This window comes from Macrobrachium nipponense, chromosome 41, assembly GCF_015104395.2.
Source record: "Macrobrachium nipponense isolate FS-2020 chromosome 41, ASM1510439v2, whole genome shotgun sequence".
Taxonomy (NCBI): Eukaryota; Metazoa; Arthropoda; class Malacostraca; order Decapoda; family Palaemonidae; genus Macrobrachium; species Macrobrachium nipponense.
In genome coordinates this window covers 28,523,615-28,667,793 of record NC_061102.1, presented here as the reverse complement: position 1 = coordinate 28,667,793, position 144,179 = coordinate 28,523,615, and the positions used below count along the sequence as shown (strand labels likewise).

Sequence of the window (144,179 nt, the reverse complement as noted above, 5' to 3'; positions counted from 1 at the left end):
CGAAGGCTAAACCTCTGGCAACAATGACACAAATTTAAATACAAGCAAAGCAGTACACCTTTATGAACTCTGGAACCTCTCCACTGATAATTGTCATAATGAACAAACCAACAAAATATGTTAATACAAAAACACTTAGAGTATTAGTCTAACTCCCAAAATAAGTTTCCAAAGAAATTACAGTCTACTTTATAGGTCACACTCAGATTGACAAGATGGAGGGAATAGCTGGTAACTATCAAAAACATAGTAGACAAGCTTGACTTGATAATTGCTATATTCAATGTCAAGCAATTTTTATTTATTGGCTATCTACCTATTTACTGAAAAAAAAAATAGCCGGTACCGTATATTGGCTTTAAACCTTCACCAATAATTATCGTCAGAATGGTGACTTCATGAGGCTCCACCCACTTTCGCCTCGTTATAATTCAGGATAACACTGAAGGCTACCATGGGCATTGTTGGATTAGAAAATTTAACTTCTGGCTATAAAAACTAATTTCTCGAGTAGTTGTAAGAAGTGCTAAATGATCCTTAAGGATCCCAGCAGTTGGCCTAAACGTTTAATTCATGTATATTATTGCTATACTGTTGCGGCACTACTGCTACAGTAGTATTACTACGCTAGCACTGATACCCCACCCACATCTATGTATCGTTCCGCCATTCATAAAGTCTTTGGGTTTCAGAGCCAATGGAATTTCTGTCTGGTGGATGGGCAGGGCAACATTTAGTCAAGAGGTGTTTGTTTACCTTGCTTACGTAATGAATGTTTTTCGACTCTTGGCTCGTAATCATTGGCCATGGCGTCGGCTAGGTCATTTTTACTCTATAAAAATTAAAACTATTGGGTTTAGGTTATTGATAATGCTGACAAAATTTGTGTGGTTGTAAAATATACATATGTCAACTTTCAGCTACATCCGATGCTTTGACAAGGAGCAAAGTCCAAAAAACCGTGTTACAGAGACCCTGAATCTCATAGTAGGCTATATAACACACTCCAATTCTCCACTTTAACCTGTAGATGGAACCTGTAGGTGGAGAACTTAAAGTATCCTAGTATTGGAAATACCTTTATTTATCTTTTTTCAAGTCATCTTTGTGCTGGCACGGGCTCTTGCTCCAGGAGAAGCCCGCAAACATTTTGGAGATGTAATTCCATCCTTTGTCGCCAAGGTCCGTGAATGAAGGGCGTTAATAAAGCAATATCTTCCTTGCTCGACTTTATTTGGTTTAGTTTACATTGAAGGTCCATAGTAGAAGATACAAAATACAAAAGGCATATACAATCGCGTCATAACATACACGTGAGCTTCGGAGCTCAGTACACAATAAGGATGTGATGGTAATTGCTTCATAGCAAAGGAAGTTAAAGGAAAGGAGAACGCTTTTTCGAGAAGTTCGGCAGCAAGGAGGCGTTAGCGCAATGTGTTGGAGGTGCCTGTTATCATGATGGTTCTAGAATCGGTAGGAGTGTTGTGGATCTCCTCGGGACGTGAGAAACGCCGCGATTTCTGATGCAATACCTAGTCTAGATTCATCTAAGAATGTCTAGAAACCTCGGGAGTCTGTGACGCTCCCTGTAGGCTCTGCCCCCAGGATGCCGTATAAATACGACGGAGGAAGTAGCAGCGGGAGGAGGAGATATAGTGATCGTAAAAGAGAGGGATCACCAGTTAGTAAGAGCCACAGATCAGATTATCAGTGAGAGATCAGCAGCAGTGATCGTCAGAGAGAGACTAGAGACGAAGGAACCGACGAAGTATCAATCAAAAGAAGAGTTGTTCGGGAGTTGGTTGGATATTGGTCTAGTCGTCTTCAGGAGTGGACGAATTATCTCTTGTTATCTCGACGTCGAGCAGACTGCAGAGAAGAAAAGGTCCTGCTAGAGGTTTTGGGTATTTCCTGCCTTTCAAGTAGACTAGTTTCTGCAATACGGACGGAGTCAAGAGGATGACTGCAATTGCCGCTCTACATTTATGAAGCCAGCGCGTCGAATCTCCAAACTGATTAGCAGGTATTCGAATTACCTCACTGTTTCCCCCAGTTCATGCAGTGTAAGATTCTGTCTTTTTATGTAAATAGGAGATACCATTCTGCATTTACCTTTGTTAGTAAGCTTGTAAATAAACCTTTGTTGTGTTAGTGTTTCTTTCTATATTTGTAACCCGTTTCAACTGTTGGTGTTGATATACCTTTTATATTATTATTTAATATCGAACCTGAAGCCGACCTCTTTCAGAGGCCGTAACATTGTGTCGACCCTTTCCAGGATATTTCGACACCGTAACATTGTCTCTGAGATCTCTGAGTCTGTAACAAAGGAATCCTATGATTCATATCCAACATAGTACACGATGTAGAATTTACAGGATCGCAACCTGTGTCGGACCCAATGCTAATACAATAATAATTGGTTACATTTTAACAACTAAGCATTATGCAATGCAAGCAAAATATCTCTGAATTGAGCTTGTCTACGGAACTGAAGTTTGCCACACTCGTTACAGCAGTATCTTAACGTACACAAGTCTCCCCCTTTACATGTGATTGTGATTAAGAATAATCTTTCAGTAGGGTTTCATCTACTCATTCTGAGCTGTTGCCTGATTTTCCCCCATACAGTTGGTGATCCAACATCTTGGTGACCGGTTTGCACCCGAGTTAATTAATACCTATCTTCCCGAGTTTCTCCTTATGATACGCATTTTCTGGTGTATTGTATGATCTTACCATTGCATAACTTGGAGTGAAATGTTTTACCTTGAAGTTTTTTTTACTTGATCATAACCTTTGTTCGATCATAACCTTTGTTCTGACTGACTGCAATCTTCGATTCATTAGATCGAACTTATTCCTGACCCTCCTCCCCATCAATAAATATGACGTTACAGCCAAGTAACCTGTGGACCATTGTCTTGTCACTATTCTTTCGGGCAAACAAAATGGCACGATTTGCATAAGTGATCTTAGTTATTTCCGATGATTATTGCATTGGTATTACTATATGCGTCTACTAATATCAAATATTCTAAAAATGGACCTACAAAATCTATGGGTCAACTTTTCCATGATATCTGGGTAATTTCCTCGAGTGCATTTTTGTTGGTTCTGTATTATGTTGTTGCAATACACAACTCATACACCTAACAAATTATCAATGCCCCTATCAACACCTGGCCACCAAACATAAATTCTAGCAATCAACTTTGATCTGACTAATGCCTTCAATAAAATGAATACTCCTAACATACCTGTAAATATTTTGTCCATTGTTTGCTGCCATTTTAGTGGACTGCTAGCAACACCATAGGAAAGTCCGTTTGGACGATACAACCCTGAATGTGTTTACAGTACATCGCTTTTGGGAATTTCATCCATGGAAAGCTGTTGAAATGCTTGTCTAAGATTTAGCTTGGAAAATACTGAGCTTCCTTAAAAAGTTGCAGATATGTCTTTGGTTTGTTTGTTTGTTTGTACGGTGTTTTTACGTTGCATGGAACCAGTGGTTATTCAGCAACGGCACCAACGGCTTTACGTGACTTCCGAACCACGTCGAGAGTGTACTTCTATCACCAGAAATACATCTCTCTCACTCTTCACTCCTCACTGGTGAGAAGCAAACACCAAACCAACCTGGCCACTGAGGCACTGATATGTCTTTGGAATCTTTTAAGGATGTGTGCTACTTGCAATTGTGAATTTAGTGTCACCTTGTAACTTTCCCATAACCTAACTTGAGTGTTGTCCTTAACAACAGAACCTTCACTTTCAAATTTCAGCTTCTACAGCTGTTTTCGATGCATATGGAACTGGTCTTGTAGCTAAAAATCTAGGACCTGCTTCATTCAACTTTAAACCTTAGACTGCTTGTGCATTCTTTACTGTTCCTGCTCTTGTCTTCAAAGACTTCTTGGTAATCTGATAGAAGATTAGTTATTGAAATTTCTTCTTCTGGTTCTTATTTCCCTGTAACCCTTAAAATACTAGGCCAGTCTAATTTTATGTCTTTACCAATCTAGTCCTAATAAACTTGGTCCTTTACCTTTGACTACTGTCAATGGTAACTGGTCAATTTCTTGATCATTGAAATGCACTTAACTTGTTATGGACCAACTACTACTATGTTTGTACCATTGTAACTTTTGATCATCTTGTCTGAGGTTCTTTACCAGGTTAAGCAGAGTTTGTGCAACTCTTCAGCTGTGTCCATTTGCATGGGTGTGAGTTTCCCATTTCTATTTGTTCCATACGATGCTTTTGTTCATCTACATTCACTGAATTAATGTGGCATGCAAATTCTCCTACTTCTGTCGTTTTGTGTACTTGTTTTTCATTAGAGCTAGAGCCGTCATTTAAATTTACGGTTCTACTGATGTTTAGTGGTCTTTTGCTTATGAAACTTACATTAGCCTGGTGATTGTCCCAGTTCTCTGCAGTTATTGCACGTCTGACCTGACACTGGGCACTTTATCCCAATAATGCTATAATGATCTTGTTTACCACATCTACAGTACGATTTCTTTTAAGGTTTTCGTGTGCCTATGTAAATAATTCTTCTGAGAGTATGCAGTAAGTATACCATTGTTATACTTGGATATACCAGGGCTAGGCTTGTTTGATGTGTTTGCCCCTTCTAACTCGTGTTCGACCGCCAAAAATCAACATTAAATTCTCAACATTAGCAACCAAACAGGAAATACCTGACGTGCCACTATTGCTTAGATTGACCTTGTTTTCTATAGGCTACATGATTTGCCTGGCTAGTGGCTACTGCTGTCATTGAGCCTCATCTACCATGACATTTGACTGGCTGTTTCTAATACTCTTGCTATTTCCAGAACCCTTTGCAAGGTTAGCTTCTGTTCTTGTAGCAATTCCTTTCTAAGCTCTTGTGAGTTACTCCCTACTATAACTTGCTCTATTAACCTGTCTTCTACATCTAAAAATTCACAAGTTGCAGCTAATTTTATTAATCTAGTCACAAAAAAATGAATTGTCTCGCCTGATCCTTGTGATGCTTGGGTGAACTGAATACGATCTAAGTATTTACTGGCTTGCGGAGCATAATATTTGGTGAGCCCTTCAATTGTGTCCTGCAATGAATTATCTGTTAGATTCAAATTATTATATACTTCCTGAACTTCTCGACCTGCAGTACGAAGTAACAATGCCTTCTGCTGCTTTTCATTCATTTTCCCTAGTGCTTCTAGATAAATCTGGAAGCTGCCTATCCACCTCTTCCATCTGGTACCCACTGATTTAGGATCATCATCGATTCTAAAGCATTCTAAACTTCTGATATTTATTGACATGTTTGCTGCGAGATACTAAGAAGTTTGGGTTAAGCTAGGAATTTTGGAAGTATTTTAGGTCATTAGAGGGAGATTAGACCAAGGCTCTTGGAAGTTATCTAGCTAGGCTAAACTTATATTGTTGCTTACACTCGCAACTACAACCTAGGCTATAGGCTACTTTCACAGACCTACCTTGAGGCCAAATGTAGGCTACTATACTATTTGCATAGACCTACCTTGAGCACTTTTACTCTTTTAACCTATTTAGTCGCTCCCAAATTGGCGACGAGCTTGGAGAATGCTGGTTCGAGGGTGATGAGAGCATGTAGTAGAGATTGCCTTCGTTTTCAGGTAGACTTCGTCGGATGAGGGTTGTCGTCTTCCGCTTCTTAGGCTTAGCCTATAGGTTAGGCGTAGGCTAGGCTCCGTTCGGCTGCCGAGTCGCAACTGTTGTATGTGGCTCCAGTTCATAGGCGGTATCACACACAAAAATTCTTCACTCTTACCTGTGCCTGTAAGTAGAGAAAAGATGATAGCATAGTATTGGATACAGGTAATACTAAATCCGCCCTTTGTTGGCGCTGTTGAAAGTCTGTATCAGTCTACAGTAGACCTTGATCTGTACTACTATAATAGCTATAGCTAGGCCTAGGTAACACTACAGTTCTTCACTTTTACCTGCAGGTAGAGAACTTATGGTATGTTAGTATTGGAGATATAAACCCATCCTTTGTCGCCAAGTTCCGCGAATGAAGGGCGTTAATAAGGCAACATTTTCGTTGCATGAGTTTATTTGGTTTAGCCTACATTGAAGAACGCGCGTATAGATAAAGGCGGATACGATCGAATCATAACAAACGTGTGAGCATCGGAGCTCATTACACAATAAGCAATCATATCCTACATTCAAAAGGCAGAATTTACAGGATCGAAACCTCTGTGTAGGACTCGATATTAATACAATAATGTTTGGGAACACTTATAACATTTAATCATTATGCATTATATGCAATGCGAGCGCAATAGCTCTGAACTGAACGTGTCTACGGAGCTAGGTTCTTCCCGCACTCGTTACATAGAATCTTGCGGATGCATAAAAAAATACTGAACATTGATTCTTGGGCCTATTATCATCTAAACAGGCCAATATCACCTAGCGTGTGTGTGACAATACTTTCTGGATTCTTTGCAAATTAGTTTGGTTTCAGAGCAGTGTGTTACAACGACGTTTATAAAAAGTAATCGTTTGCCAATAACAGTTAGTCCTAAATTGTTAAAACAAGTTGTAATTACTATTTCAAATCTCATATTGTGAATTTTTATTCATATTGGGAATACTGTAAATTAACAACTGTTAATTATATATTTGGATAATGGCATGGTTTAGGAAAAAAAAAAACTTACCACAGCAAATGTGCCATTATATTTGGAATATTTTAAATTCTACAATAATGTTAATTGGATCTTGGATAATGTGAATTTAAAAAAAATAAATAAATAAAAAGGCTAGGAAATACATGTCGCTAGAGATGTTAGGAAAAGCATTTTCCACTACCAAAATCCCTTTTAAGTGGATACTAGATAATGTTACAATTTGCCGAAATTATGACTAGCCCAGATTATTACTTGGGGTCCTCATTCGCTTCTTGTGACCCCAAAATGACGAACAAGATAAGGCATTTTTTTTTTTTTTTCACAAACTAAGGAAAATATTGGGCCTCTCTCTAGTTCTGTAACTTCGTTGCTAAGAGTCAGCTGCAAGGTTATCTAAATCATACATCAGAACCTTAACTTAGCCATTGGCACAAGTTTGTGTGCCTTTTCAACTTTTAGGCATTATTTTGTGGATGTTAAGTCCTTGGTTATAACACCAGGGTCCTCTTCTTGTTCTTACACTACTTGTCATTCCCAAGCAGCATGTAGATGGCATGCGGGTTGTTTTTTCCTATTTGTAACAATTTTATCCAGGTTAAATTCGCCACTGCATGGGATGTTCCCTGGCCTCTTGAGATTTTAATATGTAAGCCCTCAAGCATTAAGTGTTATGGATATATAGTGAAACAATGGTTTGTGTTCTAGATAAAGTAAATTCAGAAAAGTTGGCTAATGCAATTACGGTTAACGGGTTTGAACCTGAGAACCAAGCTTTGATTTTAGAAAGTGTAGGCGAGGTAACATGATAATTCAGGTTCATTATTATTGTGGTAAACTCTAGTAATTATTCGTAAAATTTGTTCATCCCTTTTAGGGTAATGAAGCACTCGTGCTGTTAAGTTTCCTTAGGTAAAGTGATTTAAGAAGAGATTTTTCTGTTCACAAAACTATATTATTGTGTACAATAATTGAGCTAAAAGTTCTTGCTGTTTCTCTCTAGGGTACCGTACATGACTGGTAATCTGTGAGGTGATATCTGGAGACTCCAGTTCCAAGTTTGTGTGGATTGGCAGGGTGAAATGTGAATTCTCCACATAATGTTTTACTAACATTGTAAGTATATTGTGCTTGAAAGTTGCAAGTTCCTGACTGTTTACTGATTAGAAAATGATCAGACATTCTTCCCGTCTTCGTGCAAAAGCAATTTTTTTTTTTAAGACTTCTAAAATGCTTGATAATAATATTTATTCCAAATGAAAAGATTAGAAGATAATTCCAGATCATGAGTTCTAGTTCATATAATATTTGTTATAAAGCTTTTTTTCAAAATAGTTTTTTATGAATATAGTAATTGTCTTAACGTAAATGTTCGGTAGTTCATAAGTCAGTTGGGTAAATGGGGATGAGTAGTTAAAACAGTGAATATGATTTGATATCGTGAACGAAACAGGACTGGTATCGGTCAAATAGGCTAGAGTTCACTTAACCAAAGGATTCGTCTAAACACAATGTCTAGTTTATTTCACTACATAATTAATCAAATACTGATTTATTAGTGGATATATTTAACTGCATAAAAGAATCACACTGATTTATCAATACAATAATCTAATATGATCACATCACATTGTTTTTGTAACTATCTTTTATCGCAACTTACATTACGACAGTAGATATAAGGTTCACTGTGGACGATTTTATTAAAGTGCCGATATCGAGTCCTAATTTCAAAATTCCTTATAGGAGCGAAAAATTTAAATTGTTTCTATATTTAACAATCTGTATTTATGTCTTAACAGTCGAATGAGCTTGGGAGGATGGAGAGAACTTTACACGCCCAGATGAAGGGAGGATTGATCGTGTAGAGGACACGACCAGAACAAGGGAGGATGGATCGTGTAGAGGACTTTAAGAGAATATGGTGGCAAAACGGGGCAAGTTTAAATTTATGGACATAAAACAAGTTCTCGAGCAACTATAATTATGTAACTTGCACAAATAAGCATTTTAAAGTTTACCTCACAATCATTTTCTAAAATAGTAAAAACTAGTTCCTATGTGTCCATCTGCGAGGCTGTTGCTTCTCTAGTGTCTACCTTCTCGTTCAACCTCTACTGGGTCACACACAAGACTATTTTACTTCTCTTCTGTGTCGTATTACGCGTTAATTGCTTCTCTTTCACATTCAATCTCTTCCATCGCTGAAGTTAAGTTTCGTATTTGTCACACTATGAGTGTTGCTCTTCCTCGTTGCTTCTCTTCTATAGCAGAGGTTAGTTTCTCCTCTTCTGTTTCAAACTAAGAGTCTGTTGCTTCTCTTTCTCATTCAATCTCTTCCATTGCTGAAGTTAGCAACTAGTGTCGAACTACGAGGCCGTAATTTTTTTTAGGGGTGAAGTCGAGTCGTCGTTAATTTTGATTCTGCTGATATTTACGAATGGAGCGTGGGCTCCCAATTGGTTCAGCGTATTCCGAGCAGTTTTTGAGATTTATAACTCGCAGAAGACAATCCTAACCAGGAGTGGTAGTAACCTTCTCGATTATTGTGATTATTATATTTACAACACTATTTAATATGATTACTACTAATTTTGTTATTACAACACTAGTTAATACTTGTGATTATTAAATTATATTTACAACGCTAGAGACTATACATTTGCTCCCAATTATTTTATGGCTGCATAATGAATAATTTATACTGAATCACTTCAAGTAACATTTATTAGAGAAAGCTCATATAAATTATTTGTAATTTCACTAATACCATTTAACATTGCATGGCAATATATAAAGTGCAGCAACCATCGATTTTTAGCAAAACCTTATCTTTAAAAAACCCCCTTCAGAAGAATTTATATGCATTGGGCAAAACTTGGTTATCTCGCTTTAGTCCGATACAAGTTTTGCCGCTCATAAATCATTTATGAAAAGCATTTTAAGACAGTTAGCAAATGTTAAAATGTTTTGAAATTACTTTTAACTAAGTGTTAACGCCCCGCTCCCACAAACAATGAAAAAAATCAACACAGGAGGGGGAGGAGGATGATAGTGACAGACCGGAAGAATTTTGCCTTTCTTGGTAAACGTATATCTTCAACAAGCTATTTCCATATTTCATCATCCCCTTTTGCCCAAGACTCGTTGCAAGTAACCTATGACATTGTAACCAAAAATTCAAAATGTGCATGAATTTAATGCACCACAAAGATATTCCGCGAGTTTGTCTAACTTATTACAGCAATATTTTATAACAATTTAAAGTAGGAAACGCCCCACCCCCAGCCTATGAAAAATGTAATTTCAGTATACATTATGGGATGGTTTAAGGGTGCGTTCAACGATACTAAAACCTGAAGACATTTCAGTTACTCACCAAGATGTAGCCATTACCATGAGAGGAACGCAACCACCTGGAAGGAGATAAAAAAAAAAGAATTAAAAACCCATAAAAGCATTTGGCGTCTTCAATCTGTATTCCTGCAGCCATTACCATGAGAGGAACGCAACCACCTGGAAGGAGATGAATTAAAAACCCATAAAAGCATTTGGCGTCTTCAATCTGTATTCCTGCATTAAGTTTAACTGCAGTACCTCCGTTCCTATTCTCTTTTCTTTTACTTTCCACATGCTCATAACAATTGTTTCTTAATGCAACTGCGAATCTCCCTTCTGTAACACCCTGGGTCTTAGGAAATGTTTGTTTCTCCGCCTTTAAAGCAAACGCTCGAGGCATTAAATACATTATTTTCTACATTGAGGACACAATCTTTAGCCAATACTGTGCCCGTCAAAATACTCTCACTACCAGAACACCTGATCAGTCCTAATGCATCTTGACAACACTATAGTTGCTTATTAGAGCAAGGTCTCGGTACATAACTGAAAAGGGCCTAAAGGTACTTAAATGACTTTTGAATGCCCACTATAAACCTATAAACCTTCTCCACGTTTAGTTCATGAGATGATGTCACAATTTAAGTTAAAGACAAGTACGGCGTGCCTAGTAGAAAACAGTACAAAGGCAAGTATGGTGTATGGAGAGCGTGAGAGCGAAATTGAGTTATAAAGGCAAGTATGGTATAGAGAGAGAGAAATGAGAAGTACAGTATGAAGAGAATGAGTTGTTGTATATAGAATTTGGCCAAACGCCAAGTACTGGGACCTATGAGGTCATTCAGCGCTTTAATGGAAATTGACAATAAAAGGTTTGAAAAGTCTAACAGGAGGAAAATCTAGCAGTTGCACTATGAATCAAGTGTTAAGAGAGGGTCGAAAGTAAGATGAAAAAAGAAAATATGAAAGGAAGGACAGTAAAAGGAACGAAAGTTGGTTGCAGCTTGGGCCCGAAGGCACGCTGCAAAGAACCTTAAGTAATGCCTACAGTGCACTGCATGAGGTCCACTGACGGCACTAACCTCCTACGGCGAGTATGAAGAGAAAGAGATAGGTATAAAGACAAGTACAGTACTCGTATGGAGATAAGAGAAATGGAGATATGAAGGCAAATGCAGTATGGAGAGAGAGAGAGAGAGAGAGAGGCATAAAGGTAAGCACGGTATGGAGATACAAAGAGAGAGAAGAGAAATTAAGGTATAAAGGAAAGTACAGTATGGGGAGACAAAAACTTGGTAATACTTATTGCTGTAGGACATGCAAGCACAGAAGGAAGAGCGATTCATCTGTATACTGTTTTCTTCTAGGCACAAGGTACTATTGTGTTCTTCACAACGCACATATTAGTCCTCTGCCCAACGAGGTGGTAATAATAATAGAATAAAACCTACCCAGTTTCAGCCACCATAGTGGCGAACCTTTTAATACCAGCCATGATAAGTGAAATCTCTTAGCGAGTTTAACCAGAACACTCAAGTAATTTATATATAACCTAACTGGGGTGTCTTTATTAAAGATCTCAATTTTTAAAACATTAAATCATAGCTTAATAGAATCATTAAATCATAGCTTGACAGAATAATTAGGTTTGTTTGAAATGGAGTAGGACAAAATTTCTTGAACTGCTTTCTAAATATTCTTTTGACATTCACACAAAAAGTGGATAACGGTTTGTATCACTCCTGTTTATACGTACGGGGGAATGGATCGAGCAGTCTTAATAGCAACAAATATCCGTAGGGTAAATTAGTCAACTCACTTTTGCTCGAAAGGGAACGAAATGACGATATAGAAAGCATCTCCCGCCCCCCAAATCTTAACAGATCAACAATACTTACAAAGTCCAATAGAATTTCAGCAGCTTTTGTCGAGGAGTTTTTAATTTGCAAATTCAGCTGTCCTTCAGGAATCCATTCATTCCATTTGACATTTTAATGTTGATGTTTGATATATAGCGATCTTGATCTTCAACACAACAAAAGATGCGAGTCCACACATTTGGTTTATCTTAGACTTTCGGAGCAATTTTCTCACTTGCAGGGTATGTGGTCATGCAACCAACTTCATCCCTCACTGTCACGGAAACTGCGTTTCATTAAAACTGTTTCTGTGAAAAAGGTAGGTAGGTTACTGAAAAAGTCTCGGATCATGACATCACAAGGTTTGAGATTTTAATATTTTTTACATTAAATTTGTGCCGAAATGGAGAGATGGCAACTGCATTTTCAGTGTTCTTTTAAGGCACAGGATATTGGTACGGCAGCCGTATCCCTGATTGCGATAGGTATTGGTACGGCAGTGAATTGCGCATGCGTCAGTTTCAAATAACATAGTTAGTGGGGGTACATCAGATTCTGTCAGTGGTACCGTATTGCGCTATTGACTTGCTGTAGGTAAGGCAGTTTGCTAATCATGCAGCAGTTGCCGTACACTGTTGCTAAGACACATCACCAAAGCACCAAAACATTTTGGCAGTAAATGAAAATATATAAAATCACAATAATAAACATACTTAGATTTTTACTGCACACGAAAAATAAAACTCAACTAATCTGTGTACTTCAAATCTTCTTTGTATTTCCTCTGAACCGTGTAATAATACACCACTTTCGCTGAAAAACAGATGTGTTCAGGTTTTAACGAGCTGAAAAAAGCAATAGACGTCTAAAGAGTCAAACTTCCAGAAATTTTATATCCGTAGGTCACGAACGATCGAATCGGTCCTGAAAAGAGCTCCGAAGAGGAGATTCCAAGAGGACGAAGTACACAGAAATCGTGCTCTGCTGTATTCATGGTAGTAAGGAAAACTACCGAAGTCGATCCTCTGGTAAACGGCCTAATCAATCGTAAGTAATCATCCAAATCAGGTATATATTAATTACATGTTTTCCATATTGGACGCACTACTGACTGCTGCACTACCTTACTGGCTAAGCTTCAAATCTTCTTTGCATCTCCTGTTCGGAGCTCTTTTCATGACCAATTCGATCGTTCATGACCTGCGATACAATTTCTGGAAGTTTGACTCGTCATAGACGTCTATTGCTTTTTTCAGCTCGTTGAAACCTGAGAACATGTGTTTTTCAGCGAAAACTGATGTATTATTACACGGTTCACGTTGGTAGATAGTCATTTTCTTGCTGTCACTGATTTGCCCGAGGCGGTAAACAAGGGTTCGCGCATGCGCAATTCACAGCCGTACCAATATCTATTGCAATTAGGGATAGGCTGCCATACCAATATCCAGTTCGGGAACAGGCATATTCTGACCTTGGCTGATTCGGACCTTTATCCAGGCTTATGCGGACCCTCATATGATTGGCTGATTTTTCTATGCAGTTTTACCCCCTGAACAAGAATTTTAAGAAATATTTATTCGGACGACTGTAATTAACCCCAGGGGCTCGTACTAAACACATCGAAATACATTTGACGCCCCAATTCCTGGTGGCTTTCGTATTCGCGGGGACGAACGATGCGGAATGCTTATATAGAAATACCCATTGCTATAATATAAAATGATTAGAATGGGTCCGAATCAGCCTAGCAAATGGTCCGAATCAGCCAAGATTAAGGTCCGAATCAGCCAAGATTAAGGTCCGAATCAGCCTGCATCCTCCAGTTCGTTATTTTAAACCAAAACTACGAAAGGTTAATGGAACAAAGTCAATTAATATCTCGGTAAACACACCTATGCTTTCTAACATTTGATTTCTTAAGCAAATTATGCTGATATATAGAGCATTGGGTAATGAAGTGTCTCCAAATATAAACTACATTGGGCAATGAAGTATCTCCAACTATAAATTACATTGGGTAATGAAGTGTCTCCAAGTATAAATTAGTTTTTGTGTTACTGTCAATTAAGGATAAGATCAACCTTCAAATCAATAGTAAATATAAACCAATCAATCATTTCCTGTGGCACCCACGGGGTTGCATAGGGCTTCGATGAACTCAGCCACCACATTCAGTCCTGGGTTATCTCCTCAAGATCTCCCCAACACTCCTCATCTGCTTCCTGCATCATTGCCCTTAAACCAGTCTCTTTTGGCCTACCCCTACCTCTTCTACCAAGGACAACCCACCCTGGTGTATCTCATACTATTCCCAGACTACTATGCACTTGGCCGAGCCACTTCCACCCCGGTGTATTTCGTATTATTCCCAGACTACTATGCACTTGGCCTAGCCACTTCCACCCCGGTGTATTTCGTACTATTCCCAGACTACTATACACTAGGCCTAGCCACTTCCACCCCGGTGTATCTCGTACTATTGCCTGACTACTATACACATGGGAGTATTACATTTGCACGCAATTTTAGGGATTAAGAAGTGTTACGATTGCGCGCTGAAATTTATTACAGTTGTGCGCTTCTTTTCCCCTTTTTCTTTCGGTCATTTCTTGTCAAACTGCCTTACTGCATATGGTTATGATAAGATAATGAACTCTTCCGAACACTATGACAGTTCACAGCTTACAAGATGTATTCACTTGAAGTAAGTTACGTTAGTTTCAGTCGCTCTGTCTTTTAGTCTGAAATCCAACAGCAAGAAACCCTCGATTCACGATGGATACACATACAGCATCAACAGAATTCTTAAATCATCGGAAATTTCATGGCACTGTACAATGAAAACCTGCAAAGGAAGGCTGAGAACCGATAAAAGCTGTACAACTATATTCGGTGAAAAAAAATATAAACGTTCTCTTCAAAATGGGTCTGACAACAGATATTACTGGAATACTCTGAAAAATGTCTGCGCGCAATAGTAATGGAAAGATGCGCGCAATGGCTTACATGGCTTAGCCATTCCACCCCGGTGTGTCTCGTACCATTCCCTGACTACTATACACATGGCCTAGCCACTTCCAGCTTGAGAACCTAACATACTCATCGACCGGCTACACCCCTCGTCACTTCTTTAATTCTGTTACGTATTTGATATCCTATCCCTCCAATTAATTCCTAACAATCCTCTGAGCGCCTTACTTTCAAATGCTAAGAATTTATTATCCGGAGTCACTGTACTGTATCATGACTCATGGCCATGAATCAAAATGGTACTTCTAACCATCACCTTATAAATTTTTATTTTTGTATGCACAGAAAAATTTTTATTTTTCCAAATATCTTGAAGCATTCCCATTGCCTGATGAGCCATTTTTAATCTATAAATTCTGTGCTCAGAGAACCATCCTTATCTAAATAAATACCTAAATATTTAAACTTGTCCACTTGGTTAACAACCATCCAGCAATGTTTCCAACACCAAAAACATGTTTCTGCATTCTGTTCTATTCTAAATGCCCCATTTTCCTCTCCTTCCCTTCTAAGCTTATGCATATCGTATACCTATCAAACAACAGGTTTTCCCTTCTGACTTTGTAGCTTCCTTATTTTTCCAACGCTGAGATGGTGATCACTACCAGTAGGCTATCTGCTCTCCGATTAACAACATCATCTAGCAAAGAGGTTCTATACCTTTTACTAACAACATTATGATCACAATGATTTCTGTATCATCCACACGGTGACACCCATGTCGGCTTGGGTATATTGTGATGCTGAAAAATTGTACACTCAATGAAGTAAGGTGAGGGAGTTTCTGTCTCGCAAGCCAATATGAAATATCGTAAAAATACAAGTTGAAATCCACCGAGAACTCCATAATTCCCGAGGTAATATCAAACTAAAAAAAAAAATGCGATAACTACGATGCGGATGACAATGCTGGAATGTCTGAAGACACTGGCACAGGACAGACGTTCATTGGTTTGAGGCACGAATTCTGATGCGACAACTGTAACCCCTCGGGAGCAGAAAAATGACAGACTGGTTGGATGATTATGTTCATCCTGAAGAATCAGAGGAGAATGGCTGCAAAGGATAGAGAAAGAGTTAGAAATCCAAGCTGGTAAAAATAAATAAATAAATAAACTACGGCAGTCGCCAGCGATGAATTACACTGAAAAATTCGTATACAAGAAATTATTTTGAAGGCATTTTGTCTAATGTTAATGAAACTACAATGCCACTAAATGGGTAGGGTAAACAAACGGTTACTACAACTATAATAATTTGATGCTTTGTCGAGACTTCATGAAATGTCATAAAATATCTAAAATATCCAACACTGGATTTTCATTATACAGAGGTGGAGACAAATTACCTCAAGTAAAGTTGTGAACGAATGCGTGTGTAAGAGAATGAATAGCCATTATAATTTCTGTAATTTGCTTACATCACTTCTTAAATCATAATGTATAATTATTCCATACATTGCTGAGGTGGTCTAAGTCTGATGAGAGAGCAAGCATAAGAAATCTCGTCATAACAGTCTGTCAGGTCTGCTCATAAGTCGCCTCTAACAGCAATTAAAGTTTAAAACAATACATCTCCATATCCGAAAACCACCCATGATCTATGCAGTCATATGTCAACCTTCAAAAGCTAACTAAAATCCATCAATATTAACTAGGATTCTGTTGAAATAGTGGATAACTTATACTTTTCAAGCTTCCCTAGTGGATTTTCAAGCGAGTTCGTATACGTAAAGATCGGAAACGTCAGTGACGAAAGTATTTTTTTCCCATGTATAGTCATTAATATGATTTTCTCAGACCCTTCATCTTTGACACAGACCTGCAGACATATTAAGGGCTGATAGACGACTCCCTTCACTCTTAAAATAACTCTCCTGCAGATCTGTAAGCAATTTGGAGCCATTCACCCTCTATAATAGTTTCGCTTTTGCTCGCCATTTTCCTTTCTTTCCACAGTGCCAAAACATCCTATAAATTCAACCGATCTTAATTTGAATTCAATACAAAATTACTAATAGCGTATAACTTTTTACGACCTCTTTCGTAGACATTATTTTATACATTCACAATCAAATGGGATATTAAGGCCACCAACCACCCAGCATGCTATTTCGTCCTTACGCCTTGTCGCTGGTTTCAACATTTTCGACTTTTGCCGCTTAATTGTCCTCATATAAAGTCATTAGTTACCTAATGAGATTTAAATAGCGTTGTCATTGAAGATGTTTACCTCCCTCCCCCATTTTTTTTCTTATGACCTCTTAGCACAAGCAGTAGTGGGTGCGTCTCATAAGCAAGCAGTCTAGTGCAAGAATGACAAACTCCCTAAAAATTGCTAAGAAGCCAAAAGCTATAACAAGTCAGTGCAATACCCACGCCGAGGACAAATACAATACAATAAAATTCTTCCGAGATCTGAATTCGGAGCAAAATCAGCTCCAAAGCTATAAGGTACATTCTCATCCCCTTCACCTTACAGCTGCATACCTCTGCTGTGGATCGTAGTTAAGAGAGAGAAAGAGAGAGAGACTCTTGGTCACAGATGGTTGGCCACACCAACTGAATTATATCCTTATCTGTCCCAGTCTCCACTTACAAAGCTTGTAGTTAGGCACGAGGTCCATCTTTGGTAACTTTTTTGAAAATAAGCATTCCAAGTAATGCTGTGGAAACACTGATATATACAACGCCTACGGCAGGAGGATAGGGACGGGTACCCAGCGCCCACCATCCTCATAATTTTCAGTCATGAAAATAATTGACAGAAATAAACGGTGTTGCCATTTCAAAAAAATCCGAGAGAAGGAATTCGACAAATTGCAGGGTGTGATCATCTCATCAATGACGGCTGAAGTTGCTGACTTTCAATGATCACAGTGAAGATTTTACCACCACTTTTTTTTTTTTACAAGATATTGGGAAATATAAATGTTTATGATGTTAATAATAAAGATAAAAAAAATCCTTAAAACAGCAAAGAGAGAGAGAGAGAGAGAGAGAGAGAGAGAGAGAGAGAGAGAGAGAGAGAGAGAGAGAGAGAGAGACCGGGTGTATGACCATTAAGATTTGAGGGTGTAAAAAAAACGCAAAAGATTTGGTGCTTATTTCTTCTAATGGCCAACTGGTGGGATATATTACGCCTTCGAACTGCCCAATTCTTTAAGGGAGTCGACGGTCGAAGAAATACGAAAGGGAAGCTTTTCCACTGGTTTAATTTTTAGTGCACTGCCAACAGGAATAGGGAAGACTGTATCTATCACAGGAATTGATATCCAGACCAAATCTTCCATTGGGTTTATGGTCTTAAGCCTGTCGCGAAACAGGATTATTGAAGGTAGAGCTTAAAATTGGCACTTTAGCTTAGTCGAAAAATTCGGCGATTTAGTATTACAACTGTTGATGCCAAAGTAAAAAAACAAATAGTAGTGACCGGCTATTCATAACTATTAAAGTGCTCACTCACTTCGGGTTTGGTCAGTACTTCAGTAGGTAAAAGCTAATTTACTCCCTGCGCAACTTCTGATAGTTAAAAAAATGTATTGATCAAACAATGCATAAAGGGATGATATCTAATTATCTGGTGTTCATAAATGATTCTTCCAAATCCATAGCCCTAAGATTATTTGACCATGTTTGGGACGTCAAACTTTTAATATTAGTGTAACAAGAAAATCCCCAAAAATATCAATATTTTTGAAATAATGACTGAAGTCTGAAAACGACCTCGGCATTCAGTGGTCCCTACCAGGGCTCTTTCTTGACGGTAGTCCGTATCGAAAGCCATTATAATTTGGAGTACGTGACAATTTCCCAAATAGACCATTTGGTAATTGTGTCTCTTGTCTTCTTTAACGATTCATAACGTAAAACTGAAATATGTATTTAATATTCCAATGTGATGTGCTGTGACTTTGCGCAGAACAGAGCCGAAGCAATGACCTGAAAAAGCTGATAAATCATTTCTGAGATGGCGTGATATGAAGATGTTTGTTTAAGCGGGTCAATGTTCACGAGTTCATGGGGTCTTGTTCAAGTGCCTTTGGAAACTGGTTGTTACCAGTTCTGTGTGAGTTCATATGTATACATGCACGAACTATGGCTGTTCATAATGGCATCTTTAGCCAAGTCTATGAGGAGACTTGCAGAGAGGTCTGTGCGAGAAAGGCAAGATGCCGGGAGAGCTCTGCGAAAGTTTATTTATTTAAGTGTGTGATATTCCAGGCTGGAGATGGGTAAGTGTTACCTTACTTTAGCCAAAGGGATGGTCTGTTTGACATTTTCGTAAAGATGTTCATTTAATCTTTTGACTTTGTCTTTACACTTGTGTGTGCTTACGAGTATGTTCTTGTGTCTTTGTAACAGGCGTTTCTGGCTAGGGGACCGAGAGTCCTAGGGGGCCGAGGGTCCCGTGTGGAGAAGAGATAATTGGTGTGACTAATTACTGATTAAGACATTTAAATACTGGGGGTTAACTGAGTTAGTTAGTCTGTGAGACTTGAATTATTATCTTTCCATTGTTAAATAAATATTATATTTTTATATCTCTGACTCTCATTTGATGACCTGTTAGAATGAGAGAGGGAGAGAGAGAGGTTACGAGTCGAGAGAGAGAGCAAAGGCTATGCCAGCGGTCGCTTGGAGAGAGAGAGAGAGAGAGAGAGCGAAGGCTATGCCAGCGGTCGCTTGGAGAGAGAGAGAGAGAGCGAAGGCTATGCCAGCGGTCGCTTGGAGAGACAGAGAGAGAGAAATTGAGTGTGTATCAGTTTGCCTTAACGCTTCGGGTTTCACGCATACCTAAATACTAAATACCCTTTGCTGGTAATAGGTATCAGCAGATGGGTAACTATATATATATACATATATATATATACATATATATATAATATATATATATATATAATATATATATATATATATATATAGTATTTATATTATATATATATTATATATATATATATATATATTATATATATATATATATGATATATATATATATTATATATTATATATTTGTTATTATATACACACACATATATATACATATATATATATATATATATATATATATATATATATTATTATATATATTATATATATGTGTGTGTGTGTATATATACATATATATACACAATACAATATATATATATGTATATATAAATTTATATATATATAATATATATATATCATCTTATATTATATATAATATATATCTATATATATATATTATATATGTATATATCTCTGACTCTCATTTGATGACCTGTTAGAATGAGAGAGGGAGAGAGAGAGGTTACGAGTCGAGAGAGAGAGCAAAGGCTATGCCAGCGGTCGCTTGGAGAGAGAGAGAGAGAGAGCGAAGGCTATGCCAGCGGTCGCTTGGAGAGAGAGAGAGAGAGTGAAGGCTATGCCAGCGGTCGCTTGGAGAGACAGAGAGAGAGAAATTGAGTGTGTATCAGTTTGCCTTAATGCTTCGGGTTTCACGCATACCTAAATACCCTTTGCTGGTAATAGGTATCAGCAGATGGGTAACATATATATATACTATATATACATATACTATATATATATATATATATATATATATATATATATATATATATATATATATAGTATATATATATATATATAATATATATATATATATATTATATATATCTATATATATATATATATGTATTTTATATATATACACACATATATACATATATATATATCTTATATATATATATATATATGTTTATATATACACACCATATATACATATATTATATATCTATATATATATATATATTTTTTATATATATATGATATATATTTATATATATATATATCTATATATGTTTTATATATATATAATATATATTATATATATATATGTATGTCTATATGTAATAATATATATATATATATATATATATATATAATATTATATGTGGTGTGTTGTGTTGTATATCTATATATATATATATATAAATATTATATATATATAATGTATCTTATATATATATATATATATATAATTCTATATATATCTATATGTGTTTATAATATATTATATGTATTATATATAAAAAATATATATATAGATATTATATATATCTATATAATAATATGTGTGTGTGTGTGGTATATATATATGTATCTATATACTATATAGTATATATATATATTCATATATATATATATATATATATATTATATATATATGTATGTGTGTGTGTTACAAAGTGTGAAACTAGCCATTTCTTGTAATGTCTAGAAATTTCAGTCGTTTCACGAAATGACTATTTCACTCGGTCATTTCGTGAAACGACTAAAATATTCAGCTATTACGTGAAATGGCTGGAAAATTGGTGTCCTCATTACGCAACCTTGCTAAAACTCTATAGGGAGGGAGGGAAGGAGATTTTAGTTGCTATTCAGTTGTCTACTGGTGTCATGCAGGTTATAAACTTGCCTACCGGTGTGTTGCAGATTGTAATGGCTCAGTGTAATTTTGAAGTCAAGTTTACAAGAGCGTTTTTTCTAAAATATCATCAGTGTAGTAAAAAAAAATGATTGCTAAAGAAGAGTACTATAAGACAATTGAAGACCTGAAGACAGCTGCCAGGGATCCATCTTCAAAGTCTCGTCATGGATACTCATTCTCAAGAAGTAAGATTTTATTATCTCTTATTATCGTTTCCAAACATACTTGAACTGAAACAGCCTACACCAGAGTTCACATCGCCACCCCACACCCATAAAGTCTCTCCACCACTCAGTCCGTCACCACTTACAAGACGTGAGCGTGAGATAACACAGGAAAGGAGGCGAGCAAGAGAAGAACAGCTCTTGCAAGCTTTGCGTATGGTAAAGCACAGCAGGTTAGACTCGAAGGCAGGGGAAGTAGCAGATAATGTTGCAGTTCTTATTCCTTAAGAGTGGCATAATCAAGACCAAGTATTCACGCATCCAATTTAATCTTTGTCCGCAGAAACTTCTCACTCAGTCTGATGTCAAACAATGAACAAGTTTCCCTTCGGCAGGCTTTGAAATCTACAGCCACTTGTGGTCAGGGTTTCTTAAAATGCGGCTGTGGTACAGGCAAAAAAAAGTGTTCTACAAATCGATGTAATTGTTACAAGGCTAAGCGCAAGTGTAACAGTCGATGTCATAACAGTCTAACGTGTGCGAACAAGTGACTAAGTAAATCTGTTCAACAGAATTTTCAAATGTGTTTTATAATTTTGACTACTTGAATTTATTTCTACCTGTACAAACAAATAAGTAACGTAGTTCAGCGAAATGTTCAAAAGTGTTTTATGATTATTTTAATTATTTTAACAAGTACAACAAATAAGTAAATTCGTTCAGTAAATGCTCAAAAATGTTTATAATTATCCTAATAATTTTAATCATTTTAAGACATTCAACAAAATGTTTATATGTGTTATATGATTATTTTAACATACTTGTAGATGTGATTTTAAAAAGCACACAATTAAAAATAAAAATAATAATAATGCTATGAATAAACATTCCCTCCCTCCCTCAAAAGTTTTAGCCAGATTGTGTAATGAGGACACCAATTTTCCAGCCATTTCACGTAATAGCTGAATATTTCAGTCGTTTCACAAAATGACCGAGTGAAATGGTCATTTCGTGAAACGAAAGAAATTTTGCAGGCATTACATGAAATGACTAGTTTCACACTTTGACTGTAACATATATGCATATATGTATGTATATGTATATGTATATATGTATATATATATATATATATATATATATATATATCATATATATATATATATATATATATATATATATATATATATATATATATATATACATACACACACACACACACACACACATATATATATATATATATATATACTATATGTATATATATATACATATATGCATATTGTATATATAGTACATATTATACATATGTTATAATAATAACGTATAAATATGTATAATATATATATATTATATATATATATATCTCTATAAATTTACTAATATATATATAAAATACCGTTGGTATTACTATATTCGCAAAAGTCATATCAATAATAGTAATAATAAATCGTTAGTATTGCTATTACGGGCCAAAGTTATGTTAAAAACAATAATAATAAATTATCAATAACGGCGTCCAATAACCTCGTCGTGGCGACCCGCCAGGAAGAAACTAAAAAAACAAATCAATTATCAATATGGTAATATTACTGCTACTGATAATTAAGTTACTAACTGAAGCGTCTACACTAAGTTACTAACTGAAGCGTCTACACTTTTGCGATAATAGTAATACCGTTGGTATTACTATTATCGCAAAAGTCATATAATAATAGTAATAATAATATCGTTAGTATTACATTACTCCAAAGTTATGTTTAAAAATAATAAGTAATTATCATACGGCGTCAATAACCTCGTTTCGGTGGCGACGCCAAGGCAAGAACTAAACAAATCAATTAATCCAATATGGTAATATTACTGCTACTGATAATTAAGTTACTAACTGAAGCGTCTACACTAAAGAGGTGAAAAAATGAAGAGCATGGAAAAAGTTTTACGGAAGATTATGACACAACTTCAACAAAACAGGATTATTAATAAGGAATACGACTTCGATAAACTTTAGGTCAAATTTTCCAAAAATCAGAGAGACTCGCGTAATTAATCTCAGGAGGATGTTGGACTGGACAAAAGTGAACTTGTGATCACGGCGGAGGTCAAGAGTCGAAGAAGATTAGCAGGGAAATGCCAGGGATTCCTTCGACAGACCTCGATCCTCCAGAAGAGCCGCAGGAACTCGTCGAGGACCTGGACTCTTTCGTCAGAACAGCAACGAAGAAGTGGAGGAATCCTTCGGAGCCGAGCCGTGAAGCCTTTACGAAGTCCTTCCTGGAATGAAGACGTTGTTGGCACCAGGAGCGAACGCCTTCAGAGCCCGAATCCAGCGTTCGTTTGAAAAACTAAGCATGGAGACAGCGAGAGTCTCCGGGTATAACGCTTCATTCATCATGATTGCGACTTATTGCTTTTTGCTACTAGTGCTGTATTTCTTGTGCTGTGACCTGTATGTTTCTATCTGTGAGGACTGTGTAACCTTGTTTGGTTCTCAACAGATTCATGTTGGCGTACAGGACATATCCTCTTATAATATGGCGGATTCTCGTGATCCGGAAATCGTGATTGTACAACGTAACAGCTTTGTTACGTCAGCCTTTGCCGTCGCCATCCCTGTGATGGCATTGTTGGCAGGCTTGGCGTTTGCTGTTTACTGTTTTCACAAGATTAAAGGAACACGAGATCTTGACGTCTTGGATATTAGTGAGGAAACCATACTGGAAGACAGTATGGAAACTGAAGATCTCGATGATATGGAACAACTGGACGAGACTGATGACGACTCTGACACCGACTTTGACGAAGTGGCTGGACTGGAAGACAGTCTAAATATGGAACAACTCGACGAGACTGATGATGACTTGGATACTGACTGTGACGACGTTGACGAAGTGGCTAGACTGGAAGACAGTCTAAACATGGAACAACTCGATGAGACTGATGACTTGGATACTGACTGTGACGACGTTGACGAAGTGGCTAGACTAGAAGACAGTCTAAACATGGAACAACTCGACGAGACTAATGACGACTTGGATACTGACTGTGACGAAGATGACAAAGTAGTTAGACTGGAAGACAGTCTAAATAAGGAAAAACTCGACGATAATCTTCTTCAACAAATTGAAAAACTTCTAGATGACAAACTGCATTTAGAGGAAGATTTAAGATTGGCTCAAAATAAAGTGCGAAAGCTGGAAAAGGTAAATGAAGAACAGACTGATACAATAACAACATTGGAGAGTCATCTGGGTGAGAAAGATCTCTTGCTCAAGAAGAGAGACGAAGAGGAAAGAGAGAGGGAAATGTTCTTCCAGCAGGAGATGGCTGAGAAGCAGAGAGAGCTGAAGGCCACTCTACAGATGGAAACAGAACTCTGCCTCAAATTAAAAGAATCCGAAAATATTAATCAGTTGCTTGATTTGGAAAACGAAGAGTTCTGTAGGATGAATGAAGATCTTAGGAACGATTTAGTTGAGAAAGAGAAGGAAGTCGACCTTCTGAAAGAATCCCTCAACCTTAAAACTAAGGAATTGGAGGAAGGTCTTGACAAACGGGAAATAATGAAGAGACAATTGGAGGAAACTGAAGAGGATAACTCTTCTCTCCAAGAAAAACTGGGGCTCGCTGAAAAGGAGAACGTAAGTATCCAGCAGGATGTCTTGATTATGCAGGACGAAAATCAAAAGCTCCAGTCACTTCTCAGCCAAGCAGAATCTGTGGCCATCTTGCCAAAGGAAATCTTAAACGCTGAGAAAACAAGTCATGAGTTACTAGGAGACGAGCTTCAAGTCATGAAGAACTGGGTGGCTGAACTAGGCGAAGAAAACTCCAAGATGAAAGAAGAATTAAAAGAAAAAACACTGGACATAGTGTTACTAGAGAAATCATTAGAAACTGAGAGACAAAATAACAATACTCTGCAGGATGCTCTCCATCGTCTGAAAGAAATAGAGAACTTGCTGGAAGAAGCGAAGAAAAGAAAGAAGGAGAAAGACGAGGAGGTCGAGAGGCTGCAGAAAGATAATGAAGTCTATCGAGAACAAATTGAAAATATGGAGATGAAGCTAGAAAATAACTGCGAGGAGGCAGAAAGGCTATTCAGAACACTCAAGGAGCAGGTACATAAAAACATCCTCTTAGTTAAGGAGAAGGAAGACGTAGAGATTGAAATGAAAAGGCAATATCAGGAGAACCTGAGGCAAAAGAACAGAGAAGCAGAGGAGCAGCATGAACGGGAGAAGCAAATCCAGGATAACATGGAAAGCGTCCTCCGTCAAAAGCAGAGCCTGGAATGCTTACTGGATTGTAAAGAAAAAGATATCATCTCTTTGAAGAAGAAGGAGAGTGAAGCCCAGCTGGAAGTGCAGCGACTTCTCAAGGACTGCGATATGCTGAAAGAAAAGATTCAACTACAGGAGCAAAATAGAATGAGAGAAGAAAAGCGTCTCAGGGAACAGCTAGAAACACAGGAGGAGGCTTTGAGGGAACATGACAAATACATGCTGATGATGTTTCTACATGGGACTGCTCAGAGGAATTTCCAGCTAGAACACATTGCGCTGGAACATGGAGATATGATTGAAGAAGGGAAGCGAGAGAAATGCACAGGAGGAACAATAGGAAGGAAAGATACAGGGAGTGAGGAAGACCCCTGTGAGAAGGCCCATAAGACAGAAGAGAAACAACGTAAGAAGTACTGGAACGCCCAGCGGGAGAAGAACGAAGATTACGAGAAACAATGGGAGGGCCTCAAGCACATTGTGGAAGATGTTCTTCACGGAGATGAATAAAGATCTTCAGGATATTCATCTTTCACTGAGAAGGAAGGCAATGGCTGACGAGTTCCCCCTACTCGTCAGCCAAGGCACTGTCTCAAGGAACGCAGAAACTCGCCTGGTGAGAGTCAAAGGAAAAATTTTCTGGAGGTAGGAGGACAAGCTCTCAGTATGAGAGCGAAAAGCTATTTGGAGGTAGGAGGACAAGCTCTCAGCTTGAGAGCCAACAGCAGTTTGGCTGGAGGGAGAGCTCTCGGCTTGAGAGCCAACAGCTGTTCGGAGACTGGAAGATGAAACTCTCAGTTTGAGAGCCAAAAGCTGTTCAGAGAACCAGAAGGCCACCAGAAGGCGTAAGTTCATATGCAAAATATTGTTTATGCAATGCATAATGGGTTGAATACTTGCATATACTACTGTGGCAACCTCTGGCGTGGCGTAAAAACCCGTAAGTTCAATGCCTTTCATATATGCAAAACATGGGTTATGCAATGCATAATGGGTTGAATACTTGCATATGCTACTGTGGCAACCTCTGGCGTGGCGTAAAAACCCGTAAGTTCAATGCCTTTCATATATGCAAAACATGGGTTATGCAATGCATAATGGGTTGAATACTTGCATATACTACTGTGGCAACCTCTGGCGTGGCGTAAAAACCCGTAAGTTCAATGCCTTTCATATATGCAAAACAAGGTTTATGCAATGCATAATATGTTGAATACTTGCATATACTACTGTGGCAACCCCGTCCTGGTGGCGGCGGCATAAAAAACCCGTCGTTTTCAATGCCTTTCAATATATGCACAAAACAAGGTTTATGCAATGCATAATGGGTTGAATACTTGCATATACTACTGTGGCATCCTCTGGCGTTGCGTAAAAAACCCGTAAGTTCAATCCTTTCATATATTCAAAAAACCAGCGTTATGCAAGCATAATGGGTTTGAATACTTTGCAATATACTACGCAACCTCTAGCGTGGCGTAAAAACCCGTAAGTTTCAATGCCCTTTATATATGCAAAAAATGGGTTATGCAATCTTATGGGTTGAATACTTTGCATATACTACTGTGGCAACTTCCTGGCGGTTGGCGTAAAAACGTAAGTTCTGCCTTCATGTATGCCAAAACATGGGTTATGCAATGAATAATGGGTTGAATACTTGCATACTACGGTGGCAAAACCTCTAGCGTGGCGTAAAAACCCGTAAGTTCAATGCCATTCATATATGCAAAACATGGGTTATGCAATGCATATGTTGAAACTTGCAAAATACTTACTGTGGCAAACCTGGCATGGCGTAAAAACCCGAAGTTCCAATGCCTTACATGTATGAAAACATGGTTTATGCATGCATAATGGGTTGAAATTCTGCATATACTACTTTGCAACCTCTGGCGCGGCGTAAAAACCCGTAAGTTCAATGCCTTTTATAGATGCAAAACATGGGTTATGCTGCAAAAATAATGGGTTTTAATAATTGCCCTAGACTACTGTGGCAAACTCTGGCGTGGCGTAAAAAACCCGTAATTTCAATTGCCTTTCATATGTGCAAAACATGGGTTATGCAATGCATAATGGGTTGAATACTTGCATTATACTATGTGGCAACCTCTGGGCTGGCGTAAAAAACCCTTAAGTTTCAATGCCTTTCATATATGCAAAAAAAAGGGTTACGCAATGCTAATAGTTGAATACTTGCATATCCTACTTGGGCAAAACTCTGGCGTTGCGTAAAAACCTGTAAGTTCAATGCCTTTCATATATGCAAAAGTTTTGGTTATGCAATGCTAATGGGTTGAATACTTGCATATACTACCTTTGGCAACCTCTAGCGTGGGCGTGAAACCCGTAAGTTCAATGCCAGTCATATAGCAAAACAGGGTTATGCAATGCATATGTTGAGTACTTGCATATACTCTGTGGCTAACTCTGGCGTGGCGTAAAAACCCGTACGTTTTTTAATGCTACATGTATGCAAAGCATGGGTTATGCAATGCGTAATGGTTTTGACTCTGCATATACTACTGTGGCAACCTCTGGCGGCGGCGTAAAAACCCGTAAGTTCAATGCCTTTTATATATGCAAAACATGGGTTCATAATGGGTTGAATACTTGCATTATACTACTGTGGCAAAACTCTGGCGTGCGTAAAAAACCCAAACCCGTAAGTTCAATGCCTTTCATATGTGCAAAACATGGGTTATGTAATGCATAATGGGTTGAATACTTGCATATACTACTGTGGCAACCTCTGGCGTGGCGTAAAAACCCGTAAGTTCAATGCCTTTCATATATGCAAAACAAGGGTTACGCAATGCATAATATGTTGAATACTTGCATATACTACTGTGGCAAACTCTGGCGTGGCGTAAAAACCTGTAAGTTCAATGCCTTTCATATATGCAAAGCTTTGGTTATGCAATGCATAATGGGTTGAATACTTGCATATACTACTGTGGAAACCTCTGGCGCGGCGAAAAAAAACCCATAAGTTCAATGCCTTTCATATATATAAAACATGGGTTATGCAATGCATAATGGGTTGAATACTTGCATATACTACTGTGGCAACCTCTGGTGTGGCGTAAAAACCCGTAAGTTCAATGCCTTTAATATATGCAAAACAAGGGTTACGCAATACATAATATGTTGAATACTTGCATATACTACTGTGGCAACCTCTAGCGCAGCGTAAAAACCCGTAAGTTCAATGCCTTTCATATATGCAAAACATGGGTTATGCAATGCATAATGGAATGGGTTGATACTTGCATATACTACTGCGGCAACCTCTGGCGTGGCGTAAAAACCCGTAAGTTCAATGCCTTTCATATATGCAAAACAAGGGTTATTGCAATGCATAATGGGTTGAATACTTCCATATACTACTGTGGCAACCTCTGGCGCGGCGTAAAAACCCGTAAGTTCAATGCCTTTTATATATGCAAAACATGGGATATGCAATGCATAATGGGTTGAATACTTGCATATACTACTGTGGATACCTCTGGCGCGGCGTAAAAACCCGTAAGTTCAATGCCTTTTATATATGCAAAACATGGGATATGCAATGCATAATGGGTTGAATACTTGCATATACTACTGTGGCAACCTCTGGCGCGGCGTAAAAACCTGTAAGTTCAATGCCTTTTATATATGCAAAACATGGGATATGCAATGCATAATGGGTTGAATACTTGCATATACTACTGTGGCAACCTCTGGCGCGGCGTAAAAACCCGTAAGTTCAATGCCTTTCATATATGCAAAACATGGGTTATGCAATGCATAATGGGTTGAATACTTGCATATACTATTGTGGCAACCTCTGGCGTGGCGTAAAAATCCGTAAGTTCAATGCCTTTTATGTATGCAAAACATGGGTTATGCAATGCATAATGGGTTGAATACTTGCATATACTACTGTGGCAACCTCTGGCGTGGCGTAAAAACCCGTAAGATCAATGCCTTTCATATATGCAAAACATGGGTTATGCAATGCATAATGGGTTGAATACTTGCATATACTACTGTGGCAACCTCTGGCGCGGCGTAAAAACCCGTAAGTTCATTGATTTTTATATATGCAAAACATGAGTTATGCAATGCATAATGGGTTGAATACTTGCATATACTACGGTGGAAACCTCTGGCCTGGCGTAAAAACCCGTAAGTTCATTGCTTTTTATATATGCAAAACAAGGTTTATGCAATGCATAATGGGTTGAATATTTGCATATACTACTGTGGCAACCTCTGGCATGGCGTAAAAACCCGTAAGTTCAACCTGCTTTTATTATATGCGAAAACACTGGGTATGCACTGCATAATGGGTATTTGAATACTTGCATATACTACTGTGGCAACCCTCTGGCACGGCGTAAAAAGACCGTAAGTTTTCAATGCCTTTCATTTATGCAAAATAACAAGGTTTATGCAATGCCAAATATATAAAACAAGTTGAATACTGCATACTACTACTGTGGCAACCTCTGCGTGGCGTAAAAACCCGTAGTTCAATGCCTTTCATGCCATATGCAAAACATGGGTTAAGCAATGCATAAGTGGGTTGAATAACTTGTATATACTATCTGTGGTAACCTCTGGCGGTGCGCCTAAAAACCCGTGAAGTTCAATGCTTTTAATAATGCCAAAACATGGGTTATGCAATGCATAATGGGTTGAATACTTGCATATACTACTGTGGCAACCTCTGGCGCGGCGTAAAAACCCGTAAGTTCAATGCCTTTCATATATGCAAAACATGGGTTATGCAATGCATAATGTGAATACTTGCATTATACTAACTGTGGCAACCTCTAGCGTGGCGTAAAATAACAACCCGAAAAAAAAAAAAAAATAGTTCAATGCCTTTCATATATGCAAAACACATGGGTTATGCAATGCATTATGGGTTGAATACTTGCATATACTACTGTGGCAACCTCCTGGCGGGGCGTAAAAACCCGTAAGTTCAATGCTTTCATATATGCAAAACATGGGTTATGCAATGCATAATGGGTTGAATACTTGCATATACTACTGAAACCTGGTGGCAAGAACCTCTAGCGTGGCATAAAAACCCGTAAGTTCAATGGCCATTGGCGAGTATATGCAAAACATGGGTTATGCAATGCATATGTTGAATACTTGCATATACTACTGTGGCAAACTCTGGTGTGGCGTAAAAATTAAAAAAACCCGTAAGTTCAATGCCTTACATGTATGCAAAAACAATGGGTTTATGCAAATGCATATGGGTTGAATACTTGCATATACTACTGTGGCAACCTCTGGCGCGGCGTAAAAACACCCCGTAAGTTCAATGCCTTTCATATGCAAAACATGGGGTTTATGCATGCATAATGGGTTTGAATACTTGCATATACTACTGTGGCAAGCTCTGGCGTGGCGTAAAAACCCGTAAGTTTCAATGCCTTTCATATATGCAAAACAGGGTTACGCATGCATAATATGTTGAATACTTGCATATACTACTGTGGCAAACTCTGGCGTGGCGTAAAAACCTGTAAGTTCAATGCCTTTCATATATGCAAAGCTTTGGTTATGCAATGCATAATGGTTGAATACTTGCATATAACTACTGTGGAAACCTCTGGCGCGGCGAAAAAACCCATAGTTTCAATGCCTTTCATATATATAAAACATGGGTTATGCAATGCATAATGGGTTGAAATACTTGCTTCTACTACTGTGGCAACCTCTAGGTTGGCGTAAAAACCCGTAGTTCATGCCTTTAATATATGCAAAACAAGGTTACGCAATACATAATATGTTGAATACTTGCATATTCTACTGTGGCAACCTCTAGCGCAGCGTAAAAACCCGTAAGTTCAATGCCTTTCATATATGCAAAACATGGGTTATGCAATGCATAATGGGTTGAATACTTGCATATACTACTGCGGCAACCTCTGGCGTGGCGTAAAAACCCGTTAAGTTCAATGCCTTTCATATATGCAAAACAAGGGTTATTGCAATGCATAAATGGTTGAATACTTCCTATACTACTGTGGCAACCTCTGGCGCGGCGTAAAAACCCGTAAGAATCAATGCCTTTTCATATATGCAAAACATGGGTTATGCAATGCATAATGGTGAATACTTGCATATACTACTGTGCAACCTCTGGCGCGGCGTAAAAACCCGTAAGTTTCAATGCCTTTATATATGCCAAAACATGGATAGCAATGCATAATGGGTGAATACTTGCATATCTACTTGTTGGCAACCTCTGGCGCGGCGTAAAACCCGTAAGTTCAATGCCTTTTATATATGGCAAAACATGGGATATGCAATGCAATAATGGGTTGAATACTTGCATATCTACTGTGCAAACCTCTGGCGCGCGGTAAAAACCCGTAAGTTCAATGCCTTTCATATATGCCAAAACATGGGTTATGCAATGCATAATGGGTTGAATACTTGCATACTATGTGGGGCAACCTCTGCGTTGGCGTAAAAATCCGTAAGGTTTTCAATGCCTTTTATGTATGCAAAACATGGTTATGCATGCATAATGGGTTGAATACTTTGCATATACTACTGTGGCAAACCTCTGCTGGCGTAAAACCCGTAAGATCAATGCCTTTCATATAGCAAAACATGGTTATGCAATGCATAATGGGTTGAATACTTGCTATACTACTGTGGCAACCTCTGGCTGGCGTAAAAACCCGTAAGTTCATTGCTTTTTATATATGCAAAACATGGGTTATGCAATGCATAATGGTTGAATACTTGCATATACTACTGTGGAAAACCTCTGGCCTGGCGTAAAAACCCGTAAGTTCATTGCTTTTTATATATGCAAAACAAGGTTTATGCAATGCATTAATGGGGTGAAATTTGCATATACTACTGTGGTAACCTCTGGCATGGCGTAAAAACCCGTTAAGTTCAATGCCTTTTATATATGCAAAACAAGGGTTATGCAATGCATAATGGGTGAATACTTGCATATACTACTGTGGCAACCTCTGGCCACGGCGTAAAAACCGTAAGTTGGAATGCCTTTTCATTTATGCAAAACAAAGGTTTATGCAATGCATAATATGTTGATACTGCATATACTACTGTTGGCAACCTCTGGCGCGGCGTAAAAACCCGTAAGTTCAAATGCCTTTCATATATGCAAAACATGGGTTATGCAATGCATAATGGGGTTGAATACTTGTATACTACTGTGCCGTAACCTCGGCGGGGACGTAAAAACCTGTAAGTTCAATGCCTTTCATATATGCAAATCATGGGTTCTATGCAACTGCAATAATGGGTTGAATACTTGCATCTACTACTGTTAGGCAACCCTCTGGCGTAGGCGTTAAAAACTTCGTTAAGTTCAATGCCATTTCATATATACAAAACATGGTTAATTGCAATGCCCTAATAAGGGTTGAATAACTTGGCATATACTTACTGTGGCAACCTATGGCGCGGTGCCGTAAAAAACCCGTAAGTTCAATTGCCTTTCATATATGCAAAACACATGGGTTATGCAATGCATAATGGGTTGAATAACTTGCATATACTACTGTTGGCAAACCTTCTGGCGAGGCCGTAAAAACCAACCCGTAAGTTCAAATGCCTTTTATATATTGCAAAACATGGGTTATGCAATGCAATAATGGGGTTGAATTGAATACTTGCATATACTACTGTTTGGCAAACCTTCGGCGCGGCGTAAAAAAACCCCGTAAGTTCAATGCCCTTTTAATATATGCAAAACATGGGTTATGCCAATGCCATGAATGGGCGTTGAATACTTGCAATTATAACTACTGTGGGCAACCTCTGGCGTGGCGGTAAAAACCCATTAAAGTTCAACCGCCTTTCAATATGTGCAAAACACATGGGTTATGCCAATGGCATAATGGGTTTGAATACTTGCCAATATACTACTTGGTGGCAAATCCTCTGGCGTGGCGGTAAAAAAAACCCATTAAGTTTCAATGGCCTTTCGATAATTATGCAAAAAAAAACCAAAAAAAGAAAAAAGGGTTACGCAATGCAATAATATGTGATGAATACTTTGGCAATTATACTACTGTGGCAAACCCTTTGTGGCAGTGGCGTAAAAAACCTGTTAAAGTTCAATGCCTTTCATATATTGCAAAACTTGGGTTATTATTCAGTGCATAATGGGTTGAATACATTGCATATACTACTGTGGATACCTCTGGCGCGGCGCGAAAAAAAACCATAAGTTCTAATGCCTTTCAGTATATGTAAAACATGGGTTATGCAATTGCATAATGGGTTGGAATACTTGCATATACTAACTGGTTGGCAAACCTCTGGCCGCCGGGCGTAAAAACACGTAAGTTCAATGCCGGTTTCATATATGCAAAAACATGGGTTATTGCAATGCATAATTGGGTTGAAATAACTTTGCATATACCTTACTGTGGCAAACCTCTGGCGCGGCGCTAAAAAACACGTAAGTTCCAATGCCTTTCATTATATTACGAAAACATGGGCTTATGCCAATGCATAATGGGTTGAATAATTTGCAATATACTACTGCTGGCAAGCCTCTGGCGCTGGACGTAAAAACCCGTAAGTTTCAATGCCTTTGTATATATGCAAAAAACATAGGGTTATTGCAATTGCATTAATGGGGCGTTGAATACTTGCATAGTTACTACTGTGCATACCTCTGGCGTGGCGTAAACCCGTAGGTTTCATGCCTGTTCATATAGCAAAACATGGGTTTTATCATGCATAATGGGGTTGAATACTTGCATATACTACTGTTGTCACCTCTGGCGTGGCGTCAAAATCCTTAAGTTCAATGCCTTTTTATATTGCAAAACAGGGTTATGCAATGCATAATGGGTTGAATACTTGCATATACACTGTGGCAACCTCTGGAGTTGCGTAAAAACCGTAAGTTCGATGCCTTTCATATGATGCAAAACATGGGTTGTGCATCAAAATATGTTGAATACTTGCAATACTACTGTGTCAACCTCTGCTTGGCGTAAAAAACCCCGTATTTCAATGCCTATTCATATAATGTAAACTGGGTTTATGCAATGCATAATGGGTTGAATACTTTGCATATACTACTGTGCACCTTCTGGCGTGGCGTAAAAATCCGTAAGTTCAATGCCTTTTTAATATCAAAACAAGTTAGTGCAATTGCAGAATATGTTGAATACATGCATATACTACTGTGGCACCCTCTGGCCTTTGGCGTAAAACCCGTAAGTTCAATGCTTATCTATATGCAAAACAACATGGGTATGCAATGCATATGTTGAATACTTGCATATACTAACTGTAGGCATACCTCTGGGCGTGGCGTAAAAACTGGTAGTTCAATGCCTTCATATATACAAAACATGGGTTTTGCAATGCATAATGGGTTGAATACTTGCATATACTACTGTGGCGACCTATGGCGCGGCGTAAAACCCGTAAGTGTCATGCATTTCATATATGCAAAACCTGGGTTTATGCAATCAATGATGTTTTGATACTGGCATATACTACTGTGGCAACTCTGGCTTGGCGTAAAAACCCGTAGTTTCAATGCTTTCATATATGTAAAACATGGGTTTATGCAATGCTAATGGGTTAATACTTGCATTAACTACTGGGCAACCTCTGGCGTGGCGTAAAAATCCGTAGTTCAATGCCTTTTATATGCAAAACAAGGGTTATTGCAATGCCAAAATTAAGGGTTGAATACTTGCATATACTACTGTTGGCAACCTCTGGCGGTTGGCGTAAAAACCCTGTAAGTTCAATTGCTTTTCATATTATGCAAAACAGGGTTATGCAAAATGCAAAATATGGGTTGAATACTTGCATATACTAGTGTGGCAACCTCTGCTTGGCGTAAAAACCCGTTAGGGTTTCAATGCCTTTCAATATATGTAAAAACATTGGGTTATGCCAATGCATAAGGCGTTAATACTTGATTATACTACTGGCAACCTCTTGGCGTTGGAGTAAAAATCAGTAAAAAGTTCAATGCCTTTTAATAATAGGCAAAAACAGGGTTATGCAATGCCAAAATTTATGTTGAATACTTGCATATACTACTGTGGCCAAAACCTCTGGCTTGGCGTTAAAAAACCCGTAAGGTTTCAATGCCTTTATATCTGCAAAAACATGGGTTAATGGCAATGCATAATGGGTTGAATACTTGCATATACTACTGTGGTCAAAACCCTCTTCGGCGTGGCGTTTTTAAAAAACCCTTCGAAGTTCAATGACCTTTCATATATACAAAACATGGGTTATGCAAATGCATAATGGGTTTTGAATTACTTGCAATATATACTACTGTGGCAACTAATTGGGCGCGGCGTTAAAAAACCGTAAGTTCAATGCCTTTCATTATGCAAAACTGGTATGCAATGCATAATGGGTTGAATACTGCATATACTACTGGTGGCAACCTATGGCGCGGCGTAAAAACCCGTTAAGTTCAATGCCTTTCATATATGCAAAAACCATGGGGTTATGCAAATGCATAATGGGTTTGAATACTTGCAGTTATACTACCTGTGGCAACCTCTGGGGCGAGGCGTAAAAAACCCGTAAGTTCAATGCCTTTTATATTATGCAAAAACATGGGTTTATGCAATGCATAATGGGTTGAAATACTTGCATATGCTACTGTGGCAACCTCTGGCGGGCGGCGTAAAAACCCGTAAGTTCAAATGGGTGGGGCCTTTTATATATGCAAAAACATGGGTTATGCAATGCAATAATGGGTTAGAATACTTGCATATGACTACTGTGGCAACCTTCTGGCGTTGGCGTTAAAAACCCATAAGTTCAACAACGCCTTTCAATATGTGCCAAAATAACATGGGTTTATGCAATGCATAATGGGTTGGTTAAATACTTGCATATACTACTGTGGCAACCTCTATGGCGTGGGCGTAAAAAAGAAAACCCATAAGTTCAATGCCTTTCTTTCATATATGCAAACCAAGGGTTTACGCAATGCATAATATGTTGAATACTTGGCATATACTACTGTCGGCAACCTTCTGGCGTGGCGTAAAATAAAAACCATGTAAGTTTCAAAATGCCTTTCATAATATGCAAAACTTGGGTTATTCAGTGCATAATGGGTTTGAATACGTTGCATTATAACTAACTGTGGATTACTCTGGGGCGTGGCGAAAAAAAACCAATAAGTTCTAAATGCCTTTCATATATGTAAAACATGGGTTATGCCAACTGCATAATGGGTTGAACTACTTGCATATACTACTTGTGGCAACCTCTGGCGCGGCGTCAAAAAACACGTAAGTTCAATGCCTTTCATTATATGCAAAAACATGGCGGTTTATGCAATGCATAATGGGTTGAATACTTTGGCATATACTACTGTGGCAACCTATGGCGCGGCGTAAAAAACCCGTAAGTTCAATTGCCCTTTCTCATAATATGGCAAAACTTGGGTAGTTCAGTGGATAATGGGTTTAGAATACTTCGCATATACTACCGTTGGCAACCTCTGGGCGTGGCGTAAAACCTGTAACTTCAATGCCTTTCATATATGCAAAACTTGGGTTTATTCAGTGCATAATGGGTTGAGTACTTGCCATATACTACTGTGGCAACCTCTGGCGTTGGCCGTAAAAATCTGTAAGTTCAATGCCTTTTATATATGCAAAACAAGGGTTATGCAATGCATAATGGGTTGAATACTTGCATATACTACTGTGGCCAAACTCTGGCGTGGCGTAAAACCTGTAAGTTCAATGCCTTTCATATATGCAAAACATGGGTTATGCAATGCAAAATATGTTGAATACTTGCATATACTACTGTGGCAACCTCTGGCTTGGCGTAAAAACCCGTAAGTTCAATGCCTTTCATATATGTAAAACATGGGTTATGCAATGCATAATGGGTTGAATACTTGCATATACTACTGTGGCAACCTCTGGCGTGGCGTAAAATAAAAACCGTAAGTTCAATGCTTTTATATATTCAAAACAAGGGTTAGCATGCAATATGTTGAATACTTGCATATACTACTGGTGGCAACCTCTGCTTGGCGTAAAAACCCGTAAGTTCAATGCCTTTTATATATGCAAACATGGGTTATGCAATGCATATGGGTTGAATACTGCAATATACTTACTGTGGCAACCTCTGTCGTGGCGTAAAAACCCGTAAGTTCAATGCCTTTCATATATGCAAAACTTGGGTTATCATGCATAATGGGTTGAATACTTGCATATACTACTGTGGCACCTCTGGCGTGGCGTAAAAAACCGTAAGTTCATGCCTTTCATATGCAAAACTTGGGTTATTCAGTGCATAATGGGTTGGAATACCTTTGCAATATACTAACCTGGTGGGGCAAACCTCTGGGGGGGGGGGGGCGTGGCGTAAAACCTGCTAAGGGTTTCATGCTTTTCAAAAATAATTAATGCAGGAAACTGGGTTTTATCAGTTGCATATGGGTTGGAATAAAAACTGCAATATACTACTGTGGGCAAACCCTCTGGCGTGGCGTAAAAACCCGTAAGTTCAAAATTGCCTCGTTATATTGCAAACAAGTAAAGGTTCAATGCCTTTCATATATGCAAAACAAGGGTTATGGAATGCATAATGGGTTGAATACTTGCATATACTACTGTGGCAACCTCTGGCGTGGCGTAAAAACCTGTAAGTTCAATGCCTTTCATATATGCAAAACTTGGGTTATTCAGTGGCATAATGGTTGAATACTTGCTATACTACTGTGGCAACCTCTGGCGTGGCGTAAAACCCTGTAAGTTCAATGCCTTTCATATATGCAAAACTTGGGTATCAGTTGCATATGTAAATGAAAACTTGCATATCTACGGTGGCAACCTCAATGGGCGTGGCGTAAAAACCCGTAAGTTCAATGCCTTCCATATATGCAAAACATGGGTTATGCGATGCATAATGGGTTGAATACTTGCATACACTACTGTGGCAACCTCTGATTCCCATGGAGAAATTTTTCGCTTTATTTGTTTCAATTAATTATTTTCAGATTCATCATTCCAAATTTCCTGCCATTTTTTAACAATAAAACTTCTTAAGTATAATTACATAATCCTTGTTAGGAAGTTTAATACCGAGGTGTGGTAAATGTACGGCCGATTTAGCAGCGGCATCTGCTTTCTCATTACCGACAACTCAACATGGGCTGGAATCCAGCATATTTCAATATTTAGCACGCGAGATTATAGATGGTTGAGGAGCTCTTTAATTTGTTATATCACTTGATTTGTGTGTAACCTTTGAGGGCTTCTATGACACTTCTTGAATCGGAAAAAGTAACAAATTTGAGATTCACCTTATCCCCAATTGTTTCAACCGTGTCAATCGACAATAAAATCGTTGATAGTTCATAAGTAAATACTGATGGATGGATTATGGAATTTAGGGCATAGCCCAAGCGCTGGGACCTATAAGATCATTCAGCGCTGAAGTGAAAGTATGGCTAGATGGAAAAATGAGAAATGAAATGAAATGATAAACTGATGACAATCCTGCACTTGAACAGGACTGTACATCAGCAAAGCCCATTTTACTCTCCCCCAGCATTCCGATCATCCAAAGTTATGAAAGATCGTTTTGGCCAGGGGGCCTAAATACTGATGCTTCACTAGGTGAGACCGACTTCTTTTGTCTGAGGATACTGCAACACAGCCAATCTCCATTGAAGACTTAGAGCCATCAGTAAATATATAGCATAGCGAGGTCCATTCCTCTGAATATGTTCCAAGGTATGCTGTTTATGGTGACTCGGAGTATAGTTATATCCTTTTGATCAATAAAAAAGATGAGAGCATATTCTTGTTTTCTTTATGATCCAAGGAGGAGGAAAATAGATGGTTGAATAAAATTAGTTCTAATGTTTGTTGATTGTAATAGCCTATTCGCTCTAATTGGGAATGGAGGTTCATGATTGTTTATAAATACATCGCTTTGATGAAAGAATTTCTTTGTTGGAGAATTGGTGGATAGGAGCTTCAATGCACTTCGCACTTTTACAAAGTCTCGATGTAAGGATAAAGGTGGCTCCCCACTTTCACATAAGACTGAGATATTAGGGGAAGATCTAAATTTTCCACTACAAAGATAAGGCCTCGAGTATATATTGGATCTAAAGACTTTAAGGTAGCTTTAGATCCTGATCCATATATTGGGTTACCGTAATCTATTCTAGATAAGACTAATGCTTCATAGATCATCAGTAGAGTTGATCTCTTTGCTCCCCATATTGTATGAGGTTGAGAGCCTTATTAAATTTAGATTTGATGTATGATATGTGCGCTTTCCAACCGAGGTGGGTATCGAATATTAGTCCCAAAAATTTTACCTTATCCTGGAATTGGATTCGAGTGTTGCCCAATGTGAGATTTATATCCTGGTTTTGCTTCCATCTGCTATTCTTTGTAGAACATTATTGCTTTACTTTTTTTCAGCTGAAAGTCTGAAACCAACAGCAGTAGTCCAAACTTGTATTTTACGAGTAGTGTTATTCAGAATTCTTTATAAGTGACGAAGATTATTTGACGAGTAGTATATTGCAAAGTCGTCCACATACAGACTACTTTTCACTCCCTGTGACATTTGAGCAACTATGCCATTACCTCATAATGCAAAAATAGTTCCACTTAAAGCACTACCCTGGGGTACACCACAAACAAGGTTGAAAGATTCTGAATAAATTTTGTCTATGCGAGTTTGGAATGTTCGTCCACTAACAAAAGTTTTAATAAAAAAAGGAAGGTGTCCTCGAAAACTGTTGTGATGTAAGGATTATAGTATTGAATGCCTCCAAATAGTATCTTATACCTTCTGGACGTCAAAAAATATGGCTACTGTGATTTGCTTTCGTTCAAAACCTCTACGGATATAATTTTCCAAGTGTGATAGTCCAAGGTGGATCATTCTGTTTGAGAGCCAAATTTTGAAGCTGATGAAATGTTGTCTCTACGTAAAGGCCGGTTAAATCTATAATTTACCATTTTTTTCCAGTAATTTCCATGCCTTTGGAAATAGATGTTGTGTGCAAAGATGATTATAAAAATCTAATAGATAGGCCTTAGCTAAAGGGGCTAGATTTTTTATCATATCAAAATTTATATTATCTTTACCAGGGGCCGTTGATCTACAATTTGATAATGCAAATTCCATTTCCTCTGTAGTTAATCTTTTATTGTAGAAGATATCTTCCACTGTATCAAAATTCAATGGAATTTCTTCATCTTTTCTTTTAATGGATCGAAAGTGGGCATCCAAATTATTTATGCTGCTTATGTTTTCAATACTGCGTCCAATAACATTTGAGATTGCCTGTGTATCATGAATTAGCTAGCCATTATGCATTAATGCATGTCTGGCAGGTCTGCTATGCGAGCCATTAATTTTTCTAAATTTCTGCCACACTTTTTGCATTGAAGTAATTTCTGATATACTGGATACATATTTTTGCCACGAATTTATTTTCCATTTAATTGCTTCGTTTCTGAATTTAGCAGGTATCTTATTAAAATATAGTTTCATAATACTGATTTCTATGGCTATATCAACGAGTTTATGGTATTTCCCAGCATTAGGGGACCAGTACTCAGATTTTTAAATGTTTTTTTAAGGTTTATAATGTTCCTCTAATTGCATGCGTTTCATTCATTAATTGGGTTAAAGTCTCTGACCATCAAGGAACAGTGTCTCATTGGTCGGGCATTCGTCAGAGGCATAGATTTGTCAGCTGCTTTTGTGATGAAGTTTTCGAAGAAATCATTTGTTTCATCCTGATCTTGTGAATAATTGAAGGGAGGCATTTGACCCGTATAAAATCTAAACTTATCCCAGTCAGCTTTATTTGTATTAGAACGTTGAATACGAGTAGTTGGTGTATGTCCAAACATGGTTATCAAAATATGGAAATGGTCACTGCCATATAGGTCATCTAGGACGTTTCATTCAAACCTATCAATAATATTGTTGGAACAGAGTTACATCTGTTGATGAATATGTTCCATGAGTTTTTGAATAGCAAGTGCTCATTATCTCCCTCGTTTAATATCCAGAGGTTATGGTAATTTATTTGTTCAATCTTGGAACCATTTGTATCAACACTAACTCAGTTCGTGTCCCAAAGGGGATTGCGGGCGTTGAGGTCTCCAGTTAATATGAAATCCTCTTGCATATCCGGCAAATCTTTGGGTAAATTTTACAGATCATAGTTGCAAGAAGGTTGATTATACATATTGTAAATATTAAAGGTGTTATCATACAGATGTAATTTAACTCCAGATAATTGAAACTCTAAAGTTTTAATTATCATGGCATCGTAAGTTACTTTGTTATGAATCTATATCGCATTTCCTAATGAATCAGAGTTAGGTTTCTGTTTAACTGCGCTACATTACTTTTTTATTAGGTTTCGATTCTTTGAATATCACTTCCTGATGTTTACTTTGATTATGATTTGCTTTATTACCATTTGGATTATGGTTAGGTTTTTCTATAAATTTTTCAAGATGAACAGTGCCTGTTGCACGCTTCTTTATAAGATGATCAACACACATACAACCAGTATTGTGTTTCTAGTTTACCATATTGGTTTTCATTCTATTTATTTTTTTTCTGACAAAGTTATCGATTACATTATTAATTTTGAGTATATTCATGTTCTTAATATTATTAATTTCAGATAAGAAGCAATCATTGCTCTCGCAAGAGATTTTGTGGGCAGTTTTATTCTCGGTTGTTTTGTGAAAAATCATTGATTTCCCAGTTATGCCAATAACTGGAGAAAGATTTATTTCTTCAAGGGGTGCATTGGTAATTGGATTTTCTTCAATAACTTGCGTATCAGAAGGATTCTTATGGGCCTCGACCTTTACCACATGTTTAATGGCTTCACTAATTGCTATATTGAGTTCAGATTCAGTGACTTGGGGTTGAGGCAATGTATCTGTTTCTTCAGCAAGTCGATTTGGTATTTCAACCAACAAATCTTCCTCCATAATAACATTAAAAGAAACCTCTTCTGGTTCACCAAAACATTCTTCTTTATTAGATTTTTAAAATTTTTATTTCGGAAGGGTTGCATTTTCAAAGACCCGTTTTTATTCTCTCAGGGTTAGATTTTGGGGGTTCAAGATCAACCATATCCACTTCGGAGAGATCTACATCTTTGGAAGTTTCCTTAGTGGTGAGTATCCCAAATCTGTTTTGCATTGGCGTAAGAGTTTCTTGTTTATTTTTAGCCTTTTGAGTGTCATTGCTTTTTGCATTTTCATTTATTCTATTGGTATACTTATGCTTAAATGAATAATGAGGCGTAGCTGTATTAGTACAAAAATAATATGGTCCAGGGTGACTCGATGAAGAAGAGTTGGAGAGGCTATGATTCTGCAAATTAGGTCTTGTGGAAGAAAGCACAGTTTTCGAACCATCAGTCGAATCACGTGGACTGGATAAAATACTTGAATAAGTTGTTTCTCTGGTATCATTATTTCCCAAGAGTTTTTTCCTGGCGGCTTCAAAGGTAATATGCTCATTATTAGCTGTTTCAACTAGAGCCTGTTCCACTTTATATTGGTGACATTGTCTAGAGTTCGGAGAATGAACTCCCTTACAATGGAAATAAAATTTCTCTTATGCATTCAGAAGAGAGATCATGGAACTGAGCAGTTCGAACATCTTTTCTCACTGGTGCATCTGACACTGACATGGCCAAAATCATTGCACCTATAACACTGCATGGGCCTTGGGTGAAATTTTTTGACATGGATGTTTAAGTGTCTAATTTTAATATAGTCAGGGAGATATGGTGTGGAAAACACCAATAAGATGGCATTGCTATTTCCTTTTAGTTTTTTAACAGTAGGAAGGTACCTCTTCAGTATGGCCTCTTCTGAAAACTCACAGAGCCACAATAAATTATTCCCTTTGCATGGTTGAGGGTGTGGTGGGGAAAGACACTCAAAATATTATCCGAAGAAGAGGATTTAAAATTATTTAATAATACTGTTTGAGTCTCATTGCCAGCTTTTATTAGTATATTATCGCCATAGCGTTTTAAATTTCCTTGTGGGTTGGTATCAATTTTTTTTTCTATGTGGAGTGATCCTGGTTATTGCCTAGATCGTCAACAGGGTTTTCCTTACTCATGTTGGCAGAGGTCGTCAACAGTGTCTGGGGTTCGCCATAGGATCCAGGGGTAGAGGAATATCATCATCAATATTAGTTTTTTTTTTTTTTTTTTTTTTTTGGGGGGGGGGGGGGATTTTTTTCGGGGGGAAAAATTATAAAAATAAACAAAAATAAAAAACAAGGGGCTAAATAAAAAAAAATATAAAAAAAATAAAAAAAAATTAAAAAAATACACCAACAAAAAAACTAAAACAATATCAAAAAAAAAACAAAAAAAATAAAAACCAAACAAAAAACACAAAAAAAAAATGGAAACAAATAAACTAAAAACAACAACAAAAAATATAGGGAATAAAATAAAATAAAAATAGGAACAAAAAAAAACAAAATAAAAAAAAAAAAAAATTTAATAAAAAAACATATAATAAAAATTGGCATTAACAAAAATAAACTTAAATTGAAATATTTTAGAAGGAAATTTTAACAAGTTCAGCCTGGCTGTTCACCTTAAAAGAAACCTCATTAGCCTTCCATGAAATTAATTTCACTAACAATGACACCAGTGAGAGCGGACTCCCGAATGTCCACTCCATACCCTACCCCGAAGGGATGGTAGTATCACCATGATTAGTGGCTCAAGTGTAAGTCAACCTTCTTGATAGGACTGAGAGCATTTCAGGAATACAATCATCCCCACTTTAATCATGCGAGGGCCAATTTTGGTACCGAGATAGTTCCGCATGCCACTAAAAAGATACTGACATTCTTATGGTCCAAACACTCCGGTATTTGGTTAGACAACCACAGCTCCCACAATTGGTTTCGAAAATAATTCCAATCCCAGCAATGGTATTCCTTCCCAGAAATCATGACAGTGAAAGGAGGATAAGAGGTTGGATAGCAAGGTGGGAGAGAGTTGGTACAATTTGAAGGAGGTTGAAGTAATAATAAGAAAAAGAAAAAGTATGAGAGAAATTTGGTGTCGAACTGAGGAAAAATCGTCTTCGTATATCTGGTTAATGACTGTTACTATCGTTTGCGTTAAGAATCCTTGTTTTCATACGAGGTAACGTGCCACACAGCCATAAAAGATCTGTATAACGTCCGTGGTCTTGACAGTCGTGTGTTTGCAGCCTTTGTGGAGGTTTATTCAGTAATTACAATTATCTACACTTACTTTACGTCGGTGGAGGTCACAGCAAGGCATGTTTGGCGACGCATCGGCACAAGATATGATGATAGCAACATTCAAAGAGAGCCAGGAGCGGCAGGGTTGGAGTTAATTATTGGAGCTGGATGTCGAGTCACGGCCCAGGGGAACCAGTAAGGGTGAACGGCAAGTTGAATGCCAGGGAATATGTATTACTTCTACAAGATGTGATGCTGCCAACAGTAAGAGCCATGACAAACCCTGACAACGAACCCATCATCTTTGTCCAGGACAATAGCCCCATACACACAGACCGAGCCTGAAATTCAGGTAATGGACTGGCCAGCCAAAGGCTGTGATATCAACCCCATAGAAAATCTACGGGGGATAATGAAACAGGAAATAAAATTGGGACCAGAACGGACATGCGATGCTATTGACCGATCAGTGAGAGGGGTATGGGAATCCGTGCGACGCAGACCAAACATTTGCGAACGCCTCGTAGATGCCCGCGGTGGTTGGACCCGCTATTAACGAGGTCATTAATTTGTTATGTAGATATACGTATTCATACTCGTAAGGTGCATGAAGTTGCACATTAAGTATAGTTTATTTTTATTTTTCCATGCAATAAAATATTCATGTAACGAATTCAATTGAATTGTTACCCGTTACCCATGTTATTTAATTTTTTAATGCAATATATTAGCACCCAAATCCTGTACTAGATTAGTATACCCAGTAATGTGTTCTTAGCATGGAATAAAAAAATATTATCCTTGTAAAATTGATGCTTTGATGAATCATACAACCACGGTAACAAAACCTGGTGTGTAATATCTTTGTGACCAGATTCGTATATTATTGGTAATACAGGTAAATATAGGGCAAAAACAGATGCAGCCAAGCCCAAGATGGTAAAGTAGCCATTTATGGTTTTGTGATCCTGGGTCAAATCCAAATAACATATCAAACGTTTACCATAATTCAAATAGTGGATCCAGGTGATATAAGACGGAGGGCAGAAGGACAGATGAGAGAGAGAGAGAGAGAGAGAGAGAGAGAGAGAGAGAGAGAGAGAGAATACAGCTGCTTATAGGATTATGAAATGGAGGATAATACCGTCTGAATAATAGTAATATGAATAGTCAGTTCCAACAATATTTAAGGCTTTTTATAGACAATATGATAACGATTGAAAACAATACGATGTGATAAGATTTCATAATAATTATTTTCCAAAATACATACGATAACATTATTAAAGCAGATGGTCTCCAATATATCGATCAGATTAATAACTAATCAGGAATAAAAGTTCTCTCTCTCTCTCCATACACTGTATGCAATTCTTTCGTTACCGTTCCTGTACACTTACTATATCTCACCCCCTCCCCCCTCCACCTCTCTCTCTGTTTCTTTCTTTGTCTATATATATTTCATTCATTATTGCATTTCTTTGCCTGATTACCGTAATTTCGCTCCTCCTCCCATTCGAACTACTCTAACTATGCATCGGTTGTTTGAACGTGGGCCACTTTCAGGGCAAGAAGGGCATGATCACTCCGAGTAAGGCCTGGCGGGGCGACACCGATTTTGGAACTGGATGTAGCCTACGTACATACAATAGCGTATGTAAACAGAATGGTGTACACAATACAAATCGACTGAAAAATTTTATGGCTACACTAATAAAAATATATAATTGTAACGATAGAGGTGAGTACCAATAGTAATGACAATAACTATAAATATACGTTGAAATTTTATTATCTTGTAACAATAAAATGCAATAAGACGTAGAAATTGTATACAAATTAATGTCGGCTGAGAGAGAGAGAGAGAGAGAGAGAGAGAGAGAGAGAGAGAGAGAGAGAGAGAGAGAGAGACGAATATAGCTTATGTATGAACATATAAACTGGTAAAGTCCTTACGCAAATTTGAATTGCAAAGCCTATATTTTTTTATTACTAAATAATAATAATAATAATAATAATAATAATAATAATAATTAGAAAGACAAGAACAAGGGAAATATTGCAAGTAACTACAAACCTATAACCTGCCTACCAGTCATAAGGAAGTCACTAATAGGTCATCAGTGAAAGGCTATACAACTGTTCCGAAAAGGAACCTGGAAACACTAGATAACGAAGTAGCTCCAGGACTAATGAAAACGCACATACTGAGAAAAATGATGCAGTCCTACGTAGGCAGATGCAACCAGGAACCCCACACCAAATACACGCAGTCGAATAGAGAGAGAGAGAGAGAGAGAGAGAGAGAGAGAGAGAGAGAGAGAGAGAGAGAGAGAGAGAGAGGCGGGGTGGTGGGGGGCTCCATCTATGCAGCACTTTCAACAGTGCTCCATGTATAGACACTTCAGAGCATTCCAGCCAAAAGATAAAGAGACCACATGTCTTGCAAGCTTGTCCGATGCCTTGGTAACTTAAGGAAAACTTAAGTCTACATACATGGTACTCTGAGCAAGAAACACACTAGACCAGTTTGGTTTAGCAATCAACTTCTTTACCAGTATCATCGAGGTCCCTGTCGACTAAGATTAAAAACTTCCCAGGGTCTTTACCTCCAAAATTTCAAATTTACAGCATCACAGCTTCTCAGTTTTCATTAAAAGGCCGCCTCATATGTACGTACATATGACATACGGTTACAATGTCCACGAGAAACTCGTATGTAAATATGACAAGTTGGCAGTTCGGTTATTGAATGACTTTCATTGAGCGTTCTCCTTCATTTTCCACGCTATGGTGATGGTGGTGAGGAGGAATAATTTACTGACCAAGAGACGCTATAAACTAAGCAAAAATAAAAAATAAAAAAATCTGAAGGGCATTAAAATATATATAACACAATAAACATTTTAACGGCTGTAAAACATTTCACAGGGAGCACCAATTCTTTTAAATTCTCATAATTTCGTTCTTTACTAAGCCAAAAAAAACTATACTGGATATTAGTGGTAAACCTTTTATTGGTTAAACCCACCCGAGAGAGAGAGAGAGAGAGAGAGAGAGAGAGAGAGAGAGAGAGAGAGAGAGAGAGAGAGAGAGAGAGAGCATACTCTTCTAATAGTTTTAGCAAAGACAAAAGTCGAATTAACTAATAACTATGAATCAAAATTACAGGAAATAATCTGAATACTAGCTAAAACAGCTAAGGATTCTCTCAGATATTACATCACTTTTCCCAAAAAACTAAAAACGCCCAGTCTAATTAAGCTTCAATTGACACAGCGATTGCTCACTCTAAACCAGGGGGTTTCAACCTTTCTTTTCACCACGTACCCTTTCGGGTATTTTTTAATGTCAGTATGTACCCACTCCACTTCGTATAAAGAAAGCAAAACAAAGCCAGAAAAAATTCCGTTACGTATATTTGCAAGTATATACTGTGCTGAAGGGAAGTGAGTGCGTGCCTCTCCTGACATAACCAGTATTATTGTAAACGCAAAGAATTCCATAAAAAATAAAGAAAATTTATTACAATTATTTACCTATTTCTATGCAGTAAAATTTCAATGTTATGGTACTGAGCTGCAAAATCAAAATACATTATTATTACATCAGCAGCAAGGGGAGTTCATGAGATTGTTGAAACAGTTTTTCATCAACTAGACCAGTGAGCCGAAGAACAGTTTTAGCTAAAGTACACCGAAGGGCGGCTCCCACATTCATTCGAGACCTTAGTTTTGAATTTATGACAAATAAGCTGGAAAACAGAGTTTCATATTATGATTTGGATATTTTACACCAGAACCTGACTAAAGAGAGATCTCAATTACTGGAGCCATTCATAAATTCAATAAACTTCCTTAATAACATCATTAACAAAAGCAACATCTGCATGGAACGGGTCTCTTAATTAGCTTCAAGTTTCCTTCAGACACATCATAAATCTGTATTTCATTTTGCAGTGAGGAAAGGCACTCTACTCTAATAAGCTTACCATCTGAACTACAGTAGAGATGGGTGAGTGCAAGATATATAGAATGGTACTTTGGGTGAGTGCACACCCCCTAACAGACCCTTGGCGTACCACCAGGTTGAAAACCCCTGCTCTAAACCAACCTAACACCAAATACAACATTTCACCGTATGATGAAATAAAGCCAATGGTCAAGGCCAATTAGATGACGCAGTATTTTAAGTCTGAGCAGTGCACAACACCAGGGAAGGCTTAGTGCAGGTGCCAGCTTACTATCAGGTGTTGAGGCCAGCCGGTCGGTTGCTGAACTTTATATTCTAAAAATTCCCGACTAAAATGAGTGAATGAAATGGATAATCTTTCTTACGATAGTGACCCCATGTGTTTTCGGGAGTCGTTATCTAGGACTAATATTTCTCGGTTGTCATATCTTTATATTTATGGTCTTTCATGTTTTTACGGTAATCCTCAACGGGCCTCTACTAAACACGCCGCAAAAGTGGATACATACCGGGCTAAAACCATTGAGGGTCACTATCTAGTGAAGATCCTGAAATGGCGTTGCATTTAAAATGTGACAACCTTTTTTCTCATTACCGTGTCAATACATACTAACAATTTTTTTAACGTTCAACATGCGACTTACAGCATATCTGTTATGTATCAACGGGAAATGATACTTTTAAAACCTGGGTCACACATACCCCGGCCCACATAAAAAAAAAATAATAATGAATAAATAAATCATGATTTCAGCTGATATGTCAGCTCAATGACGACTTCCGCAATGAACCATTGCAACAGCATAGGGCAAGTTGAGATGAGATTACGTACATACGTAGTCGTGCAAGTCATCGATGATTTAGGCCACGCCCACATTTAACGGTTTTTACCGGAATGCGACATCCGTGAAGGTATGACGATTTGATTGCGATTTCGTTACGTAATATTCCGTCTTACGTAACGGGATTGTATCGAGTCGTGAACATGGATGCCACCATATATATGAAGTCTAATAACTAAATCAATATCTTCCATTTGTCCCCCACAGATTCAGGGTTTCTGACCCCAACAAATCTTCGCCATGATCGTATCAACGAGTCCTTGGTGTTGGAAAAAAGCTACTATAAGGCAGATCAGCAGCCATGACTGGCAAGGCTCAACGTGACAACCTTCGTGATTATGTAAACTCTCCTACAGGCTCTGTTCATTGGCAGGAATCAATGATATAAGAAAACAATAAAAAAAAATACCTTTTCATATTCAGAAAATAATATTGAAAAACAATGTTCATTTCACAAATGAAAGTTAAAATTCAAAAATATTTATATTACCAAATTATTTTCTTTTGAGTTTTTATTCAGTCATTTATCTATATCTGAATTTCTCAAATTATATCATGAATACAGAAAATCTTTAAATGCAATATATATTTCACTCAAAATAGAAAATTACTTTTCATTTCTTATACTCATAAGATGCTAATAAATTGAATTTGATTACAATTACTTCATTAAAGAAAATCATGCTGAAAAACTGTAAATTTCGTGAATAAAAGTTAAAATTCTAAAATATTTATATTAGCAAGTATATTTTCGGTTGAGTTATATTCAGTGTCATATTTAGCTATATCTGAAATTCTCAAATTATATCAAGAATAAGGAAAATCTTTAATAAAAAATATACCTTATTCAAAATTGAAAACCGAGACAGCTGTGGGTAATTAGTGGAGTCGTGTAAGTAAAATTTCGGCAGTGACGACTGCGCGGTTTGAAATCACATGTGTGACCAGGTAGGCGTCACAGTGAATTCCGGAGCGCAACCTGTATTTTACTAGAATATAATCAAGCGACACTTAAAAAAATGGTGACGATACCAGAGTTCACTAGAATTACCGGCAAAAGATAGGCATTTCATTTATTGAATTTTAAAATAAATACGACTACAGGGAGAAAAAATTACGGTGCATGTATATAGTACATACTAACCAAGACAGCGCTTGACCCTAATATCGGCTAGAACTTCCTTGACCCGTATTCCCGATCAACGACAAAAATCCCAATAACTTAATACGCGATAATGCCCAAGAACTTGCATGACCTCCAGCCCTATCACTTGTTTCTATACAAAGAACGAGTTAATACAGGCAAATAGCCTTAAACTGGCCTTTCACCATAACTAGTGTAATTTTTGTCATGTTTGAAATGCCATGCAAATGATAGGACTTCTAAGTATATATTTACGTTAAAATACACAAGACTGACCAACTAAAATCACTATGAGCCCTAAAACAAGCCAAATTGACTGGCAACTAGCGACTGTCTCTATCTCTAAGCCTTAAGTAATTCACTTTCAACCATATAAATAACAACTAGTAACAAAATATGCATAACACTAATGACACACGAAAGTACTTTTGAAATATTGCAAGCCTTGGCCAAGGGCATACTTTTGTTAAGAATGGACATTATACAAAAATATCCTGAAGTAGCTACACCCACAATGGCTATTGGCTACCCGAGAGCTGCTCAAGAAATCACCAATCGGAGACTTCCACCCAGCCCCACTTGGAAAATCCTTCCCTGTGGCCTTCTCTCATTGGCTGGTTTGAGAGCCCATCACGGTATAGAGAGGGAGAGAGAGAGAGAATCAATCTTGAAGGAAGATAATAAAAGTGAAAACTATAAAGTCATTTAAAACGAGCAAAACATTATTTGAATACAGAATTCAGGTCAATCGAGGTGATATTTACTGTACATTGCATAGCGCACTTGAAACATGTAAAACTTTTCGATCTGAGATACAAGTTACGTGTTAAGGGCCAGTGAGATTATTAGGGGTCCATCTTTATTTTTCTGTAAACGCGTGTAAAGTGAGAGAGAGAGAGAGAGAGAGAGAGAGAGAGAGAGAGAGAGAGAGAGAGAGAGAGAGAGACTATATTGTCTGTGTAAAATAAGCACTAAATCATTTGAGATATGGCAGTTCTAAGCTAAGGCCGCATTCCGCGGTGACGTAGACTATAGCAATTGCCGTTTTCCTATGTTATTTTACTTCCAAGGGATGAATTGATACCGAAAAAGGGCCTTTCGCAATAATTTCTCTGATTTCTTGTCATGTTAGAAATGTCACACAATTGACACGATTTCTAAGACGATGTTCAGACCAACTAAAACCACTACTTTGCGCCCTAAAATTAGCCAAATTGACTGGCAAGCAATGACTTTTCTCTAAGGAGCTCTGGGAATCTGGTACAAAATGTCTGAAGCAATTCACTATTACCCAATATATCAACGACTCTTTCTGTGCATAACACTGATAACATACAAACAACATTTACTCACAAAATACTGCCAGGCTTGTCACCACAATGGCTACCTAAGAACTACGACAGATTGCTCAAGTCAAGAAATCACCCAAAATTTTTTCTTGGCCAATCAGAGACGTCCACCAAGCCCCGCTTAGAAACCGTTTCCTGTCGCCGCCGACCATTGGCTGGAGGATGGTAGGCTTTGAGAGGGAGTCCCCCATTGGCTGGTGGTACTGGAACAGATTTTCGAAAAATATTTCTCTGAGGATCATAGGTACATCAATATTAAAAACTTATATGAATAATAATAATAAAAAAAACACCCTTGGATCATACGTACTTTACAGGGGTCCGTTTTATTTTCATCTTATAACTCAAAAAAATATTTAAGTTAATGTTTTAGTAAGGATGAAGTACCACGCATGCACTAATAATAATAATAATAATAATAATAATAATAATAATAATAATAATAATAATAATAATAATAATAATAATACACAGCGTACTAAAAAATGAAAGCTTTTCCGTGAACAGAATATGTAAATTCATTTCCTGCAAAAGACTGTGGACTGCAAGTTAATCAATGATATACGCTGAGTACATACTACACAAATTACAGAAATGAATTACTCATAAAAATAGTTTTCATGCATTACACTTTTTATGGCAGTTATCATGATCGTTTACGATGCGGAGTGTTTAAAAGCACACACACACACACACACACACACACACAGAGAGAGAGAGAGAGAGACGAGAGAGAGAGAGAGAGAGAGAGAGAGAGAGAGAGAGAGAGAGAGAGAATGATGGGTTTATTTCTACTGCAAACGGTATTGTGAGCTGATTTCCAAACATACTTTACATTATGTGTCCATAAAACATATTGTCACATAAAATACATGCATTCAAATATTATTTATATAAAAAAAATTAAGATTCAATTTCTGTCAGATGTATTATGGTTAATGAGTTACATTCTATTTTACTGTAGGTACATAATTATCACCAACAAAACAAGAGGCACGAAACCCAGAGGTTTAGTATTTAGCTGAACTACCTCCACTTCTAGTTTATCAGAAACTAAGTTTTCATGAAATAATGTGTAACAAAAGATACTACAGTTTCATAAAATAAGTTTTAGCTAATTCATACTGAAAATGGAAATAATATTTTCAAAAATATATACTATGTCTGTATACAAAACTACATAATACAAATTGTTTCAGGTACACACTATGTAAGTTACCAGGTCTTCTTTTGAGAAAGCGGTGGAAATAAAATATAAAAAGTATGTACATACGTAAGAATAGGCCAGAGGTAACAGATGATGACTAAAAGGGTGAAAACAAACTACTATTTACATTCCATTCATCCACTGATCTTCCCTGGTAAACACCCTACTGTCTCTGTGAGCTATGGATGCAGGGTTAGGTGGGGTGCACAGGTCTACTTGCGGAGTCCTCAGCCATTTGTCTTGCTCCCCCAGGGTTTATGTAGGTGGGAAAGGCATCAATAAATGAAGCACGAAGATTTGGTAATAAAGCCAATCATTGGGCTACTTTCAGCTGCTAAAAGTGAAAAGAGGAGTTGGGGTGACTGGACCAGAAGGTAGTCAGCAAATAAACAAAAGTACAGAGATCTTTAGATGAAAATATGTGAAAAATGCACTAGTGCATTGTGAACTAATGTTTGGAGAGTTGGAAATAAGTAGGAATATAGGTAAAGTAATAAGCTATGAAGTGAATGCAACCAGCAGTTGCAGGGATGCTGCAAAACCCTTTGAGTAATGTCTAAGGTGTGGCAGTGAGGTCTACTTGCAGCACTCATATGGAGTAGGTGAAGAAAGAGTGACATTGCAACACATTTTCCTTGATCACTTATTCCTTAGTTTGTCGTTTATCCCTCAACTGACTGAATATCAAAACAAATATAAATACTTTTGTCGTGAGGCACATTTATTTCTTATTTAAAGAGCATACCATCAGCTTATTATCATTACTTTGGAGTCTGTCCTTCTTGCATGTGGCTAAATCTCATTAGCAACCACAAACCAGTAATATATGCCACCATCAAAGATTTATACCACAGCAATTCCATAAAATGTCTCAACTAATTTAGATTTATCCCTTCTAAAAAGGTAGCATACCAAATTACCATGATAAAAATGTAGCTGGTAATACTCTGAAAAGGGTTCACTAATATATTTAATTCAAAATATAACATTTTTGGTCTATCAAGGTAGCAAACATATTTAGTTTACCATAAGCTCAAGATGGTTATCTATCTGGTACAATGTATACTAAGTGTCACATACACTAATTGGAATTTATGAAAAGTTTTAATATTTCTTACTTGTCTGTGTACTTAATTTTCCTCTTTTTGCAGTTTTAACCACAAAGTCTTTAAATGTTCGTACATGTGAAATTATATTGCTGTTAACTGCCATTTACTGGTGTCCCAACCAACAGTTTTATGGTATTACACTAACACAAAAATGGCTGTAGAATAAAGAAAAAGAACATAAAGTAACTGGGTTTTGTTCATTAGAATTAACTTACAAAATTACCAAATTTTCATTTTCAGTACGTATACAATTATAAGAAAAATTTCTAAAGTAAAAACATTTTCAGTACAACTAAAAAAAAAAAAAAAAAAAAAAAAAAAAAAAAATTCAAAAGGAAAAAATGTATTCCGTAACTGTAAAACTGACATAATTATCCCACAGGTATAGCGACTGGCAGCCTGCAAATGTACTCAGTAGAATGGCTATGGTGCACAAAAAAATTCTCTCAACCAGAGGAGGCTCTTTGGGATACTGGTCACTTAAGTATATCTTAGTTTAACCAGGCTCGCCTGAAAGATTAGATATTTCTATGTGGCTAGGAACCAATTGGTCACCTAGCAACGGTACCTACAGCTTATTGTGGGATCCGAATCACATTGTATCGAGAAATGAATTTCAATCACCAGAAATAAATTCCTCTCATTCCGCGTTCGAGAATCAAATTTCGGACCACCGGATTGGTAGCTGAGCTCGAAAACCACTCATCCAACGAAGATCTACTGGTCACTTGAAAGTATTCTAAAGGATAGAGGGACAACAACACTCAAAGATGATAATGGTCTATCAATCTCAAATACAGCTAATCAGTTCCAACTTCAACTTATTAGCCAATGCTGACAAGATATATGCTGTAACATCACTACGTGTACTACTGCTTGGATTTGGCATCTTTGTTGTGATATATAGCACATGAATTACTTGTTTTCACCCCACATCTAAAGTAGCTCACTCATGCTGAAAAAACTAACCTACCAGGCTACCAGGAGACTATTGTACTGTACTAAATTTTGTTTTGATCAATTTCCTCTTAACGTCATACTGGAGAGACTGGTAGTCTAATAAAAGAAAAACTAATATGAAGGAAAGAGAACAATTCTGAAAGTGATGCTTGTTACACTGAAATCATAACACAACATACTTTGAAGTAGTAATAAAAGAATTTATAAAAAAAAATATACCAATAATCTCATGTAATAAGCAAAATAACATGATGAGTATTAAAAGTTATTAATAATTCTAAACAAAATGACAGAACCATTGACAATGTCAGTACAGTGGTACCTCGAGATACGAAATTAATCCGTTCCGAGGCGGCCTTCATATCATGAGTTTTTCGTATCTTGGAACACATTTTACATGTAAAATGGCTAATCCGTTCCAAGCCCTCCAAAAACACGTACCCCATTAAATTTCATAATAAAGCTAAATTGACCTATAAACAATGAAATACTACAACAATTTGGACCATTCAATACCTAAATTAAGAATAAAAATGCAAAACCTGTAAATAAAGTGTATATTAGTGTACAAGAAATATCATTACTGTAACATAAAATGTGGAAGCTTACCTTTCGAGTGAGGCTATCTCTGAAAGTGGCGGCAGAGGAGGAGGACAAACGGCAGATAATGTACGTACGTATGTGCACTTAACTTTATGAAAACACATAAAAAATTTAAGGAAAACTATAAAACTAAAATTTATGAAACACATTAACAAAACTGTAACACTTAACTTACAAAAATCTACAAATTAAATTTTTTTATTTTTTTTTTATTTTTAACTTTTTTTTTACTTTTTCAACTTCATCACCACTTTCAATGTTCTGTTTTTCATCACTTGGTTCTTCCTTTTTGCTTTCAACTTTCTGTTTTTTATCACTTGGTTCTTCCTTTTTGCTTACTCCTGCTAATGCTGAAGGCCTCTTTAAAAAATAACGATCCAAGGAAGATTGCTTCTGCCTACTTTTCACAATGTTCCTGAAACGACTCAGGCAAACGTCATCGAACTGCGCAAGCATACGACCTGTGTGAGCCTTTTCGGGGTGTCTTTTTTCGATAAACGATTGCACTTTATGAAAAGCGCCTAGAATATCCTTAATTTCTGCCGTTGTCATAGGCTCCTCCTCCTCTTCCTTGCCGCTGCTAGAGAACTCCTCTTGAACGACGTTATGTTGCATGGCCTCCAACTCCTTCAGGTCATCCGTCGTAAGCTCCTCTTGGTGCTCCTCGAGAAGGTCGTTGATGTCGTCCTCGTCGACGACCAGCCCCATGGACTTGCTGAGTGCAACGATCTCGTCAAGATCTGGTTCCAAAACATTTTCGGGATCGTCAACTGTTTCTGACTCTGCAGCACCAGCTTCGCCCACGTCGAATCCCTCGAAGTCTCGGGCGGATACGGCATCAGGCCAGAGTTTCCTCCAAGAGGAATTCAAGGTTCGCCTCGAAACCTCCTGCCAAGCTTGGTCGATGAGTCGGATGCAAATAACGATGTCGAAATGCTCCTTCCAAAATTGACGCAAGGTGAGGTTTGTGGTATCGGTGATGTCGAAACATCTCTTGAAAAGATGTTTCGTGTACAGCTTCTCAAAGTTCACTATCACTTGCTGGTCCATGGGCTGGAGGAGAGGGGTGGTGTTGGGCGGAAGGAAAAGAATCTTGACAAAGGAATACTCCGCTAGGATATCTTCCTCGAGGCCAGGAGGGTGGGGAGGGGCATTGTCCAACACCAGCAGACATTTCAGGGGGAGGCGCTTCTCTTCCAAAAATTTCTTCACTGTCGGGCCGAAACACAGATTTACCCACTCGGTGAACAAAAGCCTCGTTACCCAGGCTTTTTCATTAGCCCTCCACATCACTGGAAGCTTCTCCTTCAGCACTTTGTGGGCCTTGAAGGCTCGAGGAGTCTCGGAATGATACACCAGTAGGGGCTTCACTTTGCAATCTCCACTGGCGTTTGAACAAAGTGCGAGCGTAAGCCTGTCTTTCATAGGCTTATGCCCGGGTAGCTTCTTCTCTTCCTCCATGATGTACGTCCGACGAGGCATTTTTTTCCAAAAAAGGCCAGTCTCATCACAATTGAAGACTTGCTGAGAACTGTAGCCTTCCTTGGTCATCATCTCGTTGAAAGTCTTCCTAAATGCTTCGGCCGCTTTCGTGTCCGAGCTGGCAGCCTCCCCATGACGCACCACCGAATGGATGCCAGTTCGTTTACGAAATTTCTCGAACCAGCCATGCGAAGCCTTGAACTCTGGGGTTTGCGTTGAAGTCCCTTCCCCTCTGTCGTCTTCCGCCAGCGCAATCATATCGCTGAAAATAGCGCTGGCCTTGTGGGCGATTGCTGTCTCCGTTACCATATCGCCAACGATTTCTTTGTCTTTTATCCAGACGAGGAGCAGCCGTTCCATCTCGTCGTGCACGTGGGTCCTCTTGCTGGACAAAATAGTGATGCCCCTCGACGGTGTAGCTGCTTTGATGGCATCCTTCTGTTTAAGGATGGTGCCTATTGTCGACGGATTACGGCCGTATTCCTTTGCGATGCGATCACACTCAATCGCATACCAGCTTCGTACTTCTTGATGATCTCCATCTTTGTCTCCAAAGAGAGCATGCGCTTCTTTCCGTGAATTTCAACTTTCTTGGGACCCATGACTACGTTATCTTGTACGTAATTTATGTATAAGTAACACAATAAAGTTTCCGCACAACACGATAGTATACTACAACGAAATCACTAACGAATTTACGTTACTAAACGAAATCGTTGGACCGAACGAATGCTGTGTGCGTACGATAGAGATGTTGGTACGAAGAGGCCGAGATAGGTACGCCACCACGTATACGTATAAGATGCATGATGGGAGGGATGCTGTCCAATAGAAGAGAAGGATTTCATGGCTTGGCTAGCATCAGGAACCAATGGGAGAGCAGGAGGATGGTGGCGAGTCAACTAGTACTTAGATGGCGGCGCGCTGCGCGTTTCAAAATTGTTATCCGGGCGAATCTCGGACTTTCAGAAACCTTTCGTATCTTGAAAACTTTTTGTATGTAGAGCAGTAAAATTTTTCGCATTGGCTTTCGTATCTCGAGTTTTTCGTAAGTTGAGCCTTTTGTATCTTGAGGTACTACTGTAATTGCCATGAGTTATTAAGTCAAATAGATAAAGCATTGGAATAGGAAATTATGACCAGAGGAGCCTTGAGCTTGAGTTCTTGCTTGATAAGCAAATGCAGAATCACTGAATCTGAATGCAATTTGGGCCAGTGACCTCCCTCCTAGAAGGATTATATTTGCCAACACTCCAGTTACTAGCACAGCTATTTCCATAGGATTACTTTAAATTCTTGTATTCCTATTTAGTGGTCTTCTTGTACAATAAAGTATACATTCACAATCAGAAGCTATACATATTTACTTTAACACTACTAGATGCTCTCGATTAATAACTAAACATCTAGATACAGTACTTACCTCTTCTGAGATTCTCAGGATGTTACATTCCTAACCATTGAGATTCTGACATCACCAGCAGAAAAAAAGTCAAATATCAAACAGCATTGTTAGCATTACATATTCTTTTGCTGAAAGTTCCACAAGGTAAAAAAAATTTAAAATCTATTGCTAGATTTTTTTACATTTTTCAAGTATAGCTATGTCTGTTGTAACTAATTTTATCTTGTCACCTTGACTTTGTTGTTTTGCTTTTCAGACAAAATGACCCCATTGCACAAAAATAAACAAAGCCCACTAGTGGATTGACTGTCAAAATTAAAGTTATGACTATCAAAATTAAAGTAAAGTTATTTTCATGCTATATTTTGTCCTTGATAGATGAATGGAATTGAAAAAAACAACCCAGGAGCGTACTTTCGTTATTATTATAATCATTATATAGTTTAACAAGATTATGGTTGGATGTCCAAATATGAAAACGTGCTTGACAAATATTTAAAAAATAAAGCTCAACCCTAAAATTTAAATTGGCTGCAAATACCATAAACATAAAGAATACAAAAGGGATTTTATAGTGCTAAAGAGGACACATTTCACGGAGCGACACGGCTGAGCCCAGAAAAATATTTCATCTTTGATACATAAAACCATTAGGATTAAATTTTTGCTACCGGACTTGAAATATGCTGTAATATAGCCAAATCTGAAAAAAGAACTAGTACTGTATTATGCATCCTACAATTCATGAAAATACACATGTTGTCTTCCCATATTCTATTAGATAACCATGGCTTGAAACTGGAAATAAAACTATACATATGCTGCCTGTATAATAGATAATGCCTGGGTTAGCTAGTTTGAGAGAGAGAGAGAGAGGAGAGCAGAGAGAGAGAGAGCGAGAGAGGAGAGAGATGAGAGAGAGAGAGAGAGAGAGAGAGATAAAAATTGGAAATAAAAACTATACATATATGCTGTATAACAGTAATGCTTGGGTTAGCTAGTTGAGAGAGAGAGAGAGAGAGAGAGAGAGAGAGAGATAAATTGGAAATAAAACTATACATATGCTGCCTGTATAATAGAATAATGCCTGGGTTAGCTAGTTGAGAGAGAGAGAGAGAGAGAGAGGAGAAGACGTGAGAGAGAGAAGAGAGAGAGAGAGAGAGAGAGATAAATGGAAATAAAACTATACATATACTGCCTGTATAACAGATAATGCTTGGGTTAGCTAGTTGAGAGAGAGAGAGAGAGAGAGAGAGAGAGAGAGAGAGAGAGAGAGAGAGAGAGAGAGAGAGAGAGCTGACGAGAGGAGTGAGAGAGAGAGAGAGAGAGAGATAAATTGGAATAAAACTATACATAGCTGCCTGTATAATAGATAATGCCTCGGGTTAGCTAGTTTGAGAGAGAGAGAGAGAGAGAGAGAAGAGAGAGAGAGAGAGAGATAAATTGGAAATAAAACTTATACATATACTGCTGTATAACAGATAATGCTTGGGTTAGCTAGTTGAGAGAGAGAGAGAGAGAGAGAGATGAGATAGAGACGAGAGAGAGAAGATTTTTGAGAGAGAGAGAGAGAGAGATAAATTGGAAATAAAACTATACATATGCTGCCTGTATAATAGATAATGCCTGGGTTAGCTAGTTTGAGAGAGAGAGAGAGAGAGAGAGAGAGAGAGAGAGAGAGAGAGAGAGAGAGAGAGAGAGAGAGACGAGAGAGAGAGATTGGAAATAAAACTAGACATACCTGCCTGTTTATAAGATAATGCTTGGGTTAGCGTTAGCTAGTTTGAGAGAGAGAGAGAGAGAGAGAGATAGAGAGATAGAGAGAGAGAGAGAAGAGGAGAGTGTAGAGAGAGAGAGAGAGATTCATTCCTTATAGTAATTTTTTTCTGTTCTATAATTAATTCTTGCTACCACGCCAATAGGAAAAATATTTAAATGTGAATAAAGCAAAATGTCAGGTTGTTGTTTACGCATCTGCATTGGACATGTATACTATTTGTTTGGTTATCATTCCTTAAACAATAAAATAATTGTACGTATTTACATGGCATTTACATTACAGCACAAATAATCTAAAAATTATTTTAAATACAATATGTGCTGTATAGACAATATGCCTAGGTTATGTACTGTACGTGTATGCAAATCATGGAACGTATTTTATGTATCGTTTTGAATCTGGACTATTCCTCACTCATGCAGGGGTTCTGCAACCAAATCCCCCAGCAAAATGAGGGCTGACTGACCATCTTACTGTTAATTCTAATATCAGTTTCATTATATTTGCAATAAAGATGTACACTAGTACTATGCTTGCTAACTAAAACTATAAAAAAAAAATCCTTCAACTCTGCATGAGACTGAGTATTATTCTTAAAGCTAAAACCACAACACAGATTACAATATTTTCTTTTTGAGTTCCATTTAATATCTTGAGTATTGTCCCTCCAAAAATCATGCCCAAAACTAAATAGAAAATAAATGGCAAACATTCTTGAGATAAAAGCACAAATAAACGTTTTTCAAATCCATGTACACAGCAAGATTTTTCATAGAAAGAAAAAAAAAAAAAAAAACAGCTCATCATAAAAAATGTTCCAGGGGTTGTAAATGTTCTGCAACCCTCCCATTACTCCTTCCTTAAACTACTGGTAATAATAGTATGTACTACTCTTAATTACTCAAGATTGCTCTTCATACCTAAACTGGAACTGGTAAAATATCACATGGATAGTTTCTTTAACAGACTAACAATGCATACATACATATTTGAATAAGACCAGCTTGATGTACGGACACTTAAATAGAAACACACTCATGAAGCCTTGAAATAATAAAACTGGCAGCTTACTTTGTCCTTTTAGGTTAACTGCCTGAATATTTCTGGACAATTATATTAGAGAACATCTTATGAACATGAAAAGTAGTAAATCCTTCGTTTTCAACGTAATATTCATTCATATTAGACTAAGAAATGGAATGTCAAGATTGCACTCAGGTAACATCTGCACAATTTAATTCTGGACCCAGATAATCTTATTAATTACCATACATTAAAATAAGAGAATTCTATGGCAAGAGCAACAAGGTTAACCTTATCTTAAAATTGTAATTTCATAAAGTAAGCGCTGTATGGATCATCCATAGGTTTCATAACACAAATGAATGTTAAATTGGAGTTTTACATAAGGACCATCAAACAAAAACCTCAATATAATCAACATAGAATCTAGACACCACTTTTCGGTAATATTTGATTTCACTGGAAATCCCTACAACAAATTCCTTATAAAGACTTCATTAGCAGCCATGGTTACTGCATACACTTCCTTTGTGCAGTTTCAAATATCTAATTTTTAGATATTTTTGAGAAAAGTTTAAGGAAAAAAGTTGTGCCACATACTGGCATATGTGCTCAGCACTGAGAAACTTGTAAAACTATGTATACAAAATTATACAACAAATGTGGTGAACACCTGTGCGAGTATATATTTACTGTGCGTATTACTTCACAATTTACGTGTGCGTATTACTTTACAAATTTAATGTGTTTACTTAAGGTTAAACTGCTAGTAAGTCTAGTGTTCCCTAAGGGCATAAATTACCAAAATACAAAAAAGGCACTTCTCCATTACTATATTTACAGACAAAATTCATTACACAGTACTCAACTCCAAAAATATGAAGTTGATGCATTCAAGAAATAATGGCGTATATGTCAGAGCAAAATCATGAATATGGTTCTTTCTTTTCAAAGTCTTAATTGTCACACAAACACATAAAAAGTAGGTACATTGTACAAAAAACTGTAATGTCCTCTACCTAAACACATGATGCCCCTGAAAAATGCCCAATAATAGACAGGATGTAAATTTTCCTTTAAGTAGATGACATTTAAACATAAATTCTATTAATTTTCAGATCAGTATGCAATTTCCGTAGTCTAGAACATGGCATACAGGACACATGTAAAAAAATTCTAATAATAATAACCCAGTACGTATATTGAATGCAAAAGGCAGACACCTAAATTTGTTGCATCCCAACTCGAATCAATATAACAGATAAACATGAATGTTTTATTTAGATACTATTCTAAAATTATCATACCTAACTAGCATAAACAGATTTTTTGCAAAGTTCAACTTATTCTTTCAGATAACGATGAAATCAATATAATATCAGTGAAGAAGCCAGTCGTGCCTCAAATCTATGGCCAGGTTGGCCCTGCGAGTGCTTTATAAATTAGCTTATTATTCTGGTTAAGCTACTTAAATATTTTTATCGTATACTTTCCCATTAGTATTTACCAAACATACACTGCAACTGAAACCTTCAACTTATCACACCAATACAAAATGTGGCATATGAATTCCCTTTAATTGCCACATAGAAGTTTAAATTTCTAATTTTCAAGATTATAGAACATAAGGAAGTAATGTAAATATTGTTTTTTTCACCCAACACCTACTAGATACACTTAATATTGGATAACATTATGCAAATTGCATTGATTTGGTTTTAAAAACAAGGTAAAAATATCAAAACCTGGAAAACATTTCCATGTAAAAATGATATAATTTACAATAAACAATCCTGAAAATGAAAGCTCAAGTAAATCTAAGCATTTGGCTTCTACAGTAGATTTAATTGCCTAAACAATTCCTTAGTAAAATGGGATAGTAGTCTTATTTATCTGTGTGTGTGTCCTTTATGCCATAAAATATACTACTATAATTCACTCTCTCTGCAGAATTTCAACAGAGAGAGCAAGCATGCTACAAGTATTCATAAACCTCTTCCTAGGCCTTTTAAATTTAGGCAAAACATCTAACTTTAAATTTGTATGGTAATGCAATTCATACATCTGTTTGCTAACTGAGCCTATAAAACCAAATACACAGTATTGAGAAACTTATCCTTCTATTAGCAGAAGTTTAGCATTAGATTTACAACTGGTGTCAGCTAAGTTGACTTAAACAGCCATAATAGCCACATTACTGCCATGATTGTAAAACCATTCCATAAATCTTGGAATAGATAGATATGTATTCCATATAAGCACCACATGAAACTGTCTCTCATGTCACAATCCTGCTTTTAAATACCCTAACAAATTTTAAAATAAATACATTTAAGAAATCAATACTCTTTACCTCTACATAACCATTTTGGCATTGGCTGCAAAAAGTAATCTATTTCTCAACTACAGCCTCAGACAACAAAACTCAATAGTTAGCCATCAAGCTGCAGTAAGTACACAATTCTTTTTGAGTCCAGTACAATAGAAATAATTCACAACCACTAGGGACTCAATTTATACAGTAACTTAAGACTAACTGGCATTCAATAACCATGCATTTCAATTATTTCACTCAACATACCCACTGTCAATTTCTAAACAAGCTGCTCATTCACAACCAGCAATGTAGTATGAATCCCCAACATAGGTGACCCACAAGGATAAACCATATCTTAATAACAAAAATTACCTTAGTTTAAAACTTAAAAATTGACACTTCCAATGCTCAGGATATGAAGAATTAATTATATAAATCTAAACTGGAAACTTTATTATTATGGTAATGCAAAATGCTGTATGATCTGTTCATTGCACACATAACAAGGTATGTATTCTGTAAGTATTTTCACTACTTTACCAAGAAAATATCAGCACTACTTTTTCAATTACATATCATTCTACTTCATTTTGTGTGCAATTAGTAATGCAACATGGTCAAAGCTCACCACAGACCAGGTCAGAAAAAGTATAAAATTAAAAAAAAATTCTCCTAGTCTTATAAAAATATTTCACTATTATAAACCACACCAAAGCCCATATACTGTAGCTCAACACACTTCAAAAAACTGTGGTACTATAACATTTATTCAGCTCTAACTTCTCTTACTCATGGATGACACCAAGTCATAACGGTTAAGCACTATACATTCTGAGTCATATAGTTTTCTCAGATTTGATCGGCATCAGATAACTTGTTTTTTCTTAGCCTACGGTTCTTGATGGTAGAAAGCTTGTCATAAGCTTCTTGTATTTCCATAAACTTGGCACTTGCTGATTCTTTCCTATCAGGAGGATGTCTGAAACAATGAATAAACAAAATTACAAAACGAATGCCAAGTTTGCTTCCACCTGTCAGTATATTTCTTAAAAGCATCAATAAACTTTCAAAACAAGGAATACCCAAAAGCTGCTATATTTACTACTCTTACAATATAAAATTTCATGTAAAAATAAGCAGAACCAACAAAGTAATCCTACAGTAACTTACGGCAGGAATGGTATTAATTATATGATGTACTAGCTGCTTACCCGCCTTACGGGCGGGTCCCAGCTAGATTGGTCCGTGTAACCCAGAGCATATATATATATATATATATATATAGAATATATATATATATATATATATAACCATATATATATATAAAATATATATATATATATATATAGTATATATATATATATGTATATATATATGATATATATATATATATAATATATATATAATATATATAAATATATATATATATATATATATATATATATATATATATATATATATATTAATTATATATACATATATCGTATGTTTATATATCCATATATATATATAATATTATCTATATATAATATCTCTGTTATATTATATTATTTGTAATATATATATCTATCTATATCTATATATGTAGTTTATAATATATCTATATATACTATATATAATATATATATCTTTTTTTTTTTTATAATTTTTTTTTTTTTCTCTCTCTCTCTCTCTTCTCCTTTCTCTCCTCCTCTCTCTCTAATTTTCTCTCTCTGTCAACCCCCTTCTAAAACCACTTTGATGTCCTTGATGTTTACCCTATAGTATTCTTTTCTAAATGATAAGTCATATGTATACAGAAATTTGTAAAGTAACCAAGTCTACGGACATAGCCAGCACCATTTCATGGGCAGAACCAGCTGTTTCACGGAATCCCTTCTCACCCTTTGGAAGGGGGGAAGTAGAAATTTTGGGACCCCAGGCTCCCAAACTTAGGTCTCGACCTTCCGGGGTGGAAACCCATCTCCGTTCCGAATCTCAGTCCCGTCAGACCGACGGCCAGGGCACCCATACCAAACATACAAACATACATACACACATTGCCAAATATATATCAGATACTGGTATTGATAAAAACAACCTTGTAAAAACAGTGCTGTAGTTAATGAACCTCATTCCCTAGATTGATTCAGACTTGAATCTCTGTAATTTCTTTTATGTAGTTTACTCCACACATATATATCTCTCTGTTTCCACTTCAGGCTAGCTTTGCTTTCAGGACTCACTGTCGTTACTTACAATAACGACATGGAAAATCAATTTTTATTGAATATCTATGTTCATGTTGTATATGGAAAATGTTCCTTTATATTACATAGCGTTAAGTGGAAATGTGCAGGTTTGTGTACAAATGAATGATTATTTATATTTAATTGTAATAAGCGTTGTTACCAAGGAATATTGTCTTGTGAATGGTTTGTATAATTGGTTAACAATGCGATGTAAGTTGTTTGATAGTTTCGTTCGGTTCGTGTTGGTTTGGTGTCTTCGTTCGTTTTGTTGTTAATTTTGTCGTGAGCGAACGAGGCCGAAGTCGTGTGTTTGAGTAAGAGAGCGAACATATTATTTTCACGACAGAGGTGAGCAAAGGGAACAGAGTCAGTCGCTTCTCAACATTGGTACTGGTAGAGTGGGTTGGTAACAGGAGAACTTAATCAGAGTGAAAAGGATTTCACTTCGATTAACGATGTCGTTCCTTCCAGCATTTATTGAAGTGGATGGATTAATCAACCGAAGTTTGGATGAGTATTATATGATAATATTAATTTAATTTGCCTTGACTGGGATAAATCGCTAGGGATATGCATATCTGTGCGTGGGATTCCGTGTGACTGGGTAAAATTGAATATATATTAGTGGTATCGTGGTTTACTACCCGTGCCTATTGTAATCCGAACTCGGCAACAACTTCATGTTAAACTAGTAAGTAATAATTCGGGGCAAACACAATAGAATATAGTACATATGTCCTTTCATGTCTGTACACAACGCAATGAATTCTTTATGTAGAGAAAGGGTCTGAGTTTCTCTTAAACGAATCTGGTAATTAGTAATTTCTGTAATTGTGACTGAAGTCATTATATGTTGTTTGCTTGTTTTGACCCTTAATGAGTAACAATATTTGGTGCCGTGACCAGGATATGTCGGCAGTATATTTGGTGTTGCATAAATGTCTGTAGGACATTTATGCAGTGTTTTCTTGCTATTAACTATGTTGTGTTGATGTTTTGCTGGATAATGCCTGCCCTCCATAACCTTGTTGTCTCCTTTTGTTTTTGTGTGTTTCTTTAAATTAGTATGCGGTATCCTGCCTACATAACCAGACGTGGTTAACCCGTTTCCTTTTCTCATTGTGAGGTGCCGCAAGGAACATTAAATTTACTTTTTTTCGCGCCATTAGTATATCGTGGTTTACCCGTGCCTATTGTAATCCGAACTCGGCAACAACTTCATGTTAAACTAGTAAGTAATAATTCGGGGGCAAAACACAATAGAATATAGTACATATATCCTTTCATGTCTGTAACACAACGCAATGAATTCTTTATGTAGAGAAAGGGTCTGAGTTCTCTTAAACGAATCTGGTAATTAGTAATTTCTGTAATTGACTGAAGTCATTATATGTTGTTGCTTGTTTGACCCTAATGAGTAACAATACTCACTGAGCATACAATATTCTGTTCTTCCAACTAGGTTGCAGCTTTCATAGTATAATCATAATACATAATAATAAAAGTTAACAGTATTGCTAATTAAGCTGTAAATGGTAAGGCACAATTAAGGTGTGGCCTCGTGCTCCTGGGCATATGGGGGTGCTAAATACCTGTAGGTACCAAAGATAAACTGAAGATAAGAAATTGGAACCATATACAAAATGGGAGAGATAGAACAAGTGGAAAAGGAATTCAAGAGATATGAATTGGATATCTTAGCTGTGTGTGAATCACAATGAAAAGAAATGGGAAAAGAGAAATTGGAAGGGGGAGTGTGTAGTATATCTATTTATGACAAGCAGGTGGACTTGGTATAAGAATAGACATGATCTTGACACCAAATGCTGAAAAGGCATTGACTGTCTGAGGAATAGAAAGCTTTAGATTAATGTTGTAGAGATGCAAGTCAAAACAGCGCAATATGAATACCTGGCTGTATTGCAATGAGCTATGCATCAAAACAATGAACTCTCCAAAACAGTAAGATGAATTTTATACAGAACAGCAAAATGTTATAGTATATATATATAATTTCTGTTGGAAAAATAAAAACAAATTTGCAAATTTGGTAGAATCCATGACACTATGAATGATGTAAAGGGCAAGAAACACCAGGAAAGACTGTCAATGAAAACGGGGTGAAGTATTTTAGTTTACATACCACAAATAAATTGGTAACTAGAAACACTCTTTTAAAATATAAGAACATGTCTATCACAGAAACCAAATACATCACAGCTATTGTCCTAAACAGATAATGAACACTGATGAATGTAAGGCACTAAAGATGAGCAGATCCTGGCAGTGATCACCAAAATGTTGCAATATTGCCAAATTAACGCTGAACACTAGAAGGGGTTTGCAACTGAATAATGAGACAACTCTCAGTCCCAGAAAGCATATCTGATACCTGAGGGGGAGCCAATAATTAATGAGGAGTGGCTTATCATTAAGAATGTATATCAATCTGTCAGAATGGTAGTACAGGCAGCCACTGGTTATTGGCGACGGTTCCGTTCCTGGGGACTTGACGGTAACTGAAACCTACAGATAACTGAAATTCAAGTCTACGGGTTCCATCATCTACCTTACAGTGCCCTAAACTGGTTAACTACATCTTACACTGTGTCACAGCCAGATATTTGACCCTATATGTAATAACTCATTAATAAAACTGTGGAATTTAATTTGCCTCATCCTTTACTTTGGTCTGCGCAGTAGTTATAAAAATTGTTAATGCAAGATTCAATGAACATTGATATAGTCTTCCTCTTCCTAGTGGCACTTCCTGACCTCTTTTCCTCCATCTCTTTATTCATCTTATCTTCTAAGTAAATAAGATGAAAAAGTAAGAGAGAATGATAAAAGTATTGTTTTCTCAGCTTCAGCTACAACTGCAGCTTAAATTTAGTACGTAGTATCTTTCCTTGCTTTTGTACAGCCATAAACAACTCTATGAAAACTGTTGTTTTGCTTCAAACAACTGAATCAGACAACAACAGCGGTTTTGCTTACATTTCAGCCATTGTATGACAATAAAAAATTACCGTAGTTGTTACAAGTAACATTAAGTAGAATAGGACAGATATATTTTTATATTTTACCTTTATTTGCTATGGAGGAAATATCAGCAAGGAAAGACACTGCTAAATTTAAGCTGCAGTTGTACCTAAAGCTGAGAAAACTGCTCACACTGCTAATGACAATAAATTATCATGCATCAGCAACATGGATGAAACTCGACTGTAATAATAGTGGAGAAAAAGTATTTTAATGAAAAATACTGGGCATAAAAATGACATTTTTATAATAATATAAAGTTTCACTTATACTTACCCGGTGTTACATATAGCTGTCCGTCTCCTGACGTCACGGCAGAATTTGAAATTCGCGGTAGCGCTAATGGTTTGACAGGTGATCCCTCTAACTTCCCGCCCCTACCGGGTACCGGGAACCATTCCAACCAAAAATCAGAAGTTTCATGCTACCTGTCCATATGAGGGGAGGAGGGCGGGCTTTTCGTTTGTTTATGTAACCACCGGGTAAGTATAAGTGAAACTTTATATTATTATAAAAATGTCCATTTTCACTTATATAACTTACCCGGTGGTTACATATAGCTGATTGACACATTTAGGTGGTGGGACAATGGCAGCTAAAATAACAACTGTTGGAATTATCCGAAGATATAGGTTCCTTACCTTTAAAGACTGCTGACTCAGTGGTTACTGCCTCTGTAGTCTGCTGGCCTTTATTGCACCGACAGGATATATGGATCCGTGTGTCGGACACAATAATAAGTACTTGCCGTTGAGGACGTGACCGTAACGGACAAGACTATAATGCCCCTGCTCAGGGCGCAGTACAAATCACCACAAAATACAATGAAAAACGAGGGATCACCACAACCGTTTAAGAAATACACCAGACATTAAAAGACTGAAAGATACTAAAAAAACTCCCTGTATCTTCAGACAACCTTAAAAATACAAAACATAATCAAGGAGAAAAGTTAGTGAGGATGGGATACATCCTTCTCTCCCTCACCCAATACCGTGTCAGTCACAATGAATGGCCCCAATGTACTGCAATTTTCATATGTGGTTTGCAAATCTGTCAGATAATGAGATGCAAAGACAGAATTGCTTCTCCAATATGTAGATTTAATAATGTCTTTCAAAGACAGATTACGTCTAAAGGCCATAGACGTAGACAGTGCTCTAATTTCATGAGCTTTGACTTTAAACACATTTGATATCTGAGTCCTGACATTGTCCGTGTGCCTCAGAATCAAATTCCTTAAAAAGAAGGAGAGCGCATTTTTAGAAAGAGGACGAGAAGGATCTTTCCCTGAACACCACAGGTTATCACTCTTACCTCTTATACCTTTGGTCCTTTGCACATAATGTCTAAGTGCTCTCACTGGACAGAGAAGACATTCAGGCTCATTAGGCCCCACTAACTCCGAAATGTTCTTTGTTAGAGAAAGAACGAGGCCAAGGACGTGAGGGATTTTCATTCTTAGCCAAAAACCCCAGCATTGATGAGCAAATGGCATTGCCCTTAGCGAATCCAACTCTCTTATCAATAGCATGCAGCTCACTGATTCTTCTAGCTGATGCTAAAGCACAAAGAAAAAGGGTCTTCCTGGTCAGATCTCTAAAAGAACTAGAGGAGATTGGTTCGAATCTATCTGACATCAGCCATTTAAGAACTACATCCAGGTTCCAAGCTACTGTTCTTGACTCCTTTGGTCTTGGTCGTATCAAAGGAACGAATCAGGTCTGAGAGGTCTTGATTATTAGAAATGTCTTATCCTCGATGTCTGAACACAGAAGACAACATAGCTCTATAACCCTAATCGTCTGGGTAGAAAGCTTCTTATTCTCACGAAGAAAAAGAAGGAAGTTAGCTAACTGAGCTATAGAGGTCTTAGAAGACGAAATTCCTTCTTCTTTGCACCAAGCTCTGAATTGGACCCACTTAGCTTGGTACACTCGATCAGAGGATTCTCTTCTGGGTCTAGCAATAGCCCTTGAAGCTCTCTTTGAAAATCCTCTCTTTCTGAGGAGATGCTCGACAGTCTGAATGCGACTAGTCGAAGAGCGGACAAGTTGTGATGGAACCTCTGAAAGTGGGGCTGTCTGAGTAGATCCTTCCTTAACAGTAACTCTCTCGGAAAGTCCGTCAACAGCAGTAGTAGATCCGGAAACCATTCCCTGGCCGGCCAAAAGGGGGCTATCAGAGTCATCCTGACGTTCTGATGACCTCTGAACTTGCCAGAACTAATCTTATCATTTTGAAAGGTGGAAAGGCATACAGATCCAGATTTGACCAGTCCAGAAGCATGGCATCCACTGTAAATGCCTCCTCGTCTGGAACTGGGGAGCAATACAGTGGTAGACGAGCTGTCTTGTTTGTGGCGAAGAGATCCAACTGAGGACATCCCCAAATCCCCCAAAGCTTCTTGCATATTTGAGGATGTAACGGTCCCACTCTGTGGCGAGGACTTGTCCTCTCCTGCTGAGAATGTCCGCCTTTACATTCTTCTCGAGCCTTGAATAAATCTTGTGCTCAAGACAACCTTGTTCTCTTTCGCCCAAATGAGTAGGTCTCTCGCCGCCTCGCACAGAGAGAACGAGTGTGTCCCCCCCTGTTTTTTGATGTAAGAGAGAGCCGTGGTGTTGTCTGCTTGAACCAGCACTACTTTCCCTCTTACCTCTGTCTTGAAGTGCATTAGAGCCAAATGAATCGCCTTCAACTCTTTTAGATTTATGTGCCAGCTTCTCTGATGAATCTGCCAAAGTCCCGACACTTCCTTTCTCCCCAGAGTAGCTCCCCACCCTTTGTCCGATGCGTCTGACAAAAGCGTAAGGTTGGGGCTCAACTGGCTTAGAGACAAGCCTTCCCTCTAGCCTTCCTTCTGATTTCCACCAAAGTAGGTCCTGTTTGATTCCTTCCGAGATGGGGAACACGAAGGAGTCTGGGAACTTCTTCCTTTGCCACTTCTGCTTCAAGTAAAATTGAAGTGGTCTCATGTTGAGCCTGCCCAGACTTACAAATGCTCTATTGAAGCCAAGGTTCCTAAAAGGCTCATCCACTGATTTGCCGAGCAAGTTTGTCTGACGAGAAAATTCGTCTATTTTGTTCAGGCAAGAGTCGATCCTTTGGCGAGACGGAAAAGCCTGAAAAAGAACTGAATTCAGTCTCACTCCTAAATAAACTATCTCCTGAGAAGGAGTGAGACATGACTTTTCCTTGTTTACTAACAAACCTAGGCTTTCCGTCATCCTTAAAGTCTTTTGTAGGTCCTCCACACACTTCTGTCTGGACCTTGCCCTGAGAAGCCAATCGTCTAGATACATGGATATTCGTATCCCGTCTAGATGAAGCCACTTTGCTACTGACGACAGAACTCTGGTGAACACTTGTGGAGCTGTCGACAGGCCGAAGCAGAGGGCCCTGAACTGATAAATGCGGCCCTGGAACACAAAATCTCAGGAATCTTCTCGATTCCGAATGAATCGGAATATGAAAATAAGCGTCCCGAAGGTCTATGGAAACCATCCAATCTCCAGGATGAAGCGCTGCTAATACCGATTGGGTCGTTTCCATAGAAAACTTCGTCTTCAGGACAAAGACGTTCAGGGCACTGACATCCAACACCGGTCTCCAACCCCCGTGGCCTTCTTTACCAGGAAAAGGCGATTGTAAAATCCTGGTTCCTGCGGAGAGTCCACTAACTCTATGGCCCTCTTTGCCAGTAAGGCGAGAGCTTCTTGATGGAGGGCAGCAAATTTTTCATAGTTCTCCGAGTAGGCTGACAAATTCACAGGAAATTCTGTGAGAGGGGGGTACTTGATGAACGGAATGGTGTATCCTTCCTTCAGGACCTGGACCGTCCAAGGATCCGCTCCGAGATGAAACCAGGTCTGTCAGAAAAGGTTTAATCTGGCTCCTACTGCTGTGTGGAGGACTACGGGCCTACTTCTTGATGGAAGAGGGAGTGGTTTTAGAAGAGGCTCTACCTCTCCCACGAAACCTGGAGAAAGATCGAACGGGAGCTCTCCCTCGAAATGGTTTAGGAGCTTCCGTGGAGGGAGCACTCCGAGAAGCAGAAAGAACCGGAGCTATCTTCCTGGGCTTCTTCACTGACTGTGATAAAAGATCCTGGGTCGCTTTCTGTGTTAAAGATTGAGCGATCTCGCTCACAATCTCTTGCGGAAAAAGGTGTTTCTTGTCCAAAGGAGAGAAGAGCAAGGCAGACTTCTGGTTCGATGAAACCCCTTTCGACAAGAAGGAGCACCAAAGCTGTCTCTTCTTCAACACTCCAGAGGCGAAAATGGCAGCGAGCTCCGAAGCTCCATCACAGATGCCTTTATCGATACAATCCAGTACCGAGGCAAAATCCTTCAACTGCTCCTCCGAAAGTCCAAATGACTTGACTTTCCTGGCCAGCGAAGCAATGGCCCAATCCAGGAAGCTAACAACTTCGAAAACACGGAAAACACTCTTGCAAAGATGCTCCAGTTCATTTGTTGAAAAGAAAATCTTAGCAGTATTAAGGGCTGCTCTGCGGGAAGAGTCCGCGAGACTAGAAAAGTCTCCCTGAACGGAGGCAGTCACACCCAGGGAAAAAACTTCTCCAGTGTCATACCAGACACGGCTCCTTGACGAAAGTCTCGAAGGGGGAAGACAAAAACATTTTTCACCCCTGTTCCCTCTTCTCCAAAAGCCAAGCGTTAACTTTCTTGATAGCTTTCTTAGCCGAAATTGAGAGGACGAGACGCGTGAACGATGACGAGGAGTCAGGCTTACTGTCCTTTTTCCACTGCGAACTAGGAGAAACTGGAACGGAAGGCGCAAAAGAATCTCCAAAGTTGTCAAAGAAAGGATCGTAAAAGGAGTTTATACCCCGACAAATGCTTGTCTTTTTTTTTTCTGTAAGTCCTTCTCCTTCTTCCTCCAAATCCGAAGCTTCCTTCGATGAAACTGGCAAACATTCCATCGGAAGAGGAATCCTGTTCGGCGAAGTCACAACCCTGATGCGTCGAGGAGGGTGTGAGAAAGCAGGAGAAGACGTCTGAGCCTGTACTGAGACGTATCCGGGCGGACTGAGCCTGGCGGCTAGCGTTGGCGGCTTGAGCTGGCGGCTGGGAGGTGGACGGCTGAGGTGGCGCTCGAGCGAGAGCCTGACGTGGCGCCATAGACGGAGTCAGGAAAGGAGTCCGACCAGGCGCCTGAAGTGGCATCTGAAGAGGAGTCACATGGAGAGTCTGAGCCTGAAGAGGCGACTGCAAACGAGCCTGCGAAGAGGAACTGCACAGTAGTCTGTGGAAGATGTAAGGCGGTCGGGAGCGCATTCGGGGACGAAAGAGACTTGCCAAAAAGCTCCAAGATACTGCCTAACTTGGCATTCATCTGTTCAAACACCGAAGGTTGAGGATCCACCGACGTAGAAGGCGCGGGAGGGTAGAAGGATGATCCACAAACACGTCTAGAGCCGCAGGAGTTATCGCTTGAGGAGGCTCTGGAGAAGGCTCCGAAGGAGTGTGCGTGTTCGGCTTCTCCACTTCTATGAGAGAAGGGCGATAAATCGAAACCGCCGGAGAAAATGCTTCAGGCTCCTCCCAAAAACTACAAGAAGGTTCGGCAGCCGCCACCTTCTTGGGAACCGCAGCAGGCGAAACATCGCGAGACCTTTTCAGCGGTCTAGAAGTCTTATTACGCCAACCTCTATAAGAGGAAACATCTGAACTAGAGTCGCTTGACGAAAAACACTTCCTCGCAACACCTTTCCAATGGTGAGCGACAGCATCCTGGGATACGGCTACAGGATTGCTTGAGGGGGCGGCTGCTCGGGAGCAGATCCCGCTCGCCTCCCTTCGGTTTTCGGCATGCCTCCTCCCAGGATCTGGGGAGTTTGACAGGGGCCTAGACCTAGGAGAACGAACGGGCCGAACAACCACCTCCTCCACTACACTAATTCACTAAGTAATTATCACAACTTAACTACACTTCTTGCACGTTGTCCATCACCCATTTTCTGCATAGTGGTGAGGAAAGAGACAAATTTCGAGTCCATATCGGCTCGTAATACTGACACGGGATCGGGATCGGGAGATACAGATTCGAGGGCAGGAGCAACCACTACGGGGTTAATAGGAACAGGATTAACAGAATTCAGAGGAATATCCTGGCTACTCACAAACTTAGAAGAAGATCTCTGTGAAGCCTTTCTGATTCTATCTTTTTCTAACTTTCTCATATACTTTCCCAGTGCCTTCCACTCCTGAGATGTTAGAGACTTACATTCTTCACACGTATTCTCAAAAGAACATTCACGTCCCCTACAACTAACACAAGTAGAATGAGGATCAAGTGAAGCTTTAAGAAGTCTAGTCTTACACCCACTACTACACACCCTATACTGAACAGAGCTGGTGTCAGACATCGTGAAGAATTCAAAATAATTCCTAAAAAGGACAACAATATCAAAACCAAAATAACTATAGCGCTAGCAAAAAGATCAGTAAACTCAAGGTACATCACCAAAAGGAGAAAACCAAGATGATCAAATCCAAATTCCAACCAGCAGAGGAACCATGTTACCGGTTCCGACGGCAGGAAACTTCTGATTTATGGTTGGAATGGTTCCCGGTACCCGGTAGAGGGCGGGAGTAGAGGGATCACCTGTCAAACCATTAGCGCTACTGCGAATTTCAAATTCTGCCGTGACGTCAGGAGACGACAGCTATATGTAACCACCGGGTAAGTTATATAAGTGAAAGAACACATTTTACTGTTGTTTTCACTCAGATTAAACATGAATACGTAAAGCTTGTGTTGTGATGAAACGGTAAAAGAATAACGAATGGAATCTGTAAATTTTTTTATACAAACATGCTCCCAACACCATTTATTAATGGGAAAAAATAAAAAAACTTAGCTCACAACAAGACGTATTATGGCTTAAAACTTGTCCAAATTAAATAAGTTTCAAGAGATTTATTTACGCTAACTAGAAGCAAGAAAATCGCTCTGAATTGAGTTAAATACGGCAAAATAAACTACCTCCGCCCTCAGCAGATTTTTCCAAACCAAAATGTTGATCTCTTTGTCTTTGTATTTCATAATACAATAGTAATATGATACTACATACAGTATTACTGGATATGTATAGTGAAGTAAAGCTTAACTTTTTAAAAGATCCATGGAAAAGATGCATATTCGTGAAGTTTGTATTTTATGAGGGTCTCGCGGCACTTTAACCCCTGATAACCACACAACAGTGCTGTGAACCCTGCTTATGAATATATTAGACAAGTGCCATAAAAACAAAACGCCGATACCCGATCCCGACGATAACCGGGGGCTGCTTGTACTAGGATATGGGGTAACAACATGGAAACCCAGGATATTGATGAGACTTGGGGTAATAAAGAATAGATGAGGACAAAAGAGGATGGCAAAGTAGAATGTGCTAAAAGAGTGATGTTAAACAGAGATCAGGAAGAGATAAAAGAATAGTATGTATTTGGTAAAAAAGGGTGATGCTGATAAAGCCCTGAATACAGTGTGACATCACTCTTAGCACTGTCCACATAATTGTGTATTAACAAAATATACAGGGATGAACAGAAAATGATGAAAATGCCTGTCAAAAGGATGAATGGGTGTCAATAATATCAGATGAAGACAAACAATGCTGGGTAGAATATTTTTGTCAGGTCTTGAATTGTACATATGAATGAGGTCATTTGACTGATGTACCACAAACCGGAGACCTGAATGTGCTCATAAATGAATTCACAGTCTTTATGTATAATAAACAATAAAAAACTTAAGATTAAATCACTTCTCGGATGATTTTAGTTGAAACTTTAATGATAACTAGTATGTTAACTAGTGTATTGCAAAATAGGTAATGATTAAACAAAGCTTGATGGTTGAGAATTGGAATTCATAGCAAAGGTATAAAAGGAAAGTCCCAGAAAAGTTAGTTAGGCTGGTTGAGATGATATATAAAAGAACAAGCACAAAAGTGATAAGAGCAGTTGAGAAAACAGGGAACTTTGAAGCTCGTGTTGCATTACACCTGGGGTCAGCATTAAGCCCATTTTTGTTTGTGCTGGTCATGGATGTGTTGAGTGAAGCAATCAGGAATGAAGAGCTGTGGGAATTGTTGTACGTTGATGATCTGGTGATTACTGCTGAAAATGAGGACCTACAAGGAAGGGTTGGAGAGTGGCAGGAATCTTTAGAGAGGGGTGGCTTAAAGGTGAATGTAAATAAAACAGAGGTTTTGCTAAGCAGTACGGAAGATAGAGACAGAATAGTAATACAAGAAAGAAGACGCTCGATTATAAAACAGGCAGAAAAGTTTAAATACTTCGGATCTATTTTAAGCCAAGAGGGATGTGAGGCTGAAGTTGACAGTAGGATAAAAGCTGCATGGGGGAAGTGGAGAGAGGTAGCTGGAGTGGTATGTGATAAGAAAATGCCAATCAAACTAAAAGTCCAGATATATAACACAGTGATGAGACCAGTGTTAATATACTACTGAGCATAAACATTGGCTCTAGGAAGAAAAGAGGAAGTAAAGCTTGAGAGAACAGAAATGAGAATGCTGAAGTGGATTATGGGAATATTGCTGCTTGAGAGATCAGAAAATGATGAAATAAGAGGAAGGGCAGGCTTAGTAAAGATTACAGAGATGATAAGAGAGTCATGATTGAGATGGTATGGGCATGTGTTGAGAAGGGATGATGAGGAGGGAGTGAAGAGGGCTTGAGAGGAACCTGTTAAGAGGAAGATCAAGAGGGAGACAGAAAATTAGATGGCAAGCTAAAGTGAAGGAAGATATGGAGAGAAGAGGTTTGGTGGAGGATGATGCTTCTGGTAGAAAGCAGTGGAGAAGGTGCATCAGGCAACCGACCTCTTAACGTAGGGATTACAGTGTGAAAGATGATGTATAAAAGGAGACCTGAGGTACTGCATTGGTGTTGGCATACTGAAAATCTTCAGTATGCCTATCATAAATAAGCTGGAGGAAGAAATTGCTAAAGTACTTAGATATGAACAAGCTGGTTTTACAGAAGGCAACATTTACACATACATTTTTAAGAAATATAGTGCAGAAATGTATGGAATCTAAAAACTCCCTCATGAAGGTTTTTTGTTGATTAGAAAGCAATTGACAGCACACAAAGGCCACTATTGCATTGTTAAGGTAAACTTACTAAATATGTAGAGCTAACTGAAATGAAATTATTCACAAATGAAGTAGATACGTACATGTGAATTTGCAGTCAACAGTGGGGTCCTACAAGAAAATGTTAGTATGTAAACCTTTGCAGTTTTAGTGAGTTTTAACAAGTGAAACCTGTTTGTACTCCCTAATTTGTAGTGTGATCAATAAACTGTACTTGTGTTATGAATAAAACAGAAAATTATTCAGCCTGTAAAAGTTAGAATTGATGTTGCACCTTGAGTCAATGTGTAGGATGTAGAGGGTACATTAGCTAATAGGTGTAACTGAACCTTGTTTTTGTACCTTTGGTATAATTTTTCAAGTACAAAGAAGAGATAAACCCTGGTTTTTAATACTACTTGCAAAACATTTTTGCCAATGATAGCATAGCCAGAATCCCCTCAGTTATATTTTCAACTGGACCAGACATACTACACCATCCTGTACTCTGAGTATATGATTGCCATTTAATGGATAAACCAGTTGTGTTAGTTGGGGAATCTAGGCCAAAATCCAAAGCTCACTATGATATCATGCATATAATAAAAAAATAATCCATAAAAAATGTCAAATGTCAAAACTTCATCTTGCTGAGCCGCAACTTTACATTTTCAGCGGGTCATAAAATAATTTATGATGCTAAATGTATTTTGCCTTAAAAATATTAAAACAAATAAAAGTTTCATCAACCATCAACTCCCCATGGAACAGCCTGATATTCAGAAAGTGCCCCTCTCAATATTGGGGATGGCAGCAAGCTCATACTCAAAGCAAGAAGTGGATTAGGTTTATGCTCAAAAATGATATTGTTATGATACAATAAAGTTTTATACATACTTACCTGGCAGATATATACTTAGTTATTTGACTCCGTCGTCCGACAGAAATTCGAATTTCGCACACACGCTACCGGTAGGTCAGGTGATCTACTTACCTGCCGCTGGGTGGCAGGACTAGGAACCATTCCCATGTTCTATCATATTTCTTCTATACCGCCTGTCTCCTGAGGGGAGGTAGGGTGGGTATAAATCGTATATATCTGCCAGGTAAGTATGTATAAAACTTTATTGTATCATAACAATATCATTTTTATACATTCAACTTACCTGTCAGATATATACTTAGCTGATTCACACCATTGGAGGTGGGACAGAGACAGCTAAATACAGATTCAAACAGGAATCACAACAATCGTTGTAGGTAATAAATAAATAAAACCTTGGTTCCTACCTGTTTAGACTGAAGACTTCATGAATACAATCCAGGAGTCTAGTCAGTCTCAAGAGCCTCAGCGAGATATTGATCTATGGCTAAGAGTTCTTGTAGGTCTGCCAAAGGGGTCTTATCCGCTTACTCGGCAGATCCTGGAAGGACTATGTCAATGGGTGCTTATCCACTTACTTGACAAGAACCTTATACAAGGAGCACAACACCGATCCCGATCACCTTAACCTAACCATGTTAGTTCTAAGATTGCAAGAAGTTATCCCCTAATACTCCACTTGCCAAACTAACCACAACTTCGAATCACAAAACATTCGTACACTTAAAAAGTTACAAAAATAAAACAAATTAAAAATATTTTTTGTACAATCTAGCTAGTAAGACATCTCTTGATTCCCTACTGACCCAAGCAAGGACGCCTGTGCGACAACAAGCATTCTAGTCAGCAGAAAACCAACAACCCGTCTCACAAGGTAGATCTATGTACCATCAAAAATTAAAATATAAAATACAAAATTTTCTAAGGATCGTTATGTGTTCCCAGCCCCAGCACTGTATCAGCTGATACAAAAGGACCCAGAGAGAAACACTTTTCTATGTCACTTTAACGTCCTTAAGGTAGTGCGATGCGCAAAAACTGGAATCACACCTCCAGTAGTCGCAATCCACAATGGTCTTTTAAAGACATGTTCTTATGAAAAGCTAATGAAGTGGCCACAGCTCTAACCTCATGAGCCTTCACTCGGAGAGTCCTGAAAGAGTCCTCAGTGCAGTTACTATGAGCATCAGTAATAACGCTCCTAACACATGGGTCTACTAGGATCCCGAACTGCACACCACAGGCTTTGTTTACATCCCCTGAGTTCGTTCTTCTTCTTTAGATAAAACTTCAGGGCTCTAACTGGACATAATGATCTTTCCAATTCCTCTCCTGCGAGATTTGAAAGCCCTTTAACTTTAAAACTCTCTGGCCAGGGTTTTGAAGGGTTCTCGTTCTTGGCCAGAAACAGAGTCTGGAAAGAACAAATTGCCGCATCACTCTTAAATCCTACTCGAGAATCTAGAGGGTGTATTTCACTAATTCTTTTCGCAGTCGCTTAGGACAACAAGAAAATAAATTTTCTCGTTAGATCCCTAAACGACGCATTGTGAGGAGGCTCAAATCTATTTGATGACAGGAATTTTAGAACCACATCCAAGTTCCAGTTCGGTGTACGAGGAGAAATGGTTTTTGAGGTTTCAAAAGATCTAATAAGGTCGTGGAGATCGTTTATCTTCTGCTATCTTCAAAACCTCTGTTTCGAAAAACAGCAGTGAGCATACTCCGTAACCCTTAATGGTTGAAACTGAAATTGAGATTCCTCCCTAAGGAAAATCAAGAAATCAGCAATGTTGGTCACAGAGGTATCGGAGGAGGACAGTTTATTCTTCTTACACCATCTTCTGAAAACATCCCATTTGGATTGGTAGACCCGAATAGTTGAGGATCTTCGGGCCCTAGCAATTGCTTTTGAAGCTTTGCTTGAAAAGCCTCTCGCTCTGACAAGTCTTTCGATAGTCGAAAGGCAGTCAGAGTGAGAGCGGGGAGGTTTTGATGGTACCTCTCGAAATGGGGTTGTTTGAGAAGATCTCTCCTGTGTGGAAGAGATCTTGGGAAGTCCACCGTCCATTCCTGTACCTCTGTGAACTAATCTTGAGATGGCCAAAAGGGGGCGACGAGTGTTAGTCTCATCCCTTTTGACGCCACAAACTTTTTTTAAAACCACTCCTAACATTTTGAAGGGGGAAAGGCGTAGGCATCTAGGCCCTGCCCAGTCCCAGCAGCATGGCATCCCCCACCGCTATATCTCTCGGGTCTTCCACTAAGGAGCAAAAGTTCTCTATCCTTCTGGATAGGAAGGTGGCAAATAGGTCTATTTGAGGACTGCCCCACAAGGACCACAGAGCTTGACAAACCTGAATGTGAAGGGTCCACTCTGTGGGGAGTACTTGGTTTAACCTGCTTAGCCTGTCTGCTCTGACATTTTTCTCTCCTTTCACGAATCTTGTGAGGAGAGTCACATTCTTGTCTTTTGTCCAATATAACAGCTCTTTTGTTATCTGGAACAGAGAAAAAGAGTGAGTCCCCCCTTGTTTCCTGATATAGGCCAACGCTGTGGTGTTGTCCGCGTTGACCTGTACCACTTGACCTAATACTTCTGTCTCGAAGGCTTTAAGGGCTAGGAGAACAGCAAAAAGTTCTTTGGAGTTTATATGCCAGTCTTGTTGATCCTTCCTCCATTGGCCTGATACTTCTTTTGTCCCTAGAGTCGCTCCCCATCCCTTCTCTGAAGCGTCTGAGAACAAGATTAGGTTTGGGTTCCGAACCTCTAGAGACAAGCCCTCGTTCTTTTCCAAGGGTATTAGCCACCACTTTAGATGATTCTTCACTTCCAGAGGAATTCCGAAAGTGTCTGAGAGTTGCCCGTTCTTCCAACTCCAAATTCTTCTTAAGAAGAACTGAAGAGGGCGTAGATGGAGTCTTCCTAGAGAAATGAACTGTTCTAGTGAGGAAAGGGTTCCCAGAAGGCTTAACCATTCCCTCACTGAACTCCGTTCTTTCTCTAGGAAGCTCGAGACTTTCTGTAAGCCGCGAGCAATTCTTTCCTGGGAAGGAAAAGCCCGAAAACGCCGAGAATCCATCCGAATCCCCAAATAAACTAAGTTCTGGCTGGGGATCATCTGAGATTTCTCGAGGTTCACGAGTAATCCTAACGTCCTTGTCAGGTTCAAAGTAGTCTGTAGGTCCTCCAAACATAGTTTCTCCGACTTGGCCCGGATTAGCCAATCGTCGAGATACATCAAGATGTTGATCCCTTCTAAATGAAGCCATTTGGCCACGTTCCTCATCAGATACGTAAATAACTGAGGAGCGGTTGATAGGCCAAAGCACAAGGTCCCTGAACTGGAAGATTTGTCCTTGTACTACAATCTGAGGTATTTTCTTGACGATGGGTGAATCGGAACGTGAAAGTAAGCATCCTGAAGGTCCAGGGAGACCATCCAATCTCCCTGACGTAGGGCTGACAGAACCGAAGCTGAAGTTTCCATGGAGAACTTCTTTTCTCCACGTACCAGTTCAGGATGCTTACATCCAGAACGGGTCTCCATCCCCCCGAAGCCTTTGGTACTAAGAAAAGGCGGTTGTAAAACCCCGGGGAGAATGGATCCTGCACTATCTCTATTGCATTCTTGTCCCTCATCGACACCACCGTCTGCAGGAGTCTCTCTCTCAGTCCAGGGTCCTTGTAACTCGTCGATAAATCCTCGAGATGTTGCTAAAGGAGGTCTGCCACGAAGGGAATGATGTAACCCTTCTGTAGGACAGACAGAGTCCAGGGATCTGCTTCTCTTAAGGACCAGGCCTCCACAAAGTTTTGAAGTCTGGCCCCTACCTGTTCTTGGAGGACATGGCTGCTACTTACTCTTTTTAAAAGAGCGGAAGGGAAGACCTCCCTCGCTTGTCGAAGGGCTTTCTCTTCGTAGTTGGTCGAGTCGAGGGCGCTCCAGGGCAAAACGGGCACCACTGGAGTACGAGACACCTTCTTCTGAACAGGAATTGCAGGTCTAATCTTCTTCGTGGATTGCACTAGAAGATCCTGCATTGCCTTTTCCGAAAGGGATCTCGAAATATCCTTTACTAAAGGCGAAGGAAACAGATGTTCTGACCAAGGAGGATGCCGAAAAAGTAGGGCGGACCTCTGAGAAGGAGAAAACTCCTTTCGTCAGAAAGGAACTGTAAAAGAGATCTTTTTCTTTATACTCCCGATCCGAAACAGGGCAGCTAACTCACCAGAACCATCTTGCACAGCCTTATCCATACAGATAGGACACTGTGCAAGGTTTCCGGATCAAGAAAATCTGGCTCGCTCGTCTTTTTAGCCAGCACCCCAAGGGACCAATCCAAGAAGGTTAAACACTTCTAATACGTGGAATATTCCCTTAAGGTGCTGATCTAATTCAGACATACTCCAAGACGCCTTTGCAGAATTAAGAGACTGTCTTCTAACTGACTCTACTAAGCTAGAGAAATCTGAATCTGCAGACGAGGGGAGCATCAAGCCCATAGCTTCGTTCCGTTTTATACCATATACCTCTCCTCCCTGTCAGCTTGGGAAGGGAGGAGAGCAATAAACCACAGTTTCTAAGAGTTTCCTTCTTTGACAAAAGCCAGGAATCCAAATACTGGAAGGGCTTTTCTCCATTGAAATCGCAGGCTTCATCTTTTAAGAAAGCAGAGGATTTCGGGGTTTTCGTGCTCGAAAACAGCGATCTCGGTGAAGGAGGAGCAGCAGGACTAAGAGAGTCCCCAAATTCCTTGAAACGTAACGAGGCTAAGACTTTGTAATTAGAAAGTCCCTCGTTGGTAGAGACTTCTTCTTCAGAGACCTCTTCAAGGCCAAGGTTAGACGGGGATCGCTCTCTCCTGATTGATTCTCTATCATGAGAAGTAGGTTCTCTAGGAGAAATGCTTCTAGTAGGGGAAGGACTAAGTACGTCAACATCCTTACAACTAGTAGACGCTTCGCGCCTGACTGGTTCACGCCTAGTCAGCGCCTCGCGCTTGGTAGGCTGCTCGCAGCCTAGGCTTGGTATGCCACAGTCATTCCTTGGAGGCGTCCACGCGTCTGGCTGGCGTCTCGCGCCTATCAGGATCCTCGCGCAAAACTGGCGTCACGCGTCTGGTTGGCGTCTTGCGCCTGACAGGATCCTCGCGCCTGCTTGGCGTCTCACGCCAAACTGGCGTCACGCGCCTGGCTGACGTCTCGCGCTTGGAAGGCTCGACGCGCCTGACTGGCGACTTGCACCTTTTAAACTCTTCGCGCCTGGCTAGCGCTTCGCGCCTGACTAACGCTTCGCGTCTGGCTGGAGCTTCACGCTTGGCTGGCGCTTCGCTCTTAGAAAGCTCAACGCTCTTGTCTGGTGTCTCGCGCCTAGAAGGCTCTTCGCGTTTGGTTGGCGCCTTGCGCCTGGCTGATGCTTCACGCCTGGCTGGCGTCTCACGTCTGACTGGAGATTCGCGCCTGGCTGGCGCCTTGCGCCTGACAGGAGAACGGTTCTTGCTCGGTCTATGTAAGGCTGACGAATCTGATTCCAAGTCCGAAGATGACAAATTTTGATGGCGAGTCTGACCCCTCGACAGCCTAGACTTCTTTATAGGCAGGAAAGCGTCTTTCCTTCTAGGAGGGTCTCTTGACAGAACTCCCACAAGAGAAGTGATGGAATCCTGCATGGTTCGAAGGATTCTATTCGTTTCTACATTCTTGTCCACCATAGGACTAGAAGATCAGTCTTTTACCGGTTCCCACAAGTCTATGGGGGAAGGAAGCACATTCTTTGCCTTCTTAATTACCGTAGGATCCTCCTCTTGAAACCGTTCAGGACTCGATGTAATCCTGGGTTCATCCCAACATCTTTTCAGGGGGCGAGAAAGATCCGCCGATCTCCAACCTCTTTTAGGAGAAGAATTCTCCAAAGAGGAGAAACACTCTAGAAGAACGCTTTTTCTGTAGCGTTCTCTGGCATTCTGTGGCGAAACAGAAAAAGCCGAAGGGACGTCTGACTGTTGAGGATCCTCCACAACCTCCTTACGGCTTTTGACATTCCTTCTCCTCTGGGCTTGGGAGCTTGAAAGAGGTATAGGCCTGGGAGCGTTGTGGAGACAATCAGACGCCCCCTCCACAGCACTGGGGACACTTATATCACTATCCACAGCACTTAACTCACACTGCTTACCTTCAATGGCCGCCATTTTGGTTTCCATTTTCCGATGGCGGCTTTTAGATTAGCAATCTCTGATGCCAAACCTGTTGGTTCTATTAAAGGAGCAGATACTACATTAGATGGGGCAGTAAAAGGAGAAGAGGGTATAACATTACTGATAACCCCGCTAGATACAGAACTAGGCAAGGGTTTGGTAGAAGACCTCCTCACCCTGTCTCTTTCCAACTTCTTCAAATATGAAGTTAGAGATTTCCATTCTTCCGCACTCAAATCCTTGCATTCATTACAAGTATTATCAAAAGAACATTCATACATCCTGCATTTCTTACAAATAGTATGAGATCAACCGATGCCTTCGGCATCCTAACTTTACACCCCACACTTGCACACACATTCTCACCACACTTCCAGAATCAAGACATCATGTTGAACAATCCAAATCAATCCAATAAATGGTCCACAATCGCGTATGCCAGTACAATCAATGCAAATACGTCACCGAGAAGTCCAAACGAGATCAATTGCGATGCAAAATACGAATCCGCCGAGATACCCACAACGATGTTGCCAGTATGGCCGACAGAAAAAATATGATAGAACATAGGAATGGTTCCTAGTCCTGCACCCAGCGGCGAGTAAGTAGATCACCGCTGACCTACCGGTAGCGTGTGCGCAAAATTCGAATTTCTGTCGGACGACGGAGTCAAATAGCTAAGTATATCTGACAGGTAAGTTGAATGTATAAAAACTTTCTTTTCAATCATAAACACTGCTTAGGTCAAAGGGTTTTTTCAATTATACACCTTTCTAAAATGTGAAGAATTGTACACATATAGTAGAGTAAAATGAACATTGTGAAAAAATGCAGACAATGAAAAATGTCAGTTAATATTACAATATTTAATCATTACAGAGGCAGTAAGTGTGTACAAGTCTTCATATTCTTAAAAAATTTAATCTTGAGCCTTAAAATGTCTGATTTGTTCATGAAACTTACCTGTCAGATATATATATAGCTGTATTTTCTTGAAGTCCGACGAATTTTCAAAAACTTCCGACACACGCAGTGGTCGGCCAGGTGGTTAGTACCCATTCCCGCCACCCGCTGGGAGGCGGGTATCAGGAACCATTCCCATTTTCTATTCATAATTTTTCTGTCGCCGGTGCTGAAAACACCTGTTTTCAGTACCTCCGTCTTAGGATTTTGGAAACTTCATTGCCGCTAAGTATCCTAATTGTCTTTTGATTATTTACTTGGATTGTGGGATTTGTGGCTAGCATACGCTATCTTAAATTGATTGAATTTGATTCATTTTTGCATAAAATATCTGAATCTAGTTAGGCTAGTTTCAGACGGGGTTGTCTGCAAAGATAGGGTGTGGCTACCGAAAGCTTCGGTAGATCCGCACTTGGTATGCACGAGGGGTATGGTCTTGTTCTTTGTGAGATTTGTCATGTAAGGAGTGTGAGACTTTGTCTATTCCGTAAGGAAGACTATGATTCGTATGTACGCAATTAATCAGTAAACATGTCTAATTCCGTAAGAAGACGTATGATTCGTATGTACGCAATTAATCAGTAACAAAAGTCAGGGTAGTGAACCTGCTAACCTTCCTGTAGCTTTATTTTGCCTAACCCTGTAGTATGGCCTACGGGCTATGAATATGTCTACGAGAGGTGCTCGCTCTCCTTCATTGCTGCGAAGTGCTACTTCTGTAATTGTTACTCCTAACTGCAGTGTTGCCTTCTTCGGGCCCTAAGCAGTGTCTGTAGAGGAATTTGCCCATTTCTCTGATACTCTTTCGATTCGTAACTTAGAATCGAAAGTGCTTGCTTTAGAGAGTAAAAGTTAAGTGCAGAAGTGCAGTGATACCCCTTGTGTAGTGGAGGGTGCGTCAGATCGGCCTCGTTTCGCCTCTAGGCCGGGACCTCTGCTTGACTCCCAGGACCCGGGGAGGGAGCATGTCGAAAGCCTAAGGAGGGTTACAAGGAACCCCCACCGATCTGGCGTGCCTTCGGCAGTTTCTGATGAAAATCCCCAGACTGCCAAAGTGCTGTGCGCGTGCACGAATCCTGAAAGATTGCTTCTCGTCTCCGAAGCGTCCTCCCCATGCAGGGGTTGGAGCTTTCGGAAGGACTCGCGCCCTCTAAATAGAAGCTTTATAGAAGAGGACGCTTCACGTCCTCTCTCTCTCTCTCTCGTTATCGTTCAGTGAGAAGTAAGAAGGCGAACGTCGCCTGAACTCGTGTCCGTCTTTACCACCGAGAAATACGTAAAAGAAGTCATAGTAGCAGGAAGCTTTTGAGAGCGGACGCCCGGGACGCTCGGATGGACCCCAGGCGCGCGCGCGGGTGCAGGCCAAGCGCGAGCCAGTGGACGCCGAGCGCAGCGCGCCGGCCGGTGGGACGCCGAGCGCGCTCCAGTGGACGCCGAGCGCGGCAGCCAGTGGACGCCGAGCGTGCACCAGCGCACGCCAGGTGTGTCGCCTGGCTGAACGTTTCTGTGAACTCTTCAAGCTCTTGTTTCAGATATGGGCCTAAAGAATTTTTACCTCTACCTTCGGTGATACCTTCTACCTCACCTGCAAAGATGTGAAGTAGGCAGTGCTTCGGAGGAAGCTTAAAGTGAACAGACAACTTCTTCTTCGAAACCCAGCAAGACATCGGTTTCGTGAATTCAAGAGGTCTCTGTCATTAATATTGCTTTTCGCATAGGTGGATGGAGTTAGGGAAAGCTCAAGGGAAGATCTCTTTTGCTCTACGCAACCTTTCCTTTGCCATTCTGCCAATAAATTTAAGTTGCCACTACGCAGTCAAGACTTTGCGATAAGCAGTTACGGTTATGTAAGGCTCGATGTCCTGCACGTCAGGACTCTCGGCAACGTTCAGTAGGATTCTTGCAAAGGCACTCATCAAAAGGACGCTCTCAGGAAAGCGCAAGACAGGACTTCCTTTTGCCATACTGCCAATAATTTTATTTTAAGCTTTAGCAGGCATTAGTTGTGATACGGGAGAGGAAGCTGGTTGGAGAGTTTCTTCCTCTTCTTCCCAGGATAATTTTGTTTTGCAAGCTTTTTAGCCCATCTGAAAGGGTTTTTCAGATGATAGATTTTGTTAGTTTCTAGTCGGGACTACGCTGCCGAATTGAACATCGTCGTTTCTCCTGCCGTAAGCCCAGTCTCTTAGCAGGATTCTTGCCCCTTCCTCGTTTGAGACGGAATCGGAAAAATTAAATGCTCGACTTCCTGGATTACGTTTTGTCAATTCAGTGACTTTCCCCCATTGACAATATACTTTCGTTTTGTCAAGTAAGTGGGTATCCCCTCATTGACACAATATCTCTTTGTCCCGTAAATGAACAAAATGATATTGTTATGATACAATAAAGTTTGTTCATACTTACCTGGCAGATATATATATAGCTGTATTTTCTGAAGTCCGACAGAATTTTAAAAACTTCCGACACACACAGTGGTCGCCAGGTGGTTAGTACCCATTCCCGCCGCTGGGAGGCGGGTATCAGGAACCATTTCCCATTTTCTTTATTCATAATTTTTATTTCCACTGTCCCCTGAGGGGAGGTGGGTGGGTACTTGATTATATATTCTGCCAGGTAAGTATGAACAAAACTTTATTGTATCATAACAATATCATTTTGTTCATGAAACTTACCTGTCAGATATATATATAGCTGAATCCCACCTTTGGAGGTGGGAAGGGAACAGAATAGACGGATTTTGGGAAACAAATGCATGCAGATGATGTACATCTTGGTTCCACCTGTTAGCATAGCTGGCTTCGTGGTTACTGCCACGTAAGTCTGCTTGTGCTACTAGAGTTGCCAGCGAGGTAGAGACCTATATAGCTGGTGCACTCCAGATGATCTGTCAACAGGGGCGAGACCACGACGTGACTAGACCATATTGACCATACCATGAGGGCTAAGAAGTAAAATAAATATATATATATATAAATATATATATCACCACCTGACCAACCTAGCCAAAGTTAAGGTGTGTTAACTAAGGCTTAAGAGTTAAGAAGTCGCCGTTGTCGGCGACTCAAAACAATAAATTAAGAGCTCTCCTAACCATTTTCTACAGGATAGGATGAGTGGTACTTCTTGCCCCCAAGATTGTGTCTGCAGACACGTATGGCCCTAGCGAGCAGCAGATCTCATATGCCATCTTCACATCTCGCAGGGAGTGTGAAGTGAACACAGATGCTTCGCTAAAACATGGTACTCAGGATGTTGCTGAGTGCCATGCTCTGTTGAAATGCTTCCGAGGCCGCGCCCTCACCTTGTGAGCATTCAGATAAAAAGATTTCAAATCTTTGTGCAAACACAATGAAGGAGCATTTTTTGAAAGAACTCCTTAACACTAAAGCCAGGCTGTTCTTCGATATGGGCAAGTCTGGTCTTTTTCGGAACACTGCAGATTGCCCGAATGACTTCGACTGTCTTGAGTTTTATGTGATAAAACTTGAGAGACCCGACAGGGCACAGGACTCTCTCTGGCTCCTGCCCACTAACTTGTGCCATCCTTGCTTCCAAGCTCCTGGCCCAAGGACAAAACGGGTTACCATTCTTAGGCCACAACGAAGGGTTAGAGAGCACACCGCCTTGTGTTCTCTAAAGCCAAAACTTGTGACGATGGCTTAAATCTCACTAACCCTCTTTGTCGTATCTAGGGTGGTTAGAAGAAGGCCTTCCTGATCACATGCAAGAAGTTAACAGGTAGGAGAGGTTCGAATGCTTTGACATCAAGAACTTCAGACTACGTCTAAGTTCCATATTGAAAGCTTCGATCTGGACATGCACAGTCAGTCCGTCTGTAATAAAGTCAGGTGACCGACCAGTTGACCGTCAGACGAATCAAGGACAGCAAGGCTGTACCCTGAAGACCATAAGGCACTATTCTTCGCTGAAGGATGAGTGTCTGGACTGCCTGGGCGATTCAATCTAAGCAAACCTTGGGGGTGTATCAACGCAACCCAACGTCGTCAGCGAATCAACTCCTGACTCGAGCTTCTGGTGCCAGGAGAAAGGAGCGAGGAGCAAAAGGCGATTCAGTCCCGAAGGAAGAATGCCTGACAGTCCAACTGGTCTCATGTTACACGATCATCGGGGGTGTATAAACGCAACCGACTTCGTCAACAAGAAACTCAGGGCTACTATATGTCGCCTGATCTCGCACGAGTGTCTGACTCCGAGAAAACAGGTGAGACAAAAAGTAGATGATGAGCGAGGTTCGAGATTCCACAGAACTCAAAGATCGTGAAGGGCTTTGTTGTTTGACAGACGCAAATCTCTGAGCCCAAAGGCCGTCAACAACATATTTGCGTATTCTTTAATAGTTGTGACTGCCAGCTTATCCCATTCTTCAGACGGAAATGGAAGACGGTAATCTTATTCCTGTCAACATCTCGATAGCCTGAACGTAGTCAGACTCAGAGCGGAGATGTATATAGGTAGTTATAGGTACCTTTCGAGTTAGAGTAGACCGACTCTCTCGGAAAAGGTCCTTGGAAAGAAAGTGAACTAGGAAGTATGTGACCTCTGTGAATCCAGGATCCTGAAGGCCAACATGGGGCGATCAGCGTCATTGTCGCTCCGTGTGACGTCATAAATCCTCTTATTACATTTCCTAAGCGATTGAAAAAAGGGGAAAAGAGACTAAATATCCATCCCCGTTCAATATCAGGATGGCGTTTAATGGTACCGATCCGGATCGAGAATAAGGGAGCAGAAAAGAAGAAGCCTCTTCGTCCTCAACATATCGAAGAGAAGAATGAAAGGGCGTCCCTAAAGTCTCCACAACTCTCAACTTACTTCTAAAGAAAGATTCCACTCGAAGTCAAATAGTTGCTGCCGTCGATCTAGACGATTCGTACGGACTTTTGCAATCCTGTAACGAAACCTCTAGAGGATCGTTACATTCTACGCCTGTTGTTATAATAGGCTTTCTCGTAAACTCGAACAGGGGACCGAGAGAAGATACTTCTTAAGATATGAGAGAGCTGTGGAAAATCAGAGTGATCTGGACCACTGGTTCCCAAAACTCGTTACGAGGACTGGAGGGACTACCGAATCGCTTTTACTTCTTTCAGATTAAGATCCAAGACATCTGAAACCCTATCCAGATGTCCGGCACCTTCTTTCTATCACCTCAGGTGATAAACGCACTGAGAGATGTTCAGAATCATTCCTAGATCTTGAATAATATTTCAGTTTCCCGGTAGGAAAAAACTGTGGTCTGAATTGCAGTCTATTCGGGGAAACAAACTTCTTCAGGAAGGAAATGGTCCCAGCAAGCTCATCCATTCCCTCCCCGAGTATGCTTACTTCCCTAATAAGGCTGCGCTTTGCCTAAGCAGGAGAGCATATAAAAGTGTAATGTTGCGGTAGACTCGTAGTTCTATACCGTGCGGTAACGAGCACCGAAAGGATTAAGAGATAACTCTGTTGAACATGGTAAGGCAAAACGAATGCAACGTTTATTCATTCACGTAAGAAATCCCCTCAATCTTAGGCTAAAGTCTGTGATTGTAGGGCAGAGATACAGTTAGTCAGTCAATCCCGCAGGAGAGACGTAAAACCGCCAGCACAGAGATACGGTTAGTCAGTCATCCCGCAGGAGAGAGAGACGTAACCTACGGCGCATGACAGCGCCCGATCTGTTACTGGCTCAGTTGGACTCAGACTGGAGGACAGACACGCGTGACAGCAGCAGCCAGCAGCTTACGAACGTCGTCTCTTAACTTTATGTCTGGGTTGCCAGCTACCCTATTCTACGAAGAAATAGGTCCGTTATTTTTTGAGCAGAGAAACTCTCAAGCTGGTATATTTAAGCGAAACAGAAAACGCTAAATATATAGATGCGTTTGTGTCGTCAGAACACTACCATACAACGGTAAAAGATAAATCGGAAAACTCCTGGAAGGCTGCAGGGAGTAAACGATTAAATGTCCTTAAAATAGACAATAGACCTCTCGGTTGCCATCCGAAGAGGTAACTACAGCAAGCGTATATGACTTGAAACCAACCAGAAGTAAAATAACGCAAGGCAAATATGAAATTATATCATAAAGTTTGTTCATACTTACCTGGCAGCAATATATATAGCTGAATTCGGAAATACAGCTACATACATATCTGACAGGCAAGTTTCATGAACAAAACTTAAGAGAATCGAAGCAGTCAGCTCAAGCTTCTTATGTTACTGGACATAAGCGTTCATTGACGTAGTCTACAAGTCTATTTCTTGTACGAGTCCTGCGAATGACGAATGAGAGCTCTTCCGAATCTTGTCAATAAGAGCTTATTCGCTTACGCAATATCAAGTTAATGAGATGTTTGTCAATGAGAACTAACCATTTTACGGACAAAGAGATATTTTGTCAATGAGGGGATACCCACTTACTTGACAAAACGAAAGTATATTGTCATGGGGGAAAGTCACTGAATTGACAAACGTAATCCAGGGAGTCAAGCAATTTAATTTTTTCGATTCCCGTCTCAACGAGGAAGGGGCAAGAATCCTGTTAAGAGACTGGGCTTACGGCAGGTAGAACGACGATGTTCAATTCGGCAGCGTAGTCCCGACTAGAAACTAACAAAATCTATCATCTGAAAAACCCCTTTCATGATGGGCTAAAAAGCTGCAAAATTATCCTGGGAAGAGGAAGAAACTCTCCAACCAGCTTCCTCTCCGTATCACAAACTAATGCCTGCTAAAGCTTAAAATTTATGGCAGTATGGCAAAGGAAGTCCTGTCTTGCGCTTTCCTGAAGAGCGTCCTTTTGATGAGTGCCTTTGCAAGAATCCCACTGACGTTGCCGAGAGTCCTGACGTGCAGGACATCGAGCCTTACATAACCCGTAACTGCCTTATCGCAAAGTCTTGACTGCGGTAGTGGCAACTTAAATTTATTGGCAGAATGGCAAAGGTTGCGGTAGAGCAAACGAGATCTTCCCTTGAGCTTTCCTTAACTCCATCCACCTATGCGAAAAGCAATATTAATTGACAGAGACCTCTTGAATTCACGAAACCCGATGTCTTGCTGGGTTTCGAAGAAGAAGTTGTCTGTTCACTTTAAACTTCCTCCGAAGCACTGCCTACTTCACATTCTTTGCAGGTGAGGTAGAAGGTATCACCGGAGGTAGAGGTAAACATTCTTTAGGCCCATATCTGAAACAAGAGCTTGAAGAGTTCAACAGAAACGTTCAGCCAGGCGACACACCTGGCGTGCGCTGGTGCACGCTCGGCGTCCACTCCACTGGAGCGCGCTCGGCGTCCACTGGAGCGCGCTCGGCGTCCACTGGCGCGCACTTGGCGTCCACTGGCGCGCACTTGGCGTCCACTGGCGCGCACTTGGCGTGCACCCGCGCGCGCCTGGAGTCCATCCGAGCGTCCCGGGCGTCCGCTCTCAAAAGCTTCCTGCTACTATGACTTCTCTTACGTATTTCTCGGTGGAAAGACGGACACGAGTTCAGGCGACGTTCGCCTTCTTACTTCTCACTGAAACGCATAACGAGAGAGAGAGGAGACGTGCAAGCGTCCTCTTCTATAAAGCTTCTATTTAGAGGGTCGCGAGTCCTTCCGAAGCTCCAACCCCTGCATGGGGAGGACGCTCGGAGGACGAGAAGCAATCTTTCAGGATTCGTGCACGCGCACGCACTTTGGCAGTCTGGGGATTTTCATCAGAAACTGCCGAAGGCACGCCAGATCGGTGGGGGTTCCTTGTAACCCTCCTTAGGCTTTCGACATGCTCCCTCCCGGGTCCTGGGAGTCAAGCAGAGGTCCCGGCCTAGCCTCGAGGACGAAACGGCCGATCTGACGCACCCTCCACTACACAAGGGGTATCACTGCACTTCTGCACTTCACTTTTACTCTCTAAAGCAAGCACTTTCGATTCTAAGATACGAATCGAAAGAGTATCAGAGAAAGGGCAATTCCTCTACAGACACTGCTTAGGGCCCGAAGGCAACACTGCAGGGTTAGGAGTAACAATTACAGAAGTAGCACTTCACAGCAATGAAGGAGAGCGAGCACCTCTCGTAGACATATTCATAGCCCGTAGGCCATACTACAGGGTTAGGCAAAAAAATAAAGTCTACAGGAAGGTTAGCAGGTTTCACTACCCTGACTTTTTGTTACTGATTAATTGCGTACATACGAATCATACGTCTTCCTTACGGAATAGACATGTTTACTGATTAATTGCGTACATACGAATCATACGTCTTCCTTACGGAATAGACAAAGTCTCACACTCCTTACATGACAAAATCTCAACAAAGAAGCAAGACCCATACCCCTCGTACATACCAAGTGCGGATCTACCGAAGCTTTCGGTAGCCACACCTATCTTTGCAGACAACCCTGTCTGAAAACTAAGCCTAACTAGATTCAGATATTTTATGCAAAAATGAATCAAATTCAAATCAATTTAAGATAGCGTATGCCTAGCCACAAATCCCACAAATCCAAGTAAATAAATCAAAAGACAATTAGGAATACTTAGGGCAATGAAGTTTCCAAAATCCTAAGACGGAGGTACTGAAAACAGGTGTTTTCAGCACCAGCGACAGAAAAATTATAATAGAAAATGGGAATGGTTCCTGATACCCGCCTCCCAGCGGCGGGAATGGGTACTAACCACCTGGCCGACCACTGCGTGTGTCGGAAGTTTTAAAATTCTGTCGGACTTCAGAAAATACAGCTATATATATATCTGACAGGTAAGTTTCATGAAAAAACAAACTTATTGTATCATAACAAATATCATTTAAATGCATATTTGTTACCACTTCAGAACCTTCTGACAAGTGGTAAAATCCTAGCCCTATAACCTTGCAAATTCTACAGACATTGATTACCTCTTTAAAAGTTGGGGCATTCCTATTATCTTTTTATAAAACATGAAGTATTCAGCTTTACCTTTTCCTGGTACTGTTCTTAAGTTTATGGTAAAATAAATATACAAACAATACCTTTGCTCCTGGCTAAGTAAGTATTAATGTGATTTAAAATGGGTGGCATCATCACAAGGGCAACATGAATAGCTTAATGATTAATCTTATACCTAACAAAATTAGTGTGCAAAACATGTATTGTTATAATACAATTAAGTTTGTTCATACTTACCTGGCAGATATATATATAGCTGTATTTCTGACGTCCGACAGAATTTCAAAATTCGCGGAACACACGTAGTGGGGCGTCAGGTGGTAGTACCCATTCCCGCCGTGGGCGGCGGATATCAGGAACCATTCCCACCCTTTTCTATTCATATTTATTTATGGCCCTTGTCTCCTGAGGGGAGGAGGGTGGGCACTCTAAGTATATATATCTGCCAGGTAAGTATGAACAAACTTAATTGTATTATAACAATAACATTTTTGTTCATGAAACTTACCTGACAGTATATATGTAGCTGAATCACACCTTCGGATGGTGGGTAGAGACAGACTAGGATTTTTTAGGAAATTTAAATTAAAATAAAAGATTACTTATTGGTTCTTACCTGATAGCAAAGTAGACTATGTGATTACTGTCACCTAAAGCCTGCTTATGCTTTATCAGAGTTGCCAGCCATGGTGTTGACCTGTAGTGCTGGCGCTCATCTGGATGCTCTGTCAACGGGGGCGTGACCACAATGTGACAAGACCATCTAGGCAAACATATGGCAGTAACACAGCAACCTACCACCACCTGACCAACTAACGCAAAAAACCCCTGATATTAACACTATGGATGGGAGATTTTCACAGAAGATCTCACCATCAAACCAAAAAACACAATAAACTAACCTAACTAAGCTAAGGGATAGGGAGAGAGCTACCTTCAGCCCCCAAAACTGTGTCTGCCGAAATGTAAGGTCCCAAAGAACTACAGTTCTCGTAAATCGTCCTCACATCCCGGAGGTAATGTGAGGCGAATACTGAATTGCTCCTCCAGAAGGTGCTATCAAGAATATCTCTGGTAGACATGTTCCTTTGGAAGGCAAGAGAGGTAGCTACGGCTCTGACCTCGTGAGCTTTCACTTTAAAGAGGCTCATATCAGTCTTCTGGCAAGATGAATGAGCCTCTTTAATGACGTCCCTCAAGAAGAAAGCAACAGCATTCTTCGACAACGGCAAATCCGGTCTCTTCACCGAGCACCAGAGATTACCTGAGGGACCTCTTATCTCTCTAGTCCTATCACATAGAACTTGATAGCCCTGACAGGGCACAGGGCTCTCTCTGGTTCTTGACCCACGAGACTCGATATTCCTTTGATTTCAAAGCTCTTTGGCCAGGATTAGACGGGTTCTCGTTCTTAGCCAAGAAAGAAGGGTTCAACGAGCAGACAGCGCTGTCCTCCCTTGAAACCCATAGGCTACTGAACGCTTGGATTTCACTAACTCTCTTCGCCGTCGCCAGAGAAGTTAGGAAAAGCGTTTTCCTCGTTAAGTCCCTTAGAGAAGCTTCATGGAGAGGCTCAAAGGGACTTAGCATCAGATGTTTCAACACCACATCTAAATTCCATGAGGGCGGTCTTGCTTGTGGAATTTTGGTAGTTTCAAAAGACGACCTTAAGAGATCGTGCAGATCCTTATTGTCGAGAGGTCCATTCCTCTGTGGCGAAAAACGGCAGACAACATACTCCTATAACCCTTGATTGTAGGAACTGCCAATTTTTGCACATTTCTTAGATAGAGTAAGAAATCTGCTATCTGATTCACAGAGGTCGTGGAAGAGGAAATTCCTTCCTTCTTGCACCATGCCCTGAAGGAAGACCACTTAGACTGGTAGACAGCTCTTGAAGAGGCTCTTCGAGCATTAGCGATTGCTCTCGCAGCTGCCTTGAAAAGCCTCTCGCTCTGGCCAGCTTTTCGATAGTCTGAACGCAGTCAGGGCCAGAGCGGAGAGGTTTTGGTGAAACCTTTGAAGTGAGGTCTGTCTGAGTAGATCTCTCCTCCAGGGCAACGTTCTTGGGAAGTCCACAATGAACGTCATGACCTCGTGAACCACTCTTGCTGGCCACATTGGGGCAATCAGAGTCAACCTTGTCCCTTCTGACGCTGCGAACTTCCTCATTACGTCCCCCATGATCTTGAATGGGGAAAGGCGTAAAGATCCAGGTCTGTCCAGTTCCAGAGCAACGCGTCCACTGCAATTGCCCCTGGGTCCATAACCGGGGAGCAATACAGAGGAAGCCTCTTCGTCCTTGATGTAGCGAACAGGTCTACTAGAGGACGTCCCCACAATTTCCATAACTTTTGACAGACTTCCTGGTGCAAGGTCCATTCTGTTGGTAGAATCTGATTCCGGCGGCTGAGAAGGTCCGCCCTGACATTCTGAACCCCTGCCACGAATCTTGTCAGGATCTTGATGTGCCTTGCGTCTGCCCATAGCAGAACTTCCTTCGCCAGGAGAAAAAGGGATCTGGAGCGAGTCCCTCCCTGATTCTTTAGATACGCAAGGCTGTGGTACTGTCCGAGTTGACTTGAACAACCTTGCTTGACAGTTTTTCTTTGAAGAACTGCAGCGACAGGAATATCGCTGCCAGTTCCTTTACATTGATGTGCCAGGCTACCTGTTCCCCCTCTCCCAGGAGCCTGACACTTCTTCCCCCCCTAGTGTTGCTCCCCAACCGGAAGTGGAAGCGTCTGAGAACAACATAGGTCGGGGCTCAGAAGATTTAAGGAGAGGCCCTCTCGTAACTTCTGGGGGTGGCGAGCCACCATCTTAAGTGTACTCTTACTTCGTTGGAGATCCTTAGGATCGCATTCAGGTCCCCTTTTGACGTCCATTCTTCCGCAAGGAAGAATGAGAGGCCTGAGGTGCAGTCTTCCCAGCGAGACAAACTTTTCTAGTGAGGAAATGGTGCCCAGCAGACTCATCCACTCCCTCACCGAACAAGCTTCTCTCTCTAAGAAGGCTGCGACTTTCTCTAACCCCAGTCGCTGACGTTCCTGGGATGGAAACGCCCGAAAAGCCACTGAATCCATCTGAATCCCCAGATACACGATGGACTGTGTCGGGGTCAGATGCGACTTTTCGGTGTTGACCAACAGACCCAGAGACTGCTAGGGCTAGCGTAAACTGAAGGTCCTTCAGACACTTCTGCCTCGACGACGCTCTGATCAGCCAATCGTCGAGGTAGAGGGATATCCTGATTCCTGACGAATGGAGCCACTTCGCTACATTCCTCATAATCATTGTGAAAACCATTGGGGCCGTGCTGAGACCGAAACAAAGGGCTCTGAACTGCCAAACCCTGTTGTCCAAGACGAATCTCAGGTACTTCCTTGAAAGAGGGTGGACTGGGACGTGGAAGTATGCGTCCTGCAGGTCTAGAGACACCATCCAGTCGCCAGGTCTCAATGCTCCCAGCACCGACTGAGGCGTCTCCATTCTGAACTTTATCTTTTCTACAAAAAGATTTAGCCTGCTCACATCCAGGACCGGGCGCCAACCTGACGACTGCTTCGGCACTAGGAAAATCCTGTTGTAGAAGCCCGGTGACTCTAGGTCCAAGACTTGTTCCACCGCTCTTTTTTCGACCATCTGGTCTAAGAGATCGAAAGAACACTTTTCTTCTCTCCCTGATAGGATGGAGAGAGGTCTCTGGGAGTTGAAGACAAAGGAGGAGGATGAAGAAAAGGGATCTTGTACCCCCGTTCTACTATCTTGAGGGTCCAAGGATCCGCTCCTCTCTGCCTCCAAGACTCCGCAAAGAATTCCAGTCTGGCCCCGACTGGTGTCTGAAGGACGAGATCTTCATTTGCTGTTTTTCGGTTTGAATGAAGCTCTTCCTCTCGAAAAAACCTCTCCCTCGAGGAGCTGCTCTCGAGGGGGGTGCCCCGCGAAAGGGTTTGACTTTCTTCGGGGGTTTGCTGAATGTTGACGTGGAAGGAACCGCTGGACGTCTTGAAGACTGAACCAAGAGGTCCTGGGTCGCCTTTTCTTGCAAAATCTGTGCAAGATCCTTTACCATAGCCTGGGGGAAGAGATGGTCCGAAAGAGGCGCAAAGAGCAATTCCGCTTTCTGAGCGGGAGATACCGACTTAGCAGTAAAATTGCACAGCAGTGCTCTTTTCTTCAGGAAGGCAGTTCCAAAATTCGAAACTAGCTCCTCCGAACCATCCCTGACGGCCTTGTCCATACATGACAACACGCTGGACAGCTCCCCAGACTGAGAGAATCAGGACTTCTAGACTGAAGGTCCAAAACTCCCAGACACCAGTCTAGGAAATTAAAAACATTAAGGGTACGAAGAAGGTCCCTTCAAGTGGTGGTCAGTCTCAACCGGAGTCCAGGTCACCTTAGCAGACGCTAAGAGAGACCTCCTCTGGGCGTCCACTAAACTGGAGAATCACCCAACGCGGACGAAGGGACCTTTATCCCCACATCCTCCTTGGTCTCATACCAAACTCCTCCTTTCCCGGCGAGTCTAGAGGGTGGATGGGCGAAAGTGGTCTTGCCCTGATCCTTCCTTCTGGACATAAAGTCTTGAAGTTTCTTAAACGCCCTCTTGGTCCGACAGAGACGGCTTCATTTCGACGAATTCAGGGGTCTTTACGGGCGTGGACGACGAAAGTTGTGAGGGAGGAGACCTAGGGGCTGTCGGCTGGAACTTGTCCCCGAATGCTGAACGTAACAGCCTAACAAGAACCTTGTAGTCCGAGACAGCTGAAGCTACCGGCCTGTTCTTCCTCTACGGAACTCCCTGGACTACTAAGCTCCCCTTCCTCCCTAAGAGGAACTGGAGAACGCCTATCAGGAGAGGGAGTTACGTCCCTTAGGCTCAATTCCTGAATAAAGACTTCCGTGGTTGGAAGTATCCACTACAGGTACGGAAGCAGCCGTACGTTGATCTTTAGGTGCACGGACATCTTCCGAAAGAGAAGCATCCTTAGAAGCCACGTTAACTGTCTTAACAGAAGCTCCTCTACGAAAGGAAGCGCGAGCTTCCTGACGAGCGGCGCCAAAAGCGTCCTGCTTAGACAAGCGAGCGTCCTGCTTTGCAGTCTCCAAAGCGTCCTGCTTCGCTCTAAAAGCGTCCTGCTTCACACGGCGAGCGTCCTGCGGAGCGTCCTCAAAAGCGTCCTGTCTATAACCAGAAGCGTCCTGCTTGCGGCGCCGAGCGTCCCTGCCGAGCGTCCTTAAAAGAGTCTTGAAGAGAGCTCAAAGCGTCCTGTCTAGAACGCCGAGCGTCCTGCCGAGCGTCGTCAACCGCTACTTGCCGAGAGCGCAAAGCGTCCTGCTTCGACAGCCGAGCGTCCTGACGAGCGTCTTCTCCTGAGAGAGTAAAAGATCTGCTAGGAGAGCGAGAACGTTGACGATCCGGAGGCGGAGAGAGAGACGAGCGAGCTGAGAGAGAATGCGGCCGCTTCGTCCTCTTGACGGGCAGCCGAACGTCCTTCCTACGCTTAGGCTCGACTGCTGCTGGGCAAGTCCTCTGAGCCATCAGCGACGTAATCTGGTCCTGAAGGACACAAGGATATCCTTCGTAGGTGACGAAGGAGCAAAAGAAGGGGCAGGACTGAGACTGCGAGAAGGCGAGGGGCGAGGGGACGCCTCCTTCCTTCTAGCAGGTACAGCTATCTGCCTCCTCAGGTGAAAACAGCGGGGGGGCCTGTGCTTTTTTTGTGGAAACGAAACGAACGTCCTCATCGGTAGAAAGCCTTCCTCTCTTCTGAGGAGGCAAAGGCGTCATAAGCGTCCCTCTGACGAAAGAGGAGAACATAGGACGTGAAGCGTCCTCAAAGCGAAAAGTCCTTTTCAACGGACGCGAGTCTCTCCGAGCGCTCCACCCCTTGCGCGGGGAGGACGCTTCGGAGGACGAAAAGCAATCTTTCAGGATACGCGCTCGTGCGCGCTCCTTGGCAGCCTGGGATTTAGCAACAAGGCCTGCCGAAGGGACGCCAGATCGGTGGGGAGCCCCCGTAACCCTCTTGCGGCTTTCGACATACCCACTCCCTGAGTCCTGGGAGTTCCGATAGAGGTCTAGGCCTAGAGGCATTATGGGGCCGATCTGACGCCCCCTCCACAAACACTAGGGGCACTAACACAAACTTTCACTGGGCCGGTTTCTAGGGCCAAAACTTTAGATTCGAGAGCACGAATAGACTCTAGAATCAGAGAAAGGGTGTTACCTTCTCCAGACACAGCACTGGGCCCGAAGGCAACAAAACAGGATTAGGTTGGGCAAAATCTACTGGTGTTAGAGGAGGAGAAATGTTACTATCCTTACCTTTAGTAGAGCTGCCCTTGGAGGAAGACCTCCTGACTCTATCGCGCTCTAATTTACGCCGATAGGTCTCATACATCCTCCATTTATCATCATCCAACAAATCCTTACATTCATTGCACCGATCATCAACCACGCAAACATGCCCCCTGCAATCCATACAAACTGTGTGAGGATCAACTGAAGGTTTAAGAAGCCTCACCTTACATTCACTCCTCACACACACTCTGAAACTTCCCGAACTTGATCCAGACATACTGAATCTAGAAAAGCCAATCCAAAATCAAAAACCAATCCACTATTCCGCGTGCCAATCCAACAATCCAGAAGTCGATACCAAAAGTCAATCCAGATAATATTAAGCGAGATAATGAAAAAATCCTAGACGGAGGACTGTAAACAGATGTTTGCAGCACCGGCGACAGAAAAAATATGAATAGAAAATGGGAATGGTTCCTGATATCCGCCGCCCAGCGGCGGGAATGGGTACTACCACCTGACCGCCCCACTACGTGTGCCGCGAATTTTGAAATTCTTGTCGGACGTCAGAAATACAGCTATATATATCTCTGTCAGGTAAGTTTCATGAACAAAACTATGATTAATGACAAAAATCTTTGAAAAAATATAAGCACTCACCTATCAGGATGCCATTCTCGAGCCAGTTTTCGATAAGCTGAAGTGATATTTTCCTGAGAGGCCCCACTCTCTAGCCCTAATATCTGGGAAAAAAAAATTAAGTCAGGTTTCAGGAAATTTATGTTCCATCAGAACAAGACAGCATCAGGATCTCAGACAATTTTAAATATACAAAGTACTGTATAATAATTTCAAACTGTCCCAAATCAATAAAGAAACAATTAAGAGGAAATATGTTTACTTTCAGTGGAGTACTGTACTAATTTTCATAGAAGAGGCACAAATAAAAATGATTTTGTTCTAATGTACTTGAAAATATGTCACGAAAATAAGCTCTTACTACTAGAATGGGAATATGTATATAATTGTAATAATAAAAAATAAACCTAATTATATTTGCCATGAGAACCAAATAATATACATATTTCTACTCAAAAATGCATTATGTATACAAATTCCAAGTCTAAATACAGAACAATCATTAGGTAGCTCATCATATTAGAAACATAATACTGCTAATAGCAAGAATGAACTAATAATTTCCTCAAAGTCCAATTCTTTATGGCCGTTAACTATTTACATTAAAAGTTAGCTTGCAATTGATGAAAGCATGATAACAGTTCATTTTCACCATGCTAATGAAATGTGGTGATAACATAAAAAACTGAAGCAGCATCTGGAGTTATTAAAAAAATTGCTATAAACGAAGCATTGTGGGAAAAGGGGAAACTTATATACTATTAATTTTGTAATATCTTTCCATTTCATCCAGGCTATTGCTGCTTACCTGCCAGTAATTTTTCCTTTGCTTCCTTCCTAGCCTCCTTAGGCATACTTTTACAACACAGCATTTAATTATGGAATAAGGGTTCCCTCTCAGTTTATCAATCATTAGGGAATAGGGCTGTCACATTAATTTGGAATTCCAGTGAACCACCCTTATTTGCACAAACTGGATACGCGGACTTACGTATTTGCAGATTTCTCTCAGGAACATACATGCACCCCCATTTTTCACGGAAAATTCACCTATTCGTGGAATTTTTCTATGAAAAATATCCAAAAATTCCTTTTTTATCAATTTCATCATAAAATGCACTTTTTGTGAGAAAACTATTAAAAAAATTGGGGTTTTCTTAAGTTTTAACTAACCAAACTAGGTAGTTTTAAGCATTTTTATAGGGGTTTCAACATTCTGATCGGGGGGGGGGGGGGGGGGGTGGGGGGGGGGGGGGGGGGGGGGGGGGGGGGGGGGGGGGGGGGGGGGGGGGGGGGGGGGGGGGGGGATGTGTGTCTGGTATGCATCCCCGCAAACACAGGGGGAACACTGTAATTATTAACAAAATAATTTAAAAAGGTAACACAGCCACATTTCTAGAATTTCACAGGGCTTCCTACAGGATTAGTTCTTTAATGAGAGGTGAAAATGAAAAACAGGCAAGTTAAAGAAGATTGATGGAAATGGATGATGAGCAAGTAGGGCAAAAGGAAGATGCAAATTATGTTAATAACTGCCTATACTGCACCATAGAATGAATACTGTAGTGAAAACCCCACCCCTAAAAAGAGAATTGGCAAAAGAAAAGGAGAAAAATTACATTTCTTAAATGCAAAGGTAAAAATATTGTAATTAAGTACCAACATCTGCCATAGCATCTACTAATAAAATCTGCTGCAATCTTACTTTTAAAGCGTGTCTTTCACCAAGTGGGTCCAACAGTTCAACAAAGTTAGACCATGCATTTTGCCAACCATCTTCCATTATACTGTTGTAGAGTTCCTTCATATTCTTCTTGAACTCCAAAAACATGGGAGAATTGAGGAAGTTCTCAGCTGCATCACGTAGTTTAATTCTCTCGCCAGTTTTATCTGTTACTGTGGCATTGAAGTACAAAAAGGAAAACCACAGTCCAAAGAAGACAGAGCCGCATAATCCTAAAACCAGCAGACGCCTGACAAGGTGGAGAAAACAAAGCATGAGATTAGACAGGATAATCAAATGTATATTCTGATATTCTCATAAAAGAAAAAACTCATAGATAAGCCTATCTTTCATGGCTATGAAACAGTATCAAAAGATCAATCTTTAACTGCCATAATCTTTTCCAAAATAATTGGTATAACTGTTAAAAATAGTAATAAAGTTCAATGGCATTTTCATAATCATAAAATCACAAATGAGACAAATATTACACAATAGTAGCTGCCAATCCAAACTGCTGCACAGAGGACTTTTAAAGAAACTTAAACCTTTTGTTTATTAGTGTAACACCTTATATTATAGTCTTTCCATGCACCTGTCACTGGCTTATTGGTTCCATTACCCCTGCCAAAAGTATCTCAGAATTTGCATAAATTCAAATCCCTAATATAAACAGGCTCAGCATACTGCTCAGACAGGCTCAGCATACTGCTCAGAGTATATATATGCATTTGTTGGCATAAAAGAAAAATTTTGAATAAAATAGGTTAATTCAAATTCACTAAGGAAAATGTCTTATAAGTTGAAAGTCAAGTGCAGGCTATGAGTAACTGGCTGCAGTCACAATTAATAAATTGCCACTTTCAAATGCCAATGCAAACTGAAATGGAATCTTAATGCAGTTAGACGTGACAGGTGTAAAAGCAAGAAAATGACACGCATTACTTGGAAATTTGGGAGTTCTATTTCCAATTTCATGTACTGAATATAAAAAAAATTAAAATACACTAGAAGAAAAATGGACTTGGAGGAGAATGCTGTGTCTCATTATTTGAGACAGATAAGCAGCCACCAATGAATGAGGAGTTGGTGGGGTTCCATGAGGAACAGTGCCTCAAAGTAGAGCAGGAACCAATACAAGAAACACAGTATTTCACCATCAACATAATACAGCAGGCTTTTGCAAACACTAAGAAAGTCTTTGCACTTTTTGAGATGGATCCCACTGCTGAACACTTTGCCTAGATTATGGGGACAATGCATGACTCAGTTGTGTAAGAACACAATAATTAAGATCACTCTTGACAAGTTCTTGTAGCAGCCCAACATGCCAAAAGAAAAAGAAATTCAGCCACCAATGTCATCTGTGCCATCTATCAAGTACAGCAAAGTGCATGTTTATTTTTTTTGGTTTTTCTCTACATTCTTGACAACTACAGTGGTTTTTCTCTACATTCGTGACAACTACAATGTATAAGATTACTGAAGAGGCAATAAAATGTTGGACTATCAAACAACTTATTAAATAAATGACATTAGTATTGGATTAATAATACGTATGAGTTTAAAACTAAGTGCTCTGTATCTTGTTCCTTTTGCTTTGTCGTATAGTACAATGTACTAGACTTCTTAGCGGTAATCTGCTAATGTGCATTATTCAATGTATTCACCATGTCTTTCAGTATATCATATTTGAGTTTGCTCATGTATCTTCTTTACTTGCTCAGAGTAAAGATGCTTTACTAGAAGGGTATAAAATGGTACCTGGTAAGGCTTGTCTGTCTACATGTGAAACATTACAAAGAATATTACATTGCATATTTTTGTCATTTCATGAATCAATTTTTGTTCAAGAGACTTTAAATAATAAATGGAGTTCCTATGATAACGACAGATAATGAAAGTTTGTTTAATTGAGCTTGAAGCAATTAAAAGGGAAGTTGTTATAACCTTTCCTGCAATTATAAGTCATACCCACTACTGCAGAACCTTGTGCTGGCCTAGTTAAACTTATTTTTAGAACTGAGATTTTTCTTTTCCCTCTCAGACAAGTTCTGGGGTGAAATAACAATTTCAGGGGTGAATAACAAGCTCCAAGGGTGTTGTTCCCGGTCAAGTTAAGAGTGAAATCAAGCCCAGTCCCTTGTTTTGAAAGAAATGCAAGACTTGATATTTTGTCTGGGGAGAACAGTCTGCGTGCAGCAGGATGCAATAAGATGTGAAAGCATCTCTCCTAGTATATTATACGTACCCTGTATTCTTCTCAAAAGTCAGTGTAAGAATATTTTCTGTGGTCAATATGGAGTTTTGAGAATTGGTGAATTTTAAGGATATGGTAATGTAGGCGAAGGTAGGCAAAATCTCATGTCTGTGAAACGTAACGGTTAAGTTGTTCGAGTGTTATCCTAACCTTGGCAAAACTTTATTTTTTTTGTGCTACCTCATTATTTTCTACTGATACTGCATATGTGTCTTTTGCATTGGAGACCATTGAAGGTTAAGGGTATTTTTTACTTCATTAAGCTATTCAGTGGTCGAGATTATGTACATTTAACAGTGAATGCTATTGTACAATTTTAGTGTTAATAAAACCATTCTTGGAAGTTTGTAAGTAAGCCAGTTTCAATTTGCCACCCACAAGCATTATCAACCTATGTTGCAAATCATTACCTACTCACTTCTTAAAACAAGTTACCATACATTCCATTGCACTAGTTACTTTTTTTAACTCCTATTTTGCATTGTTTGTTTCTTTTTTGCTGTTAGTGTGCTACAAACACCACAGCTGGTGGCAGCATACCAAAAGTACGCAAAACTACTCTTAGTGTTTCTTTCTCTAACTTAATCTGTCATGTAAGTTCATTTGGGCTTTCTCTCATTGAGAAACTCAATGGGTGGGGAAAAAGTTCATATATAGTAGACATATTTTTGGGTATCGTCATAAGGGAAGAGAAATCAGCGCCCCTACACAATATATAAACATTTTGTGTGTTTAGCTAATTCAACTGATCATTCAGGTCTTTCATTTTTGTTATTTTATTTTCTAACAATGATAATTTATGACTATTCAGTTTTAAAATAATAAAAAATGAGTATCCTAACTTGAAAACTAACTCTTTACAGATCATTCAGAGGTGTCTATTGGCAAGCATAAAAGCAGTTGGGGAGAAAGGGGTACATCATACCGGAGGAGTCATACAATAAAACAGATCAATAAACAATACACTTTACAGAGTAGGATTGTGAAAGCTGAAAAAAAAATTCTACTTCAGGGGTGCCAGAAAAAAGAAACTATTACATTAATACCAATTTGCTTACCTACAAACAGAATTCTTGGAATATGGATGTCTTCTCCATTTTTTTCCCCACTGATTAAAAATAAGGGTGGATGATACAGCACTCCAGTTTGCCAGAGGAGGATAAAACAAAGAAGCTGGGAACACTAAGAAAGCTCCTACCATAGCAGACTTCAAGCTACCTTGCTCCCGACCAATATTTCCAATGTTCCACACAGCTGGAAAATATGTAAGCTTACATTGTGACGAAGTTCTATACACTGAAGTCTAAATTATGCTTTTGACCAATAAACTGGTAATGTAACAATGACAATTCAAATTGGAACACATCAGAATGTATATCTTTTTAGAATTACCTTTATTAGCTCATCAGCTATGCTAACCAATTTACTGTAATGGAATAAAGTTTATATCCATCTTTGTGGTCACGTGGTAAATGTTAACCTTAATCTATCATATCTGTTGCTAGTCCAAATCCTGCCATTAGAGTCAATTTTTTATTCACATCTTAAGACATTGTAGTGAAAAACATATCTCAAGAGCATGAAGAAATCAAGAAACTAAGAGGTCACTGTGGCAATTTCAAATACATAGCTAAATAACATTCTCTCTTAAGATGGAATTTGGTGAAAGATTGAATAAGGCAAATCAAGCAATATGTAGGTTGAACAACATTTGGAAATCAAATAGATTGAAATTGCATATGAAAGTAAAGTTTTAAATTAGCTTAGTACAAATATAGCCAAAAGATGAATATTAGGAGTGAAAAAACAAGATAAGCCTACTTCAGGCTATACTAGTTACGATGTTAAATAATTTAGACGCAAGATGACCTGAAAACCTTAACTCACATGAAATTTCATATGATGTTTGAACAACTTTTATATCTTCAGCCTAATTCTAGTTATTTATCACTGATAAATGAAAATTAATGACAACGAAACCGAGTCATCACAGAAAATAAAACTGATGAATTAAAGTATTGACATACTATATTTCCAAAATTCCTTTGTTAGTTTCCATCCCTTAAATACAGAGGTAGCAGAATAATATGGACTTCACTGTACTAAATGCACTATGCCACAACATCAACATTAGATCTTTTAACACTTTTGCTTACAAAACATCTCTCAAGGCTTTCCTTTCTGTACTTCTTTCTGGCTTCCTACTTTACTATGATAAACAACATTGGAACCTATGGTGGCCTTCACAGAACACAAAAGTGAGATCTCCCTAAAAAAATATTCCCCTCTGGAAAAATGCTAATACTCATCCTTTATATCCATATAACTTGAATTTTCAAAGTATGGTATGGAAAAACACTACATATTATGTATGTAGCTTTAGTTCCATATAATCTGACTTTTCAATGTACTATGTATTTTACTTCTGTAATACAATAATCTTAAACTTCAGATAATCAAATAAATTGCTTAAATATCAATCACTGATTCTAAACATAAATACGTATTACATATTATCATTATTACAGTGTAACCAACTTAAGGCGGATTCGATCTTACGGCACTTTTTGAGCACCGTTAACAGTGTTTTACAGTGTCGTAACTTGGTGTTCCATAAAGTTATGGTGCTGTCAGCGCCACTGACAATGCTAACAGCAAGAATAGGCATCAAGTTAATGGCGCTGTAACTTGATGCAACATCAACTTACAGCACAGTAAGCGCCGATAACGGTGAATCAACCTATGGCACAGTGGTGGACCTACTGTATTAATTATTATCATCATCACGGTACAATGTTACAAACTAATTAAGAAGACCAATGAACCCCATTTCTACACTATTACAGCACTTCCCTGAAGGTATAGAGCAATGCAGCTTAGACTGAAGGAATGCTTTGAAGAACCTTTAAAAACCTCTACAATGGGGCTTGGTAAGGCACAAAACTGACTACTATAGGGTTCTGTAGTACAAATGCATATCATATTACTATGACAAGTCTTGCATATTGCTAAAATTAGGGTTACAATATTCATGAGAAAAACAGTAGTAAAGAACTAAAGAAAGCTTTCAATCTCACAACTTAGATATAAATGTTATATCACTTACCTAGTGCTGTGCCAATTGGAGCTAAGTATATAAGCCATAATATTGAGTAGCCAAAAATTTCTTCTGTTGGCACTGCAGCAGCTATAAGGTAACTCCACGAATTTGCCACTAGAATCTGCCCGGTAAATCTTGCTGGACTGAAAGGAGGCTGTCAAAGTATAATAATTAGGTAATTAACATCAAGACAAATTACCTACAACAAACAATTGAAAACATTAATTCAGCATTTCATGATGCATGCAATTTTCTTTTTCTATTTACTTTATTATATTTTTACACCACAGATGAGTAATGAGATCATAGCCATATTCAACACTTTATCAGAAGTGAATGCCAAGTGGCATTTGCTGTGACCACAGGGGCATAAAAGCAAACACTCTGTTAACAGGCTCTGGAAACATGGACTTAGTGTCAATGGAGCAGAACTGATACACAAGAGATCATAAAATGCTGATAAGGCATAATGTGTAGAATTTCTAAATTCATAAAAGATAAAAAAATCATTTCCTTATACCCTTGCCAACTGAATAGCTAAAACTGCTGAGGAGAGGGGAACTGTGTGCCCTATGGGTTTAATTCAAGCCCTTATCTTATGAATAATTTAACTTATATATACCATCCTCTTCATCTTAATATCCACCCTACACATCATACTTGGGTGTTTTTCCATGTTGGCACTTGGCAACCATGAAAAATAAATCTTTGACAGTCCATATCACCATTCTAATGATTCTGTTTTGCTTTTGTTCTTTTTAAAACTATGTATCTTCTAAAAATGTGTTCATCCAACTGCAAAGGTAAATTTATCATTGGAAAGGTCATTAAGACTTAAACTTTATCCATTGAGCAAATTTTAATGTAGCATTAAAGTATTTCTACTTAAATTCTTAGATTTTAGATTGCATCAGTCTCACCCACCCTTGCCTCAGCCCCCTTGTCCAGCTTCTCTAAACCTATTCAGTAGAGCTCCTACAGTAATAGTGAAGTTTTTTTTTTATTATTATTATACAGAGAAGTTTAGTTAATTGAAGACAAGCAGTTACCTGAAGTGTGGGACATATTAATGCAAGACCTACTCTATTTTATATAATAAACAAAAGCACTGGTATAGTACATTAGAAATAAAACAAACTGTATTAAATGCAAATACCTTTGAACGATGAAGCATCAGCTGCGCAAGATCTGCAGCATATTTATCATCATTATTCACATCTTTCACATAGGACGGTAAACGGAAGAAGTCTCTCATCCACCCTACTCCAAAGTAACCTCCAAGAGTGCAAAACCAAGTGAAGGCCTAAAGAAAAATAAAGATAACATAACCCTTACAAGGTATAGAAACATTTCTGAACTGTACTTAAAAAGACTTCTCAGTCCGCAAAAAATACAGTGAATATTTCATGGAAAACCTTAGATTACCTGAATTCAATATTCAAAATGTTGAGATGGATAAATATATACAGTAATTACTATAGCAAATAGAAAACTAACAAATGTTCTTAAAAAATAATGAGGTATTTGAAGTATAATTAACATTTTACAATATACAGATAAGGATTTAATAAGAAAATGGTCCACTCACTTTCAATTGTGCTGTAATGGAATTATTTCTGCAATACTTTAGATTTAACAACTTCCTTCTTTAAATTACTATTCCCACTGCAAGCACTCATATTTTCTTTGTCAAGATATAAGTTGACATTAGGAAGTACAATTTAACTGATATTCCTGGGTTCAGGAGAATAATGCATACACATAATTACTAAAACCCCTCTTTGTGGTAACAACAGCAATGATAGTAAAGGCATATGTAAATGAGGAAAATGAAATATTTTATGCTATAAGTCATTTATTAGTGATAGCACATGTAGTCCTGTACTATACAGTATGCACGTGCTTCAAAATCTAGTTTTCAACCAACTTTTCAATTATTTTTAAACAAAAAGTCAGCTTTTGCAGATAAACTTTGTGAGAACATGAAACCAATTCATATGGGCTTGTTCTATAATAAAACAGGATTCAAGTTTTGACAAAATGTATTTGCAAAAAGGATTCCTCAAAAAATAAATTACCATACTCCAAAAGTATTCTGACAGTGTGTGTAGCTAAGTCAAAAGGAAAATGCATTTAGACACTTTTTTCATCATTAAATGTATATAAAAAAAACTGTCCTGCTCCCAATGAGGCCGTACACTCGGCTAGACCTTTCCTACAATGAGCATACTGGGTAGGCACAAAAATTGTTGCTAATAATAAATCACTGAAAAACAAGCCTAATTATTACAGTAAATTGAGTTACTAATAATAAAATATTGAAGAAAACATGCCGGATTATTCGTCTATTATCACAAACGTACAAAAAATTGCTTATGATAAACTGGTAGTTAGTCTGTCAGCCATTTGTAATTAGTAGATGTAAACAAAATCATAGCACCGCCTGTTGCTTATTTATGGTAAATTCTATTCTATACAAAGTCCATTCCAAAATACTCTCACAATATTGTATTCCATGCACACAATCACACATTTTTCCCTACAAAATAACTTTAAAATATCATTCAATAAATGTATGATAAAACATACTAATTTTTTTTTCTCACAAAATATCCTTGTTTTTCAAGTTTTCATCTCCAGTGGAATAAGTAGATGATCAAGAGAATGCTATAAGTAAAATGATCTCATGAACATCATCAGCAGTAATTGTAATGTTAGGGAAAAAGAGAGAGAGAGAGAGAGAGAGAGAGAGAGAGAGAGAGAGAGAGAGAGAGAGAGAGAGAGAGAGAGAGAGAGAGAGAGGTGTTCTCACAATAACCCAAACAAGTGAAGTATTTAACATACAGGCGGCCATTAAATAAGAGCATTCGTTCCTTTATTTAACTAATCTTTCAATTCCCACCAGAATCATGACATTTCCAGTGAGGCCATTAGACACACCCATTGAAGGAGGTGTTAGAATTAATATCCGCCCAAACTGGTGGTACAAATGATGTGATCTACCATAATATAAAAAGACTACTTTACATTGAGTGGCCAACAATACAAATAAAGATAAAAAGGAATAAATATAAATCTCCCTTACCAAGGTGACAGCTGCAAGAACAAGCAATAAAAAGCAAGTGTATGACATAATCATATCTATTTTATGTATGTCAGTAGTTGAGTGGCAAAGCTGTCTATGATAGACTACTTTGGTTAAAATATTTCAAAGACGAACACAATTATCAAAACACTTAAAAGGCTCCCCTATTGTTCCCATCAAGTTGGAAAATCTGAATCTGGATTTCTTTACTTATGCTTCATTTAAAACACTTATCTATAAAGATCTTGATAAAACCATCCTAAATGTTCCCACAAGGCACTAAATAATTATCATCATTTCAAATTTCATATAAAATCAGCATAACCAACATACCTGTCTATCACGTCTTAGGTAAAAATGATGCAGTCCAAGCCATCCACCAAAGAGCCATGCAAGGTATGCAATACAAAGACTTTTTTCCATTTCTCTTCTTCCTCTATAAGAAAAACACAAATTCAGATGATTAATTTACACATGAAAATCCTTCACTTTTATCTTTTAAAATCTGTACTACTTGTTAAAGTACTATACCTAACCTTCGAGTTGACCTAATTTTTTCCATCCGACATTGCTTCAAGACAATAATTCCGTTTATCTTGAGTCACAAACAATCTTCCCAATATTATATTGAAATGTAAAAGTCAATAAAATTGAACAGAAACTTTAGCTACATTATACAAGAAAGGGGCATTATCAGTAAATGAGGTGTACCATGAAACTTTGTGGAAACGTAAAACAATCAATGTAAAGGCATTTTAATATTTATGCTCAGTCTATTTCTAACATTAAACTTCCCTGTCGACACTGTCTATAACACTGAAAATATCTGTATTCTGAAAGCAACCTTAACTAACTACTGTATTAAAGATTTTCGAGAACGACTGGCAAGTCTGCCCAAATTAAGCCTGGTCATATCAGAAGTGTTACTGGACTTCATCACTTCAAGGAAACACCTAACACTTGAAATGCTTGTTAAATGATTTAGGGTACAGTGATGTATGAAGAGAATTTTCCGCTCTGGAAGTGAACCTCATTTGCTGACACTTAGGTTTCTGACTTCCACATGGAATTTCTCGGACAGTGAAACCGGACATGCAAAGTATGAGAGCATGAAAGAGGCATAGAATCAAGTTATTAACAGCAATTCCTGCGTTAACCTTGCAAACAAGCACAGGGAGATGACTTTCACAACAAAGCTGAAGTGAATACACAGCAGTAGCAATAAGCCAGGTTACTTATTAGATGAAAGGCTTTTGACACTACCCAGAGGCAATTGTGTGAAGAACCTCATCACATCATCACATCTTACATCATTGCATATACATTATTGCAGTCTAAAATTTCATGGTTATTGATTTTGGAAATTTCATTGGTGCAACATGAAAGCACTAAATGTCAAGTAACATCACAAATTTCTTAACTTATAACAGCAAACAACAGGCAGATAAAATAAAAGCAATAAAGTTTTGGTATGGCAGTTCCCATGAAGCTCTGTGTTCGCTAGCAGCCAATAGCAATTGGCATGAAGGTTTAGTTTCCTTTAAATAGCAAATACTGCCATGTTTTGTGCTCCTGCATTGGACAATATGTCTACCAAACATCCTGCTTCTAAATCCCAAGCCTCTAATGTTACCAAGTCAGAAGGGGATATCTTTGAAAGAGAAAATGGATATAATTTGGCAATATAATAAAAGGTAGGGCACAACAGGTATTGTGGCAGATACCAGTGTACCAAAAACAAATCTACAAGCAATTTGTGCAGCTAAAGACCACACTGAGGCACAGGCATTGCCAAAAGTTCATCTTTGGATATGAAAACAAACACTGAATTCCTGTCCTTAACAAGACAGAAAAGATGCTTGATGACTGGATGCATACCAATGACAATCCTGAAGCTTACCAGCACAAATGAGTTTTGCAAGGTGCAACAAATTATCTAAGAGGCTTAGTGATATGAAATTCTGAGAAATTTTCAGAGAATGGTCATACAAAGAAAAATCAATTAATCAACTATTCTAAGAAATTCCAAAAGGAAATTCTGCAATCAGTGACTGAAAAAGCTATCAACATCCAAATTCCAGTCATCAACATAGTACTGTATGTATACTGTATACACAGCCAGAAAGTATTAACAAATGGCTTTTTCTACAATTTCAACCATCAAACACATCTTCCTGTAGACGGATTATCGTAAAATTTCAACAACCAAACATCCTTCCTAAAGACTGTGATGAGTCAAACAAATAAGATTCCTATCTTTCAAACATAGCAGTGAAGTAAATGGCTAAAATTATGGGTGTCATTATCAACATTTTCTCTTTCTTCAAAAACATCGAGGTATCAAAGATATGTGACCTTAATGTAGCAGCTATTGACGCATTGTAGGTACTTATGTTAGTTGTAATAAAAAATATTCAGCATGCTTATTCTCAACTGACTTAGAAAAAAATTGATCAAATGCTTGGAAATTAACAGGATGGTTTTAGAAAATGCAGCAGCCACACAATTAGTACACATTTTTTGTTAACAACTGCACAGCAGAGTAAGGAAATTAAAAATACCCTTCTGATGGGTTTTGCTGATTAAGCAAAGTCATTCCACTGCATTCACAGGCCTTTGTTATGGAAGATTTAATACTATTCACATGAAAAATGTAAATTGAGATTACCATGTTTGAGGCCGATGAAAGTTAATGTTGATCGGCTCTTGTTGACTGAATTTGTTGTAAGTAGGGGTACTGGAAAGGAATATTTCATTGTTTCTGTTTACCCTTTTCATGATTTCATTAAAAAAGCAGTTGGAAATGGAAGAGAAGATTTAGATTGGAATTAAATAAAAACTTTACTTTGAAGTATAAAAATTATGCTTTTTTCTGCTATTTTCACAAGATCTACCAAACTATTTTAATAGAATGAATTATAAAAAAAAGGAAAAACGAGAAGTACTATACATAAAGGAAAAAAATACTAACATAACAGGGAGGAAGGATTAGCCTAATAAGGTTGAATTTCTTAAAGAATTAGATACAATGATATTCCAGGGCAGGTTCTCCTGAGCTGATATTTACTGAAAGACTAAAAAAGTAAAATCAAATACTGTAATGGATACACTGAAATTAAAGACTGAAATTGCATACAAAGTAAAATTACACATTTCTAATACAATTTGTATTGCTACAAGCTTGAATCATGCTATACAAGAACCTTCTGGTCCAAAGACCAATCTGTTCACTCAGTCAGAAACACCTTGGAGAAGCCAAGACTACAGCAGTAAGGACAATGGAATCATCTCTGGAGTGAACTTGAGCACACTCTATCAAGAAGATAGGGTTCAATGACAGTGCCGTTAGTTGCCTCCCAGAGATCAATGTGCTCACTAATGAGATTCAAGATTTCTTGAAAGATCAACTCCAAATGGGTTTGAAGAGGGTCTGAAGGAGGAGGCCCTCCAGGTCTTAACAGATCCCCAAAAGCATGTGTTAGACCCTCTCGCTAAGGATAAGCCGACTCATCAGTCTGCCCTGGTGAGCACTCCTGGAACTGTGGTCACAAAATACTGGACCTGGTGGTGTCAATTGTTGAACCACAATCCAAGTTTGATTAATGAACACAACAGGCATGCTCCAAACTATGTCAACCCTTCCTTAGGGCTTGCTACAATTAACTGAAGGCAAACTAGTACAAGTAGTGCCTCAGGATACGAAATTAATCCGTTCTGAAGTGGCCTTCGTAACCTGATTTTTTCGTATCTCTAACTACATTTTACATGCAAATTGCCTAATTCATTCCAAGGCCTATAAAAACACCACAGTAAATTTTATAATAAAGCTAAATTGACCAATAAACAATGAAATACAACAATTTGGACCATTCAATACCTAACATAACCTTTATTGTAGTACATACCTGTAAATAAAGTGTATTACTGTACATGGTACAAGAAATACTTTACCTACATGTACGTACATATGTAGTAAAATGTGGAACCTTACCTTTCGAGTGAAGCGATCTCCGAAAGTGGCGATAGAGGAGGAGGACAAATGGCAGAAAACATGAACACTTAACTTTACGAAACACATTAAACAAGGCAGAAAACATTAACACTAAACTTTACGAAACACATTAACAAATGGCAGAAAACATTAACACTTCTTGATTATCTCCATCTTCGTTCTCCATAGAAAGCATCCTCTTCTTTCTGTGAACTTCAGCAACATTCTTGGGACCCGTGTCTAATAACGTAAGTAATTAAGTTCACGCACAACACAATAAAGTAACTTACAGTACAACGAAAGTGAAATCACTAACATGAATTTACGTTAACAACCAAAATACGTATATGTGAATGAATGAATTCCAGTGTTTACGATAATGCTACCGTAAACAATGGTCAAGGAACGCCTTTACATAGAGGCATGATGCTGACCAATAGGAGAGCAGGATCTTATGGCGGTAACTAGTATCAGGAACCAATGGGAGAGCGGGAGGATGGTGGCGAGTCTACTCAGTTGGCGGCGCGCGAGTTTTAAAATTGTTCTCGGTGGTCCGGGTGAATCTCGGACTTTACCCTTTCGCAACCTGAATTATTTTCGTATACAGAGGCAAAAAAATCTTTGTCTTTGCTTTCATAACATGATATTGTAATGATACAATTAAGTTTGTTCATACTTACCTGGCAGATATATATATAGCTGTATTTTCCGAAGTCCGACAGAAATTAAAAAACTTACGACACACGTAGTGGGAGTCAGGTGGTTAGTACCCATTCCCGCCGCTGGGAGGCGGGTATCAGGAATCATTCCCATTTTCTATTCATAATTTTTTATTTCCACTGTCTCCTGAGGGGAGGTGGGTGGGTACTTAATTATATATATCTGCCAGGTAAGTATGAACAAACTTAATTGTATCATTACAATATCATTTTGTTCATGAAACTTACCTGTCAGATATATATATAGCTGAATCCCACCTTTGGTGGTGGGAGTAGACAGAATAGAAGATTTTAGGAAACATATATATGCAGATAAATGATATCTTGATTCCTTACCTGTTAGCATAGCGACTTCGTGGGTTACTGCCGCGTAAGTCTGCTTGTGCTACTAGAGTTGCCAGCGAGGTAGAGACCTATATAGCTGGTGCACTCAAGATGATCTGTCAACGGGGGCGTGACCACGATGTGACTAGACCATTGACCATACAATGAGGGCAACGAAGTAAAAAACCACCTGGCCTAGTCTACCAAAGGTATACCACTAAACTAGACTAAAGAAGGGAGATCCGCCTCGGGCGGTCAACCCTACAACCAAAAAACACACAACAATTAAAAGCTCACTAACCACTAAAGGAAAGGATGAGTGCTACCTCCTGCCCCAAAACAGTGTCTGCAGCGACGTATGGTCCAAGCGACGAGCAATGTTCGTATGTCGCTTTCACCTCCCGCAGGTAGTGTGAAGCGAACACCGAGTTGCTCCGCCAATATGTGGCACTCAAAATGTCACTGAGTGCCATATTTCTGTGAAAGGCTATCGAGGTCGAAATAGCCCTCACCTCGTGGGCATTCACTTTTAAAAGCTTCATGTCACTATCACTACATGTGGAATGAGCTTCCTTAATGGTGTCTCTCAAGAAGAAAGAAAGCGCGTTCTTGACATGGGAAGATCGGGCTTCTTAACCGAGCACCACAAAGTTGCCCGAAGGTCCTCTACAGTCCTTCGTTCTGTCTAAATAGAATTTGAGAGCCCATGACAGGGCACAGGACTCTCTCTGGCTCATTACCCACGATCTCTGTCAAACCCTTGATTTCAAATGTCTTGGGCCAAGGGTTGGACGGGTTTTCGTTCTTTGCTAAGAACATAGGGGCTTAAAGAACAAACAGCATCAGAGTTCTTAAACCCAACATGCTTGCTTATAGCCTGGATCTCACTAACTCTCTTCGCCGTCGCCAGAGCAGTTAGAAAAAAGTGTCTTCCTTGTAAGGTTTCTAAGCGAAGCTAAGTTGAGAGGTTCAAAACAAAATTACTGGACATCAAAAACTTTAGAACAATGTCTAAGTTCCAAGAAGGGACTCTTGGTTGAGGTACCTTCGAAGTCTCGAAGACTTCAGAAAGATCATGAAGGTCTCTCTTGTTGGCTAAGGTCCAGTCCTCTATGCCTAAAGACTACAGAAAGCACACTTCTGTAGCCTTTTATCGTAGGCACCGCTAAGCGAACTTCATTTCTCAAGTAGAGAAGGAAGTCTGCGATTTGGCTCACAGAGGTAGAGGTGGAGGAAATGTCTTTCTTCCTGCACCAGCTCCGGAAAACAGCCCACTTGGATTGGTATACGGCCATAGAAGAAGGCCTTCTTGCCGTTGCGATTGCTTTCGCCACAGGTCTTGAAAAAACCCCTCGCTCTGGCCAACTTCTGGATAGTCTGAACGCAGTCAGACTCAGAGCGGGGAGGTTTTTGTGATACCTCTCGAAGTGGGGCTGTTTGAGTAGATCTATCCTTGGAGGCAGAGTCCTCGGAAAGTCTACTAGAAAGACATGACCTCTGTGAACCAGTCGGTCGCTGGCCAGAAGGGGGCGATGAGAGTCATCCTCGTTCCCTCTGATGCCGCGAATTTCCTTATTACTTCCCTAGACCTTGAACGGGGGAAAGGGGGGCATATACCTCTAGTCCCGTCCAGTCCCAAAGAAGGGCGTCCTACTGCTACTGCTCCTGGGTCTAGAACTGGTGAGCAGTACAGCGGGAGTCTCGTTGTTCTGGAAAGTTGCGAAGATGTCTACGAGAGGACATCCCATAACTTCCACAACCTCTGGCATACTTCCTGATGAAGGGTCCACTCCGTCGGCAGAAGTTGACCTTGTCGACTGAGCAGATCTGCACGGACGTTTTCTACCCCTGATATGAATCTCGTCAGGATAGAGACGTCGTGTGCCTTCGCCCATAACAGGATCTCCTTTGCAAGGAAGAACAGGGATCGAGAGTGGGTTTCTTCCCTGTTTCTTGAGGTATGCCAGGGCTGTGGTGTTGTCCGAGTTGATCTGCACCACATTGCCGGAGACTTCGTTCTGAAAGAACTGGAGCGCCAGATGAACTGCTGCCAGCTCCTTGAGGTTTATGTGCCAGGACACCTGTTCCCTCTCCAGGTGCCTGACACTTCCTCCCCCCCCAGTGTTGCTCCCACCCCGTGGAGGACGCGTCGGAAAACAACACTAGGTCGGGGTTCTGAAGCTTGAGGGAAAGACCCTCTGCGAGCTTCAAAGGGGTCGGTCCACCATCTTAGATGTTCCTTTACCTCTTCTGATAACACCAGAATCGAATCCAAAGTGTTTTGGTGCTTCCAATTGTCGGCAAGGAAGAATTGAAGAGGTCTGAGGTGCAACCTCCCTAGGGAAACAAACTTCTCCAGTGAGGAAATGGTCCCCAGCAGACTCATCCATTCCCTCACCGAGCATGATTCCTTCCCCAGAAAGGAAAGGTTGACACTTTGCTTAGGCAATCTAGTTGTCGCCCCTGGGACAGAAAAGCCCGAAAAGCCCACTGAGTCCATCTGAATCCCCAGATAGACTAAAGACTGAGAAGGGGTCAGATGTGACTTTTCGAGGTTCACCAGAAGCCCCAGGGACTTCGTTAACGACAAAAGTCGTGTGAAGGTCCTCCGACACCGGTCTTTCGAGGAGGCTCGTACGAGGCCAGTCGTCCAGGTAGAGAGAGATCCTGACATTGGAAAGATGAAGCCACCTCGCAATGTTCTTCATCAGTAGGGTGAATACCATGGGAGCAGTGCTGAGTCCGAAGCAGAGAGCCCTGAATTGAAACACTTTTCCTTTCAGGACAAACCGCAGGTATTTCCTGGACTGGGGGTGGATGGGGATGTGGAAATACGCGTCCTGGAGATCTAGTGAAGCCATCCAATCCCCCACGGTCTTAAGGCTCCCATCACTGACTGAGGTGTCTCCATCTTGAACCTCTGCTTGATGACAAAGAGGTTCAGGTTGCTGACATCGAGTACCGGTCGCCATTCCCCGACTGCTTTGGCACCAGGAACAGTCTGTTGTAAAATCCGGGGGAATTCAAGTCGGAGACCTGTTCTACGGCGTGTTTCCCGATCATCTGATCTAACAGATCGTAAAGCACTTGTTGCTTTTCTCCCCGATAGGAAGGAGACATGTCCCTGGGTGTCGTAGACAGCGGGGGTGGTTCCAGGAACGGGATCCGGTAACCCTTCTTTAAGATGTCCAAGGACCATTCGTCCGCACCTCTCTCTTCCCAGGCTTGCGCAAAAAGCTGAAGCTGGCTCCAACCGGTGACTGAAGGACTTCTGCTTCACTTCTTGTTCTTGGCAAGCGCAGTGGCTCTGCCTCTGGAAGTGCCTCTTCCTCGAGGGGCTGGTCTCGAGGAAGAACTACCTCGAAAGGGCTTCGATTTCTTGAGAATCGAAACTCCCGAGGACGAAGGAACGCAGGTCTCCTTGAAGATTGTGCGAGGAGATCTTGCGTGGCCTTCTCCTGTAGGCTGGTAGCAATGTCTTTTACCATAGCCTGGGGAAGAGATGATCCGAAAAAGGAGCGAAGAGCAAATCTGCTTTTTGTGACGGAGAGACAGATTTAGCTGTAAAATTGCAAAAACAGGGATCTCTTCTTCAAGAGCCCTGTGCAAAAGTGAGCTGTAAGCTCCTCCGAACCATCTCTGACGGCCTTGTCCATACACGAATTACGCTGGACAGCTCCCCCAGACTAATCGAGTCGGAAAACTCCTAGACTTGGCATCCAGAACTCCCAAACACAATCTAGAAAGTTGAAGACCTCTAACATCCGAAAGAGGCCTTTAAGGTGGTAGTCCATTTCCGTAGTAGACCAGGAAACTTTCGAAGAGGACAGGTGAGACCTCCTCGAGGCATCCACAATGCTAGCGAAGTCTCCTTGAGCTGACGAGGGAAGTCTAATACCTACGTCTTCTCCCGTTTCATACCAAATGCCAGCCTTCCCACTAAGTCTCGAAGGTGGCAGGGCAAAAGAAGTCTTTCCCTGAGACTTCCTTTTCTCCATCCAGTCATGGACCTTACGAAGGGCCCTCTTAGTTGACAGTGACTTCTTCATTCTGACGAATGCCGAGACCTTGTTAATTTTGGAAGAAGAAAGTTGTGAAGGAGGAGAGCGAGGAGCTTCCGGGTGAAACGTCTCTCCAAACTCTGATTGAAGAAGGCGGGTCAAAACCTGGTAGTTCGGAAGAGACTGCGCCAAAGGTTTCTCATCATCCACTTCAACCGAAGCGTCGCTAACCTCTGCTTCCGACACAGGTGAAGTTGGAGGCAATAAGGCTGGACCAAGACTATCTGGTCTAAGTTTCCAAGAGGCGCGTTGCTGTGAAGTGGAAGGCAAAGCTGACTCATAATAGAAACTCCGGTCGTATCTCTAAGACCCGAAGTAACTTGCAAAGTCTCATCACAAACAGGTGGGAGGCGACGAAAATCCACATCTTCGTCCACCCGAGCGTCCGCTGGCGCACACCTGGCGTCCACTGGCGCACACCTGGCGTCCACTGGCGCATACCTGGCGTCCACTGGCGCACGCCTGGCTGCAACTAGCGCGGGATTGGCGTCCACTCGCGCGCTGCTGGCGTCCGCTGGCGCACGCTTGGCGTCCACTGGCGTGCGAATGACATTTACTAAAGCGCGCTTAACATCTCGTGCGCGCTCTGCTTCCGCTGGTGCACTCTTAGATGCCACTGGCGTTCGCTTGGCTTCCGACCGAGCGTCAGAACGTGAACTTGCACTGAAGCGTTCACGCAAGTATCGAGCTCTCGCACCGCAAGCTTACGAGCGGGTAATACCGCTTCATGCACAGAGCGAGCAAAATCCTCTTCACGTCCTCCAGAGGGCCGCTGGGGAGTCGCACGAACTCTAGCAGGCGAAGAAAGTGGAGAGATAGACGAGCGAGGAGATGGAGAGGGAGACCTTCTAGATCTCTTCACAGGCAGACGGTCATCCTTTCTCTGGGACGTGGTGCGTCCCTTTCTAGCAAGAGCATCAGCAAGCTGTTGCTGCAAAGAGCGCAGGGATCTTCTCAGTAGGAGAGGATTCCTTGTCAGGTGACGGGCTGATCCTGTGAGAAGACGAGGGGCGAGGGGACGCCTTCTTTCTTCTCCCAGAAACTGCCGTAGCACGCGCTCGAGAGCGACTGGGGCGCTCAACAAAGTCATCATCCGATGACTCCCTACGCTTCTTCTGTGGCGGGAAGGCTGCGAACACACTCTCAGGCGATGATCGCCTCTCGAGAGCCAAAAACTGGACGTGAAGCGTCACGGTCACCAACGCTCCTTTTCAGCGGCGTGAAATAGAATGAGAGCTCCACCCCTTGTGCGGGGAGGAAGCCTCTGAAGAAGAGAAACTCTTTCAGGAGGCGTGCACGCGCATGCTCCTGGCAGTCTGTGTAACGTCAAACAGATACTGCCGAAGGCACGTCAGATCGGTGGGCGTTTCCCCGTAACCCTCCTGCGGCTTTCGACATGCCCTCTCCCTGAAACCTGGGAGTCCGGCAGCGGTCTAGGCCTAGAGGCGAAATGGGGGGCGATCTGACGCACCCTCCACCAACGAAGGAGCACTGTCACTGCACTTTGCACCTTCACTTTTGCCTTCTAAGGCGAGCACTTTAGATTCTAAATTACGAATGACTCGACTAAGATAAGTGTAAGGGTATTACCCTCCACAGACACTGTTTCAGGGCCCGAACGGCAACACTACAGGGTTAGGAGTAGTGATTAAAGGAGGGTTAGTAGGAGAAACATGAACTTCCTGACGTTTACCTGAAACGCTCCTGGAGGAAGACCTCCTTAACCTATCGTTCAAGCTTACGCAGATAGGACTCATACGCTCTCCATCCAGAATCAGAAAGACACTCACATTCCTTGCAGCGACTTTCATACATACAATCATGCTCTCTGCAACTCTTACACAAAGTATGAGGGTCTACTGATGCTTTCAGTAGCCTACCTCGACAATCACTCTTGGTACAAAACCTGGCGCTAGCCGAACTAGAACCAGACATCTTATTTAAAGAGAAATCAAGCCAAAATCAATCAAATCCACAATTAACGTGTGCCTAGCCACCGATCCAAAAGTCAAGATACCAAAAAATCAAAAAGGGGTACTTATAGTAGCCAAGTTTCCTAAAATTCAAGACGGAGGTGCTGAAAATGTGTTTACAACACCGGCGACAGAAAAATTATGAATAGAAAATGGGAATGATTCCTGATACCCGTCCTCAGCAGGCGGGAATGGGTACTAACCACCTGACTCCCACTACGTGTGTCGTAAGTTTTTTAATTTCTGTCGGACTTTGGAAAATACAGCTATATATATATCTGACAGGTAAGTTTCATGAACAAATTGGATTTTTCGTAAGTAGGAACTTTCGTATGTCGAGGTTCCACTGTATATATATGGAAAAAGTGAGTACTCAAGCTCATTATCATGCATGAGTACACTGGGAGATCAGGATGAACTAGGAACATCCAGAGAGCTGACATGATCACATGCGTGTTATGTTACAGTATCGTATGCAGTGATCCCTCTCGCATGAACCCCAGATCTTGCAAGCACACAATCTGGAGATCATGCACGAGTTGTGCAAGTTGATAACACTGACTCTCCTATACATAACTTGTTGAAATATGAATGGAGAAACAATCTGAGACAGTTTTCTGCAGGTTGTGAACTATGTGGTTGTGCCATGGGCTAATCTGGAGAGAGCTTGACACACAAACACCTGTGCTAATCTACATTACTAATCCACATTGTGTGCTGAGCACCTATCCTCATGCACAGACTAAGTCCATATTGTGCGCTGAGAACCTATCCTCGTGCACAGACTAAGTCCAGAAGAGAATAAATGGAATTGGCTGGGACATGAAACGATAGTCAGGGAGGAAAGGGCGAACAGTTCTTGGCCCTCCTCCAATTCTTGCTAAAGCTTCTTTTCTTCTCGTTGAACAAACCAGGACTGCAGGATCTACTAGCGCAGACTAAACAAAAATGGTTGGCATCCTCCAACGCACAGGACAAGAGCCCACGCATCCACTAAGGCTGTTAATTTAGGAAATGTTAGTTTAGCATGTAACCCTTTATATTTTTCTTTGATTTATAGTGCTCTGGGTTGGGTTAAGTTGAAGGAGGAATTTTACTATTCCCAATCCTAAAAAACCTAAGTTTCGCATCAAGAATGCACAGAATCTTTAGAAGTAGAAAGAGATATCGGAAAAAGATACTTTAATTCCTAACCAAATACATAAACCAGATATTTTGCTTATGGATTAACTTTATGGATTTCTAACCATTATTATTGGCACAAAATGACATATTTAAAATAAAATAAACAAAAGACCAGAACAACATTACCTATACCATAAAAACCAAATTCTAACCCTCAACCATAAAATAAAACTGGTGGGTATTCTAGTACAAAGTACCCCCAGACTCCCAATAACTAAAAACCTTGATCCAAAGCAAAAAAGGATGGAAGGGATGCTTCCTAAGCTCCCTTCCCCTACACCAGGTCAACAACTGATAAGGGGCTCAACATACTGCATTCACTATACACTATCTCTATCTCTTTTAAATCGTGTAATGCAAAAACTGACTTGCATCTCCAAAAAGTCGCCTGAAGGATATCCGCCAGGGAGATATTAAGGATGTGGAAATCGCTTTGATTTCATGTGCCTTTACTTTGAGGATAGGCAGACATTCTTCACCTACTACTTGAGAATGTGATTCTCTACGTAATCACCTCCCTTAAGAAGAATGACAGGGCATTTTTTGATAGAGGACGTAAGGGGTCCTTTACTGACATCCCTAAGTTACTGGAAGGTCCTCTAGACATTTCCGTCCTCCTCAGGTAGAACTTCAGAGCTCTCACTGGACCCCTAATAACTCTGACAGACTCTTAATCATAAAAGAGCGAGGCCAGGGTCCATTGGGATTCTTGTTTTTGGTGAGAAAATTAAGAGAGTGAACAAATCCTGTCTCCTCCAGAGAACCTGATTTTCCTATCCATAGCTTGTAGTTCACTCACTCTTTCTGCTGTAGCTAATGCTACTAGAAAGAGGGTCTTCTTTGCCACATTTCTGAAGGTGGTTTCCTCCATTGGTTCAAAAGGAGCCTGAAAGCCATTTTAATGCTACATCTTGCTTCCAAGTCACTGATTCTGTTCCTCTTTTACTCATATAAAAAGATTTAACCAAATCTGCAATATCTTGGTTTGCAGACAAATCTATTCCTGTGTCCAAAAACAGAGTTGAGCATAGCTCTAAAGCCCTTTATCATTGATGCAGATACGCCCCTGGATTCTCTGAGAGAAAGAAGAAAGGCTGCAATTTCTGCTACAGTTGTCTTAGAAAATGAGATTCCCTTCTGTTTGTACCATGTGCGGAAGATTGCCCACTTATTCTGATGATAGACAGCTACAGAGGATTCATGCCCACATTCTATAACTGCCCTGAGTAATCTCTTGAGAGTTTGAATCCTGTCAGAGTATATAAGAAGGTTTCTTTAAATATCCTAAAATATCCAACTTCTGCTGGATAGGATCACTAGTCTGCACTGTTCCCGAAAATACATGCTGCGCCATCAAATTTGCTATATTTCCTTCTTCTGGTGCTGAACTCGCTGAAGAAGCAAAAGAGCCGTCTAGATCCTTGCTACTACCCTGTATTAGTCTGACATTTGGGGGCAGGCTGTTCCGCTGCTACTGCATGTTCGGCGGTCAATGGACTCTCCAATGGATGTTCAACCACTTCTAGGTGACTGGAAGAAGCTGGGCGCTTTTGGCACCGCCTGGCTCTCAGGCGCTACTTGGCGCGCGGGAGTCAACTGGCGCACTTCTGGGACAGCTGCACTACTAGGTGCCCATGAGCGCTTACGTCTATGAACAGGGGGAGAGCACGCAGGTGAGAATCTCTCTGGACTATTTAAAAAACTACACGAAGGTATAGCTTCTTAAGCATTCTTCCACGGGATTGCTGGCGCTGCAGAAACGTCAGTTGCAGACCTTTCCAATGGTCTAGTAGAATCACTATAGCCCCAATGGTGCCTCATTTTGGGCTGGAAGCCTTGGAACTAGAGGAAAGACAGTGCACTTCTGCAAAGATGCTTTTCCAATGACTGCCTGCTGTCATCACCTGGGATTTGGCAACAGGTGACACTGAGGGGGCGACTGCCCGTGGGCAGACCCTACTGACCTCCCTTGGGCTTCTGGTATGGCTTGCACTTCACTTTTGTGCTCCATTAGCACTTTCACTGATTGACCTAACTGAGACAATATTAAACAATAACTCAAACTAACTGTCAAATTTCATCTCCAAAGTGGCAACGGTGTTGGGGTTAAGAACCTGGGAGCTGGGACCAGGATTAGGAGAAATAGTAGAAGGGCTGGGAATGGGTAAAATTGTGGAAACAGAGACACTCAGAACTTCAACTGACCTATCTGATTCCTGAATAGCAGTCAATCTGCCTTGCTTAATACTAGCCTCCCTCTGTCTATCCCTTGCTAATCTAGATAGATGAGAAATTAAAATAAATTCCACTGCTTGTCCCATCCTTTACATTCCATTCAAGTCTTTTCTACAGAACAATTTTGCCTCCTATAGTTATCACAAATTGTATGAGCTTCATATTTAGCAGATGTTAAATCTAGTCCTGCAACCTTTGCGGCAATAAAGAATGCTAGATATGCTAGTGTAGGACATCATTGGTTAAAGTAATTGTCAAAATAAGTAATCTGTGTTAAATTTGTCAATTCTGATTAAACTTCTAAGGATTATTACAATCCCTATCTAAGTAAGTGCCGAATGGCTACCAAAATGAGTACTTCACTGATTTTCCAGGAAAACAGCAAAGAATTCAAATTTCGAATCAGCTGCTGACTCACAATCTTGTCGTAAGCCAGCAAAAACAAATTGAAATACCTGGCTCAGTTGTTCCTCTTCTTCCCAAACAAAAGAATTGCTACCGTGAATGTAGAATTTCAGCTGCTGATACTAGAAACTATTAACTATGTAATTAATTGGTAAGTTACATATGTGAAAAAAGCTGCAACAAAAGTAGGAACTAACTGGAATGAAATTACTTGGTAAGTTACTTATACTATGCAACCAGAAAAGTACTGAATCCCAAATTCAGCTGGTGCTCACAACCTATGTTGTAAGCCCACATAAACATATAAAAACTCTTTATGTACTCAGTTGCTCCTCTTCCTCCCTGAAAGTGGGTGGGGCTAGTTACCTACACAACAACAAGAGCACTGTTGATACTAGAAACTGATGGCTAAGTAATTACTTGGTAAGTTACTTGTATAAAACCACTCATTTTCATTGTCTCCTACCCCCATAAACAACAACTATAGGGGACCCTAGTGGGAAACTGGGGGTATTGGATAGGGAAAAACCCAAAACCAGAGTACTGTACCAGCATGGTAAGGACTGCATAAATAAAAGTATAATCAGCTGAGAAAATATATAAATCATGCATATCAATCACCAAATAATTTAGGGGGCATGAAAATATATCATGAGCAGTTGAAGAGATGTACCATCACATAACATGGGGCTCAGGGTCCTTAACTAGGTGGGAGTCTCATTCATCATTAAGTCCCTTACCTAAACTGACCTACAGAACCATAAGTCATTAGAGTAAAGTATTTAGTATATCATTGCATTGCATAACACACTGAACTTATTTACCTGGGGGAAAAAGCCCCACCTAACTTGACTTAGAAGACAACAAATAAAATGAAATATGGAAATTCATCTCAGCCTATCCTTCCACACCAGGTCCTAACCAGCCAGGGAGGCATCCAACTCTTACCTTAAGGTATGGAGATAGCACACACTCTACATATAAAGGTAAGAAGACACAGCTATAAGGTACAATTTCCTCTTGTCCCATTCCAAATCTAGGTAACTGGCTCTCTAAGCCAAGTTTAGTTTGTAGAGAGACATTTTATTAGTGGAAGGGATTGACTTAGATACTTCTAGACAGATAAAAGCTGTTTTACATCCATAAAATGAATCACGTACTTGAGATCTTCAAGGCTTCTAAATGACAGCCCTTGTTTCAATGAAGAAACATCCTAAAACTGGTAGATAATTGTTACATAACCAAATTAAAAAGGCTTCCACAAGGGCTCATTAATACTGCATAAACTACCAGCACCTGCCATCTTCCATGTCCATGAACCATAAAATGATATTGTTAAACTACAATAAAGTTTTGTACATACTTACCTGGCAGATATATACTTAGCTATAGTCTCCGACGTTCCCGACAGAATTTCAAATCTCGCGGCACACGCGACAGGTAGGTCAGGTGGTCTACCTTACCCGCCGCTGGGTGGCGGATGTACGAACCACTCCCGTAAGCTTGTCAGATTTTTCTCTTCCACCTGTCTCCTGAGGGGAGGCTGGGTGGGCCATTAATCGTATATATCTGCCAGGTAAGTATGTACAAAACTTTATTGTAGTTTAACAATATCATTTTTGTACATGAACTTCCCTGACAGATATATACTTAGCTGATTGGCACCCTTGGTGGAGGGTAAGAGACAGCTCAATAATACAGGTAAGACGGGAAACAACTAATGTTGTAGGATATAAAAACCTTGGTTTCTCACCTTTTCAGGATGAAGACTTCATAGATACTATCTCTGAGTCTGCATTGCCTTGAGAGCTACAGCTAGGACGTGACCTGATGCTGAAAGACTCTCGGATTCTACCACTGCGGATATGTGATCCCACCCCTATTGTGGTAGAATCCAAGTCGGATGCTGTCGAGGGACCTTGTCCGCTTACCTAACAAGATCCTTACCACTACCTCTGCAAGGATGCCAAAACCCACCAGACCACCTAACAAATACAAAGGGTTAATATTACGACAACAAGAGGTGCCTCCTGCAACCTCTTTCAGACAACCAAAAAACAACAATATAAAATATAGGGTAACATATAAAGAATTTACACAGGATAAGTTTCAGCTCCCTGCCCCAGCACCGAATCCGCCGATACGAAAGGACCCAAGGCGAAGCATTTATCATATGTGATTTTTACATCACATAGGTAGTGGTTTGCGAAAACCGATTGGCATCTCCAAAAAGTCGCCTCCATCAAGTTCCGCACAGACATATTTTTTCTGAATGCAAGCGAAGTTGCGATGCTCTCACCTCGTGAGCTTTCACTTTCAGTATTTTGTTTAAAAAAATGTTTTCTTCCTTACAAGCAACATGTGCCTCTTTGTAATAAGGCTTCTCAGAAAAAAGGAAAGAGCATTCTTCGACATGGGCCGAGTGGGGTCCTTTACAGAGCACCAAAGCACATCTTGATTCGCCTTAAGTGTTCCTTCCTCTTAAGGGAAAATACTCATAAATTCTCATAGGGCAAAGAGTTCTTAGGCTCTTCCCTACTAGAAAAAGATAAACTACGAACTTCAAAGCTCCTGGGCCAAGGCCGTGATGGGTTTTTCATTCTTTGCAAGGAAATTTGGAAGAAACGAACACACCATAGAATCTTCCTTAAACCCTACATTGCCCTCAATAGCTTGGAGCTCACTCACTCTCTTAGCTGTAGCAAGGTCCAAAAGGAAGATAGCCTTCTTCGTCAGATCCTTGAAAGAGGCTAAGCTAGGAGGTTCGAATCTAGACGATCCAAGGAATGTAGAACTACGTCTAGATTCAGTTTGGTACCACATGAGGACGCTTAATGGTTTCAAATGATCCTAATAAGATCATGCAAGTCCTTATCATCGGATATCTTTAAGCCTCTATGCGAAATACCGCCGCCAACATACTGCGGTATCCCGTTAATAGTTGACACAACCAGATGACATTCTTCCTTTGAGGAAAATAAGGAAATCCGCAATTTGGGTCACAGAGGTACTGGAAGAGGAAATGTTCTTCCTCTTGCACCAACGTCTGAAGGACATCCCACTTTGACTGGTATACACGCAAGGTGGAAGGTCTCCTCGCTCTTGCGATTGCTTTAGCAGCTGTTGCTGAAAAGCCTTTCTCTCTGACCAAACTTTGGACAGTCTGAAGCCAGTCAGACTGAGAGCGAGGAGATTTTTGTGGTACCTGTCGAAGTGGGGTTGTCTGAGTAGATCGCTCCTTAGCGGGAGCGATCTTGGAAGGTCCACCAACCATTCCAGTACCTCTGTGAACCATTCTTGGGCCGGCCAAAAGGGAGCGATTAAGGTCATTCTCGTTGAATCGGACTCTACGAACTTCTTGATGGTTAGCCCCAGGATCTTGAAGGGGGGAAAAGCATAGACGTTGAGTCCGCTCCAGTCTAGAAGAAGAGCATCTATTGCTAGTGCCTCTGGATCCGATATCGGAGAGCAGTAAGGATCCAGCCTCTTGTTCTTTGACGTGGCAAAGAGGTCTATGTGTGGCCTGCCCATAACTTCCACAGGCTCTGGCATACATCCAGATGAAGGGCCCACTCTGTGGGAAGGACCTGATCTTTCCTGCTGAGGAGATCTGCTCTTACTTCCTTTCTCCCTGCACGAACTGGTGAGAAGCTTGATTCCTCTTTCTTCTGCCCACAGAAGAAGGTCTCTTGCTGTCTCGTACAGGGAGAAGGAATGCGTCCCCCCCTGTTTCCTGATATATGCCAGAGCTGTAGTGTTGTCCGCGTTGACCTGCACTACCGATCTTCTGACTTTGGGCTCGAAAGCCTTCAGAGCCAACCACACAGCCATCAACTCCTTTCTGTTGATGTGCCAGGCTTACTGGTCCCCCACCCAGGTACCTGACACTTCGCTGGTTCCCAGAGTTGCACCCCACCCCGTGTCCGACGCGTCGGAGAACAACACCAGGTTGGGGGTCTGTGATTGAAGAGACAGTCCCTTCGCAAAGAGGTTTTGGGATCTGTCCACCATAAGAGATGTTTCTTGATGTCCTGGATAACGACAGGGAGAACACGTTCCAAATCCCTGAGAACGACGACTCCAATTCCGATGAAGAAGAATTGGGCGGTCTCAGGTGCAACCTTCCTAGGGAAACGAATTGCTCCAGCGAGGAGAGCGTCCCCAGCAGACTCATCCACTCCCTCACTGTGCATACTTCTTTCCCTAAGAAGGTTGTTACCTTCGAATCCTCGGGCTATCCTTTCCTGCGAGGGAAAAAGCCCTAAAAGAACTCAGAGAGTTCATCTGTATCCCGAGATACACACACTCTTGCTCGGGGAATTAGTGACGACTTCTTGAAATTGACGAGAAAGTCCCAAAGCCTTCGTCAATTCTAAAGTTACTTGTAAGTCCTTCAAACAACGATCTTCGAATTGGCCCTTATTAGCCAATCGTCGAGGTACATGGATATCCTCACCCCTTTCAAATGAAGCCATTGAGCCACATTCCTCAAAATCCCGTGAACACTTGAGGGGCCGTCGAGAGGCCGAAAAACACAGAGCCTGAACTGAAAAATTTTCCCCCCATCATGAATCTGAGAAACTTCCTCGAGGAAGGATGGATCGGTACGTGGAAGTAAGTGTCCTGTAAATCCAAGGAAACCATCCAGTCCCCCTGGACGAAAGTGCTGCCAGCACTGATGAAGGCGTTTCCATCGTGAACTTCTTCTTTTCTACGAAGAAGTCAGGGCGCTTACATCCAACACCGGTCTCCATCCCCTGAGGACTTCGGAACTAGGAAAAGGCGGTTGTAGAAGCCCGATGAATGATGGTCTGTCACTAGTTCGATAGACCCCCTTCTCCAGCACTGATCTACTGCTAGATGGAGAGCTTGATTCATGATGGGGTCTCTGTACCTGGCCGTCAGTTCCCTTGGGATGGTCGTCAAGGGAGGTCTTTCGACGAAAGGGATGAGGTAACCTCTCCTCAAAATAGAAAGGGTCCAAGGATCCGCCCCTTTTTGGGCCCAGACTTCTGCAAACTCTAAGAGTCTGGCGCCCACCGTTGTTTGAAGGCTTCTTGCAAGTTATTTGGGGGCTTTAACAGACTTGGCGAAAGTCTTACCCTTCTTCGAAGGTCTACGACCTCTAAACGTAGAGGTTCTTGATGAAGACGCCCTCGAAAGGGTTCTCGAACACTTGCTTTTTCCTTCTTAGCCTTGGTAGGGAAGGAAGGGCGAGGTTTTCTTGCCGACTGTGCCAAAAGGTCCTGGGTGGCTTTGGCCGACAGTGATCTTGAAATGTCCTGCACTCGATGTTTAGGGAACAACTGAGCAGACAGAGGAGCAAAACAGCAAAGAAGACCTCTGGGTTCATGGGAGACAGACTTCGTTAAGAAGGAACAATAAACCGACCTCTTCTTCACGATCCCGGCCCCATACAGGGAGGCGATTTCACTCGCTCCGTCTCTTACCGACTTGTCCATACAAGACAAAACACACATAAGATCTTCTGGCGAATTGACTCTGGCACTTCAATTTTTCTTGGCTAGGACTCCCAACGACCAATCAAGGAAGTTAAATACTTCTAGCACTCTAAACATGCTTTGAGCATGTGATCCAATTCATTCATTGCCCAAGTCGTCTTAGCAGAGTTAAGGGCAGTTCTCCTTGTCGAATCTACCAGCGCCGAAAAAATCCGAATCAGCCGAAGACGGTAGACCCAATCCTAAGGACTCTCCTGTTTCATACCAGAAACCCACCAGCCGCGTTCCTGATAACTTCGAAAGGAGGAAAAGCGAACACTCGTTTTCCCCGCTTCTTCTTTGGAAGCCATCCAGGAACCAAAAACTCCTCAGTGCCTTCTTCATAGAAAGAGTTGGCTTCATCCTCACACAAGAAGAACTCTTCGCTGTCTTCGCCGTTGAAAAAGTGAGTGAGGAGAAGGAGGAGCCGTAGGAGAAAGGGAATCCCCAAAAACTTGCAAAAGTAGCTCTGTAAGCTTCGTGTAAGAAGACACAGCAGCAGAAGTGTTCGGTTCCTCATCCGAACCTTCTAGGACGTCTTGTCGAGGCGAGCGAGGAAGATCCTTAGGTGACGAAGGGATCCTAGTAGGAGTTGACGAGAGTTGGAGAACGCCCTCTCTTAGAAGAGTTCACATCCACTGGAGAATGAAGAGAAGATCTGGGATGCCTACGATGAGACTCCCTCTTCGAGGTAGACTGAATCTCAGCCGAAGGAGAGGTAGGGCTCCTACTCCGAGAATCCTCGGAAATATCCACAGGGCGCTTACGAGGAGGCGAGCGCCTACTATACTCTTTGCGCCTATCCCGAGGCGAGCGGCTGCCAGGAGAAGCGCCTATCGAGAGCAGAGCGCTTGCGCGGCTCTCCATACCTGTCCAGTTGCGTACGATCAACGGAAGTTCGACTGGAAGGCGAAATGCGCCTACTAGGAGAAGGCTGCTTGCGACTCTTGACGTCTAACAAGAGGGTAACATTCAGGAGAAGGGCGCTTCAAAGCTAACGAGCGCCTACTTGGAGAAGGGCGCTTCCGAGATTCCTGTTGTCTACCAAGAGACAAACGGTCAGGAGAAGTGCACCTAGAAGCGGGAGAGCGCCTACACGGAGAAGGGCGCTTTGAAAAGACTCTTGTTGTCTGCCCCGAGGAGAATAATCAGGAGTATGACGCCTTAAAAGAGACGAGCGCCTACTAGGAGATCGATGTGCAGTAGGCTCTTGGCGCCTACCTTGCGGGGAGCGGCTAACAGCAGGCCGTCTATCATGCACACGACTCCTACCAGACTCTTGATGCCTGTCAGGAGAGAAGTCACGATCCGACACTCGAGGAGAGTGACATCTGGACGAAGAACGCCTACTTGCATAAGGACGCCTTCTAGAATCTTGAGGCTGCTGAGGAGAAGTCTCACGCGAGGGAGTTGAAGAAATAGCGTGATGAGCAGGTGCAGTGCGCTTACCAGAAGCGGGAATCCAATCTGGAGAAAAAAACTTCTTTCTCCATAGAGCGTCTACCGATGTTTGGCGCCTTGAAGTCGAAAGAGAGCCAGGCGAGCGAGGAGGGCGCTCACGCGAGCCCCTACCTTCATACGAAAACCTCCATATGAAGGAGAACGCCTAAAACGAGGAGAACGATCCTCTGAAGAGCGGCGCCTAGATCTCTTGATCGGAAGAGAAACGTCCTTCTTCCTACGTGATCTAACTGCTAGAGAGTCTGCTAGCGCCGTGATCTGAGCTTGAAGTCCCGCGAGTACTCTCGTAGGCGAATCTTGTTGTTCTTCCTCGGAAGCAGGCGCGGAGCGCGGAGCGCGAGAAGAAGAACGCTCACAGGATTTCTTGGGTTTCTTCGCCTCCACCGACGATTCTTGGGCCGGGAAAACCTCCCGGACTAGAAGCCAAAGGACTGCAGGAGCCTTCCAAGCCCTCTTCAACGGGCGCGACGCATCCCGGGGAGTTCCAACCTCTCTTCGGAGAGGGAGACGACGAAGAGGAGAAGCATTGGCGTAGTAGCTCCTTCTTGTAGCGATCCGAGGCAGCCTGGGAGCGTACTTCAGGATCTGCCGAGGGGACGCCTGACCGGTGGGGGTTCTCCCTAGCCCTCTTGCGGCTTTCGACTTTCCTATTCCACTGGAACTGGGAGTCTGGAAGAGGTCTAGGCCTAGAGGCACTAAGGAGCCGGTCAGACGCACCCTCCACAACACTGGGGACACTGCACTGATCACTAACACTCTCCTTACCTTCCAACTGACGAATCTTCTGATCCATAGAACGAATCGTGGCTCTCAGAGCTGCCGCCTCCGAAGGCGAATCTTCGGCTTCGGTGCGGGGAGCAGGGGCTGCAACTTGGGAAGAAGGTTCTAATTCTACGTTAGCATTAGGATCCACATTCAACTCCCTCATTCTAGATCTACTAGAACTTCTAGAGGAAGCCTTACGCACTCTATCACGTTCCAACTTCCTAACATAAGAAGAGAGAGCCTTATATTCTTCTTCATTCATCCCTTACATTCACTACAAGGGTTAGCAAAAGAACATTCATTCCCCTGCATTTCATGCAAACCGTGTGTCTACCGAAGCTTTCGGCAACCTCACCTTACATCCTTCATTCACGCAAACCCTAAACAAAACCGAAGTTTTAACTACCGAATCTAGGTCAGACATCGTTAAAGAAAATCAAACTCAAAATCAAACCGGTCCACAATCAGCGTATGCCAAGCCAAACAAAGCGAATACGTCACCAAAAGAAGTCCAAATTAACTCCAGGCAAGCGAGAATCGAAAAACTATCGAGGAACCGACAACAGTTGTTATCGTTCCGCGACAGAGAAAAATCTGACAAGCTTACGGGAGTGGTTCGTACATCCGCCACCCAGCGGCGGGTAAGGTAGACCACCTGACCTACCTGTCGCGTGTGCCGCGAGATTTGAAATTCTGTCGGGAACGTCGGAGACTATAGCTAAGTATATATCTGTCAGGGAAGTTCATGTACAAAAAGATGCCTTCCTAGTAAAAAAAACTGTGATACTCATTGTTGGTTAGATATTAAAGTATTATTGCACTTATATTCACTGTCACCAACACCTTTAGCACCGTGACACAAGGGCCTCTTAGAAATTCTGCCACTCGTGTTTTTATCTTGCAAAATTTTCCCTCGTCTTCAGTGTCTCATCTCAAAGTTCTCATCCAAGTAGGTCTGGGTCTTCTGAATTCAGGTGTCCAGCTGCTACTATCATACACTCTACTCCCAGAAGTTGTGTGAAGACCATGTCCAACCCATCTCCATCTCTCTGTCATCATTATCTCATCTATGTAAAAAATTTCTGTCACTTCACTTATGGTATCATATCTAACTACCTTTCCATCAGACTCCCAAAATTCTTCTTAAAAGTTCCAATCTCAAATCTACACAATCTTTCTGAGATAGCTCAGTTGTCCTAACATGATTTACGCCCATAATTTAAAGCAATACAGATTGTTCTACACTTGCGTATGATCATCTTACTTTCGTACACAATGTCAGTCTCTGTAATATCCAAATCAGTTTCAGCCTGTTCAATGTTTGGTTTGCCTTTCAAGTCATAGTATTACTGGGAACAAGAAGTTAATATACTTTGTATTTTCAAAAATCGTCCAAAACATAAACAATTTCCACCTGTCAGATGAACCCCATTTCAATGCTGAAATACATAAATAAGCAATTCACATAATTCACTACAGATGTAGATTTGATAATTACCTCTTACATCTTCAATAAGCTAGCCTAATATTAATTTGGAATATCATGGTTAAAACATAAAGAGCTGGCATTAAACGTCCATGGGCCAAATTAGATATGGCCTTGCCTTTAAATGAAAGACATTCAAGGTGCAATTTTACTTTAAACCATCATCACATTTTGGACATGAAAAATATAATTTTCCAGTTATAAAGCATGCTTTGAATGATGCTAACATTTGTTCCATTTGCATATGATTTAATCAACTACACCTAATCTAACCTTGGGTATCAGGTCCTCATCCAAATGCATAATGTGTAGCTAGTTTATTGGGTAATTTGCAAATGAAATGACCATCAGAAATGTTCAAAGCCTTCATTACTATTTTACAACATTTCCAACTTATTCCATAATGATTTTAGTATTATTGATGAATTTGGCATAAAAAATTATTGAACTTTGTCTTTGAACTTTTTTGGGGGGAAATCCACCATATCCAAGATATGAATGTTCATATACTCACCATCATTGAAATATTTCTTTTGGGAAATCCACCATATCCAAGATATGAATGTTCATATACTCACCATCATTGAAATATTTCTTTTGGGAAATCCACCATATCCAAGATATGAATGTTCATATACTCACCATCATTGTTTTTGTTTATTTTAACACTGACACAGTGTGCCCTGATGGGTTTATTTTTCCTTAAAATTGCATTGTGGATTTGATAGGACTTTGTTTTCCCATAAATTGCATTGTGGGTAGTTACATAAAATATCTAGGAGTCATGTGACCAGGGGAAAATTTCACAGGTGTCAAACATTCGCTCCAGTCATTTGGTTCAGTCTTTCATGGAGTGAAGTTATGTCTACTCTGTGGTCCTATTGTAATTTTGATAATTTTTGGTTAATTCATAATTTTTATGGATATGAACCACAACACATGGATTTTTTAAGGTAACATGGAGTACTACATGCAATAGTGGAATGTTTATAGTGTAGTAAGCAATACTGAATAAATTTGGTTGTCAAGATAAAGGAGTGGCTATTGGTACGGTCGCTGCTAACCTCCTATAACCCCTGTGGCTAGCGCACACTGCGCAATATTACTGCTGCCAGTATGTAGATTGCAAAGAATCTTTAAAAATGAGGAAAAGGCATGAAGCACCATTCCGCCACCCCCTTACTGAAAGCAGATGTTAAAAAAAATGACAGTTAAAGTAATGTCACCTTCCAGTAGTGTGCCGTGTCAATAGCGCTGATCTGCTAAGTCCAGAATTGTGTCCTTTGTAACCAGTTGTTTTATTTTTACAAACGTTCCAACTCTCAGTTTTTCTTAAGTAATTATATATTTATGTTTTAATGTATTTTGATTATGATAGTAATACATGTGGGAAAAAGAGTTGTTTCTGTTGGATGTGGTCAGTGTGTAGGATAACTCAAAAACAACTCATTTCCTACATGAATTACTATCACAATCATTCAAAACACATTACAACACAGAAGAACATGTATAATTAGGCTATTTAAGAAAAATGGAGCTGGAACTGTTGCAAAAATTTACCTAAAACAAGCTAAATGTTTAAGCAATCAAGAGTAGCCTATAGCCTACTTAGTATAGGGTAAAATACCGAATGGTCACCTGGCGGCCAGGTCTACCATAGCGCGACCACCTTCCCGAAAATCGTTAATTATGGCATTAATTTGTGACTTATGAGAAAACTCTTACTTCAAGAGGAAAGTAGAGGTCTTACTTTGATGGATGCTGGCCCTTGACTAATGTCTATCCTGAGTTAAAGGACATGTTAAAGTACATTTTTGGGAAGGTGGTCACGCACGGTAGAGGCCAGCCATTCGGTATTTTACCTTAGCATGAACATAGCTCAAGCAGGTTAAGCTAGCTACTACCCGCATGGTACAGGGGTGGACCATGTATGATCAATATGTACAACCCCAAGAAAAGTACATTATAACGCGTCCTGACACCGGAGTAGAGGTCTTTAGCTCCGTTTCTCACCAACAACAAGTCGCGTCTGATTCCCATCTCCGATGTCAGGACGCGTTATAATGTACTTTTTTGGGGGTTGTACACATTGATCGTACATGGTCCACCCCTGTACCATGCGGTTTTTTACCCTAGGTAGCTAAGCTTAAGGTAGCTACCTAGGTATTTACCCTATTCTTCTAACCTAGTCCACCCCCAGTCTACCACCTAACTTCACACAGTATGAAAGATCTAGTTATTTTAACATTTGATCGAAAAGGAAAGTCTGCCTAGATTCAAGACTCATTACTTATAGGCTAAATAGTAGGTACTACTATGCTATGGGCTACCGCACCTTGGTCTTGGCCTCTTCTTGAAATCTAAATCGCCTCCAGCTATGTAACCCGTTGGGTTTACGACTTCAAATTCAGTCGTCTGAGGCATATGTGATGCAATAAACTTCCAGTCAATAACTCGTTGACGATCTAACAACTATTTGCACATAAACAATAAACACGCTAACGGTACCGTACCGTATTTTGACAGTAAGGGTCAGTGACTGCGACTGACAGGTTATTCGCTTCTAGAAAGAAGAAGAAACGTAAACAGTTCAAAATACGTGTCATTCAACACCACTACTAACATTTATCAATACTGCAAGGAAGGCAAAGGATCTCCGCACCGGTGCACGAGCTTGTTTAACACTAAAGCTTTGGGTCAGGGAAGCTAATTAATCTTTCAAAACAATCAATACAATAACCTTTCGTTATTCAATACTTTACGAAAGTTGTAGCCGGACGTGCGTGGGTGAGGAGCCAGAGTCAGACCCGGCTGTTCGACCGTGCTGTAATTATCTTGCATGATCACGTGATAAAACAAATAGCACAAGAACGTGGCGTTTTAATTATCTACTAGGATGATCTTTGTCATAATTTCTATTAATAAAAAAATATTACGCTAGTGTGTGATATGGAAAACTTTTACTGTAGCTTTGAAGGCAAAAGCTTACCGTTCGTACCCAGCTACATGTGAGCACTTCATTATTTCGAATGTTTCCTAGTGACTAATAACCATCGCAATTTGCACAACAAAAATGCAGACTTAGATGCGGAAAGATAACGTAGATAGAAGAAAGTAGGAGGATTTACATAATGCTTACCGAACACTACTTGTTGCTTTATTTGAATCTTCCGGCGAGATAGCGTCTTCCCGTTCCACCGCGAAGTGAAACAGTATACCTTGAATAATTCGAATCGAAAAAAGATAAGTTTTGTTGTATAATACACTCATTTGGAATGTTTACAACAGTCAATCGAACAAGAGACGTTTTCATAAGGGGCAACGGAAAAGACCTCCCACTTTCGACCCTTTGAACTGGAAGGTTAATTCCAAAAACAGTATCACCGCATTGCATTTCTTTAATGAATAAAACAATTACATACACACATACACACACACACACACACAAACACACACCACACACACACACACATATATATATATATATATATATATATATATATATATATATAATATATATATATATATATATATATACATTTCCAGGATTTCACACGGGGGGGGGGGGGGGGTGGGGGGGGGGGGGGGTCGTCAATTAGTGCCTTCCTTGGCCCAACGTGCGGGTGCCCATGCTCCAACCGTAAAATGGGTCACAACTGATGGGACCAAATCCTTTGCATGCCACTCTAACCATTACTACATTAAATGGCGGATATTTCACCTTTGTCTTGTTTTGCTGCCGAAAATGTGATCTCTTCTGGTAGTGTTACTCCATGATTCTTCTTCTTTCCCACCGTTATCCGCGCCTTTCCTTACATCCATCAGGCATGGTTTATTATTTGGCAAAGGGGTTTTTGCAACAACATACCCCTGCTGTCGTCAACCTAGGTTATTGGCTGTTCGCCTTTGACTAAAAAGTCTACCTGAAAGGCAGCAGTTTCCACAGTTATTGGCGGTGGGCCTAGCCTTTTACTAAAAAATAAGACTGCAAGGACGAGAAGCGGAGCTTTCAACGTGGTATGGCCGTTGGCAAGATTGCAAGGCAGCAGTTTCCATAGTTATTGGCGGTGGGCCTAGCCTTTTTCTCAAAAGTAAGACTGCAAGGCAGCAGTTACCACAGTTACTGGCGGTGGGCCTAGCCTTTTTCTCAAAAGTAAGACTGCAAGGCAGCAGCTACCACAGTTATTGGCGGTGGGCCTAGCCTTTTACTAAAAAAAGAAAGTAAGACTGCAAGGCAGCTGTGCCGTTTAGTCGCCTTTTACGACACACAGAACCTACGGTGGTAGTAGTTTTACACCCCTATACCACAGGGTGGTAGCGTTACTCCATGAATCATTATGGCCAAATGTAATGAACAGGAATTATGGTCAAATATATATTTTTAGTCAAAACTGAAGGACTGATCTGTCTCCCGTCACACTCAATACCAATAACGATTAATATAAAAACAGATAAGAATAATCATTAAACTGTAAGGCTTTATTGTGAAATATTAGACAATACTTTTACTAAAGACCCACCAAGACGATGTCAAGATAACATGAATGGAAGTATAGTAAAACTAATGAAAGAGGTTGCAGCTAGCGGCCGAAGGGACGCTGCAAAGAACATTAAGTAGTGCCTACAGTGCACCGTGTGAGGCCACGGCCACCTATAGTTTGCCGAGGTGAGGCACTACCCTTCCTACGGACATGATATCTGGAGGACTGAAAATGTCAAGTCTTTCAAGAGAAAAATTGAAGGCATTTTCTAAGTGGGACTACAGTGTTGAAAGTAGGTACTAATGTGGAGTATGCCTTATGACTCTCAGACAGGACAAATTAATTTACAGGTCCCTTCGGAGGAGTGGAACTGGAAAGAAGCCAAAAAAAAAAAGCATTTATCTATTTAAATTTCACTTATCTCATGTAAGTATAATGTTTTTCCACCCCAAATTAAAAATAAAATCCAATAAGAACCTTCCATTTACTCTACTGAAAACCGTGAGCTGATGCAAACTCATCATTGTACGATGATAATTATCACAGAACATTTTACATTTGAAAATTAAGATTAAACTGGCATGAAAATGAATTATGCAAAGAAATATATCTGGTGCTTTAATTTCATTCATGGCTATGTAAAATTCATTATTTTGCAATTTATAAAATAACAAAATTCAGTTTACTTATGCATGCCAGTTCAAACAACTGTCAATCTGCAACGCAGTCTTGAAAGAATATAAAAGTCTACAGTAATATGTTGTCTTTAAGTTGTATTTTGTCATGTAAAAGTTTCAGAATGGTAGCAAAGTGAGCCCTTTGACAATAACGACGATACGCTACTGGTTTATGTAATGAGAGGAAATATTTGGAAACAATATACTATTTATTTGCATTTAATAAAAAAAAACTTTTGCTTTCCTTAAAGGAAGGTAATTAATTGGTGTGGCTATTAATTTGCAGAAAGGTTTGAGTTCTTCGCTACTCTTACATTTCTAAAACAAGTTGCTTCAGATATGTCAAAATAATTTTGACTCAAATTTTTAGAAATTGTTCTTGGAGAAAAGTAACACAAAGCATCGGGATTTTAAAAATCATTTTTGTCAAAATATATTCATGACAACTGGGAAATTATCCAAATTATCTTGTTGTCAAAATACATTTATGACAAATGGAAACTCATCTCTTTTATTATGAGAACTGCATAAAAACCTCATTTTCGTTTCATATCATTCACCGTGTTTACAGTGACGTGGCCTAACAAATCAACTGTCAGTTACCGCCATAAGCTGCATCATATGAAACGAGGAATATTTCCAATTTAGTTTTTGCAGAAATATGAATAAATTTTTGCTCAATAGGTATTCACAAACTATCATTTGAATTTAGAGGTGTTATATTTGAGGATATTTTTTTATTTATTTATGTAATGGTTGGGATTTAGTGTTAGATAGTTAGATTTAACAATTAAGTTTAATTTGTTTGAGTATACGCAAATATAATTAAAAGAAAACGAAGTAATTTAAAATAAGAAAATGTACTCTACAAAATTGTTGGTAAACACATATAATACCATATTATTATTATTATTATTATTATTATTATTATTATTATTATTATTATTATTATTATTATTATTATTATTATTATTATTATTATTATTATTATTATTATTATTATTATTATTATTATTATTATTATTATTATTATTATTATTATTATTATTATTATTATTAGGTGAACTACACTTCAGGATGAAAAAGCAGAATGGTACTACACATTAAGATCCAAAATTCTGGAAACCAGCCAAGTAGGTTACGGAATAAGGCGAAGCATGAATTATAAAAAGAGAAATAACGGGGAAAAAACAAGATAGATAATACCTAATGTAAATCATACAAAAAAATAGAAAACAAATCAGACTCGTGCAAGCCTACTAAAAAAAAGTTGCAGCACGTTTCAATTTCTGAACTTGATATGATTATTAGGAATAGCATTCCATAACTCGGTAACAGCTTGAACAAAACTTCTAGGAAACTGTGGTATTGTATAGTAAAAGCAAGAGTTCAGAATTACCTGCATATATAGTACTACGTAGTATATAGGGAAGCCTAGGAAGATACGACGAATGCAAAATATGGTCAGACTTATGAAATATTTTTTACCAGTGAACGACGGTGCCAGAGATTAATTTCAAGATCTGGGTTACGAAATAAGGTAGAACTCAGTATCTTTTTCTTAAACAGTTTAAGACCGAGTCAGGTGCTAAAGACCAATCAGGGAAACATTGACGCATAAAAGATTTAAAACACATTCTCAGGATGGACAGGTCTCCGAAAATTTGTTGAAGAGATAGACCGGATGTTTTTCAGAAGGAAATTTACAATCAAGATAGATACCTTGCATTCTGACACACAAGAGCCATTTTGTATTAGAATATGGATATCTATTCAATGTCCTCTTTGGGGTTGAAAACTAAAATAGCATGAAAATATGAAATAGTAGAGAGCTAATACAATCAATAATAAGGAAGTCAACTGATTATTATTGAGCAAAAGTTCGAGAAGCAGCGACGGCTATGCATAATTGTATTTATTTTTTTTGATGGTTTGATTATTTATGTTAAGCAAAAAATCTCCCTTGTAGTTTAAGTGATGAAGAATGGGTTGGTAATTTTCTTGATTTGTTTAAAACGAAACTGAAAATATAACTGACTTGCGCTGAAACGCCAAATAGAAGTCATTGCTGTACTCAATGTAAAAAAAAAAATGACACCAGTAACTAGTAGGATCATCAATAGGGCAAAATAAACGAACCATGGTAT

The 144,179-nt window shown here is 40.1% G+C and overlaps 2 protein-coding genes and 2 long non-coding RNA genes across 8 annotated transcripts in view; 2 read left to right on the top strand and 2 right to left on the bottom strand.

Moving 5' to 3' along the window:
- The window catches only part of LOC135212642 (uncharacterized), a 25,258-nt gene extending 15,937 nt beyond the window's left edge, over positions 1 to 9,321 (top strand). Inside the window, exons 3-4 of the long non-coding RNA XR_010313951.1 lie at positions 7,678 to 7,790; positions 8,477 to 9,321. This is a non-coding gene — a long non-coding RNA (uncharacterized LOC135212642). The remainder of the gene's footprint in view (positions 1 to 7,677; positions 7,791 to 8,476) is intronic.
- Positions 1,217 to 6,184, bottom strand: LOC135212641 (uncharacterized). The gene is made up of 2 exons (XR_010313950.1): positions 5,982 to 6,184; positions 1,217 to 5,815 (listed from the first exon to the last, which is right to left on the bottom strand). It is a non-coding gene; the product is annotated as an uncharacterized LOC135212641 (long non-coding RNA).
- A 14,564-nt stretch (positions 9,322 to 23,885) lies between the features above and the next one.
- LOC135212808 (kinesin-related protein 4-like) lies at positions 23,886 to 26,327 on the top strand. The gene has a single exon (XM_064246580.1). The coding sequence runs from the start codon at positions 23,886 to 23,888 to the stop codon at positions 26,325 to 26,327; it is 2,442 nt and encodes an 813-aa protein (XP_064102650.1).
- A 34,689-nt stretch (positions 26,328 to 61,016) lies between these two features.
- Positions 61,017 to 139,675, bottom strand: LOC135212640 (dnaJ homolog subfamily C member 22-like). Of its 5 annotated transcripts, XM_064246237.1 has the most exons (9): positions 139,210 to 139,224; positions 115,437 to 115,505; positions 113,102 to 113,204; positions 110,840 to 110,986; positions 109,690 to 109,837; positions 107,642 to 107,837; positions 104,306 to 104,573; positions 102,622 to 102,704; positions 61,017 to 65,264 (listed from the first exon to the last, which is right to left on the bottom strand). In XM_064246237.1, exons 3-9 carry the CDS (start codon positions 113,189 to 113,191, stop codon positions 65,135 to 65,137), a joined length of 1,062 nt encoding a protein of 353 aa, XP_064102307.1. In that variant the 5' UTR covers positions 113,192 to 113,204; positions 115,437 to 115,505; positions 139,210 to 139,224; the 3' UTR covers positions 61,017 to 65,134. The 5 variants fall into 5 exon arrangements, with proteins under 5 accessions (XP_064102307.1, XP_064102309.1, XP_064102306.1 ...); XM_064246239.1 differs by lacking the exons at positions 115,437 to 115,505; positions 139,210 to 139,224 and adding an exon at positions 139,632 to 139,675; XM_064246236.1 differs by lacking the exons at positions 115,437 to 115,505; positions 139,210 to 139,224 and adding an exon at positions 139,498 to 139,629.
- Between the last annotated feature and the right edge of the window lie 4,504 nt (positions 139,676 to 144,179).

Coding starts and splice junctions, on each gene's coding strand:
- LOC135212808 (XM_064246580.1), top strand. CDS start 23,886: ATGGAGACAGCGAGAGTCTCCGGGTATAACGCTTCATTCATCATGATT.
- LOC135212640 (XM_064246235.1), bottom strand. CDS start 139,298: ATGCCTCAGACGACTGAATTTGAAGTCGTAAACCCAACGGGTTACATA. Junction 109,838..110,839: donor TGATGCTTCATCGTTCAAAG/GTATTTGCATTT, acceptor ATACTTTGACAG/CCTCCTTTCAGTCCAGCAAG. Junction 65,265..102,621: donor CGAGAATGGCATCCTGATAG/GTGAGTGCTTAT, acceptor TCATTGTTTCAG/ACATCCTCCTGATAGGAAAG.